Source organism: Muntiacus reevesi, chromosome 14 (genome assembly GCF_963930625.1).
Source record: "Muntiacus reevesi chromosome 14, mMunRee1.1, whole genome shotgun sequence".
NCBI lineage: Eukaryota > Metazoa > Chordata > Mammalia > Artiodactyla > Cervidae > Muntiacus > Muntiacus reevesi.
This window is the reverse complement of record NC_089262.1, coordinates 43,399,633-43,543,811: the sequence shown is the minus strand read 5'-3', so window position 1 is coordinate 43,543,811 and position 144,179 is coordinate 43,399,633. Positions and strand designations below refer to the sequence as shown.

The 144,179-nt window shown below is 36.3% G+C and overlaps 1 protein-coding gene across 2 annotated transcripts; it reads right to left on the bottom strand.

The window, feature by feature from the left end:
* Window positions 1-25,973: 25,973 nt before the first annotated feature.
* NDUFS4 (NADH:ubiquinone oxidoreductase subunit S4) lies at window positions 25,974-143,636 on the bottom strand. Of its 2 annotated transcripts, XM_065905259.1 has the most exons (6): window positions 143,521-143,629; window positions 112,585-113,175; window positions 88,449-88,527; window positions 57,392-57,564; window positions 53,655-53,728; window positions 25,974-26,196 (listed from the first exon to the last, which is right to left on the bottom strand). In XM_065905259.1, coding segments are annotated over exons 2-6 (432 nt in total). In that variant the 5' UTR covers window positions 112,587-113,175; window positions 143,521-143,629; the 3' UTR covers window positions 25,974-26,092. The 2 variants fall into 2 exon arrangements, with proteins under 2 accessions (XP_065761331.1, XP_065761330.1); XM_065905258.1 differs by lacking the exon at window positions 112,585-113,175 and having other exon boundaries at window positions 143,521-143,636.
* Window positions 143,637-144,179: the final 543 nt, after the last annotated feature.

Genomic DNA, 144,179 nt, shown 5'->3' with positions numbered 1-144,179 from the left:
TTCAGCTTGTGCTTCATCCAGTCAGGCATTTTGTATGATGTACTCTGTGTATAAGTTAGATAAGCAGGGTGACAATATACAGCCTTTACATACTCCTTTCCCAATTCTGATCCAGTCTATTGCTCCATGTCTGGTTCTAACTGTTGCTCTTGACCTGCATACAGGTTTCTTAGGAGACAGGTAAGGTGGTTTGCTATTCCCATCTCTTTAAGAATTTTCCACAGTTTGTTGTTATCCACACAGTCAAAGGCTTTAGCATAGTCAATGAAGCAGAAGTAGATGTTTTTCTGAAATTCTCTTTTTCTATGACCCAATGATGCTGGCAATTTGATCTCTGATTCCTTTGACTTTTCTTAATCCAACTTGAACATCTGGAAGCTCTCAGTTCACATACTGTTGAAGCCTAGCTTGGAGAATTTTGAGAATTACTTTGCTAGATATTAAATATCAATAACCTCAGATATGCAGATGACACCACCCTTATGGCAGAAAGTGAAGAGGAACTGAAGAGTCTCTTGATGAAAGTGAAAGAGGAGAGTGAAAAAAACTGGCTTAAAACTCAATATTCAGAAAACTAAGATCATGGCATCTGGTCACATTACTTCATGGCAGATAGATGGGGAAACAATGGAAACAGTGACAGACTTTATTTTGGGGGCCCCAAAATCACTGCAGATGGTGACTGCAGCCATAAAATTAAAAGATGCTTGCTCCTTGGAAGAAAAGCTATGACCAACCTAGACAGCATATTAAAAAGCAGAGATATTACTTTGCCAGTGAAGGTTCATCTAGTCAAAGCTATGGTTTTTTCCAGTAGTCATGTATGGATGTGAGTTGGACCATAAAGAAAGTTGAGCACCGAAGAACTGATGCTTTTGAACTGTCGTGTTGAAGAAGACTCTTGAGAGTCCCTTGGACAGCAAGGAGATTAAACCAGTCCATCCTAAAGGAAATCAGTCCTGAATATTCATTGGAAGGACTGATGCCGAAGCTGAAGCTCTGCTAACTTTGGCCACCTGATGCAAAGAGCTGACTCATTTGAAAAGACCCTGATGCTGGGAAAGATTGAAGGCCGGAGGAGAAGAGGACAACAGAGGATGAGATGGTTGGATGGCATCACCAAGTCGATGGACATGAGTTTGGGCAAGCTCTGGAGTTGGTAATGGACAGGGAAGCCTGGCTTGCTGCAGTTCATGGGGTCTGAAAGAGTCGGACACAACTGAGTGACTGAACTGAGCTTGCTAGCCTGTAAAATGAATGCAGTTGTGTGGTGGGTTGAACATCCTTTGGCATTGTCTTTCTTTGGGACTGGAATTTATATTGAAAGTCTTAGTCACTAAGTAGTGTCCGACTCTGTGTGACTCCATGTAGGGGATCTTCCCGACCCAGGCAGCAAACTCAGGTCTCCTGTGTTGCAGGCAGATTCTTTACTATCTGAGCCACCAGGGTGAAGTAAGCTAGATCTGCATAAGAATTTATAGGAATTTATATGGGAATTGCATTAAATGTATAAATTAGGCAAAAATGGCATTTTCATTATGCTGAGATATCCTCTTAGAACAAAGGATATTTTCTCATTTGTTCAGGTGTGGTTTTTTGTCTTTCAGGAATGTTGTATAAATTTCTCTATAGAAATTTCTTTATAGAAATTTATAAAAAGAAAAAGAACAAAACCACTCTTTGGGCTTCCCAGGTGGCTCAGATGATAAAGAATCTGCTTACAGTGGAGGAGACCCGGATTTGATCTCTGGGTCAGGAAGCTCTCCCCTGAAGAAGGCAATGGCTACCCACTCCAGTATTCTTGCCTAGAGAATCCCATGGACAGAGGGGCCTGACAGGCTATAGTCCATGGGGTCACAAAGAGTCAGACATGACCGAATGACTAAGCACAGACATTTTGGTCAGTTCTCACTAACATTATTCCTAAGTACTTTATCTTTTAGCTCCTTTATTGCTATTATAAATGAAATTCTCTCAACTATTATAACTTATAACTAGTTATTATTTATATATATAAGTGCTATTGGTTATAAGGTCAATTCATGTTGTCACAAATGGTAAAATTTCCTTCTTTTAAAAAATGGCTAAATGATATCCCATTATATATACCACACTTTTATATACCACATTTTTTAACCCATTTATCTGTAGATGGAAAAATGTTGTTTCTATATCTTGGCTATTGTTAATTATGCTTCAGTGAGCATGAGGGTACATATATCATTTCCAGTTTGTGTTTCTGTATCCTTTGGATAAATACAAATAGTGGAATAGCTAGATCATATGGAAGTCCAATTTTTTTCTTTTTTTAACTTTTTGAGGAAACTCCACTGTTTTCAACAGTGGATGCACCAATTAGCATTCCAACTAGGAGTATGCAATGGTTCCTTTTTCTCCATAGTATCATTAACACTTATTATTTCTTGACAGTTTGATAATAGCCATTCTAACAGGTGTGAGGTGATATCTCACTGTTTTTCTGATTTACATTTTAATGATTAGTGAAGTTGATCATCCTTTCATGTGCCTTTTGGCCATCTGTATGTTCCTTTGGGAAAATGGTTATTCAGATCTTGTGCCCATTTTTATAAGTTTTTTTTTTTATATATATACTGTGTTGTATCAGTTCTTTAAATATTTAGGTTGTGCTAGGGGTAAGGAACTCACCTGCCAATGCAGGAAACGTGAGAGACTTGGGTTAAATTCCTGGGTTTAAAGATTCCCTGGAGGAGGGCATGGCAGTCCACTCCAGTATTCTTGCCTGAAGAATACCATGGACAGAGGAGCCTGGAGAGCTACAGTCAGAGGGTCTCAAAGAATTGGATACGACTGAAGTGACTTAGTATGCACACACGCATGCAATCCTTTATCAGATACATGATTTGCACATATTTTCTCCCATTTGGTAGCTTGTCTTTTCATTTTGTTGATGGTTTCCTTTGCTATGGAAAAGTATTTTAGCTTGATATAATCCCACTTGTTTATTTTTTGCTTTTCTTGGTTTTGCTTTACTGAATTTATTAGTTCTAACAGGTTTTTTTTTTTTTTTTTTTTTTGATAGCCTTCAGGGTTTTCCCTGGTGGCTCAGATGATAAATAATCTGCCTGCAATGCAGGAGACCCAGGTTCTATCCCTGGGTCAGGAAGATCCCCTGGAGAAGAAAATGGCAACCCACTCCAGTACTCTTGCCTGGAGAATTCCATGGACAGAGGAGCCTGGCAGGCTACAGACCATGGGGTCACAAAGAGTCGGATAGGACTGAGTGACTAACACTTAGGGCTTTCTATGTATGACACCATGTTATCTGCAAATAGTGATAATTTGCTTCTTTCATTCTGGATATGGATGCCTTTATTTCTCTTTCTTGCCTAATTACTCTGCCTAGAACTTACAAAACAATGTTGAATAAACCATAATGCGTGTCTTTTCCCCATCTTAGAGGAAAAGATTTCAGCTTTCAGTGTTGAGTATAAAGCTAGCTGTGAACTTGTCTACTTTTGACATGGCTACTTTTTAATATTGAGGTGCATTCTCTATATACCCACTTTTTTGAGAGCTTTTAATCATGCATGACTGTTGAATTTTAACAAATGCTTTTACTATATTTATTGAAATGATCACATGATTTTTATTCTTCATTATGTTAATGAGTCATGGATGTTGAACTGTCGCTATACCGCTAGAATCAATTGCTCTTTATTATTAATTTGATCCTTTTAATGTATTGTTGAGTTCAGTTTGCTAATGTTCTGTTGAGGATTTTTGCATCTATGTTCATCAGAGATATTGGCCTATAATTTTCTTGTCTTGTGTCATCACTGTCTGGTTTTGGTATCAGGGTAATTCTAGATTGTAAAGTGAATTGGGAAGTGTTTGCACATTTTTTATATTTTTGGAGAAGTTTGAGAAGGATTGGTATTCATTTTTCTCCGAGTGTCTAGTACAGCTCACCAGAAACTGGATTTTGTTTGGAGGTTCTTGATTGCTGATTCATCTCCTTACTAGTAGTCAGTCCATTCAGATTTTCTATTTCTTCTTGAATCAGTCTTGGTTGGTGGTATGATTCTAGGAATGTATCCATTTCTTCAAGGTTGTCCAATTTGTTGATATATAATTGTTCACAGTAGTCTCTTATGACCCTTTGCATTTCTGTGACATCAATTATAACATCTCCTCTTTTATTTTTAATTTTATTATTTGAGTCCTCTCTTTTTTTGTTGGTGAGTCTAGCTAAAGGTTTATCAAGTTTATCTTTTCAAAAACCAGCTCTTAGTTTCATTATTCTTTTCTATGTCTTCTTAGTCTCTATTTCATTCATTTCTATTCTGATCTTTATTTCTTTTCATTCTAATGACTATTAGATTCATTTTTTTTTTTTTTTCCTATTGCTTGAGGTATAAAGTTAGGTTGGTTTTTGAGACTCCTTTTTGTTTCTCTTTTCTCATTAGGGTATAATTGCTTTACAAGGGTGTGTGCCAGTTTCCACTGTCTTTTTTATTTCTCTTTTTTGTGTGTTTCTAAATGTTGGCATTTATCACCATGAACTGCCCTCTTAAGAGTTACTTTTGTTCCATCTCATAAGTTTGACAGATTGTATTCCCATTTTCACTTCTCAAAGTATTTTTTAATTCTCATTTGATTTCTTTTTGACACATTTATTTTCAGTAGAATGTTCAATCTCCACACATTTGTGAATTTTCTAGTTTTCTTCTTGTAATTTCCATTCTCATACCATTGTGTTCAGAAAAGATGTATGATTTTTATCTGTCTTTTGGTTGGAGAGTTTAGTCCATTCACATTTAAAATAATTATTGACAGGTATGAACCATTGCCATTTTGTTCATTACCTTCCTGCTGTGTTCTGTATTTCCTTTGCTCTTTCCTGTTGTTTTCTTCCTTTGAGGTATTTAGTCTCTTTTTTAGTGGAATGCATAGATTCCTTTCTCTTAATGGGTATCTATCATGAATTTTTGTTTTATGGTTACCATCAGACTTATATATAATAACTTATAAAGTCTATTTTAAGTTGATAACAACTTAAGTTTGATCACATTATAAATGGTTCATTTTTACTCTTCCTCCTTCATACTATATATGCTTGATATCACATTTTACATCTTTTTATCTTTTTTATTCCATAATTATTGTAATTATACTTATTTTCACTTCTTTGCCTTTTAACCTTCACACTAGCTCTTAAGTGATTAATCTACCACCTTTACTATACTTTTACCAGTGGGATTTAAACTTTCATATCTTTTCCTGTTACTGGTTAGCACCGTTTATTTCAGCTTAAAGAATTCTTTCTTATCATTTCTTTTAAGATTTATTTAGTAGTGATAAACTCAATTGACTTTTGCTTGTGTGAAAAACTCTTTATCTCTGTTTCAATTCTGGATGACTTGGTTGGAAGTTTTTGTTTTTCTCTCAGCACTATGACTATATCATGCACTTCCTTCTGACTTGCAAAATTTCTGCTGAAAAACCTACTGCTAATTTTATGGGGGTTCCCTTGAGTGTAACACATGATCGTTTTTCTCTTGTTGCTTTCTCTCTTTGTCTTAAACTTTTTTAAAATTTATTTTTTATTGAAGGATAATTGCTTTACAGAATTCTGTTGTTTTCTGTCAAACCTCAACATGAATCAGCCATAGGTATACATATATCCCCTCCCTTTTGAACCTCCCTCCCATCTCCCACCACATCCCACTCCTCTAGATTGATACAGAGCCCATATTTGAGTTTTCTGAACCATACAGTAAATTCCCGTTGGCTATCTATTTTACATATGGTAATATAAGTTTCCATGTTACTCTCTCCATATATCTCAACCTCTCCTCCTCTTTCCCCATGTCAATAAGTCTGTTCTCCATGTCTGCTTCTCCATTGCTGCCCTGTAAATAAATTCTTCAGTACCACTTTTCTAGACTCCATATATATGCATTAGAATATGATATTTATCTTTCTCTGACTCACTTCACTCTATATAATAGGTTCTAGGTTCATCCACCTCATCAGAACTGATTCAAATGCATTCCTTTTTATGACTGAGTAATATTCCATTGTGTATATGTACCACAACTTCTTTATCCATTCATCTGTCAATGGACATCTAGGTTGCTTCCATGTTCTAGCTATTGTAAATAGTGCTGCAGTGAACAGTGGGATACACGTGTCTTTTTCAGTTTTGTTTTCCTCAGGGTATATGCCTAGGAGTGGGATTGATGGGTCATATGGTGGTTTTATTCCTAGGTTTTTAAGGAATCTCCATACTGTCTTTCATATTGGCTGTATCAATTTGCATTCCCAGCAATAGTGCAAAAGTGTTCCCTTTTCTCCACACCCTCTTCAGCTTTTATTGTTTGTAAACTTTTGATGATGGCCATTCTGACCAGTGTGAGGTGATATTGCATTGTAGTGTTGATTTGCATTTCTCTAATAATGAGCGATGTTGAGCATCTTTTCATGTATTTGCTAGCCATCTGTATGTCTTCTTTGGAGAAATGTCTGTTTAAGTCTTTTTCCCACTTTTTGATTGGGTTGTTTGTTTTTCTGGCATTGAGTTGTATGAGCTGCTTATAAATTAATCCTTTGTCAGTTGTTTCATTTGCTATTATTTTCTCCCATTCTGAGGATTGTATTTCCATGTTGCTTATAGTTTCCTTTGCTGTGCAAAAGCTTTTAAGTTTAATCAGGTCCCACTTGTTTACTTTTGTTTTTATTTCTGTTACTCTAGAAAGTGGGTCACAGAGGATCTTTCTTTGATTTATGTCAAGTGTTCTGCTTATGTTTTCCTCTAAGAGTTTTATAGTTTCTGGTCTTACATTAAAGTCTTTAATCCATTTTGAATTTATCTTTGTATATGGTGTTAGGAAGTGTTCTAATTTCATTCTTTTACATATAGCTGTCCAGTTTTCCCAGCACCATTTATTGAAGAGGCTATCTTGCCCGGCTAATGCATCGTGCTCATGTTAGTTGGGCTTCCCTGGTGGCTCAGAGGTTAAAGCGTCTGCCTGCAATGCTGGAGACCAGGGTTCAATCCCTTGGTTTGGAATATCCCCTGGAGAAGGAAATGGCAACTCCAGTACTCTTGCCTGGAGAATCCCATGGATGGAGGAGCTTGGTAGGCTACAGTCCATGGGGTTGCAAAGTGTCGGACATGACTGAGCAACTTCACTTTCACTTTCTTTCTTTGCCCCATTGTTATATTCTTGCCTCCTTTGTCAAAATTGAGGTACCATAGGTGCATGGTTTTATTTCTGGGCTTTCTATCTTGTTCCATTGGTCTATATTTCTGTTTTTGTGCCAGTATCATACTATATTGATGACTGTAGCTTTGTAGTATAATCTGAAGTCAGGAAGCTTGATTCCTTCAGCTCCATTCTTCTTTCTCAGGACTGCTTTGGCTATTTGGGGTCTTTAGTGTTTCCATATGAATTGTGAAATTTTTTGTTTTAGTTCTGTGAAGAATGTCATTGGTAATTTGATAGGGATTGCATTGAATCTGTAGATTGCATTTGGTAATATAATCATTTTCACAGTATTGATTCTTCCTACCCAGGAACATGGAATATCTCTCCATCTGTTTATGCTGTCTGATTTCTTTCATTAGTGTCTTATAATTAGTGTCTTTTCTGTGTGCAGTTCTTTTGTCTCGTTAGATAAGTTTATTCCTAGATATTTAATTATTTTTGTTGCAATGGTGAATGGGATTGATTCCTTAATTGCTCTTTCTGATTTTTCATTGTTAGTATACAGAAATGCAAGTGATTTCTGTGTATTGATCTTGTATCCTGCAACTTTGCTAAATTCACTGATTAGTTCTCGCAATTTTCTGATACTATCTGTAGGCTTTTCTATATACAGTATCAAGTCATCAGCAAACAGTGAGAGCTTTACTTCTTTTCCGACCTGGATTCCGTTTATTTCTTTCTCTTCTCTGATTGCTGTAGCTAGGACTTCCAGAACTATGTTGAATAATAGTGGTAAAAGTGGACACCCTTGTCTTGTTCATGATCTTAGGGGGAATGCTTTCAGTTTTTCACCATTGAGAATAATGTTTGCTGTAGGCTTATCATATATGTCCTTTACTATGTTGAGGTAGGTTCCTTTTATGCCCAGCTGGGTGCTGAATTTTGTCAAAGGCTTTTTCTGCATCTATTGAGATGATCATATAGTTTTTATCTTTCAATTTGTTAATATAGTGTATCACATTGATTGATTTGTGTATATTGAAGAATCCTTGCATTCCCTGGAGTAAACCCAACTTGATCATGGTGTATGAGCTTTTTGATGTGTTGTTGAATTCTGTTTGCTAAAATTTTGTTGAGGATTTTTGCATCTATGTTCATCAGTGATATTGGCCTGTAGTTTTCTTTTCTTGTGTTGTCTTTGTCTGGTTTTGGTATCAGGGTGATGGTGGCCTCATAGAATGAGTTTGGAAGTGTTCCTTCCTCTGAAATTTTTTGAAAGAGTTTTAGAAGGATAGGCATTAGCTCTTCCCTAAATATTTGACAGATTTCTCCTGTGAAGCCATCTGGTCCTGGGTTTTTGTTTTTTGGGAGATTTTTGATCACAGCTTCAATTTCAGTGCTTGTAATTGGGTTGTTCATAATTTCTATTTCTTGCTAGTTCAGTCATGGAAGATTGAACTTTTCTAAGAATCTGTCCATTTCTTCCAGGTTATCCATTTTATTGCCATATAGTTGCTCATAATAGTCTCTTATAATCCTTTATATTTCTGCAATGTCTGTTGTAACCTCTCCTTTTTCATTTCTAATTTTGTTGATTTGATTCTTCTCTTTTTCTTGATGAGTCTGGCTAAAACTTGTCGATTTTGTTTATCTTCTCGAAGAACCAGCTTTTAGTTTTATTAATCTTTAGTATTGTTTTTTTCATTTCTTTTTCATTTATTTCTGCTCAGATCTTTATGATTTCCTTCCTTCTACTAATATTGGGGGTTTTTGCTCCTCTTTTTCAGTTGTTTTAGGTGTAAAATTAGGTTGTCTATTCGATGTTTTTGTTTCTTCAGGTAGGATTGTATTGCTATAAACTTCCCTCTTAGAACTGCTTTTCTGCATCCCATAGGTTTTAAGTTGTCCTGTTTTCATTGTCATTTGTTTCTAGAAAATTTTTTATTTCCCTTTTGATTTCTTCAGTAACCTGTTGGTTATTTAGAAACATGTTGTTTAAGCTCCATGAGTTTGTGTTTCTTACAATTTTTTCCATGTAACTGATATCTAGTCTCATAGCATTGTGGTTGGAGAAGATTCTTGATACAATTTCAATTTTCTTAAATATACTGAGGTTTGATTTGTGACCCAAGATGTGGTCTATCCTGAAGAATGTTCCATGTACACTTGAGAAGAATGTGTATTCTTCTGCATTTGGATGGAATGTCCTGAAGATATCAATGAGATCCATCTCATCTAATGTATCATATAAGACTTGTGTTTCCTTATTAATTTTCTGTTTTGATGATCTGTCCATTGGTGTGAATGGGGTGTTAAAGTCTCCTACTGTGCTTATGTTACCGTCAATTTCTCCTTTTATGTCTGTTAGTGTTCATCTTATGTATTGAGCTGCTCCTATGTTGGGTGCATAGATATTTACAATTTATTATGTCTTCCTCTTGGATTGATCCCTTGATCATTATGTAGTGTCCTTCCTTATCTATTGTAATATGTTTTATTTTAAGGTCTATTTTGTCTGATATGAGGATTGCTACTCCAGCTCTCTTTTGCATCCCATTTGCATGGAATATATTTTTCCATCCTCTCACTTTCAGTCTATATGTGTATGGAGGTCTGAAGTGGGTTTCTTGTAGACAGCATATATATGGGTCTTGTTTTTGTATCCATGCAGCCAGCATTTATCTTTTAGTTGGAGCATTTAATCTATTTACATTTAAAGTAATTATTGACATATATGTTCCTATTGCCTTTTTCTTAATTGTCTGTGGTTGATTTTTTGTAGATCTTTTTTCTTCTCTTGTATTTCTTTTTTTTTTTTTTTTTTTATTTCTTGACTATATAAGTCCTTTTAACATCTGTTGTGAAGTTGGTTTGATGGTACTGAATTCTCTTAACTTTTGCTTGTCTGAAAAGCTTTTTATTTCTGCATCAATTTTGAATTATATCCTTGCTGGGTACAGTAATCTTTGTTGTAGATTTTTTCCCTTTCAGTACTTTAAATTTATCCTGCCATTCCCTTCTGGCCTGCAGAGTTTCTGCTAAAAAAAATCAGCTGTTAAGCGTATGGGGTTTCCCTTGTATGTTACTTGTTGCTTTTCCCTTGCTGCTTTTAATATTCTTTCTTTGTGTTTAGTCTTTGTTAGTTTGATTAGTACGTGCCTTGTCACGTTTCTCCTTGGGTTTATTCTGTATGGAGCTCTTTGTGCCTCTTTGACTTGATTGACTATTTCTTTTTCCATGTTGCAGAAATTTTCAACTATAATCTAACTATAATCTCTTCAAACATTTTCTTATACCCTTTCTTTTTCTCTTCTTCTTCTGGGACCCCTGTAATTAGAATGTTGGTGTGTTTGATATTGTCCTAAAGGTCTCTGAGACTATCCTCTTTTCATTCTTTTTACTTTATTCTGCTCTTCAGAAGTTATTACCACCATTTTATCTTCCAGCTCACTGATTTGTCTTCTGCTTCAGGTATTCTGCAATTGATTCCTTCCAGAGTACTTTTAATTTCACTAATTGTGTTGTTTGTCTCTGTATGTTCATTCTTTAATTCTTCAAGTTCTTTGTTAATTGAGTCTTGCATTTTTTCCATTTTGTTTTCAAGGTTTTTGATCATTTTTACTATTGTTCTGAATTATTTTTCAGATATTTTGCCTATTTCCTCTTCATTTATTTGGACTTCTGTGTTTCTAGCTTGTTCCTTCATTAGTGTAGTATTTCTCTGCCTTTTCATTATTTTTTTTTAAACTTTTTGTGTTTGAGGTCTCCTTTTCCCAGGCTTCAAGGTTGAATTCTTTCTTCATTTGGGCTTCTGCCCCCCTGAGATTGGTCCAGTGGTTTGTGTAAGCTTCCTATAGGGTGAGATTTATGCTGAGTTTTTGTTTGTTTCTTTTTCCTCTGATGGGCAAGGCTGAGTGAGGTGGTAATCCCGTCTGCTGATGATTGGGTTTGTATTTTTGTTTTGTTTGTTGTTTAGATGCACAGGGTGCTACTGGTGGTTGGGTGATGCTGGGTCTTGTATTCAAGTGGTTTCCTTTGTGTGAGTTCTCACTATTTGATACTCCATAGGGTTAGTTCTCTGGTAGTCTAGGGCCTTGGAATCAGTGCTTCCACTCCAAAGGCTCAGGACTTGATCTCTTGTCAGGAACAAAGATTCCACAAGTGGTTTGTTATGGCATTAAGTGAGATTAAAACAAATATCCAAAAACGAGAAGCCAAAGATGAACCCCAGACAAATGGCAGTTACAAAATCAGACAAATTATAATTAAAATAATGGAATTTATGCATATACATATACATCCATGAGCAAAGTGAAAACAGTTCAACAAAAATAAAGTACAGTAGCTTGACCTGGCAAACAAAAGTACATCAAAAATTATATTTACCAATTAAGAACAAAACTAAAGCACAAACTGGAAAACAAAACTAAAGCAACGTGCCAAGTGGGGAATAAAGCAATGAAAACAAAACTAACAAATATGTTGCTGCTGCTGTTGCTAAGTCACTTCAGTCGTGTCTGACTCTGTGCGACCCCACAGACGTCAGCCACCAGGCTCCCCCATCCCTGGGATCCTCCAGGCAAGAACACTGGAGTGGGTTGCCATTTCCTTCTCCAATGCATGAAAGTGAAAAGTGAAAGTGAAGTTGCTCAGTTGTGTCCAACTCTTAGCGACCCCATGGACCACAGCCTACCAGGCTCCTCTGTCCATGGGATTTTCTAGGCAAGAGTACTGGAGTGAGGTGCCATTGCCTTCTCTGAACAAATATGTTGAGTGGAAAGGAAAGAAAGAAAAGAAAGAATAGATAGGCAAAGTTAAATAGAGGTAGATGAAGAAGATTTACATACATTAAAGATTAACTGCAAGGGGAAAAGTACAGTAGGAAAGGCAAACAAAGGAAGAAATGTAGAAAAACTATATTAGTTTTTTTAAACAATTAAAAATTAAAGTTATAAAAAAAAGAAAAGAAAAAAAAAAAAAAAAGGAAAACTCCACAGAACTGCAAAAGCCCAACATAGAGGCAGAGGTTTATAACAGAAATAAAAAATGTGACTGAGGGAAAAAAAAAAAAAAAGCTCAGAATCTTAATTGGATTTCATAGTGCTAATAAAATTGACAACTACAACAGAGTGGGGAGAAAAGAAACAAAATCCAAAAGAGTCTACAGAGCAAGTCAAAACATAAGAATAGTAAATGTTTTTCTTGAGTTGTTGCTGTCAGAGTCCTTTCCCTGGCTGGGAGTTGCAGTCCACCTCACCTCCCTAGGATGCCCTCCAACAGTGTTTTGATCTCTGGACCTGCTGTGGGGGCAGCTCAGATTCTAACCCATTCCTACTCCTATGTGTTCTTGCCTCCAATCCAAAACCATCAGAACTAGTGTATTTTCTTTTGTGGGAGCTCTCAATGACCTTTTATATATTCCATAGACTCAGAGTCTGCCTAGTTGATCGTGTGGATTTAATCTTCAGCTTGTATGCTGCTGGGAAGATTTGGGTCTTCTTCCTTAGCCACACTGCCCCTGGGTTTCAATTGTGGTTTATTTCCACCTGTGCATGTGGGTCATCCACTGGGGTTTGCTCCTGAGGCTGCCTTGGAGCACTTGTTTTGCCCCTGGGAGGGCCAGGTGTGGAGGAGGTGCAGCTGTTTGGGTCACAGGGGTTCTGATAGCATCAGGTATTCAGGGGAGTTGGCGGCTAGGGCAGTAGGAAATATAGCACTCTAGAAGGGCATGGCAAACAGTAATGGGCAATATACTCCAGTATTCTTGGCTGGAGAAGCCCCCTCCCTGACAGGGAAGCCTGACTGGCCACAGTCTACAGGGTCACAGAGTCAGACGCTACCGAAGTGACCCTGCGTGCATAGAGGCCAGACTTTTTTTTGCCTGTGGCAGCTCTGCCCCGGTGAGAGTTGAGCGTGAAGGTGGTGCAGCTGCTTGACTTGCAGGGACCCTGGCAGAGCCAAGTGACAAGTCTGTGCAAGTGACACAGACTGCCTCCGCCACAGGAGTTATGGCCCCATCAAAGTCTTTTTGAGCCTCTTGTAGCTGGTGATCAGAAGGCCTCTTTAGCCAGTCTTTCTCCGTAGCTCTGCCAGTTCAGACTCTTAGAGGGCTCTCTTGCCTGGGGTCTTTCTCTGTTGTTTGACATGTCAGGCACACAGAGGGGCCCCCTTGGCTGGGGTCTTGCTCTGCAGATTTGGCGTGGCAGGCACTTAAAGGGGCAACCTGGGTGGGGTCCTACTCTGTAGTTCAGTGCATCAGGCATTTGATGGGCCAGCCTCTCTATTGTTCTGCTGCCCATGCTGGTGTGTGGGGAGAGAGGCTATGGTGATGGCTCCACACACTATGGGTGACACAGGAGTACTGTCTTGCTTCCATGGCTACCCGGCTTTTTCCACAGGCATCTCCCATCACAGCCTCCTCCCTCACCTCCATCGATCCGTCTCTCTGCAGTCAACAGCAGCCCTCACCTCCACAGTCCCCAAACTCTACCTCCCAGACCCTGCACCTTCCAGGTGACCCTTGTCCCTGTCCCTGATATGTATGACTGTGGCAAGGACTGTCTGATTCCCATTCCATTTAGGCCGCCGCAGATCAGCTGTTTCACTCGCAGCCTTAAATGTTTCTCCTCTGACTCAGACAGTTGCCCTGATGTGGGGATTGGGCCCCTGCTTCAGTTCCCCCACCCGCTGAGGGTGGGTCCAGTCCTACTAACACTCCTGTTTTTCCCCCTAGTTCCTTCCTCCTACTGAGTTTTGCGTGGTTCTATATATTTTCCTCTGGTCAGGTCCTCCTGTCCGCTCTCAGCTGGTGTTCTGCATGCCCGCCTGTGTCTGAAGGTGTATTCCTGATGTATCCGTGGAGAGAGATGTACTCCACGTCCACCTACTCCTCCACCATCTTGTTCTCTCGCCTGTCTTAAACTTTTGACATTTTACTTATGTGTCTTGATGTAAGTCTCTTTGGGTTCATCTTATTTGTAACTCTCTGGGTTTCCTGGATCCGGATGTCTGTTTCTTCCCCAGGTGGGGGAAATTTTTAGCCATTATTTTTTTTCATGTAAGCTTTTTTTCCCTTTTCTTTCCATCTTCTCCTTCTAGGACTTAATGTGAGTATTATTTTGCTTAATGTTGCCCTGTAAGTCCCTTAAGCTGTCTTCTATTTTTTTCATTCTTTTTTCTTTCTTTTTGCTGCACTGACTGTGTAGATTTCTTTTACTCTGGCCTGGAGGTTATCGATCTTTTTTCCTGTTTTATGTAGTCTGATGTTGAACCCCTCTACTGTGATTTTCAGTTAGTGTATTTTCATGTCTGTTACTTCTATTGGCACCTTTAAAATATTTTCCATTTCTTTGTAGAAGTTCTCACTGTGTTTATCTGTTCTTTCCCTAAGTTTGTTCATTATCATTTATAGCCATTATAGCCATAATAAAAAGATCTCTTTTATCTGGTAAATCACTTATCTCTGTTTTATTAAGGAGTTTTTCTAAGGTTTAATCTTGTTCTTTTGTTTCTAACATACCCTCTGTTTCTTCATTTTTTTTTTTAATGCATTAAATAAAGTAGCCACCTCTCCTAGTCCTGAAGGAACTGACCTTGTGTAGTAGATTAATCTCATTGCTTAACCTTGCCTCAGCTCTTGGTTGTCTCTGAAACCTTTGTGATTGTCCAAGCTGACTATTTTATTTTGAATGGTTCCCAGTAATTGACATGTGCTAAGACTTTTTGTTTTTTAATATGATGCACCTTTTGACATTTGGATGTTGTTTTCTTCTCTGGAATTCTCTCCATATATTTCTTTAAGTGGCATAACCTAAAGCAAAATGGATTGTGTATTTGATCCTTTGGAAATTTAACTGAAACAATTCTTCACTTATCTCAGTTTATCCTTTGCATCAATTCAGTTCACTCAGTCCTGTCGGACTCTGCGACCACATGGACTGCAACATTCCAGGATTCCCTGTCCATCACCAATCCCTGGAGCTTACTCAAACTCGTGTCCATCGAGTTGGTGATGCCATCCAGCCATCTCACCCTCTGTTGTCCCTTTCTCCTCCTGCCTTCAATCTTTCCAAGCATCAAGGTCTTTTCAAATGAGTCAATTCTTCACATCAGGTGGCCATAGTATTGAAATTTCAGCTTCAGTATCAGCCCTTCCAATGAATATTCAGGACTGATTTCCTTTAGGATGGACTGGTTGGATCTCCTTGCTATCCAAGGGACTCTCAAGAGTCTTTTCCAACATGACAGTTCAAAGGCATCAATTCTTCAGCACTCAGCTTTCTTTATAGTTCAACTCTCACATTCATACATGACTACTGGAAAAACCATAGCCTTGCCGAGAGGGGCCTTTGTTGGCAAAGTAATGTGTCTGCTTTTTAATATGCTGTCTAGGTTTGTCATAGCTTTTCTTCCAAGGAGCAAGCATCTTTTAATTTCATATCTGCAGTCACCATCTGCAGTGATTTTGGAGCCCAAGAAAATAAAGTCTGTCACTGTTTCCATAGTTTCCCCATCTATTTGCCATGAAGTAATGGGACTAGATGATGTTTTCTGAATGATCTTAGTTTTCTGAATGTTGAGTTTTGAGCCAGCTTTTTCGTTCTCCTCTTTCATCAAGAGGCTCTTCAGTTCCTCTTCGCTTTCTGCCATATGGTTGATGTCATCTGCATATCTGTGTTTATTGATATTTCTCCCTGCAATCTTGATTCCAGCTTGTGCTTTATCCAGCCCAGCATTTCACATGATGTACTCTGTATTTAAGTTAAACAAGCAGGATTTGGAATCAGTCTGTTGTTGAACGTCCAGTACTAACTGTTGCTTCTTGACCTGCATACAGATTTCTCAGGAGGCAGGTAAGGTGGTCTGGTATTCCCATCTCTTTAGGAATTTTCCAGTTTGTTGTGATCCACACAATCAAAGGCTTTAGTATAGTGAATAAAGCAGAAGTAGATGTTTTTCTGGAACTCTCTTGCTTTTTTGTGTTCTGATGGATGTTGGCAATTTGATCTCTGATTCCTCTGCCTTTTCTAAATCCAGCTTGAACATCTGGAAGTTCACGTACTGTTGAAGCCTGGCTTGGAGAATTTTGAGCATTCCTTTGCTAGCGTGTGAGATGAGTGCAATTGTGTGGTAGTTTGAACATTCTTTGGCATTGCCTTTCTTTGGGATTGGAATGAAAACTGACCTTTTCCAGTCTTGTGACCACTGCTGAGTTTTCTGAATTTGCTGGCATAATGAATGCAGCACTTTCACAGCATCATCTTTTAGGATTTGAAATATCTCAAGTGGAATTCCGTAACCTCCACTAGCTTTGTTCATAGTGACGCTTCCTAACACCCACTTGACTTCACATTCCAGGATGTCTGGCTCTAGGTGAGTGACCCTTTAATACATGGCAAAATTGCAGTATGTCCACTCCTGCGTCCTTCCACACTTTTATGTACTTTGTTGTTCAGTCACTCAGTTGTGTCCAACTCTTAGCGACCCCATGGACTGCAGCATGCAAGGCTTCCCTGTCCTTCACTATCATACTTACTTGATTCCTATTCATCTTATGGTTCTCTATAGTTCATCTCCTCATTGTTAGTGATTTTTTAATTTAAAGATCAATTATTATGTGTCTTGCAAATTTATAATATATATTTCACAAGTGTACTACACGTGTCCCCTTAGGTTAGCTGCCGTTTTTAAAAGAGTAAAGCATGCTTTAATTGTGGTATATATTACTTTAGACTCACATGGAAATACCTTTGTAAAAATCATATTATGTCCAAAATATTTCCTCCATTTTAAGAATTGTAAATTTGTATTAATGCTGAAAACCCAGCCTCTGTGCACTGATGCTGAATTGAATCTTAGAGAGAGAGTTTTGGGTGAAATAGGAAAGAATAGTTTTGTTGCTTTACCAGACAAAGTGGGACACAGCAGGCTCATGTCTCAAAAACTGTGTATCACAACCCAAGAGGGTTTGGTGAGGTTTACAGCAGTGGTTCAAGGGCAGGGTTACTGATAATGATCATGGTGTGTGTATTCATAAAGCAAAATATCAGCAGATATTACAGTATAACCTACTATTATTGATTTTGTCTTGAAATATTCATTAAAGAGGAAACTCGTTAGATAGTAACATATGCTTAATCACTGTATTCAAATACATTATTTTCATTGCTTACTCATAAAACCATTAATTAGTTCAAGTAGCCACAACAGGTCTGCTAAGTCCTGTTTAGTCTTGATTATAAGTACAACTTTAAAAATGAAACTGTACATTATTTTATAAGTTCTATTTATATCTGTAGGCATCCTGCTTTATCTATCTTACATGATGGTTAAGGTTTTAAAAAATTACTTAAGTAGAGATCCTAGCAAGTACACATCAATTTAGCCAAATGCCTGGCCACAAATAATATTTAATGAATGATGTGAATTTTGATGAAGGAAAAGTGTCTAATATTTATCAAGTGTCTACTAAGCGCTGATTGGTTCAGTGACACTTGATAAGGGTGCTAAGGCATGAGAGAGGTTAAGTGCAAGTGGCATATCTGACATTTGACCTAACAGTTGTCTTACTAAAGAATACTCTGCTTTAGTTTCTCTTTCAAAGGGGGTATTGAATCCAGTAAGTTTATTTATTTATTACAAGTTTTATTTGCTTAAACTTTTCTTGGCTCAAGCAGGCCTGATTTTATTCACAGGTCATAGTTGGCACATGACTGGTCTAGGTAACTATTCAAAAGGAGAGACAGTTATGAAGCCTCATTGTGATTAAACGACTGGTTTTGTTAACTTGTGTAAGTTACTCCTTGTTCCACAACTTCAATTATATTACTGTTATCTTTGAAGACTCTTCTAAACTAATCTTTCTTGCAAAGACCCATAACTATGTACTGCCAAACAAACTTAACAGTTTAAAGAATACAGTGGTTCTGGGCTAAGAAGATTCCCTGGAGGATGACATGGCAATCCACTCCAGTACCCTTGCCTGGGAAATCCCGGACAGAGGAGCCTGGTGGGCTACAGTCCATAGGGTTGCACAGAGCCTGACATGACTAAAATGACTTAGCGTGCATGCATGCATGCATTCCTTACTTACCACCTCTTCCTCTTTGTTTACTGAAAGTAATTTCCCTAAGGCATTGTCATGGACCCTCCTGTTTTTTATAATCTTATAGTCACTACTCTGTTCATCTCCAGAGCTTTCATTATTACAGTACAGCCAATGCTCTTGGTCTATATGCTAAGCTCCAGACCCACATTTCCAATGGAGGGCTATGAATCTTTAACTGATAGCTCATAGGCATCCTGCAGTCACTATAACTAAAATTGAATCCATCTTCCCACATGTAGATTTATAAACAGAAAACCAAATCACACCAAAAATGAATGTTTCACCAAATAAGGCATGTTAAGAATTTTGTTTTGTTTTACACAATGATGGAAAACTAGAGCGGTATCTAATTTTTTGGTTTTTGCAGATGTCAGTTTTGAGTACTATTTCTTCCAATATTTCTTCATGTTGCTTTGTTCCACATGCACCATCCTAGTCATGGTACAAATGCTGCAGGAATGGAAAATCTGACTTTTAGATTATTCTGTATGTGGATTTTAACACTTTGATTTTGTCAATCAATCAAGTATCAAAAACCTTACATATACTTGTTTTCCTGTTTAACCATTATAAGCCATAACAAATGCTCATAGATCATGGACATTTTAAGTGTTGCTCTGACATCCACACTGAGGTTTGTTTTTATGGTTGTCAAATTTATTGGGGTTTTACATTCACTATGATGTACAAAATTTAAGTATAGAGCTGATATGGTATATACTAAGAAAAAAACACAGCAAAGTACAAGAGTATACAGTCTGCTTCGCATATGAAAAGATATGAATATGTACATTTCCTTAATTTGCAAAATGAAATATAAATCAGAAATAAAATTGGTTCCACCATAGAGGGTGGATAAGAATAGGGCTCCTTCAACTTTTTAGTACAATTTTGACTTTTGACCATGTTAAAATTTCACATAAACAAATCAACAAGAAAGAAAAAATCCTATAGATGAATACAAAGAACAAATGAACCTAGTTGTATATGAAAATAGATAAGAGTTAATTCAATAACCCAGGAAACAGTTTTTCTGAAGAAATTGTTGGCAAAATCTTGTACTTTACCTCGTTACTGGTGGTATTAGTGATTTTAAAACCATTTTGTGTGTATTTTAAGACAGTAAAAGTGTAATACACTGATGTTAGGAACCAGAATTGTCATTGTGTCAGAAAGGTGTTACTCTTTTAAAAATGGCAGCTATCCTAAGGGGACAAGTGTAGTACACTTGTGAAATATAGATTATAAATTTGCAAGATACATAATAATTGATCTTTAAATGAAAAAATCACTAACAATGAGGAGATGAACTATAGAGAACCATAAGATGAATAGGAATCAAGTAAGTATGATAGTGAAGGACAGGGTATATGAGTATTTAAAAATTTTTTTTCTTATAATAGAAATTTACAGAAAATCCCAGTGAAGAGAAGAAAAAGCTTAAAAATATAATCACTGATCTTTAGGAGAAAATCTATTACATTATGAAGTAAGCCAGAAAGATAAAAGACCAATACAGTATACTAACGCATATATATGTAATTTAGAAAGATGGTAACGATAACCCTATATGCAAAACAGAAAAAGAGACACAGATGTACAGAACAGAATTTTGGTCTCTGTGGGAGAAGGCGAGGGTGGGATGTTTCGAGAGAACAGCATCGAAACATGTATATTATCTAGGGTCAAACAGATCACCAGCCCAGGATGGATGCATGAGACAAGTGCTCAGGCCTGGTGCACTGGGAAGACCCAGAGGGATCGGGTGAAGAGGGAGGTGGGAGGGGGGATCGGGATGGGGAATACATGTAACTCCATGGCTGATTCATGTCAATGTATGACAAAACCCACTATAATATTGTAAATTAGCCTCCAACTAATAAAAATAAATGAAAAAAAATATTAAATGGGGGTGGGAGGAGTGGAAGGGAAAGGTGCAGAGAAAGAACTCTGAGCCACTGGACTGGAATTGGGTTATCAAGATATTATAAAATGTGTGTGTGTGTGTGTGTAAACTTTGCCACTTACATGGGACTGTATAGCACCCCAATTTAAAAAAAATTTTTTAAAGTATAGTTGATTTATAATCTTGTGTTGCTTTTTACTATATAGCAAAGTGATTCAGTTATACATATATATATATTTTTTCAAATTCTTTCCCATTATGATTTATCACAGGATATTGAATATAGTTCCCCGTGCTATTCAGTAGGACCTTGTTTATCTATCCTATCCTTATATACTAGTTTGCATCTGTTAATCCCAACTCTCAGTCCTTCCCTCCCCTTCGGCAACTAGAAGTTTGTTCTCTGTGAGTCTGTTTCTGTTTCATAAATATGTTCATTTGTGTCATATTTTAGCTTCCACATGTAAGTGCTATCATACGGTATCTGTCTCCTTCTGACTTACTTTGCTTAGTATGATAATCTCTAGTTTCATCCATAGGCAGATGGCTTTATCTTTCTTTTTATGGCTGAGTAATATTCCATTGTATACACCACATCTTCTTTATCCATTCATCTACTGATGGACATTTAGGTTGTTTCCATTATCTTGTCTATCATAAATAGTGCTACGGATGCAGGAATAACACCTTAACATTGATTTTAAAATATTACTTTCTACTAAAAGGAGAACTTCTTAAAGAAATGACTGATTCCAGGTCTAAGTGGGGAATGCACAAGGTAAACCTAACATATATTGTTACAGATTCTTTATTCTTTATTGCAGGCAGATTCTTTACCATCTGAGCTACAGGAAAGTCCCATAAGGACAATAATGAATACTAAATAAAAAAGAATCCATAAGTCAATAATAATAAGTTGGCGGGGGTCATCCAGTAAATGGAGAATTGAAAGAACTAAAAAATTACCATTTGCAATCTCTGGTAAAGTACCTGATTTTGGGTAAGGATAGTCCAAAAATCCTTACACAATTTGGTAAAATTTTCTTGGGAAACAGGATTTATGTAATCTTGAAATATCAACCCACAGATTACTAAGTAAGAGATAAAAGTACTTTATGATGGAAACCCTGGCATGTGCCAGCTTAACCAAGTGATCACATTGACATCACCAATAACTGGACAGTGATTGCATGTGCTGCAAGGATTGATTCTTTGAGAAAAACATAAAATTACTATTAGTTGGTGACTTTAAGTTTGAACACTTGGTTGAGGTAGTACATGCCCAATTTCTCCATCATAAGTACTTTTATCTCTGCTAGTACATAATGTATGGGTTGGCACATTTGAGATTGCATAAATCTGTTTCCCAACAAAATTTCACCATTGTGTTAGCATTCTTTGGATTATTACAGGAAATATTTAACTCAAATCTCAACATGAGAAAACAATGAGAGAAACCCAAACTGTGGAACAGTTTTTTAAGTACAGTCTGAATTCTTCAAAAACACCCAATGCTACAGAAGAAACAAAAAAGCAGGTAAACTGTGCAAAATAAAAGGAGACTAAATTTAATATACAATTACTGACTGGATATGGGATTGAAATAAATCAGTGTAAAGAATAATATTGGGGCAATCTGGTAAAGTTTGAATATGGACAATTGTTAAACTATTAACAGCTGAATTTTTAAAAATTGTGACAATGCTGTTGTAGAATATAGAATGTCTTTCTCTAAAGTATTTAGAGATATGATGCCTGAACCTTACTTTTAAATGAAGACTGTAGGGAGGAGGGAAAATGCATGTGACAAAATATTAACTAGTAAACTTAAGTGAAGGGTATATGAGTATTTAAAAAATTTTTTTCTTATAATAGAAATTTACAGAAAATCCCAGTGAAGAGAAAAAAAAAGCTTAAAAATATAATCACTGATCTTTAGGAGAAAATCTATTACATTATGATAATTATGACCACATACCATTGCTGGCAGGCTTTAGTCACAAAAATCAGCACCATGAGTTTCCTGCAGTAAGTAATGAAATCTCCTGGGCTTATTTGGAGACCCTGAAGCTCCTTATTAGGTTCCCAGAGTCCAAAGCACAGGTGTAATCATGTCTATGTATCTATAGGTAATCAATTAAATTACAATTCAAAATCTATTTTTCCCAATTTTGTGATTTAATCTTTATTACCCACAGAGGATTAATATTTGTTTTCCAAAGAAACCCACTGCAATGAAACTCAATGGAATAACTGTACATTAACTTTTCTGTCATTTTAACATTAAGATAAAACAAGATTTATATAATTAAAAATCTTGAGTCCTAAAATTTTAAAAATCCATTTAAAATAAAATTAACTCTTGAGTGGTCAGTATAATTCTTAGATGAGTATAAATAAAGTCAACACTTGAGCAGCTATTGAATAGAGTTCCAGTAAATATCCAATAATAGTTTCAAAGAGATATCAACTGAAAACCAGAGGAGATTGGGACAGATTAGGTTTGGTTTGTATTCAGAATCATTTAAACAATCAAACTAACCATTGTTTATCCAGTTTTTCCATGAGTGAGGCTTTGAAGAAGACACTGAGAAAGAAATTTCAGAACTTACGCTTCTAGACATTTGCAGTCTGGCTGGAGAGGTAACAGTTATGTTTTTAAATATAAAAGCAAAAAGCCAGAAAATCAAATCAATACACAATCTAAACTTCTGTTTTCAAAACAGAAGTTTAAATTGTGTATTACATATTATAAAAAATGTCATGGGAAAACACAATATAGTCGGTGGAAAGTGTGATAACAGTGCAGTTTTGTTTTTTTTTTTTAATGAACTTTTGTTTTATAAAAGCAACATGTGTTATGAAGAAAAATAATACCAGAAACACACACCAGGTATATAACTATGGTTATCTTAAGAGTGGTGGAATTTATGATTCTTTGATTTCTGTATCAAATATTTGTTGATTTCTATACCAAATATTTTTGCAACACTTTTATAACCAAAGCACAAGTATTTTAAAGAAATAATTTAAAGACATCATTAAAAATACAAAGTAATATACACTATAAGCACCTAATTGTCCTGAAAAGTTAGTTCTGCAACATCAACTTCATAGGGCTGGGGTGCCCCAGGATATCTTCCTAGAAGAGACAGAATGCCCATGCAAGTGTAACAGTGCCCTGTGCATGACAGAGTGAGTGCTTAATAAAGTCACTCAGACTATATTTACCTACCCCATTAAGTCAATAACCCCCATTCTGGAGATGAGGAAACAGAAATTTAACTGACTTTGTAAAGATCACCGAGCTAGTAAATGGCTGAACCAGAATTCAAGTCTAACTCAGTCTTTGTCTAACTCAGTCTTTACTCATATTAAATTGGCAATTGCTAGCAGAATATAAGCTCCCTCTGTAGGTCTGTAACACAGAGGCAGGGGGACCTTGTCAGTCTTGTCATTATGGTTTATAGGTAACTGGATAACTTAAAACTGGCGTTCAGAATCAGTCAATAAAGATAATAATAACTTTGTATCTGCAATCAAAATGATAGTACTAAAATTTTTAAATTAAAATAGTGTAAAAGAACAAGACATTAATAAATAATGTTAAAAGTCACTAAAACATCTATTTCAGGATTATTGGCAAAGTACCTGCTTTTTGACTTAGAAAATTTACATCACAGGATCCCTTAGCATTGCATAAGACAGATTCTATAAAAATGAGAGCTGTCTAGTTTATTTTCTTTCTTTTAGGACCTGTCATACTTAACATCCCCCAAACAAAAGGGGACTCTTTATGCTAGTCTTAAATAAACTATAATTTATATGAAATATGAACATACATACAATCACTGTACCAGCAGCTCCTATAGGATGAAAGATGGAAACAACCCAGAAAGAGTTGAGCATTGACTTATTATGTAAATAAGGATCAGATATTACAAAAGTATACTGAATTTTCAGCAGATGCACAAGGTGGCCCATGAAGTTAGTTCTACCAGAGTAACAACAGAAATAAAAAGTGTTATATTTTGTTAAAAACCAAACTTAAGGTAGAATACTAAATTATTTTTTTGAAGAAAACTTACTTGGATTGCCTTATTGTATGGGATATAAGTAGTTTTTTTAAAAACTGAAATTTAACCTTATACTCACTGAAATATCTGTGGAACTTAACAGCTATATTTTATCATTTTGTAGAGTTTACCTCTTATTTAAAATCCTAAATTGGTAGTAATTAAAATGTATAAGTTTTCAAGTAAAGGTTAAGATGGCATGATATGAACTGTAGTATAAAAGATATTTATAATTATGTATACTTATACATATAATACACATCCTTGCAGTAGTATATTTAAAAAGCATATTGAAAGTTAAATGTGAAAGACCCACGACTCCCTTCTCCCACAACCAGTGGTAACCAGTAAAATCAAGTTACTAGTTTCTTATATATTTTTCCTAAAATATTCTAGGTGCATATATAACAGCATGTGCTGCCCACCTCACCCCAGATATTATTTACTACTCTTTTCTTTCACTTAGCACTGTATCTTGAATGTCATTCCAAACAGCTCATACAGATTACTTCTTGTTCTTTACAATAGCTGTATTAACTCTCCATTTAACTTTATTCCATTTTAATAGACATTTAGATTATTTCCACTTACTAGCTATTAGAAACAATTCTGTAATATCCTTGGTACTTTCACTTCTGTGTACATGCACAGGCTATTTGTCTGGAAGATAATTTTTAGAATTAAATGGAATATGCAGTTAACATTTTGAAAAAGAGACTTCCAATAGGCTCTCCAAAACAATATCGTAAAAATTTATACTCTGACATGTTTTCTTTGTTGGGCTAGGTCAATGTGCTATTAGTGTTTTTATGAAATGCGATTGTAAGAAACTGTATATTTACTATATAATTTTTGACACATCAAAGAATGTATTAACAATCCAAAGAAATTCTCTGCCATTAATCAAACCTATTTCTCTGTAACTAAAGTAATTAACAGTATGTGTTTTGAAGACAGATAGAAATGGGTTCAAATGCTATTTACTTGTGTGATTTTGAGCATGTTATCTAGTCATTTTAAGCCCTAATTTATGTGTTTGCAAAATGGGGAAAACTGAATTATTATGAAGGTTAGTATATAGTGTTTATTGAGTACCTGACAAGAGTATGTGCTTGGTAACTCATACTGTATGATCTAAATGATTAGCACATAACAAAAACATGTATTTACTTACGTTTTCTAAAAACAGTGAACACTAGACATATCTAACAAAGAATTGGTTTGTATTTTCTGAGTCTTTTAATTCACAAAAATATAAAATCTTTACCTGAACCATCAGAAGCATGAAGTACTGATTAGTAGGCAAAGTTTAGTATGGAACACAATTCATTCAGGTTCAAAGAAGTTTAGAGAAATAGTTCTAAATAAAGAAGCAAATTTCAATAATAAGGAGATTTGGGCTTAGGTTTATCAGACTGCACCATAATCATGAATTTCTTTACCTATGATAACAGGAAAATTTGAGACAGTATTTTGATAATGATGGCTGTCAGTTTATAAACACTATGAACTTGAGGATGGCCAATAAAAAACAAGTGTAAGACTTCAATGTTGCAGCTGATTTAAAACATTTCTTTTAATAGATTTTTTAAGTGCTGAAATTTCCTAGAGGTATGATCACCTGTAAAGGAAATTATAACATGTTTAATTTGGGACATCAAAAAACATTTAAAATAGACACCACAAAAATGTTTCTGTAGTTTAAAGGTCAAATTTATTAGGAGATTAAGAGGTGTATTATACACAGACTATAAATACTGCACAGCTGACTTTATTCACAGTCAAGCACAGAAATACAGTCCGTGCCAAACTATTTTGTGGATACTCTTGTTCTTTTATTCCAAGAAAAGTTTGCGCCATAAGACTTGGACTTAGGTTTCGGAACCTTTCTCTCCTCAACGTCATAGCTCCATCCTAGAAAACAAAGACAATAATAAACCCACAAGAACACAATTAAAGAGGATCCCTGAAGAACACAGCAAGCAGAGGCTAACATTCATAAATTTAATGTTCATTTATCAGGAGTATGTGTCAACACATCTTAAGTATAAATACTTAGTAATGTGTTCCTTTCTAATCCTATGTGACAAGAGGGTCTTAACTATTGCTTGAAGATGATTTACCATATCTTAAAGGTGCAAGCCATGACTTAATTTCTCTCTGCTGAATATTGTTCAAACATCGATGGTTATATATTATGTAAAAATTCACATTCCTCCTGTGGTTTAATATGTGACTTCAGTAACTGAAATGAGGAGCACTGAACCACACAACCCATCTCATGCTTTCTAAGAGCCGGTGCCTTGAAGACAGTTTGGAGCTCACTTGGAGTGATTATAGAAAAACATGTATAACTATATAAATCAGAGTTGGAAGAGACCATAAGAGATTACTTGGTCAGCTCCCTGGACTATGATAGGCTACTGATTAAACTCAAGAAGTTTTTCAACATTTGTTTCAAGGGCTGTCAACATTAGAATCCCACTCAAGTATCTGGTAACAATACAAATTCTTAGGCCTGACCGGAGGTCCACTGGATCAGCTCTTGAGGGGACCTGGGAATCTGCACTTAGTTGATTCCAGGAGATTGTTATGCATAGAAATTTGAGTTGTTTCTGCTTAGTCCCTAACTTGTGTCCAACTCTTCAGTGACCACATGTACCGTAGTCTGCCAGGCTCCTTTGTCCTGGGACTTACCAGGTGAGAATACTGGAGGGGGTTGCCACTTCCTTCTCTAGGGGATCTACCTGACCCAGGGATCGAACATGCATCTCCTGCACTGGTAGGTGGATTCTTTACCACTGAGCCACCTGGGAAGCCCTACTCTAGTATAATCTGTTCATTCTCTTCTGAGAGTCATTCCTTCTCTGCAAAGTCCTTCTCAGTGTTTTACAATTTTGAAAACTGGATTTATAGATGTCTATGCCATGCTAAGTGGCTTCAGTCATATACAACTCTTTGTGACCCCATGGACTGCAGCCCGCCAGGCTCCTCTGTCCATGGGATTCTCCAGGCAAGAATACTGGAGTGGGTTGCCGTGCCCTCCTCCAGGGGATCTTCCTGACCCAGGGATCAAACATCTCTTATATCTCCTGTATTGGCAGGTGGGTTCTTTACTACTAGTGCCATCTGGGAAGGCCCATATATGTCTATACCTTCTGCCTTGGGTTTTTCTCCATATCTTTGAAGAACTATACTTAAAGCAGAAGTACACCTTATTCTATAAACCAAATAAACACTCCTCATTGAAAATATAATTACATCATCCTTCTATTCCCCAGTCCAAGCAACCTATCTATATAACTCACTTTTCTTCATTAGATCCATTTTCCATCCCTGTAATTTATCATTCTTCTCTCCCAGGACTTTCTTCAAATAACTCATCTTGAGACATTTGATTCATGGCTGAATCATGTAGTCATATATAAAATGTCCAAACTGAAAATCATAGTCTAATTAAGTAACTTTCTTGATCTTAGGAGTTGTCATGAATTCTAATGCCGCTAGGTGAGTATAGTATTTGCAACCACAAAGCTTACGTTTCAACAAGCTTCTTAGAATTCAACTTTGCCATAAAAGTGACACTTAAGAAACTCAAATCAAAGTATACTGCTAGTGTGCCTATTTCGGTGTTCAAAAAGGGAAAACAACAACTCCACTGCTGGAACTCTTTGAAGAAAGCCCATTTGCTATAAGGAAACGGAGGAGGAAAGAAAATGAAACAAATGTCTTAAAATACCTTCCACAGACCCTGGACTTATTATAAGATATTAACAAGTAGTTATTTGAATTTCAAAAAATTTGCTAAAGAGCATAAGAATAGTACCTCCTTTATAGGTTAGCATGGGGATTAAACAAGCTAATTCATTAAAGTGCTTAGCACCTGGTATTTAAGTTCTGAGACAAGCATTTTTCTAAAACCCTTATATGAATCCGTATGAGTTCCTTTACACAACTGAGGAAACTGTGGCCCAGAGTGACTGGGGAACTACCGAGCACAGGTCACGCGGCTGGGGAAGGGCAGAAGCAGGGTCTGATACGCACAGCCTAGTTCTGGAGCCTGCGCCTTAAGGACACTATATGGTTTCTTGTGGATTATAGTAAGCTCTTGATAAATGTTAAAGATATTATTTCTCCCTCAAGTTTGATTTTCAACTTACTAGCAGCTTACTTTCTATACTTTACTTAACTTCAAAAGTATTAATGTAAATAAAATTTCTGTCACATTGTAACCCATTAGTTTTAAATTTATGATGCTTTGAATAGAGTTAGGTATAAGTTGGTCTAGTTATTTACTACAGAAAGAGGTTTTGGTAAGCAAACTAATACTATGAACTGTGTATAATTTTTACACTGTAAACTCCTCAAGCATTTTCTACATTAATCAGCAAATGGTGCTGATAATTATAAAAAATATTCAATTCAATAAAGCAGATATAACTATTTACTGTACATTTCTTATACATTTAATAAATAATATCAATTACCTTCTCTGTGTCAGGAACTCTATGGAAACCAGAGGTGAAGCGGTAAACAAAAAATCCCCAAGTTTTTTCAAGTATTTATGGGAAGGAGAAGTTAACTAGTAAATGAATAGTATATTAGGTGTTGTTATAGTAAAACAGGGCTTCCCAGGTGGCGCTAGTGGTAAAGAACCTGCCTTCCAATGCAGGAGACATAAGAGATGTGAGTTCCATCCCTGGCTTGGGAAGATCACGTGGAGGAGGTCATGGCGATCTAGTATTCTAGATCCACTCTAGTATTCTTGCCTGGAGAATCCCATGGACAGAGGAGCCTGGCAACCTATAGTCCATAGGGTCGCAGAGTCAGACATGACTGAAACGACCTGGCACCCACACATAGTAAAACATCCAACTAAACACACACACACACACACACACACACACACACACACTTAGAGAGGGCAGACGGGGCATCTTGCATCTGAGAAGATCACATTTGAGTGAAGATGTAAGGTCAGAGTTAGTCATGTGGATGTCTGGAAAGAGAGCCTGCAGGCAGAGAACACAAGTACAAAGACCTCCAGCCAAGAATGTGCCTGGTATTCCACGTTCTAGGTCCTGTGCTAAGTGCTTTAAATGTAATTACATTGAGTTTTAAAATTAAGCTCATAGGTTTCTTGGTTTATGGGTTAGGCATTATAAATATCCTTATTTTATATCTAATTATAAGGAAAAATAGAGGAGATAAGCAGCCTAAAGCCACATTGTTAATAAGTGGCAAAGCTTGGATTTTAACTCAGGTTAAGTCTATGCACATAACCACATCATAATAAAACTGCATTTATTTTTTAAAAAGTCTGGTAACTGCATTAAAAAAAAATCTATTTCACCCATGTCCTTTCAATCTGTGTGATTTCCTAACCATTTTTCCTGTTTATTTTTGTAAATGAGTTGAAAAGACTGTTTTAAGAATCCCTCCATATGTTCCTCCCCTAGTTATGAAGCAGGTAAATGGTTTCTAGTGTCAATTCTATGTCTGGCTACAATGGTTACTGGTAAGTTACCTGAGACCTCTGTAAACTTTTATTGCCAAATGATGGGTGAGATAACTTATCTTCCCTTCCCCTCAGCCTCCCACCCCAAACTCTCCAGACAAGAAAGACATCGTAAGAGGAACTGAAGAAGAAATGAGAAATATTTAGGAAGTGCTATTATAACACACACATACCTGGTAATCACTCATTTACACAGTTAATCTTTCAATCACAAGGGAGAAAAAGCAGTTTTTTAAACTGCATCAGAATGCAGACATTAGCTCTATTATCTCTTCTGTCTGTGAAAGTCTAAAAATGTTGTCGGGGTCACTGCAATGTGAGAAGACTGGGGTTTTGTACACATAAAAGAACAACTGGTTTGAGTTTTCTCCTGGTAACTAAGGAGTGAACTGACTTGGGAATTGTGAGCCAGATTATAGTTGCTGTTGATGGTGATAACAACAATAAATAGAAGTATCATTATAGGGATTGGAATGTGGATGGGCAAAACACCCTGTGAAAGCAAACAAAAACACACATAGAAGAAACCTGCATTTGCTAATAGTATCCATCTCTGTATTACTTTACCACAGCCATCCATGATTTTAAGGACGTATGGGGGGAAAGTTTCTTTCCCTCACATTTTTCTGTGGAAAACAACTGTGTTCCCAAAACTAGACATGCACCTGTGTTTCTCTGATTAAGTAAAAGCAAAGAAGGGTATGAGGAAGTCTAATAACAATTCATAATAGAGGCTGAAACTCAAGTCAGAGTCTACATAAATCTCCCTTTGGATTTTTTAGCAAAATTTTCTACTGTATAGGACTGATGTTACAATGAAAATTTGCTCTTTTCTGGAACCCTGTTAAGAATCTGACCACATTTCCAATCATCCTGCTCCAAAGTGTTTACCTTACAGTGCCTGGATGAACAAATTTACTGGTCCCACTAAAAACTTCCTACCACAGTCTCCCCCACATTTTTTGTGATATTGTGGCAATATAAAAGCTATTGGAAGAAGTGGTGAGCTTTAGCTAAAAAGACAAAATGATTGTTAGAGTAATAGTACTTGAAAGGACATCAAACATTTGTACTTAATGAGCATGTTACATGAATTGTATTCATCTTTTATATCCTATTTGAAACTTCTTAAAAAGACAGATAATATAACTTGCAGGGAATAAAACACAGACATTTAAGAATGCAATCTTATTTGTGAAATGTTTAAATTTCCATAGGAATTTCTTTTTCAGCCTGAAAGTTGTTTGTTTGTTTTAAAGAAATAACTCCAACTTGAGAGCTTTTGAATGAGATTAGGAAAGTGAAAAACACATCCTTTTATACATCCTCTGCTTGTATAAAATCAAGGTGTAGCCTATGACAATGGTTTCATGTGTTGTTCTTCTGCGACACTGAAAACCAGCCCATGCTCCTCCCAGCTGTGCAACAGAAGATGATCAAAGCAACTGAGTCCAAGGCAGCTGCCCCAGGGATGGGGTAAAGCTCCTAGGGCTGCCGTCACTTCCCACTGAGGAGAGCAGCCATATGGCATGGATTAGCCACAAATCCAACCACCGGCACCTACATGATGAGAAGCTGACTCCCTTGGCTGTTTCACACATTGGAATGCTTTCACAAAGATATTTTGAATTTTAAGCCCTAGTATCAGAGAAATACCTCTGGCAAATGTGCCAATAAAGTTAAAATGTGATCTGTAATATCCCATGCTCAATTTCTTTTTCAGAAATTCACCCATTTATTTTGCTGTTCTCCAGATTGTGGCTGGGATATTCTACTTCCTATAACACGAATGTCTGGTGTAATCTCTTCAAATAATACTAAAATACAAAAGCCCCCGAACAAAACTAGATCCCAATAATTTATGAATTCCAAGTATCGTATGAGATAAAAGAAAATCCCATTCATTTAAATTCAGAACCATTTCACTTATGTTCAGTAATGCTGAAATACAGAGAAACATTCATCGGTAATTTTACTATTTGTGAAATATGTTACCTTTAGTAACCTTGGTTCAAGTCCTGTTAAAGGTCTGTCCCCTCCAGTAACCTAACGGCAAGCTCTGATAATACTCAGAAGTGAATGGTTTAATGATTTTTCCTACTGTGCATTTATGCACAAAGCAAGAACGACCACATAATTTGGCACAGACTGACATAACTGGCAGGCACTGCTAAGGATAGCAAAGGCTTTGGGAGGCCACACTGATGTTTGTTAGCACTTGCAAAGTTTCAAGATTCCTCACCAGGCTATGTGCTCATAATATGTCTAGGTGAAAACACAGCATAAACACAAGTTATATTTTAAGGAGGGAAGGTAATGATGAAGAAAAGTAGCTTTATAAGCATTCATTTTAAAAAAGTACTTCTATTTGAAATTCTCATGTATTTTGCTTTGGGAGAGAGGAGAGGTTCAGATCAGAATAATTAAAAAATATATCATCTTATAGAAAACATTATGGAGGGTAGATGTATTTTGGAAACATTGGCAAAGCAATTCTTTCCATGAAAATTATGTAAAATGGATTAGTAACACCCTATACCTGCCACACCTGCACATTATTCAGAATTTGCCACAAAACAAACTGGTTTGTATTCCAAAAGTACAATTGAAAATTAGTCATAGAAATTTAGAACACATTTTTCTAGAAAACGAAACTATACAGCAGTGGTAGAGATCCAAAAATCATTGAGATTTTGACATAATTGAGCTGGGTGTGGTCTGTGCATAGGGATTTCCACAATCCTATGTAACCCATAATATATTAGAAGCTTTCTAAGCTGCCATGTATATATAACACTATGAGAAAAATTATTTCAGACTTCTGACTGGGAATCTAAGGAATTCATGTCTGTCTCCTTAGTAGTCAAGTTGAACATTTCCCCAGCCAAAAAACAGGCAGTACCAGGACTGGGGATTGGGAAGACAGTTATGTAGAAAAAAATTTTTCTGCTTCAATAGAGACTATGCAGTATTTACAGAACACCAGATCATAGCTCTGTTTGTTTTCTTTGAGTTATTTTGCAATTCCAAAAGTTGCATGCACAAAATAATCTTATTTGCTGATCCTGTATTTGTGATTCGCCTACTCACTAAAATTCATTTGTAAATCCAAAATTCTCCAAGGGTTCCTCCGACCTAGGAACTCTGAAGCTGGCATCTCTTTCAGACTCTTGGGGGGCTGCAACGGTGCCTGTGGGTGATGCTTCCATGGTCATCCACAACACGCACAAAGCTGTGAATTCTGAGTCACCAGCACACATGCTCCAGCTGAGGTCAAACAAGGTAATGCTATGCCTTCTTGTTTCAGCTCTCACACTGCAAACAAGTGTCCTTTTTGTAGTCTATTAACAGCACATTGTTTTCATTTTTTGGCCTTTTGTTGGTAATTTCACTGTTTGAAGTGACCCCCAAGAGTAGCGATTTAGTACTGTTTGGTGTTCCTAGTTCAAGAAGGCTGTGATATGCCAACTTGGGTTAGATAAGCATCATCCAGATAACACTGCTGGCCATGAGTTCAATGTACATGAATCAACAATATACATTAATTTAAACAGAAACACACATAAAAAACAAGATGATGTATTGATCAGCTGACAAAATTTTGTGATCAGAGGCCCACAGGAATCTTCTTCTCTAGGAGCAATCTTTTTCAGTATTCACTAGTTTAGTGTTTTTGGTGACTTTACAGAACATAACTACCATGAGTAATGAGAAATCAACTGTACTTGAGGGATACTGAAATTCTGTCCTGCCTGGTGACTCCACAGGCCTCAGAAAAACCTGTTTGTCTCCAATTTGCAATTCATCTCAACATTCTTTCACTTTATATACTTTTGGGCTGTACTGACTTTTCCTTTGAACTGGTTATAACACCAGCATGGGTCCCTTGTTTCTTTAGTAAAATAAATTCTTCAATATGTGTTCATTTATATCTATATTAAATCATGATCTTCTCTTTCTCAGGATATTCTTTTAATAATTTTGGAGGTGCTACTGAGATGGCTAATAGGTTCAGCAACCAAAGTCAGGAAAACTTCCTTACCAGAAATGGTTTATGTTATTTTAAGCCCAAGATTATCTTTTCTTGGCTTCTGAATGTCAGAACGTTGCTGAGTCTCTGTTTATCAAATTTCAATTTTGTTCTCCACCAATCTGGGGAATTGATTTTTAAAGGTCTGATCATTTAAGATTCTTTTTAAATGGATTAATGGTTTTAGAAATCCATTCTCAGAGGAAAAAAGACAGAAAATCTGGTTTGTCTTTTTCTGTATTTAAGGTCTAATGAAGTACTTCCTGAGTAGAAAACAGCTCTTTAGTATGGTATGGGCCAGTGAAAGTTACAATTCTGTGACCATTAACCCATGACTTAAATTGTAGAAGTGAAATAAGCTCCTGTCTGTTTGCATGTATGCTCAGTCAAATCCGACTTACTGTGATCCCACAGACTGTGGCCCACCAGGATCCTCTGTCCATGGGATTTTGCAGGCAAGAAATAGTGGAGTGGGTTGCCTTGCCCTACTCCAGGGGATCTTCCTGACCCAAAGATAAAACTCGCATAGCTTGTGTCTCCTACACAAGCATGCAGATTCTTTACCACTGTGACAATTCTGTCTGTCTACACACCTATTAATTCAGAAATGCGTTTACTGCTCATTCTGTGTATAGGTAATGTTTTTTCTACATCCAAGTATAATTAATGAATTAGATTATAAAATACTTTGAATGGGTTCTGTTTTGATTCTCTTACAGAGAAAATACATGCTTGTATAAGTGGAATATTCCTAAAATAGGAAAATGGAGTTTCTAATACTTTGAATATGCTAAATTTAAAAAGTATTCTTATAGGATCTAACAAATATTTAAGAATTTAAATTCAGGTAGTATAGGTAAATGTTTGGCAAATGGAAAATTTAATTTTTTTTAACAAAAACAATTACGTTTTCTCTAATTTATCAGTGTTAAAACACAAGCATAGATTTTTATTCTACATGGCCATGTTCCTTCTAAATTAGTATGTTTTCTGATCAAATGAGCTAACATTACTTCTGTTTAATGTTTTACAATCCTGCAAGATGCAAATTTTTGTTTATCCACAATGATTCCCTGTTCTGACAATTTTATTTCAATACTAATTACATTTTGTAATATGTCACCTTGAAAATTAATTTCCATGATCTTTAGGTAACTTAAAACCCTAAATGGTATTAATGGATACATAATACCTAAAAAATTTTTACAATAAAATACTGAACCATTGATTACTGAGCAAAAATTCAAACTTACTTTTGCCTTTTTTTTTAAATGCTACAGGGAGGCTGCATCTTTGGGTCTGTTAATGGACATGTTAATTTTTGCCATTTAGATAAGTTGGACTATAAAGACTACACACAGTTGTGGCAAGTTTTGTTTTGTATATTTATGAACTTTGCCAGTTTACTAAAATGCTGGTGTGTAACAGTTTTCATCTCTACTTTTTCTATGAAATCAAAGTAACTTTGGCCAAAAGATATAATGTACATAAATGAAACACTATTGGGAGTGATGGTGGAAAAGGGGTGTAACCCTGTATACAAAGTAATGAGTTGTGTTTTTGGTTTACTAAAGGAGGTGATAGTGGTAAAGAACTCGCCTGCCAATGCAGGAGACATAAAAGTTGTCAGTTCGATCCTAGGTCCAGAAGATCCCCTGGAGGAGGGCATGGCAACCCACTCCAGTATTCGTGCCTGAGAAATCCCATGGACAGAGGAGCCTGGTGGGCTACAGTCAATAGGGTCACAAAGAGTTGAACATGACTGAAGCGACTTAGCATACTCAGAAGAAGGGGAAAAGAGAATAGTTCTAAAGTAAAAAGTCTATTCCAGAATGAGAAAGGGAATGGTGAAGGACAAAACCTGAATGGGTACAGAAAGTTATGTAAGATTTATAAAAAGGAAACTTTATGTGCCTTAGATTACAGTGTATCTGGAAAATAAGTCTGAAAAGATATGTTGCTGTTGTTCAAAGTCACTCAGTCATGTCCAACTCTTTGCGACTCAAGGACTGCAACATGCCAGGCTCTCCAATACTTCACCATCTCCCGGAGTTTGTTCAAGCTCATGTCCATAGAGTTGGTGAAGCCATCCAACCATTTCATCCTCTGTCATCCCCTCCTTCTCCTGCCTTCAATCTTTCCAAAGAGCAGGGTCTTTTCCAATGAGTCAGCTCTTCACATCTGGTGGCCAAAGTATTGGAGTTTCAGCATCAGTCCTTCCAATTTAGGGTTGATTTCTTTTAGGAGTGACTGGTTTGATCTACTTGCCATCCAAGGGTGTCTCAAGGGTCTTCTCTAGCACCACAATTCAAAAGCCATCTTCAGTCCTTAGCCTTTTTTACTGTCTAGCTCTCTCATCCGATACATGGCTCCCGGAAAAACCATAGCTAGGACTATACAGACCTTTGTCGGCAAAGTAATGTCTCTGCTTTTTAATACGCTGTCAAGGTCTGTCACTGCTTTTCTTTGAAGAAGCAAAGGTCTTTTAATTTCATGGCTGCAGTCATTGTCCACAGTGATTTTGGAGACCAAGAAAATAAAGTCTGTCACTGTTTCCATTGTTCCATCTATTTGCCATGAAGTGATGGGACCGGATGCCATGCTCTTAGTGTTTCGAATATTGAGTTTTAAGCCAGCTTTTAAACTCTCCTCTTTCACCTTCATCAAGAGGCTCTTTACTTCCTCTTCACTTTCTGCCATAATGGTGGTATCATCGGCATATCTGAGGTTACTGATAATTCTCCTTGCAATCTTGACAACTTGTGCTTCATCCAGCCTGGCATTCTGTGTGATGTACTCTGCATATAAGTTAAATAAGCAGGGTGACAATATACAGCCTTGATGTACTCCTTTCCCAATTTGGAACCAGTCCGTTGTTCCATATCCAGTCTGTTGCTCATTGACCTGCATACAGGTTTCACAGGAGGAAGGTTAAGGTGGCTTGGTGTTCCCATCTCTTGAAGAATTTTCCATAGTTTGTTGTGATCCACACAAGGCTTTAGCATAGTCAATTAAGCAGATGTTTTTCTGGAATTCTTTTGCTTTTTCTATGATGGGATGGATGCTGGCAATTTGTTTTTTGGTTTCTCTGCCTTTTCTAAATCCAGCTTGTACATCTGGAAGTTCTCAGTTATGTACTATAGAAGCCTAGCTTGAAGGATTTTGAGCATTACTTTGCTAGCATGTGAAACGAGGGCAATTGTACAGTAGTTTGAAGATTCTTTGGCACTGCCCTTTGTTGGGATTGGAATGAAAACTGACCTTTCCCAGTTCTATTGCCACTGCTGAGTTTTCCAAATTTGCTGGCATATTGAGTGCAGCACTTTAACAGCATCATCTAAGAAGCTATGAAATGTGTTAAAATCTTACCAAAGTTTGTTCCATTTTGATGGGCTTGTTTCATTACGTTACTGTTTATTGCCTTTACCTACAATAAGAAGGGTTCTACTTTCCATCTAATTTGCCTAGACTACAAAGATTCTGTGGCTAAGCAGAATAACTTTATATGCTTTATGTTGACTTTAAGTACTTGATAACTTATCTAAGAGCTCAAGTTCTTTAGTTAGGCTAAAGTTAGTTTGTATGTTGTATCACCAAGCTGAGCAGTCAAATACTGTTTATCAGCCACTTCTGATCCTATTCTTTTCTAAATGTTCAAATCTTTTGAAAAATTTTGATTTTTGCCTCCTCCAAATCAAATCTTAAATGTAAAATAAAACAGAGTATCTGTGCACCTAAAACTGTCTTTGTGATATTCCATAGGCCCTCTGGGAAATCTTAAAGATATATTCTTTCAACTTTGTACAAATAAGTGCTAGAAATAGATTTATTTGATGTGTTACAACTGATGAGCTTCATGGGGAGAGCTGTCAATTTGGAATAGATGTTTAACCATCCTGAGTTTATTTTGCTTGGATAAAATGTTAATAATATTTCTCAAATTACAAGCTATATGCTAAGCTTAGAGATTTGTCAATACTTTCACTGTTTATGATAGGTTTTATTTATCTCAGCTCTGGTGCCTGATATCAGAAAATAGTATAGTTTATCTTTCAGAATTTCAGTTATTTTAAAAAATATTAACTTGGTTGCATCTTTAGTTCTTTAGTTTGTATCGTGTATCTTCTAGGGCAGTATATGTCAACTAGAAATTCATATTACATATCTATGAAGATTTATTAATATATATACATACAGGACCTACCCTAGAAAACAATCTTTTAACTTGATTTTTTTGGGGGTATATTCTTATATATGTTTGGTATAGTCACAGTATATTATGTCTCAGGATTACTGTAAGATTTTTTTTCCTCTGTAAAGAGTATGTTTATTTTTATAAATTAGGTGAACATTTGCTATCTTCTTTGAAAAAAGGCTTATTAACAAGTTGAGTACAGATATTTTGTAACACTTGTTGAATGTGTTTAAGTTGCATTATTATTGTTATGAACTCCTAATCATATTTCAGTTTTGAAATTTACCTAATGTTATACATGTTCAGTTCAGTCAGTCAGTTGTCTCTGACTCTTTGCAACCCCACTGGCTGCAGCACGCCAGGCTTCCCTGTCCACCACCAACTCCCGGAGCTTGCTCAAACTCATGTCCATTGAGTCAGTGATGCCATCCAACCATCTCATCCTCTGTCATCCCCTTCTCCTCCTGCCCTCAATCTTTCCCAGCATCAGGGTCTTTTCCAATGAGTCAGTTCTTTGCATCAGGTGGCCAAAAGTATTGGAGTTTCAGCTTCAGCATCAGTTGTTCCAGTGAATATTCAGGACTGATTTCCTTTAGGATGGACTGGTTGGGTCTCCCTGTAGTCCAAGGGACTCTCAAGAGTCTTCTCCAACACCACAGTTCAAAAGCATCAATTCTTCAGTGCTCTGCTTTCTTTATGGTCCAACTCTCACATCCACACAAGTCTACTGGAAAAACCATAGCTTTGACTAGACAGACCTTTGTTGGCAAAGTAATGTCTCTGCTTTTTAATATGCTGTCTAGTTTGGTTGTAGCTTGGCTGCAGTCACCATCTGCAGTGATTTTGGAGCCCAAGAAAATAAAGTCAGTGTTTCCATTGTTTCCCTGTCTATATGCCATGACGTGATGGGACTGAATGCCATGATCTTCATTTTTTGAAGGTTGAGTTTTAAGCCAACTTTTTCACTGTCCTCTTTCACTTTCACCAAGAGGCTGATTTTGATTTTTGCCTCCTCCAAATACATGAGAGAGACCCAGGAGAACTAAGTAACTCACCAAAATTGCCAAAGCCCTCATCTGAAATAGTATCCAATACTATCCTTAGCTAAAAACAAAAGAGAATACAGAGAATAAGGAGTCAATTCTGTAAGATTACCAGGAAAAGAACAGTAAACAAGGGTGAGATTATTAGGCAGATTTAAGTCACTTCCTTTTCAGTTGATAAGAGTTTCTATAGATAAGATCATCCTCTTTCAGGTACTTCAAGAGATACCCTTACAAATGAAAATTTCCCTTATGTATGTAGATGCTTCTTACAAAAGGGAAACTCCTACTTTGTTTTGAGTTTTCCCCAAGTCTGCAGTTTCTTAGGAAAAAAAAAAATCAGCTTAATTAATATGCCAAAGAAACATTTTGTGGTGGAAAATTCTGCTCCCCTACAGAGTAAAATAAATTCTTTAAGAATTTTATATATATTAAGTCATGACATACTTTTGTTTTGAAATTTGTCTTTGTTCATTTTAGTTTCTGAAAGTTGTTTTTTAATAGATAGATGGGGAGGAGGAGCCAAGATGGCAGAGGAATAGGACGGGGAGACCACTTTCTCCCCTACAAATTCATCGAAAGAACAACTGAATGCAGAGCAAACTTCACAAAAAAACTTCTGATCAGAGCTGAGGACATCAGGCGCCCAGAGAAGCAGCCCATTGTCTTAGAAAGGAGGTAGGACAAAATATAAAAGATAAAAAGAGACAAAAGAGCTAGGGACAGAGACCCGTCCCAGGAAGGGAGTCTTAATAGAGGAAGTTTCCAAACTCCAGGAAACCCTCGTACTGGCGGGTCTGGGGGAAGTTTTCAAATCTCAGAGGGCAACCTAACTGGGAGGAAAAATAAAACCCACAGAATACGTGCCTAAAAGCAACTCCCAGCAGAAAAGTACCCCAGACACCCGCATCCGCCACCAGCAAGTGGGGGTGGAACGGAGAGGAGCGGGCGGCATTGCTTAGGGTAAGGACCGGGCCTGAGTGCCCTGAGGACAAGCGGAGGGAGCTTTTGTGAGATACCAACTTAAACTGTGGGATAGCAAAAGAGAGAGAGAAAATTAACCGGCCGGAACACACTGCCGGCTGTTCGCAGAACAAAGGGTCTGAGCATGTCCAGAGAAGAGCTAGCCGGATGCGGACCGGCCCAGTCCCGCCGGAGGCAGGAGGCAGAGGGGAGGGGAAAGGGGCAAACTCGGCCCCAAAGACGGCATCACCTACCACACTGCAAACAGGCCTCCAGTTTCTAATCAAAGACTTCCTGAGATTCTGGATGGTTCATATCTGCCGGGAGGGTTGCGGCTAAACACAAGGCGCATGCACCCAACTGGTGCCGGCGGAAACTGAGGCTGGGGCCGCAGAGGGGAGAAGGTGCACCGCACCCGGGGAGAGTGCGCCCGTGAAGCTCCTGGCTGCCTGAGCTGCTCGGGCTGGGGAAGGCACAAAACGCAGGCGCAACCGAGTCTGCGCTTTTGTGGATACCCGCAAACTGGAACCACACAGGAAAGCAGTGCCTCGCCCTCCCCACAGAGCTGCGGAACTAGCGAACCTGAACAAGAGACCACCTCCGCCCGCCTGGTTCAGGGCGGAAATTAGACACTGAAGAGACTGGCAAACAGAAGCCAAATAAACAAAGGGAACCTCTTCAGAAGGGACCGGTGCAACAGATTAAAATCCCTGTAGGTAACACCGACTACACCGGAAGGGGCCTATAGATATCGAGAAGTGTAAGTTGGAACAAGGAGCTATCTGAAACTGAACCGAACCCACACTGACCGCAACAGCACCAGAGAAATTCCTAGATATATTTTTACCTTTTTTTTTTTAATTAAAAAAATTTTTTTTTCTTTTATCTTCTTTTAAAATTCCCTATTATTCCCCCATTACTCCTTAACTTTCATTTTCATATATTTTTACAATTTTTTTAATTAGGAAAAAAAATTTTTTTTTCTTTTTCCCTTATTTTCTTTTAAAGTCCTCAATTACTCTTCTACTATGCCTTAATTTTCATTTTCATTTCACTATAACCTTGCAAAAAAAAAAGCCCTATTTTTAAACTGAACTTCATATATATATTTCTAAAATTTTTTGTTTTTGTTCTTAATATTGTATTTTTAAGAGTCTAACCTCTACTGTAGATTTTTAATCTTGGTTTTTCAGTATGTGATATAAATTTTGGACATTTAAGAATCCAATATTCAGTTCCCATTTTTATTCAGGAGTGTGTTGATTACTCTCTCCCACTTTTGACTCTCCGTTTTCTACCTCAGAACACCTCTATCCTCCTTTCACCTTCTTCCCAATCCAGTTCTGTGAATCTTTGTGGGTGTCTGGGTTACAGAGAACACTCTGGGAACAGACAACTGCATAGATCTGTCTCTCTCCTCTTGAGTCCCCCCTTTTCTCCTCCTGCTCATCTCTATCTCCCTCCTCCCTCTCCTCTTCTTCATGTAACTCTGTGACCCTCTCTGGGTGTCCTTAACGGGGGAGAATCTTTTCACCATTAACCTAGAAGATTTATTATCAGTACTGTATAGTTGAAGTCTTGAGACTACTGGAAGACTAAAACTGAAATCCAGAGGCAGGAGACTTAAGCCCCAAACCTGAGAACACCAGAAGACTCCTGACTACACGGAACATTAAGTAATAAGAGACCATCCAAAAGCCTCCATACCTATACTGAAACCAATGACCACCCAAGAGCCAATAAGTTTTAGAGCAAGACATACCACGCAAATTCTCCAGCAACTCAGGTATATAGCCCTGTGCATCAACATACAGGCTGCCCAAAGTCATACCTAACACACAGACCCATAGCAAAACTCATTACTGGGCACTCCATTGCACTCCAGAGAGAAGAAATCCAGTTCCATGCACCAGAACACCGATGCAAGCTTCCCTAACCAGGAAACCTTGACAAGCCAATTGTCCAACCCCACCCACTGGGTGAAACCTCCACAATAAAAAGGAACCACAGACCTCTAGAATACACAAAGCCCACTCCACACACAGCAATCTAAACAAGATGAAAAAGCAGAGAAATACCCAACAGGTAAAGGAACATGAAAAATGCCCACCAAGTCAAACAAAAGAGGAGGAGATAGGGAATCTAGTTGAAAAAGAATTTAGAATAATGATAATAAAAATGATCCAAAATCTTGAAAACAAAATGGAGTTACAGATAAATAGCCTGGAGACAAAGATTGAGAAGATGCAAGAAATGGTTAATAAAGACTTAGAAGAAATAAAAAAGAGTCAATTAAAAATGAATAATGCAGTAAATGAGATCAAAAATGCTCTGGAGGGAACCAAAAGTAGAATAACAGAGACAGAAGATAGGATAAGTGAGGTAGAAGATAAAATTGTGGAAATAAATGAAGCAGAGAGGAAAAAAGAATCAAAAGAAATGAGGACAACCTCAGGGACCTCTGGGACAATGAGAAATGCCCCAACGTTCAAATCATAGGACTCCCAGAAGAAGAAGACAAAAAGAAAGGCCATGAGAAAATACTCGAGGAGATAATAGCTGAAAACTTCCCTAAAATGGGGAAGGAAATAGCCACCAAAGTCCAAGAAACCCAGAGAGTCCCAAACAGGATAAACCCAAGGCGAAACACCCCAATACACATATTAATCAAATTAACAAAGATCAAACACAAAGAACAAATATTAAAAGCAGCAAGGGAGAAACAACAAATAACACACAAAGGGATTCCCATAAGGATAACAGCTGATCTATCAATAGAAACCCTCCAGGCCAGAAGGGAATGGCAGGACATACTGAAAGTAATGAAAGAGAATAACCTACAACCTAGATTACTGTACCCAGCAAGGATCTCATTCAGATATGAAGGAGAATTCAAAAGCTTTACAGACAAGCAAAAGCTGAGAGAATTCAGCACCACCAAACCAGCTCTTCAACAAATGCTAAACGATTTTCTCTAGACAGGAAACACAGAAAGGTTGTATGAGTGAACCCAAAACAACAAAGTAAATGGCAACTGGATCATACCTATCAATAATTACCTTAAATGTAAATGGGTTGAATGCCCCAACCAAAAGACAAAGGCTGGCTGAATGGATACAAAAATAAGACCCCTATATATGCTGTCTACAAGATACCCACCTCAAAACAAGAGACACATACAGACTAAAAGTAAAGGGCTGGAAAAAAATATTTCATGCAAACGGAGAACAAAAGAAAGCAGGAGTTGCAATACTCATATCAGATAAAATAGACTTTCAAATAAAGGCTGTGAAAAGAGACAAAGAAGGACACTACATAATGATCAAAGGATCAATCCAAGAAGAAGATATAACAATTATAAATATATATGCACCCAACATAGGAGGACTGCAATATGTAAGGCAAATGCTAATGAGTATGAAATAGGAAATTAATAATAACACCATAATAGTGGGAGAGTTTAATACCCCACTCACAACTATGGATAGATCAACTAAACAGAAAATTAACAAGGAAACACAAACTTTAAATGACACAATGGACCAGCTAGACCTAATTGATATCTATAGGACATTTCACCCCAAAACAATCAACTTCACCTTTTTCTCAAGTGCACACGGAACCTTCTCCAGAAGAGATCACATCCTGGGCCATAAATCTAGTCTTGGTAAATTCAAAAAAAATTGAAATCATTCCAGTCATCTTTTCTGACCACAGTGCAGTAAGATTAGATCTCAATTACAGGAAAAAAAATTGTTAAAAATTCAAACATATGGAGGCCAAATAACACGCTTCTGAAAAACCAACAAATCATAGACGAAATCAAAAAATAAATCAAAATATACATAGAAATGAATGAAAATGAAAACACAACAATCCAAAACCTATGGGACACTGTAAAAGCAGTGCTAAGGGGAAGGTTCATAGCATTACAGGCTTACCTCAAGAAACAAGAAAAAAGTCAAATAAATAACCTAACTCTACACCTAAAGCAACTAAAGAAGGAAGAAATGAAGAACCCCAAGGTTAGCAGAAGGAAAGAAATCTTAAAAATTAGGGCAGAAATAAATGCAAAAGAAACTAAAGAGACCAAAGCAAAAATCAACAAAGCTAAAAGCTGGTTTTTTGAAAAAATAAACAAAATTGACAAACCATTAGCAAGACTCATTAAGAAACAAAGGGAGAAGAACCAAATTAACAAAATTAGAAATGAAAATGGAGAGATCACAACAGACAACACTGAAATACAAAGGATCATAAGAGATTACTACCAGCAGCTCTATGCCAATAAAATGGACAACTTGGTTGAAATGAACAAATTCTTAGAAAAGTATAACTTTCCAAAACTGAACCAGGAAGAAATAGAAGATCTTAACATCACAAGCAAGAAAATCAAAACTGCAATCAGAAATCTTCCAGCAAACAAAAGCCCAGGACAAGATGGCTTCACAGCTGAATTCTACCAAAACTTTAGAGAAGAGTTAACACCTATCTTACTCAAACTCTTCCAGAAAATTGCAGAAGAAGGTAAACTTCCAAACTCATTCTATGAGGCCACCATCACCCTAATTCTAAAACCAGACAAAGATGCCACAGGAAAAGAAAGCTACAGGCCAATATCACTGATGAACATAGATGCAAAAATCCTTAACAAAAATTTAGCAAACAGAATCCAACAACATATTAAAAAAATCATACACCATGACCAAGTGGGCTTTATCCCAGGAATGCAAGGATTGTTTAATATCTGCAAATCAATCAATGTAATACACCACATTAACAAATTGAAAGATGAAAACCATATGATTATCTCAATAGATGCAGAGAAAGCCTTTGACAAAATTCAACACCCATTTATGATTAAAACTCTCCAGAAAGCAGGAATAGAAGGAACATACCTCAACATAATAAAAGCTATATATGACAAACCTACAGCAAGCATTACCCTCAATGGTGAAAAATTGAAAGCATTTCCCCTGAAATCAGGAACAAGACAAGGGTGCCCACTCTCACCACTACTATTCAACATAGTTTTGGAAGTTTTGGCCACAGCAATCAGAGCAGAAAAAGAAGTAAAGGGAATCCAGATAGGAAAATAAGAAGTGAAACTATCACTGTTTGCAGATGAAATGAATGACATGATACTCTACAGAGAAAACCCTAAAGACTCTACCAGAAAATTACTAGAGCTAATCAACGAATATAGTAAAGTTGCAGGATATAAAATCAACACACAGAAATCCCTTGCATTCCTATACACTGAGAAAACAGAAAGAGAAATTAAGGAAACAATACCATTCACCATTGCAACAAAAAGAATAAAATACTTAGGAGTATATCTACCTAAAGAAACAAAAGACCTATACATAGAAAACTATAAAACACTGATGAAAGAAATCAAAGAGGACACAAACAGATGGAGAAACATACCGTGTTCATGGATTGGAAGAATCAATATTGTCAAAATGGCTATACTACCCAAAGCAATCTATAGATTCAATGCAATCCCTATGAAGCTATCAACGGTATTTTTCACAGAATTAGAACAAATAATTTCACAATTTGTATGGAAATACAAAAAACCTTGCATAGCCTAAGTAATCTTGAGAAAGAAGAATGGAACTGGAGGAATCAACCTGACTTGACTTCAGACTCTACTACAAAGCCACAGTCATCAAGACAGTATGGTACTGGCACAAAGACAGAAATATAGATCAATGGAACAGAATAGAAAGCCCAGAGATAAATCCACGAACCTACAGACACCTTATCTTCAACAAAAGAGGCAAGGATATACAATGGAAAAAAGACAACCTCTTTAACAAGTGGAGCTGGGAAAACTGGTCAACCACTTGTAAAAGAATGAAACTAGAACACTTTCTAACACCATACACAAAAATAAACTCAAAATGGATTAAAGATCTAAATGTATGACCAGAAACTATAAAACTCCTAGAGGAGAACATAGGCAAAACACTCTCCGACATGAATCACAGCAAGATCTTCTATGACCCACCTCCCAGAATATTGGAAATAAAAGCAAAAATAAACAAATGGGACCTAATGAAACTTAAAAGCTTTTGCACAACAAAGGATACTATAAGCAAGGTGAGAAGACAGCCCTCAGATTGGGAGAAAATAATAGCAAACGAAGCAACAGACAAAGGATTTATCTCAAAAAATATACAAGCAACTCCTGCAGCTCAATTCCAGAAAAATAAATGACCCAATCAAAAAATGGGCCAAAGAACTAAACAGACATTTCTACAAAGAAGAAATAGAGATGGCTAACAAACACATGAAAAGATGCTCAACGTCACTCATAATCAGAGAAATGCAAATCAAAACCACAATGAGGTACCATTACACACCAGTCAGGATGGCTGCTATCCAAAAGTCTACAAGCAATAAATGCTGGAGAGGGTGTGGAGAAAAGGGAACCCTCTTACACTGTTGGTGGGAATGCAAACTAGTACAGCCACTATGGAGAACAGTGTGGAGATTTCTTAAAAAACTGGAAATAGAACTGCCATATGACCCAGCAATACCACTACTGGGCATACACACTGAGGAAACCAGATCTGAAAGAGACACGTGAACCCCAATGTTCATCGCAGCACTGTTTATAATGGCCAGGACATGGAAGCAACCTAGATGCCCATCAGCAGACGAATGGATAAGGAAGCTGTGGTACATATACACCATGGAATATTACTCAGACGTTAAAAAGAATTCATTTGAATCAGTTCTAATGAGATGGATGAAACTGGAGCCCCTTATACAGAGTGAAGTAAGCCAGAAAGATAAAGAACATTACAGCATACTAACACATATATATGGAATTTAGAAAGATGGTAACGATAACCCTATATGCAAAACAGAAAAAGAGTCACAGATGTACAGAACAGACTTTTGGACTCGGTGGGAGAAGGCAAGGGTGGGATGTTTCGAGAGAACAGCATCGAAACATGTATATTATCTAGGGTGAAACAGATCACCAGCCCAGGTTGGATGCATGAGACAAGTGCTCGGGCCTGATGCACTGGGAAGACCCAGAGGGATCGGGTAGAGAGGGAGGTGGGAGGGGGGATCGGGATGGGGAATACATGTAAATCCATGGCTGATTCATGTCAATGTATGACAAAACCCACTAGAATATTGTAAAGTAATTAGCCTCCAACTAATAAAAATAAATGGAAAAAAAACTACTTCTAATCTTTCAAAAAAAAAAAAAAAATAGATTGATGGATATAAGGTTGAGACCCTCATGAGAAGGTTTAAGATAGGTGGAAATCCAGACCCTGATGATGGTGTCCACTTCTGAGACAATTCTAAGTTCTGGTTTGCAACTCCCAATTATCTCTATATTTTCCTGAATCAGTGCTTCCACCTTCTGTAACTTTAGAGGTGGGTTTTCCTCCCCACTACATATCCATAGCAGTTTCGCTGCTTATTCTGTCATCCTGTTTACTCCTGAAGAAAACCCTCCTCTATTGGAGAATTTTAGTAAGTTGTTACTGCTAACAGCAATGAGAAAAACACAAAGGGTAAAATGACATACCAAAGGGAAGTCACAAAGTTTCAAATCAGATCAAAAGGGAAAGGGGATAAAACCACTTCTAGTTTCATTAGCATATAAATGTCGGCATCCTAGCCCACTACAAGAAAAGACAAAAGCCACATGAGTGAGAGGTGGGTCTTTCCTGTATGCAAGAAAAAAGTAAGGTTCATCAACATTTGAGAAAACCTCAGATAAACTTTCTTTATAAAAAGACAAAGCATCTTTGAAGAGTTCTGGAATATATGCTGAGTTCAAAGGGAGATCTTTAAGATGAGGCTCTGGTGATAAAGAGTCAAGGGTATTTATAACTTACTTAGTGTATGCTTATCAAGAGAGAAGTGAGAGGTGAGCAGGGGAAAAAGAAGCCAAGGAAAAGCATTCAGTCTTTCTTCTATCCCACTCAGCAGGTGATAGAACCAGGCTTCCACAGGAAGTGAGGTATGGTGAGAAGAGACCAGAAGCAAAATTATCAATAGCAGGAAGAAGAAAACGTTTAGTCTCAGACATGAGGGCATCCTTAGTAAAGATATGGATTTACATAGTGCCTTATTTAAGAAATTGAAAGTAAGTGTTAAATAGGGATTTTGTGATGTAATGTAGATCTTTTGGGCTTCCCTGGTTGGTTCAGATGGTAAAGAACCTGCCTGCAATGATCCCTGAATTGGGAAGATCCCCTGGAGAAGGGCATGGCAATCCACTCCAACATGCTTGCCTGGAGAATCCCCACAGGCAGACAAGCCTGGTGGGCTACAGTTCATGGGGTCACAAAGAGTCGGACACAACTGAACGTCTAAGCACACACACAGATTTTTAAGCTATTTTATTTCACTATTGTATGTAATATAAAAATTTACACTTATCCTTGATCCTAGGTAAGTGTCTGAAGAACAGAAATGCATTTCTTTTTTTAAAAATTTATTTTTATTTTTTTTGGCCATGCAACACAGCTTGTGGGATGTTAGTTCCCCAACCAGGAACTGACTTGGAGCCCCAGCAGTGAATGTGCAGAGTCCTAACCACTGGACTATCAAGGAACTCTCTGCATTTCTCAAGTAATATAACTTTTCAAAGTTAGGTAAGGTTTTCCTATTTCTTATATTCACTACAGAATATATAGAAATGATATATCTAGAATATGTATGTAATGTATGTCTTATATAGCTTGAAGTATTCTAGATTAGTGCTACCCAACAGACACATAATGTGAACCAGACAAGTTTTAATTATCTAGAAGTAACATTTTTATAAATGTCTAAAACGAAAAAGTAAGCCTTTAATCATTTAGATTCCTAGCCTAATACACATCTTAAATATTATCATTTTAAAATGTAATCAATATAAAATGTATTAGAGATATTTAATGCTTCTTTTTCTTAACACTAAGTCTCCGAAACCCAGTGTGTATTTTACACTTAACAGCATACCCCAATTCTAACTAAATACATTTCAAGTGCTGCACGGCCATCTGTGCCTACCGTACTGGACCATGCAGATCGAGATGACGGATATAACATCTACAGCAGCACAGTAGTATCATGGGAAAAAACACTGGACTTGGAACCTAGAAACTGGGGCCCTATCAGCTGGGAGCTATGTGATTGACACTGGTCTTACAGGAGTTAACAGTTCCTCTAAAAGAAAAAACAAGTAGCCAAATAAATTTAAAATGATTTAAGGAGAAGTTTGGAGAAGGCAATGGCAGCCCACTCCAGTACTCTTGCCTGGAAAATTCCATGGACGGAGGAGCCTGGTAGGCTGCCGTCCATGGGGTCGCGAAGAGTCAGACACGACTGAGCGACTTCACTTTCACTTTTCACTTTCATGCACTGGAGAAGGAAATGGCAACCCACTCCAGTGTTCTTGCCTGGAGAATCCCAGGGATGGCGAAGCCTGGTGGGCTGCCATCTGTAGGGTCGCACAGAGTCGGACACAACTGAAGTGACTTAGCAGCAGCAGCAGCAAGGAAGAGTTTAAAACATAACCTGGAGAATAATTTACAGCATCACTAAATGTACTGTTAAAATTTACCAATTTTTATTGAGCATATAAAAAGATTAAGATGACTGGGTGGTTTCCCTGGTGAAAGTGAAAATATGAAAGTGTTAGTCACTCAATCATTTGGCACTCTTCACAACCCCATGGACTGTAGCCTGCCAGGCTTCTCTATCGATGGGGTTCTCCAGGCAAGAATACTGGATTGGGTAGCCATTCCTTTTTCCAGATCATCTTACCTACCCAGCCAGGGATCAAAGTTGGGTCTCCCACACTGCAGGCAGATTCTTTATCATCTGAGCCACCAGGGAGGTGCTTATAATTCAGCAAATAAAGTATTATAGTTTGAGTAAGAGGACTACGTCTTATTTAAATAATGATCCCCAGAACCTAAGCCAGGAGTGTTGGCATATGACAGGGTGCTCAACATATGTATGACTGAATGCAATACAAAAAAAGTAGAATACAATACCACAGGTAGAAGAGTTATAAAAAAGGAAAACATCAATGTGGAAGCTAAAAGGAAGAGAGAGCACATCTATTTTTGGAGATTGGAAAGGGAAATAAGAAAAGCGATCAGAAAGGAGATAACATTTAAAATGTATTCTGAAAAGTAGGCTGGAGTTCGTAGGCAGGGAAAAAGAGGAGAAAGGGAACATGAGGAAGAGATTGCAGAAGGAAGAAACTAAAGCAGAGATAAGGGCAGGAGGAAATGCTGAGGCACAGTAAGATAAAGTTAGGTTACTATTTGAGTGACAGGTTACTATTTGAGTGATAAGTTAGTGCTTATATGTGAATAACTTGAATTATCAGCTGAGGAGTATATTAAGCATAGGCCTTTTGAAGTGTTTGAATAAAGAGCATTTCAGATTAACAAAAATGTCAGAGGAGAAAGGGTCACAAGTATTGAGTTAGTACATAATTGGTTAGACCAGAGGTCAGTAAATATTTACTGTAAATGGCCAAATACAAAATATTTTTAGACTTTGGGGGACATATAGTCTCTATTACAACTATTTACTTTTGCTACTAGAGCTGCAAAGTTATCACTGACTGTACAGGGATTGAACTTGTGTCTCCTGCATTGGAAGGTGAATTCTTAACCACTGGGCCACCAAGGAGCCAAGATATATAATACTAAATGTTAAATAAATGAAGAATGAGAAATAACCTCTTCCCTAGGAGATGAAAGTGCCTTCAAATTCCTGAGTAGGGAAAATATTTTAGGAAGGCAATAATTTCGCCAGATAGCCAGTGTCCACTATATAGGTTTTGTGTCAGGCACTGGAAACAAAAAGAGTTGTACACAACTTAGCAACTGAGCAACAACTGGAAACACAGCAGTGAATCAGAGCAACAGAATACCTACTGCCTTAAAGGCTGTCAGGGCTTCTCAGGCGGCACAACAGTAAAAAACTCACCTGCCAATGCAGGAGATAAGTTCGGTCCCTGGGTTGGGAGGATCCCCTGGAGAAGGAAATGGTGACTCACTCCAGTATGCTTGCCTGGAGGATCCCGTGAACTGAGAAGCCTGGGCACAATAGATAACCTAGGTTTTCTGGTCAGTTTGTTCTCTCCCTGTAAGTCATACTTCATCCTAACACACGATCCTTCCCAAGCAGGTCTTGCAGGTTTGGTAACACCATCTCACTGCCCCGCTATGTGCTGTGGTTTTCCTATACCTTGTCCATACTTCTATAAGTCCTTTGGGCTTCTCAGTTGATGCTAGTGGTAAAGAACCCACCTGCCAATGCAGGAGATGAAAGAGACGGGAGTTCAATTCTTGGGTTTGGAAGATCCCCTGGAGGGCGGCATGGTAACCCACTCCAGTTTTCTTGCCTGGAGAAGCCCACAGAGGAGCCTGACAGGATACAGTCCACAGGGTCACAACTAAAGCGACTCAGCACGCAAGCACTTAAAAGTAAGAATTCCTGATTCACTGTTTTTCTCTGTTTTTTGTTTTATCTTGGCTGCGCCAGATGGTTCTGAGATCTCAGTTCCCCAACCAGAGAAGGAATCCGGGCCGTGGCAGTGAAAGCGCCAAACCCTAACTATTCGATCACCAGGTAAGTCCCCAGATCCACAGTTAGCTTACAGATTTATATGGTAATATTCTATAAGCTTTTTCAAATTATACTGTCTATTGACTTTGGTAATGCTCCTCAATTTTCATTATGGTGTGGGGAGTAGAAATCAGATGGAAAGGCACTTGATTTTATTAATAAGAGTAGCAGTGGTTAGTTTGTATATCTGCAATTCACATGGCAACTACAGTCATACAGTCCTTGTGCCCACTCAGGAAGTAGTCAGAGGTTTAAGGGTTTAATTAGCCTTCCTGTCATTAAACTCACATGATAGACTATTTGAGGTGTCAGACATGAAATATGGTAGGCTACAAAGATGAAAAACATTAACAGAACTGTTGTTGATGAGCTACATTACAGTTTAATTTTAAAAACAGCAATGTAAATGTTACATCAAAATAATATTTTAAAGATTATGATCACTTTGAGAACAAATACATAATTTGGAAATTTGGTAATATATAATACTTAAAATTTTTTTATTTTTAAAGTCTACTAATAAGATAAACTGATATACTATTATATACTTAGCTACATCCTAAGTACTTTACTTTTATAAACTTATTCAATCCTCGTAACAATTCCCATTGTATTTGCATTTTCTCCTTGTACGAACCCAGACAAATAGAGATCCGACATGGACTCAAATCTGACAGTCTGGCTTCAGATTCTTAAGGTATAATATAATGTGAACTTAGGATGAAAAATCAAATATTTCAGTTAATAATAATCTTTATGGTGCTTTTACATTTATGTCAAATATGTTGAAAAAACACTAATAATCTTTTAAACTTATATTGCCTTATAGTAATAACATACTTAAATGGACATGATATCATTTAAATAGCTGAATTAGATTCAAATTCAATTTGATCAACTAGAATAATAGAATGCATCAGGTACAAATGCACAGTATTGCATTTAAACCTGAGAGAAACAGAAGAAATAACAGATGGAGGAGGTAAGGGAAAGGACTAATAGTTTCCAAGGGGCCAGTTGTGTGTGTGTGTGCATGTTCAGTCCTGTCTGACTCTTTACAACCCCATGGATTGTAGTCCTCCAGGCTCCTCTGTCCATGGAATTTCCCAAGCAGGAATACTGGAGTGGGTTGCCATTTCCTGACCCAGGGATTGAACCTAAGTCTCTTAGGAATCTTTACCACTGTGCCATCTGGGAAGCCCATTATGTTTCAAGTACTTGCCTAGGTACACCTTTAGGTAAGTACCATTATTTGAACAATGAAGAAACATTAAGTCCATGATGAAATTAATCCAAAATCAGGTAGCTTTGAGTGGCATAATAAGGATTAGAATCCATCATGATCTGCCTCCAAAGGCTCCTTTCACTACTGTGTTGTATGGTTTAACAGCAGAAAATGAGGGGAGAAAAAGACATTCTAGTCTCTGTTTCAGTTGAAAGAAAACCTAACACAGGTCAAGAGTTTTAGGTAGCTACTAATATACTCTTAGGTTGTATTAATATAATTACAGACCCAACAAACATATCAATAGAAGTGGTAAACATAGACATTTATGTTCACATGACATTTTAGAGGAAACATGATAATCAATTTGTAATAATTGAAAAGCTATTAGGTAGAGTAACAGACATAAGACTTTGTTTCAAAGTAAGAAAATAATAAACAGATGTCAAAACTGGAATAGGTTGCCTTATGAGATGTTTAATGTTTTAAACTTAATGTTAATGATTTTACAGAGGCATTCATAAATAAGATAGGAGTTAGACAAGTAGTTTTATTCCAAGCCTCGACTTCAAATTTACAGCAGTTTGCCTTTCACATGTTACATGTGTATTTATTTTTCAGATTTTTTATTTTGGGGAGGGGTATGTTCTCATGGCATAAAAAGAAAAAAATCTAAAACCACTGGACTAGATACATTGATTTTGTTCAACTTAATTATAGAATATAGGTTAAGAACATAAAATCATACCTTACTTGTCAAAACAAAAGCAAATCACACTTACCATTTTTTTCTGCAAAGGCAATTGCATCTTCTTTAGTACTGAAAGTCAGAACCAGGTTGGATAAGGGATCAGCCCTGTAAGAAACAATTTTTTCCCCAGGATTTAACATTAATCTGTGACTAAAAATTACTTATTTTGAATAATTTCTTTAAAACTGTTCACTATCTGAATATGTTTTTCTGTGTTAAATTACAGAGAAGGCAATGGCAGCCCACTCCAGTACTCTTGCCTGGACAATCCAATAGACAGAGGAGCCTGGTAGGCTGCTGTCCATGGGTTCGCTAAAAGTCGGACACAACCGAGCGACTTCACTTTCACTTTTCACTTTCATGCACTGGAGAAGGAAATGGTAACCCACTCCAATGTTCTTGCCTGGAGAATCCCAGGGACGGCGGAGCCTGGTGGGCTGCCGTCTATGGGGTCGCACAGTTGGACACAACTGAAGCGACTTAGCAGCAGCAGCAGTGTTAAATTAGGGCGATTTTCTAACATGTCAAATTAAAAACTTTATAAAGACATCCAACAATCTTTAGTCTCTAATAAAAATCATTTATTAAGCTTAAAAAAAAAACAAAATGAATGAGAATCGTCTTAGGTTTGTTTTTATTCTTCAAACTTACCTTATAAAACCTAGAATCAAGCAGAAAAGATCTTCTATAATCAAAGGTATTAAGGAGGAACCACAATGAGACAGGAGGCAGAGATCCATACCAAGCTGGGCAACCCACAAACAGGAGGATAAGTACAACTGCAGAAAGTCAGTTGCTCAGTTGTGTCTGACTCTTTGAGACCCCAGGGACTGTAGCCCACCAGGCTCCCCTGTCCATGGGATTCTGCAGGCAAGAATACTGGAGTGGGTTCCCATTACTTTCTCCAATAACTGCAGAAGTTATCCCCAAGAAGCAATATGTTCAAGCCCCACATTGAGCTCCCAAGTCCCCGAATCCTGGACTGGGAAGAGAAGCCCCCAGAATATTTGGCTTTAAAGGCCAATGGGGCTTAGTTTCAGGAGACCCAGAGGGCTGTGGGAAACAGAGACCATCTCTTAAAAGGCTCACAAAAAATCTCATGTACTTCGGGACCCAGAGCAGAAGCAGTAATTTGAAGGAAGCATGGGACAGACGCACCTCCTGATCTTTGAGAGTCTCCTGGAAAGGCAGGAGACAAGTGAAGCCCAGGGATGTAGAAAACTGGCAAGAGCCATTTGGGGGAGCTCATTCCACCATGAGGTGCCATTCTGGAATCTTCTCAATAGCTTCTAACCAGGTTATAAGCACCATTCCTGAGACATCTCAGGCTAAGCCATTAGCAGGATGGGAACACAGCTCTACCCACCAGAAGGCAGGCTGCCACAGAGAACCCAACTTACCTGTCAACACGCTAGCACTAACCAAGACGCCATGGGCCCTGGCTCTGCCAACCAGCTGTACAAACCCAGCTCTGAGACACTGCAGACATCGCAAATCAGTGGGCCAACACAGGAGCTCAAGGACTACCAGGGTTCTGTAGGCAGAGGTCCCAGGATTTACCTCTGCCAAGCAGTGAACTATCACTAGGCCCAGAACCCCTTGACCCTACCCACCAGTGGTTAGACACCAGCTCTACAACATGCTGGTAAAGTAATGCTCAAAATTCTCCAAGCCAGGCTTCAGCAATACATGAACCGTGAACTTCCAGATGTTCAAGCTGGTTTTAGAAAAGGCAGAGGAACCAGAGATTAAATTGCCAACACCCGCTGGATCATCAAAAAAGCAAGACAGTTCCAGAAAAACATCTATTTCTTCTTTATTGACTATGCCAAAGCCTTTGACTGTGTGGATCACAATAAACTGGAAAATTCTGAAAGAGATGGGAATACCAGACCACCTGACCTGCCTCTTGAGAAACCAATATGCAGGTCAGGAAGCAACAGTTGGAACTGGACATGGAACAACAGACTGGTTCCAAATAGGAAAAGGAGTACGTCAAGGCTGTATATTGTCACCCTGCTTATTTAACTTATATGCAGTGTACATCATGAGAAACGCTGGGCTGGAAGAAGCACAAGCTGGAATCAAGATTGCCAGGAGAAATATCAATAACCTCAGATATGTAGATGACACCACCCTTATGACAAAAAGTGAAGAGGAACTAAAAAGCCTCTTGATGAAAGTGAAAGAGGAGAGTGCAAAAGTTGGCTTAAAGCTCAACATTCAGAAAACTAAGATCATGGCATCTGGTCCCATCACTTCATGGGAAATAGATGGGGAAACAGTGAAAACAGTGTCAAACTTTATTTTTTTGGGCTCCAAAATCACTGTAGATGGTGACTGCAGCCATGAAATTAAAAGATGCTTACTCCTTGGAAGGAAAGTGATGACCAACCTAGATAGCATATTAAAAAGCAGAGACATTACTTTGCCAACAAAGGTCCATCTAGTCAAGGCTATGGTATGGATGTAAGAGTTGGACTATAAAGAAAGCTGAGCACCGAAGAATTGATGCCTTTGAACTGTGGTGTTGAAGAAGACTCTTGAGAGCCTCCTTGGACTGCAAGGAGATCCAACCAGTCCATCCTAAAGGAGATCAGTCCTGGGTGTTCATTGGAAGGACTGATGCTGAAGCTGAAACTCTAATACTTTGGCCACCTCATGCAAAGAGTTGACTCACTGGAAAAGACCCTGATGCTGGGACGGATTGGGGGCAGGAGGAGAAGGGGACAACAGAGGATGAGATGGTTGGATGGCATCACCGACTCGATGGACATGAGTTTGAGTGAACTCTGGGAGTTTGTGATGGACAGGGAGGCCTGGCGTGCTGCAGTTCATGGGGTTGCAAAGAGTCGGACACGACTGAGCAACTGAACTGAACTGAACTAGAACCCCTGGGCCCTGAAGCAAGAGGCCAGGAGACTTGGCTTCATACAACAGTTGGGAGGGGTGGGAAGAATTAGCCTCAATATGTTCCAGGACCAGACCCTGTCCACCAACAGGTGGTCACCAATCCCAGGCCCACCACAGCCCCACAGCCTGCCTTATCAGCATCCAGCCAACACACCAGGAAGCTGACACCAGCACTCATCACTGGTATTCAACGTAGTGCTAAAATTCCTGACTACAGCAATCAGACTGGAAGGAGGAATAAAATGAATTCAAGCTGAAAAGGAAAAGCTGTCACTGTTTGCAGATGACATGATACCATCTACAGAAAATCCTCAAGATACCACCAGAAAACTTTAAGAGCTGAATCTGGTAAAGCTGCAAGATACAAAATTAATATACAAAAATCTATTGCATTTGTATACACTAACAATGATTATCAAAATTTCTAAACTCATCTAATCTCCTCTAATTAACAAAAAATATAAAGAAGTTTTATTTTAAAAATAAGTGTCATTAAATTATTAACACTATTCACAGTATATTTTAAACTAATATCTATAGCTTAGGGACCATGTTAAGAGTGCTCACAATGTCAGTCATTTTTATCCAGTAAATAGTTCTCTGAAAAACACTGTTCTTATAGTATATTTTGCTGGGCCACATTTATATAAATATTATTTTATATATATATGTCACCCATGTGGAATGTATATGTCTATACCATTAAACATAGTGATATCTATGCAAAGCTGTTTCAAAAAGTATTGTCATAAGGCATCCTGTATAAAAAAGAGCCTGAAAACCAGTGCATTTAAAAGGAAAATCTACACAGAAAAAGAGCCAAAAATAATATTCAAATTAAACCAAAATACTCACGTTGACGCCCAACCCATCAAAGGATTTTCCCATCTCTCTCTGGTATCAAACTCCATCTTCCATTTCTTTGTGTTGTTTACTCCAGACTGCATGTTATTGCGAGCAGGAACAAAGATCCTGGCTTTTCTAGTTTTGATATGCTCTTCGGGAACACCAGTTAAAGTAGTAATATCCTACAGAAAAACAAGCAAATGTGTTGATAACAGCCCACTTACACCCTAATGTATTTTTGTTGCTTTCTGTATCTTACAATACATACTTATTTATAATTTTTTTAAGATTTCACTTCTTTGTTACTTTACCATGTAAACTACTACTTTGATATTTGGAGAAGATATATTGGGGGAATGTTAAAGTATAGTGGGAAAGGGCTCATAAAAAAACTTAGGCCCATTTTGTATAACAAGGTACTGGTAACTTTTTAAGAGTCTGCTGGCAGAAAAGCCTGTACTAAGTAGACTCTGATGTCATAAGCTGGTATAATTAGTTAGCAGAGAAAGAATGTAAAAGGATATTAAAAGTAAACAAATATAAAAAGTGACTAAATTTTAAATAGAAAAAAATATCTATTATCAGTAGTTTCTGTGTCATGCTGCTTACAAGGCATTCTCTTCAGAGAAAGGCCTGACCCTTTTTGTAAACAATTAAAATCAATTAACAACTTTAATTACCATTTTGATTTATCTCCCCTTAATGAAACCTACTGAAGAGAAATTGATATTAAATAGGTGTCAAACTTATTCTGCAAAGATAAGAAATTCTGCACAATTTTTGAGGAAATGTTAGAGGAAAACAATGATAACTTGACTATCTTTTTCTATATTTCTACCCAATAACAAAAGGTCAACTGATGAATACATACAATTTCGATTCCCTGATTAAATATATTTCAAACTATAGTAGCAATCAGGACACAAAATAACAAAGTAATTTAGAGTTTAAGTCTCCACTTAGTAATGGTAAAATACTTCATTCTAGCAATGTAAAATCATATTATGGTCAACTATATTATGCTCATAAAGCATTTTAACATTATGGTTCCTTACTAAGGTAAACTTTAAAAACTGGTTAAAAACAACAGGTTTAACATTTAAATGATTATATCAAACTTGTGAAAACTAGAAAACTCAGCACATTTTGTTAATTTTAATTTCATGTTTATTTGTAGTTCTACTCTAATCAATACTTTAGACCCAAGAAATATTAGGAGTTCTTAATTGCAATATGTACTGGGAAAAAACTAAATGTATTTCTGACTCAACTAATCTTTCTACACACAGATTAAAGAAACAATTCCTTAGAGTTATTTTAGCTGACAACTATACCTTCTCACCTATACCAATAATTAGGTGTGGTTACTTTGTCATAGTTCGTCTATTTGGAGAAACTATTAAAATGATCCATATAAATATATACACAAAAATGTACTTCTAGTATATGCCTACATTTTTAAAGTTTATAGGATAAAATAAAAGATAAATGAACACAACTCTTACATAATTTTTAAAGGCATCAATGTGTCAAGTTATTACAAACTGTCAAGTTCATCTTCAAAGAAAAGTAATTTCAGGTTATTATTACATTCAATAACTTTCTAAAGAATATTCCTCTCCTCAAGAGCTTGAAAGAAACTCAGCTCCTGGAAAGTCCTTAATGTTTATTTCCCCCTTTGAATTCAGTACAGTGTTGGTAATCTTTCACATTAACTTAGTATTTAATATTATATATTTTCATATTAAAAATCTATTTAGTTATAGCTGAAGCAAAGTATAAACGAACAGTAAGTATATTACAAAATTACAGGATGAGGCATCCTTGTCAAATTCCATAGCAACACCTCCATTCTGAGCTGAGCTCATAAAAGCTGAAGCTATAAGTTGGCTATTCTTTTAATTAAGACTTACAGAAAAGATAGCATATTAATCTCTTAATACCAGTTCAGGAAACAGACTCACTTTTTCAATACCAGTTCGGGAAACAGATTTACTTTTTCTTAATAAATGTCTATATTGTATGCATATGCCAAAGTAATTTAAAAACCAATAAAGCTTTAGTAAAATGGAAAGAGTATTTCTCGATTTGTACTATCAAAGTAGAAAGGCACAGCATGATTTTTTAAGGATGGAAAACCACTTTAAAATCAGTGGCTACAAAAGTTGCTAAGCTCTTAGCTGTAAGTGCTTCCATGCCTTCTCAAATTATGGCAATTGTTTGGTATCTTCTTCCAATAAAACTGGCATTCAAACAAATGAGTTTCTGAATTTTGAAGTCCAAGTTGTTCTGACATAGAATCCCTGCCTTTGCCTGCAGAAGACATGTAAGGTACTGGAGAGTTGAACTGCTGCCAAAGACAGAATAAAAAGGCTTGGCATCTCTCACATACTTGACACCTAAAGGGCACAGAAGCTCTAAAATTCCTAGTCCTTGTAGGCACACACTCAGTCTAGACAAACTGATTTCTCACACTTTTAAAACGCATCACAACACTCTATTGTTATCATTTCATCCACACAGCTTCAGCAAGTGACAGAAGAACATGTCCTTTAAGCGACATTTCAATGGGCTAAAGCTCTCATTCCAAGATTCCATTAAAACAATGTAATACTTGAAAAGAACTATGAGGCACTATGAACTTTTTCCATGTCTTCAATGCTTTGCTTTTCCTCAAAGTTCTCACTGACCTATCTGTGACTCAACTTTTGAAAATAAATGATCTGCAAACTACTGAAACTATACTGAACTAATGATACTCTTTAGATTTCTACTTTAATGATACTCTTTTTAGATTTCTACTTTTCTACTGCAGTATGGATCATATGTGATTATTTTTAAAAAACATAAAAGATGTCAATGTTGCCTTTCACAGATTTCTCATTTGATTGGTAAAATAGGTTATTTATAAATAATAATTCATAGATTTTCTATGTCTACAAAAAAGTTAAAACACGTAAGATAGGAGAAGGCTGCAAGTTGGCACCTGAAGAATCTCAAGACTCACCAGTTAGTATTTATAAATTCTAATAAAACAACCCTATACATAATATATACACTTACTGAATTTTAAAACTTTTAAATTTTTAACAATTGGATCAAGCATGACACCTATATTTATACTATTAAACTAAGTATCTTCATAAAGTTTCATAAATATGAACTTGTATACAATATGCTATTTAAGAAATAGTAACTAGTTACCCAATCATGATTCATAGATTAAAGGGCATTCATACTTAAAAATTTGCTACTGAAAACAAGCATATCATAATTTGAAAGTTCTACTCTTTCAGTACGATCTTTTTCACAATTTTAAATTCTATAAGAGCTGATACACTGACTTTCCATTTCACAAGTCTAGTTTAAATTGAAGAGGAATTTTAAAAATCATTAAGAGAGTATATGCCAGTATATGTAAATGAACTTTACTCTTTCAAATATCAATTTCCATTATAAAATATTAGTTTTCCATATAAAAACTGTATGATTCGGTTATCAACTGTCCCCATTTATCTTGTGTGAATTCAACTTTTTTTAAACAAAGGAAGCAGGGAACAAGCAATGGGAAGTTGGTGTCAAAATGCAGAAAAACCTCCCAGCAAGCTTCTTGCAACCACCCAGGATTTAGAGTCTTGCTGGCCGCTCTCTTTTCAATACCAGAATTTCACACATTTCAATGACTATTATGACTTCAAAGAATCAAATTTTCATCATTGTCTGTCATCTGCCGGTTGATTTGTATAAAGGAGTTCTTCTGCATGCACTCCAAACAAAAGCCTCCTTACTTTTGTGGCTATATATCAAGTTTAAAAGTTTTGTTTGTGACAGTTGTGTCTTTGGTAAATTAGGGTAACACTGAAGGAGTGCAGCTGCTCTGCAGGAACCTCCTTTTTGGCACCATTTCACTTAAATAAAAACTGAATAATTAGCTTCTGCCTTTATTAAACCACAAAAATGCCACTGGCCTTAGTAATTACTTCCGGTTGCCCCACCCACTTAACCTTAATACTTTACACCTGTCATAAAGAGAAATTAATGAAAAGGGCTTTCACCACTTTGGATGAATTTCTGATAGATCTCCCAGTACACACAGAAGAGTCAAAATTTTTAACAGGCTTTTTGATAATAAGTTCACTAACATTGAATGTTATTTGTGGATCAATGTTGAAAAGTTTTAATACAGTACATATTGGAACATTAAGTACAAATACTGCTTACAGAAACTTGTTCTACCGTAGAGTATTAGTTACCAATTATGTGTTTAAATTTGTTTGGGGACTAAAATCCATCTAAATTTGATGATTCTGTTTATATCCTACTTCAACAATGAAAGATGTTTAAAGGAAAACAATCTTGGATCTATAATAAAAACTTCCTTTCAAGTATTCTACAGATACTTAATACAAGAAACTCATTAAGTGGTCTAATAAATAATGAAGGACACTATACTAAATAAATACTAGTTTGAAAAATAATAGATTTGGCAGATAGCATAACCATATGTATTTTATTTATCATGGAAGAACTTGAAACACTTCTAAAAAGTTAGTGGCAATAGCGATTCAAGATACAATCAAAACTATAAATCAAAAAAAAAAACAAAAAAAAAAAAAAAACTATAAATCAGAAGTGTGCCAGTAGAAGCATTTTTGTTTGCTAAAGCAAGACACTGAAGTAGGAGTCTAACCAGGTAATGAAACAAGCGTTGAAACGTTATCATCCATTTTATCTTGCATGTCGAGCAAAGCTATCATGAAACCAAACCTGGGCAGTGGCACTAGTGATAAAGAATTTGCCTGCCAATGCAGGAGCCATAAGAAACACAGGTTCAATCCCTGGGTCAGGAAGATCCCCTGCAGAAGGAAGTGGCAACCCACTCCAGTGTTCTTGCCTGGAGAATCCCATGGACAGAGGAGCCTGCTGGGCTACAGTTCATGGGGTCGCAGAGTCAAACATGACTGAAGAGACTTGGCACACATCAGGAAACCAAAAGTTAAATTTTAAATGGAATGTTGTTACGATACTAACAATAGATCAAGCAAATGATACACCTAATCATATAATGAGTAAAAAAAAAAAAAATCCTAAGAATTAGAGACATTTATGTCTCATTCTCAAACTATTTTCATTACTCCTATATCCTTCTGAGCAGGATAACGTACAGCAATGGCTGAAAGCAAAGGGCTGAGTCAAAACTGGGTTAGAATCCCAGCTTTTGTTGGGCAAATTAATAGATTTCTCCTAAAATATTATGTATAAGGATCAATTAAACAAGGTAAAATGAGGACTAAATAATGTATATAAAGTGCCTGGGCAATAAAAAAAATGTTCCATTATTTTTAGTGCATATTATGTATTAGAACATAGACACAACGCTCAAAGGTAAAGACATGATCTCTATTCTCATGAAAATTACTATCTGACTTCTTAAAAAAGACAGAGTGAACAAGTAATGGGAGGTTGCTGGTGAGATGCAAAAAAATTCCCATCTTCTTGGGATGGGATAATATGAGTTAGTAAATAAAATACAACAAAAGATTTTGTAATTAAAGTCAATTAAGTTGCTTCAAGTCTAGTGAAAAGCCTAGTTTTCTTCTTCAAGGCTAGATATTCCATTTTTGTATGTGTCAAAATAAAAATAAGACTTTATTCCTAAACTTACAAAAGTCTATAATTTATGCACCCATAAGAAGGAGGGGGGATAACTAAATAATCATTACTATAAAATATAGTATTAGTTAAGACTCAGATAAATCTCAAGGAACCCAAGCCCCACCATTTGCTACCTATGCAATACTGAGAAGTTACTTGAATTCTGTCAGTTTCCTCATTTAAAAAATGTACTATAAAAAAAAAAAATGTACTATAGAAAATTCCCTAGTATTTCAGTGGTTAGGACTCCATGCTTTCACTGCCAAGAGCACAGGTTCAATTCCTAGTCAGGGAAATAAGATCCTGCAAGCTGTGTGGTAAGTGCCCCGCATCCAGGTACTACAAAACATACCTCATAGTAATGTTTGGAAGGATTAAGTCAAATACAAAGTAAAATGCGATAAATGCCATGGGGTCAAATAAAAGAGAGATTGCATTTGGTTTTAAAGGCAGAAATATCTATCTCCTTCTTCAGTTACTGTTTCTAACTGAAGAAGAAGACAGAAGATGATTCTTTCAGGATAGTTATGATTTTAAGACGACACTGTTAAAACATTATAAAAAAAAAATTAAAGAAAAATTTTAAAAATATATTCATATATTCAGACTTCCCTAGTGGTATAGTGGATAAGAATCAGCCTGCTGATGCAAGGGACATGGGTTTGATCCCTGGTCTGGGAAGACTCCACATGTCAAGGAGCAACTGAGTTTGCGGGCCATAGCTACTGAGTTTGTGCTCTAAGACCTGCAAGTCACAACTACTGAGCGCATGTTTTGCAGCTGCTGAAGTCCGTGCACCCTAGAGTCTGTGCTCAGCAACAAGAGAAGCCACTGCAGTAAGAAGCCTGCAGGACACAACTGGCCCTGCCCTCTGCTACCAACAAAAGCCCGTGAGCAGCAATGAAGACCTGGTACAACCAAACAACAGAAATATAAAAATAAATAAATAAAATAAAAATATATCCCAATATTTAAAACCTTAGCAACTGCTTTTCTTATGTATATTACACGATAATGATCTATATACAAGTCCACTTTATACAGTGATAATAGTTATTTTGCACTATTTTCAAGTATTACATCACTTACTTTTTCTCCCATGTAGTTACCCTGTTTTGATATTTCTTTTTTTTAATGGCCTCATTAATAATCTATGAAGTTGATATGCCACAATTTCTTAGCCAATCCCTTATTACTGAAAAATCAAATTATTATTTCTTTTACAGTATAGGTTACTGCAATGAAAATCTCAGCACCCTAATTCTTTAAGGTTAGTCACTAAGGGTAATATTAACTAAGTTAAGGTTATGATAAATTTTCATGGTTTCTGACATGTTATCAAATTGCTTTTCAAGGAGTGGTAAAACTTTATATTGCTACTCACAATATGGGTCAGTTTCTATTTATGTTTTAAAGGCACAGAGAAATAGTATATATTAATTGGACTAAATTTATTTATTGTATATTCTTCCTTACAAACCTATAAAGGAGAAGATGAATTTGATTTTTGACTTGTAAGAGTATTTTTAAACATTAACAAAATTTACTCAAAATTGACTCAAATGATATTACTTTATAGGAGCTGCTACCAGTAGAAACAGGTGGGAAAAGGTAACACTTTACCTAAAATCTAATTAACTGTTCAAAATGTAACTCTGGAACATACTACAAATGCATAATTTTTTTGTAATGGTATAAGGATGTATGTTCAGATTCTTACTGTACAGTTATATCATAGTGTATGATCTGACATATGGCATAGTCAAATCAAGTTTACTAAGAAGACATTTTAAGACAGAATGCTGTAACTTTTTTTTTTGGCAACACTTCACAGCTTGAGGAATTCTCAGTTCCCTCACCAGGGATTGAACCCAGGCCACAGCAGTGAAAGCCCAGCTGGAATCCTTATCACTAGGGAACAAGGGAACTCCCCTGGAAAGCTGTAATTGTTTTAAATAATATAGAAATAAACTTTCTCTCCCAATCAGGAAAGTCCATTGGAAGACTTCATTTTTACAAGGAAACACTGGAAACAATCATTTTCTATTAACTTTGAAAGAAGTGAAAATTACTTAGGAAAAAAAATGCTTAATAAATAAATTGGTCAATACTGCCTCAGTGAAAACCCGTATGCTTCAATGAAGCATTCTGAAAGTTATTAAGTAACTGTTTTAAACTTGTAAGATACAGCATATTAATAATGATCAACTTAATACCTAAACCCCTCCTTGTTTGCTTTTTAATCCAATGATCCAGGATTTTTTTGATTTTTAAATTACTAATTCATGTACTACAGTAGGTCACATAATAGTTTTTTCAGAAGCTGAAATAAAGGGGAAGAAAATGGCCACAAAACACTTGGAACTTCTATAACATATTACATTTTTAAAAGATCCAATCTGTTATTTCATAATCAAACAGTCCTCCTCATACCCTGGTAATAAGTTAAAAAGCTGACATACACACACGTAAATTAAGAATTACGAAAACAAAAGCCACACCAGCAGAGAACTAAATATGAAATAACCTCTAAATAAACAAACATCAGGGCAAAGGGACAGAAGGTGAATAAACAACTGAAAAACAAGTGGTGGTTTAAACAGTAAATGAAATTAGTTATATCTGGAAAGGAACTGAAAATAATCTCAAGCTGAATGTTTCTAGTTTAGTAAAACAACATTCAAGAGGCAATGTGTGAAAGTCAAACTTCAAGGAGACAAAAAAGTATAAGACAACCCCTCATTAATTTAGCATAAAAATAAAAGTTAAGCTATGGATAGAAGTCTCTTTTCTGACTTAGGAAGAGATCATTGTTAATTGAAAATATTGGTGAAAATAGAAGATTATTAAGTGAATACACATATTTATGCATACACAGCCACACTTTAAATATTGTATTATAACTTAAAAGGTACACATGTACTTCCTTTCAATAATCTTTGTATCTTCCTTTGAGTTCAGATCCAGTGGTTAGACTACCAAGATAATGCATATCTACAATTTACAGTTTTGTTTTTTAAAAATGTGAAGAATACAAAGAGATTTGTGAAACATTAAGTCCAAAATCAGTCTAGATTTCCTTTTGTAGCACAACCTTTTATATAACTGTTTCACCACCACCTAATTTGACAAAAATCATGTCAGAAATTCACCTTTATTATCTTTTCAAAGTATTCAAAAGAATGATCATATAAAGAACTCTTTGTCCCCCATATAGCAGCATTCAGACTCTAGTATCCAATTAAATTATGTAATTACAATGGCAAGTAAAACTGGCATAGAAAGATATGGAAGCAAGCACAGCTGAGTCCTGGTAAACATGACTCATTACTGAGCGCTGGAGTCTGGTAGTGTATTTAAATTAAGGCGTAATATGCAGTGCGTTGGTAAGGATGTTTTACAGAAATAACTGAAAGCATCAATAATGGAGCAAATTGTTAAAAGGCTGGCTTAAAAAATTAAAGATTCATTAAAGCCATTATTGTAAAAGGTTGTCACAATGCAGTATATGGATTTTTATTTGGATACATGATAGAGTAACACATATCAGACTACCATTGTGGCCTTGTAAAATTATAAAATTGGGAAAGCAATTTTTTTCAGACATTAGACAACTGGATGACAGGCAGCATCAGACTGTTATCCCTGAAAGAAGGAAGATTCATGATGAAGTCTTACAATTGTCCCAGTTTTATCTCGAGGCGCACTGCAGACCACGACAGAGCCCAAGCAGAACACCACAGCCTCAAGGAGCAGAGGCAGTATGGTGATTAGAGCGCAGGGCTACTGACATTTGCTGTGAGGCAGAGTTCTGAAGAAAAGAAATTAAAGGCATCCGAATTGAAAAGGAAGTCGTAAAATTATCTCTGCTCACAGATTTATAGGCTACCACACACAATCACAAAACCTATTAGAGCTAACGAACAAGTTCAACAAAGTGGCAGGATGAAAAAAAAATCATGCATGCTCTACCGCTAAGTCGTATCTGGCTCTTTGTGACCCCACAGATGCTCCTCTGTCCTTGGGGTTTCCCTGGCAAGATTATTGGAGTGGGTTGCCATTTCCTTCTCCAGGTATCTTCCTAACCCACGGATAGAACCTACATCACCTGTGCCTCCTGCATTGGCAGACAGATTCTTTGCCACTGGACCACCTCAACACACACCACCACCAGTTGTGCTTCTATACACTAACAATGAACAATAGGAAAAGGAAATTCAGAAAACAATTCCCATTTAAAAGATATATGCACCTCTAAGTTCACTGCAGCATTATTTATAATAGCCAGGATATAAAAACAATCTAAGCACCTACTGATGGATGAATGGATAAACAAGATGTATATATAAATACAATGAAATATTAGTTGGCCCTAAAAAAGAAAGCTTGCCATTTGCAACAATATGGACAGACCTAGGGGGTATTACACAAAGTGAAGTAAGTTAGAAAAGACAAACCTATGATTTCACTTACATGTAGAATCTAAAAAACAAAACAGACTTATAGATACAGGAAATAAACTGGAGGTTAACAGAGGGAGGAGTGGTTGGAAGGTTAACAAAATAGGTGAAGAGGATTAAGAGGTACAAACTCCCACATATAAAATAAATAAGTCACGGGGATGTAATGTATTAATATACCATAGGAAATATAATCAATAATATTGCTATAACTGTAAGGGCTTCCCTGGTGGTTCAGATGGTAAAGAATCTGTCTGCAATGCAGGAGACCTGGGTTCAATCCCTGGGTTGGGATGATCCCTGAGAGAAGGGAATGGTTACTCACTCCAGTATTCTTTCCTGGAGAATTCCATGGACATGGAAGCCTGGAAGGTTACAGTCCATGGGTTTGCAAAGAGTCAGACACAACTGAGCAACTAACATTTTTTTCACTTACCACTTTTTTCAACAAATAGTAACTAGATTTATCGTGATAAAAAAAGCATGATAAAAAATGCCAAGACCATTTCAATGGGGAAAGCACCAACAAATGGTGCTGGGAAAACTGCGTACCCAAATGCTAAAGAATAAAACTGAATTCTTTACCTAATATCATACACAAAAGTTAGCTCAAAATGGATCAAAAACCTAAATGTAAATACTTAAAACTATAAAACTCCTAAGTTTTGTGCACCAAAGGACACATACATAATAATGGATAAATATCCAGAATATATAAAGTGAAGTGAAGTGAAAGTCGCTCAGTCGTGTCTGGCTCTTTAAGACACTATTCTGTAGCACTCAAGGCAACCCCATTCATGGAATTCTCCAGGCAAGAATACTGGAGTGGGTAGCCTTTCCCTTCTCCAGGGGATCTTCCCAACCCAGGGACTGAACCCAGGTCTCCCGCATTGCAGGCAGATTCCTTACCAGCTGAGCTACCAGAGAAGACCAAAACATATAAAGAACTCCTACAACTCAACAAAAAACAAACCACATAAAAAATGTGCAAAGTACTTGAATAGACATTTCTCCAAAGATATGCAAATGACCAACCAGCACATGAAAAAATGCTCAATAGCATCAGTCATTAAGAAAATGAAGATCAAAACCACAGTGAGTACCTTTTGACACCCATTAGGATGGCTGTTATCTAAAACCACGGAAAGTAAGCTGCTGATGAGGAAGGATGTAGAGAAATTGGAACCCTTGTGTGTTGCTGGTGGGAATGTGAAAATGGTACAGCCACTGTGGAAAACAGTCTGGTAGTTCTTCAAGCTGTTGAACATAGAATTACTGTATAATCCAAACAATTCCACTTAAAGCAGGGACTATACAACAGATATTTGTACATCCATGCATATAGCAGCATTATTTACAACAGGCAAAGATGGAAACTATCCAAATGTCCATCAACAGATGAATGGATAAACAATACGGCACATATATACAACATAAGCTCAAAAAGGAATGAAATTCTGACACATGCTATATAACATGGATGAACCTTGAAAACATCATGCTAAATGAAATAAGCCAGTCACAAAAGGACAAATATCATATGGTTTCTGCTTATATCATATATTATCTGGCAAATTAATATAGCCAGAAGGTATAAAAAAGGTTACTAGAGACTAAAAGAAGGTGATAATGGGGAGTTACTGTTTATTTATTTAAAAAAATTTTTTTTCATTTATTTTTATTGGTTGGAGGCTAATTACAATATTGTAGTGGGTTTTGCCATACATTGACATGAATCAGCCATGGATTTACATGTGTTCGCCATCCCGATCCCCCCTCCCACCTCCCTCCCCATCCCATCCCTCTGGAGTTACTGTTTAAAGGGCTCAGAGTTTCTGTCTGGGATCACAGAAGCGTTCTGGAAATGGATGGTGGTGATGGCTGCACAACCTTGCGAGTGTGCATAGTGCCCCTGAATTATACACTATAAAGTGGTTAAAATTGTAAATTCTGTGTTATGCATATTTACAATTTTTTTAAAAAGAAAGTGGGATGACATCTTTAAAGTGTTAAAAACTTTCAATCTAGAATTCTATATCCAATGAAGAGGTGGTTATGGACTGAATACCCATAACATTCAGAGTCCCCCTGCCCTGTCAAATGCATAGATTGAAACCTTAAGCCCAAATATGAGATATTCGGAGACAGGGACTTTGGGAGGTAATTAGGGTTAGACGGGTCATGATGTGGCGTCCTTATGATGGGATTAGTGCCTTTGTAAAAAGAGACTGCAGGGTGCTGGCTTTCTTTTCTATGCCATGTGAGATACAGCCACCTACAAGCCAGAGAGACAGTCCTAATCAGAAACTAACCATAGAGGCACCAGAATCTTGAACTTCTAGCCTCTAGAACTATGGGAAAATAAATTTCTGTTGTTTAAGCCATTCAGTCTATGGTATTTTGTTATGGTAGCCTGAGCAAAGAAAAAATCTTTCAAAAGCAGAGGCAAAATAAAGGCATTTCCAAATAAACAAAAGCTGAGATTTTGTCCCAAAAGATCTGCACAATAAGGAATGTTAAATAAAGTTCTGCAGGCTGAAGGAAAGATACCAGATGGAAAGAACATCAGAAATGGTAAATTTCTGAGTAAATATAAAACTTTTTCTGCTTAAATAAGAAAGGTGACAATATATAGCCTTTTGCTCCTTTCCCAATCTGGAACCAGTCCATTGTTTCATATCTGATTTTAAGTGTTGCTTCTTGACCTGCATACAGGCTTCTCAGGAAGCAGGCAAGGTGGTCTGGTATTCTCATCCCTTTAAGAATTTCCCACAGATTGTTGAGATCCACAAAGTCAAAGGCTTTAGCATAGTCAATGAGGCAGAAGTACATGTTTTTCTGGAATTCTCTTGCTTATTCTATGATCCAACAGATGTTGGAAATTTGATCTCTGGTTCCTCTGACTTTTCTAAATTCAGCTTGTACATCTGGAAGTTCTCAGTTCATGTACTGTAGAAGCCTAGCTTGAAGGATTTTGAGCACTACCTTACTACCATGTGAAATGAGTGCAATTGTATGGTAGTTTGAACATTCTTTAGCACTGCCCTTCTTTGAGATTAGAATGAACACCAACCTTTTCCAGCCCTGTGGCCACCGGTGAGTTTTCCAAATTTACTGGCATACTGAGTGCAGCACTTTCACAGCATCATCTTTTAGGATCTGAAATAGCTCAGCTAGAATTCCATCACCTCTGCTAGCTTTGTAGTAATTTTTCCTAAGACCCACTGGACTTCACACTCCAGGATGTCTGACTCTAGATGAGTGACCACACCATCATGGTTATCTGGGTCATTAAGATCTTTTTTGTATACTTCTTTTATGTATTTTTGCTACTTCTTAATCTCTTCTGCCTCTGTTAGGTCCTTACCATTTCTGTTATTTATCATGCACATCCCTACATGAAAATGTTGCCTTGAAATCGCCACTTTTCTTGAAAAGATCTCTAGTCTTTCCAATTTTGTTATCCTCTACTTCTTTGCATTGTTCATTTGAAGAAGGCCTTCTTACCTCTCCCTGCTATTCTCTGGAAGGCTGCATTCATTTGGGTATATCTTTCCTTTTCTCCTCCTCAGACAACCACTTGGTTGGTGCAAAAGTAATTGCAGTTTTGCACTGTTCAACTTTGCCATTTGATATTGGAATATATTCTTAAATAAATATGGTCATGTTAATGCACATTTCTCACTTTATGTTTTTGTTAAGGACTCATCACTTGCTACTTATTTTATATTTATTTTAGACTAGGGGAATGATGTTAGTTTAGACAAAAAGCAAATTCGAATGATTTTCTTATTTGAGTTCAATATGGGTTGTAAAGCAGCAGAGAGAGCCCATAGCATCAACACTGCATTTGGCCCAGGAACTTCTAATGAATGTACAGCGTGCGGTGATGGTTCAAAAAGTTTCAAAAGGAGACAAGAGCCTTGAAGATGACAATGGCCGGCCCTCAGAAGTTGACGAAGACCAACTGAGAGGATCACTAAAGCTGATCCTCTTACAACTACACAAGAAGTTGCTGAAGAACTCAATGTTGACCATTCTATGGTCATTTGGCATTTGAAGCAAACTGAAAAGGTGAAAAAGCTTGATAAGTGGGTACCTTGTGAGCTGACTGCAAATTAAAAAAAATTAACATTATTAAGTGTCATCTCTTATTCTACGCAAAAACAATGGATTGTGACGTGCAACACAAAGTGGACTTTATAAAACTGGCGAAACCAGCTCAGTGGGTAGACCAAGGATACGTTCCAAAGCAGTTCCCAAAGCCAAACCTGCATGAAAAAAAGGTCATGGTCACTGTTTGGTGGTCTGATGCCTGTCTGATCCTCTACAGCTTTCTGAATCCCAGTGAAACCAACACATCTGAGAAGTATGCTTGGCAAACTGATGAGATGCACCAAAAAGTGCAATGCCTGCAGCCAAGACTGGTCAACAGAAAGGACCCAATTCTTCTCCATGACAACACCTGACTGAATGTCACACAACCCAAGCTTCAAAACTTGAACAAATTGGGCTACAAAGTTTTGCCTCATCTACCATATTCACCTGACCTCTCACCAACCACCTACCAATTCTTCAAGCATCTCGACAACTTTTTGTAAGGTAAATGCTTCCCCAACCAGCAGGAGGCAGAAAAGGCTTTCCAAGAGTTCGCTGAATCTTGAAGCTTGGATTTTTACACTACAGGAATAAACAAACTTATTTCTCATTGGCAAAAATGTGTTGATTGTAATCATTTCTACTTTGATGAATAATGATGTGTTTGACCCTTGTTATAATGATTTAAAATTTATAGTCTGAACCACAATTACATTTGCGTCAACCTAACAGTTCACAGTAGACTATACAAAGAATGCATGTTGTAATCCATAAAGCAACCACTAAAAAAAGGATGTAGAGTTAAGACATTAATAGAGAAGAAAAAATGGGTTTCCAAAAATGTACTCAATCCAAAATGAAAATGAGAAAGGTAAGGAGGAGGAGAAAACAAATCAAATGGAAATTAAAAGGCAGAGACTGTCAAACTACATAAAATAAAGCAAGAGTAAAATATATGTACAAGGTACAAACTTTAAACGTAAGCTCACAAATAGGTTAAAAGTAAAAGGTAGAATAAGATGCACCATGTAAAACTAAGAATAAGAAAATGGAAGCTATATTAACATCATCAAAGTAGACTTCAGAACAAGGATTAGCACCAGGATAAAGAGAGATGTTTCATAAGGATAAAAACATCAATTCATCACGAACATGTAAGACTCTTCAATCAATGTCTATGCATCTAAAAGTAGAGCTTCAAAATAACTGAAGCAAAAAGTGATCCAACAGAAGAAACAACACTTCTCTCTCAGTAACTGACAGAAGACAGACAAAAATAGTAGTAAGGATAAGGAAAACCTGAACAATGCTATTAACCAATCAAAAACTTAATTGAAATTTATAGATCACCAAACCCCAAAAGAAAAAATGCACATTCTTTCCAAATGTACATGAAATATTAATAAAAATATACTATATCCTGAGCCATAAAAAAGTCTGGGAAAATTTCAAAACTGAAATTATAAATACTGTGTTGTTGATTGCAATAAAATTAAATTAGAAATCAAAAATAATGTAGTTCACCAATAAATAATGAAGATAAGTACTATAGATATATTAGTGGATGATCACCTTGCACTGTTCTGGAAAGGCTCTATAGTAAAGAATACAAACTGACACATAAGATATGCAGAATATCACTCAGATACATTCTTTACATATCAAACCCTGCTACAATGCATTATAAAAAAATAGTAATAGCAATAGTAGTACTAATTGCTATGCAGTGGCCTAATATTTTACATTTATTTATGATGTAACTATATCAACTACACACACACAACTTGATAGTACAATGATAGCTAAGTTCATAATGCTGATCATCAGGATATACTAAGCTTTGAAGTACTTTCTAATTCAATGCTATGTCATTTAGGTACTCTATGTTTTTATTGTTTTTTAATTTTTAGATGTACAGTATTTACCCATTAGATAGAACATGTAATACCCTGTGTGTCAGCGTCTGAAAGGCATCTTTAGAACTGGATAATGTATACTAGAAAAAAATACAGGCCATGAAGAGCCATATCTCTAAAATTATACAGTTAAAAAAGTAAAAAAAAAAAAAAAAGAAAGAAAGAAAAACCTCTCAAGGTTATTAATCATGTTTAGGTATCAAAAAATTAAAATATTTACAATAAACAAGCCATTTAAATTAGTAATCCCACTTCTAAGAATCAATCCTAAAATTGAAACGTTATCAAAAAGATTGGGCTTCCCTGGTGGCTCAGATGGTAAAGAATCTGCCTGAATGCAGAAGACCTGGGTTCAATTCCTGGGCTGGGAAGATCCTCTGGAGAGGATGCTACCCACTTCAGCATTCTTGCCTGGAGAATTCCACGAATGGGGGTGCCTCAAGTGCTACAGACCATAGGGTCACAAAGAGTTGGACACAACAGAGCAACTAACACTTTCACTTTTATCAAAGATTAGACTTGGAAATACAGATGTTCATTCTAGCATTGTGTATAACTGCAAAAAATTGGAAACAACTTGCATTATAACAAAAGATATTATTACGGGATAGCCATATAATGGGAGATTGTATATCAGCCTACAATCATTCTTTTGAATAAATTTAAAGATAGTCACAACATAATGCAAATAAAGTAAAAAAAAAAAAAAAAAAACCAGGACATCAAACTACAAAGCATAATTTGTGTTGCATATAAGTATGTTGCATGTTGCTGTTTTTATTTTTTTTTGTTTTTAAATATTCACACAAAAAATAAGTAAATTCACCAAGACTATGACATTAAAGGTGATATAATATTTCCAAGTTAATGTTTCTACAATGTATATGTTTTACTATTAAATAAGTAAAAAAAATTTTTTTAAGTTACATACAGTTTAATGACCAAATAGTAAGTTTAATAACATGAATAAGGCCTTCAAAAACTTCTTCAGAATAATAGTTTAAAATTCACACCATGAAAAACAAGTTAAAAATGACTAAAGAAATTTATCATGAGAATGATAATTATATAGCAATATATCTACACAACTGATTGGCAGAAACTATGTAAAGAAAGGCAGTAATATCACAGATTATTTAGTAAAGTGCCACAGGCTGCAAGAAAAGGCAAGTTACATGACAAAATCACTGAATACCAACTTGACATACACTGACATACACAAATGAATAAGCCACAAATATAAGACCACTGTAACTGAGATCGATATTTTGCTCCAAGATCCCCAAGGAACTCAATATCTGAGTAGCAAACAGACTTGGAATGGCAGTCTCAATTAACTCAGATTCTAGGGTTATAATATCCATTTGACTTTCTTTTCAGATTAACAATTCTAAATAGGGAAAAAGTGCAAGGGGGCAGGGGAAGAAGATGTTTCTTGAATGATGAAATAAACAAGATATTGTGTTCTGTTGTTTAATGTGGGTATTCAAAATTAACTTTCAAAACAACTCTAAAAAATGTTTTCATTTTATGCGGATACTCACAGAGGTTAAATAACATACTCAAGGTCACACAAGTAAAAGAAGGGATTTAAAGACCTAATGCTATATCTATAAATAAGCTCGTGGTCTTTCTACTATCGCAAGTGTCTCATTAGTTTGAAAATTTCAAGTAATATAATGTACAAGTTACAACAGTTCTTCTTACAGTTTGTAAATGTCTTCAAGTCCCATATATTCCCAAAGGGGGAAATGAGACAAAGAGGAAAAATGTAATTAAAGGGTGGTGTCATCGTTCTCTCTCCTCTATGGATCTGATATAGCTCTCCTATCATTTTGAAAAAAGAGGAAAAAAGAAGCAAAGATTGAAGAAAAAGGGCAAAAAGAACAAAAGTATGAAGACAGGCAGAACAACAAAGAGGGTAGAAGAGACACAGAAGAATGAAAAAAAGAAAAGAACAACATTAAGCAAGGAACTGGCCAGAGAGTCAAAACCAGACAGAGACAGGGGTGGGAAAAAGCAGAGGAGGAGAAAGAAATAGCCAGCCATTTGAAAAGGGAAACTGAAAGGAGGTAAGAGAAAACACAAGTAGCCAGAAAGATAAAGAGAGATGATTATCAGCCACACAGTCAGCAAAAGAGGAAGAGTCACAAAGACAGAGGGAAAAAGACACACAAACTGTGGGCAACACAAGCACATCTGGGACCTGCGGCTTTGTCAGCACCTGCATGGTGGACAGCACCTCAGACCCTCTGACCTTCTTTTACCCTGAGGACAAATCTCAACTATTTTTTTGATGGGGGGGTGGGAGTGGGGGGTGGGGTGTTGATTTGGGGGTGGAGCAGGATCAGTACAGGAGGGCCACAGAGAGTAGAAAATTCGGGGAAGATGAAATTATTATTCCAGGTCCCAATAAAATCTTTATTAAAAAACCAATTTCAAATTCAGAAGATTCTTTAATAGAAGGATCAGTGAATTGTTATACCATATATAAAATCTAAAATACAGAGATTTAAAAAATGGGGTCCTTTAAAAAAAAAGTAGTTGTTAAAAATTCAATCACTTGTAGAAAACTTGATGAAAACTATTAAAATTTCATGAAACGTCAAAAAAAGGCATATGAGTTAACAAAAATGCCAACAAACAAATCACTTCCTCTGAACTTCTTTGAATGACCTTTAACCATAATTAACTAAGTATTCTCAAGCTTTTTTGAGAAGTAAATCAGATCAAATCACCTTCCTACTTAAAACCCTATAATGGTTTCCAATTAAAATCAGGATAAAACATTAAAATCAGGATAAAAGGTAATAATTTAAACTTGTTACCACAGAACTGAAATCTTACCTAGCCCACCTCCTTCCTATCTGTCTGACCTTGCTTTATATCATCACTCTCCCTCTTCCTCACTATGTCACAGCTTTTCTTCTCTTCTTTGACTACTGTCACCAGCTAGTGTACACTTGAAGGCTTTACCTTTTCCCTCTACCTACCTTGGCTTCTCACACAGCTGGCTCCTTCATCATTCAAACCTTACTTCATATTTCATATCTTCTCAAAGGGTCTTTCTTTGATTGCCTTATTAATAACACCTACTTTACCTAAACCCCCAGCTATTCTCTATCCTATCACCTTGCTTGATTTTTTCTCTAACATTCGTTAATCTATGAAAGTATCTTAATCATGTAGAAATAAAGTTGCCATATGCTTACACATGAAGATATAAGGTCTAAGGCCAACAATGCTGTTCTTTATTTACTGGTATATCCCCAGGGCCAAGAATATGGTACATAGTGGGTGTTCGAATAACTGAATAAACAAATGAAAAAGTACAATATGATTTTTATATTATAAATAAAATATGAGTTTAAAAAAAATTTCTTGCAGAATCTTTGCAAACAGTTACAGACTGTTGTAGTTACAGACTGTTGTAGTCGAAAACTCCTAGCCAGAGAGGAGCTTTAGTCCTCAGTCTAGGCACATGCCGCTCCAGTCACCATGTGAATGTTTAATATATTATAAAGCTTACTAAAACAGGAACTTTAATTTTTTGGATGTAAATTTCTAACTAGCGAACTATGCTTAATGTCTTTTAATTGATAAATTTTAACTAACAATACATATTCAGTAGTCACTATAAATAACATGCAAATCAGTACACTAATTGAATCCTCAGCTCTTGAATTTAAATTAGCATTCTCAGCTCAACATTTTAGTTTATTTGTGTCCTATGTATTGCTTAGAGAAAGCCAAGATCATTTTTAATACCTATTTTATTGGAAGCATTAAAAATGAAAAAAAAAGACTTTCACCAAATAATATGCAATAAATTCAAAGTTGAAACAAATAAAACATTTAACATGAAACAGGAACTGAACAAAATGCCTATTCACACATATCTTGAAAAGTATGCCTTATAAAGAGAAAGAGTTTTATGAACACATAGTACACTGCAAGCAGCAAAGCTTCCATATCACTACCCTATGTTTTAAGCCTCCTTATCTTGTATAACGTAAATGATACTTGTAAGCTTGCAAGTGGCATCCTGAAGAATAAAATCAGAGCACAGACTAAGTCAAATGAGATCAGAAAGCCTGAACCCAGAAACAGATTCGATGACTGCTAGTCTCAAATTCTGAGGTCTGCATTTTCCTTTGCTTTTACTCCAACTCTAGTCCCAGAAATACATGATATAAAGAAAAACTGGCAATTTTCTTTCTATATCACCAAATATTTGGTGATATAATTGCCACCAAAAGATGTTACTGTTCTCTTCACTTCCTCTTACCCCTACCTTCATTAAGAACTTACTATCAGATGATGGACATGAGGCTTTTAACAAGTTTAATGTGGGTATCTGGAATTAATTTTTGAAATTATCTGACAAGCTGACCAATCAAAAAAGCTATATAACTCTAAAAACAAAATTATCCTCTTTCTACTACCAAAGAAAACAACAACAAAATCCCACCTACATTCAAATACAGTATAAAATGAAGTATTACATACCTACATACTGATATAAACCTTTATGATTAGTTTATAATTATATTCAGTTAAATAAAGTTAGACAACCAATTTCCAAGGAGATAATATGCAGCTTATGTACTTTGATTTCATTAAAAAGATGATGTATTTTTACAGATAAATCTCTAAAATATGACCTAAAATAATCTCTAAAATATGACCAAAAAATCTGATATAAAATCCAAACAAATAAAATATTATCAATTCTACTTTATTGAGAACCAAAGTGCCTACATAATAACATGCAAGAATTTTAAATTCTTGAAAGCAAGTGTCAAGTACTATACACAATTTCCATACACAGCAGGTAGTAAAGCAAGAAAAGAACTGACACAGTTACTCTCCTTAAAAGAGACATACAATGGAGAACTGTTATACAGTGCTAACATACTACAAATCTATGCATTAAAGATGTTGTGGCTATTAACAGTTTAAACCTTTACTGTATTTTGCTAATTGGTACATAGAACTTTAAAGCTTTTGAAAGATAAAACATTCCAGTGAGTTCAATTCTCTAGCATTGTTCAAGTATTGCAAGCAGGAACAAAGAGGAAAATAAATCTGCTTTAATTGCTGAAGAATCACAAATAAGAGATGGCTGAATACTGTAGAGGAAAGACCTTTTGTTCCTTAAACAATTTTAATAAAGATCATTCTCTATTTTAAGTTTAAATGGTTCTTGTCTGCATATTAAAACTATTATAACATTCATTTTCTCTGTATTTAGTACAAGTTTTTATATAGTTCAACTCTATGTGAAAATAATTTATTTTAACTGGGAGTATATTTTAGAACACACTGCTCTATATTTATCAATATAATTTTATTTAAAATAACTATATGATAATTGATTTGACTTGTTTCAATCAGTGTTATATGTAAGAGTTAACTGAAGTTGTGTTAAAACTATTGACATGTCATTAATAAGAGGAGAAATATTTCTATTTAAATGATCAATTAATGCTATTAATTTAATAGAATTCAGTAACTTAAGAGCATGTTTTTGCCATAAACATAAAATAAGCTATGTTAATATTAGTTCATATACTGAGGTATATTACCTCATGTAATAGGAATATTATATGCAATTGAATGATCTTCTAAACATAAGCAATCACTAACTATGTGATTAATGCTACTGGTACATAATACATTTACTGATTAACCTATACCAAAAGTATAGAAAGAAAAAGATTTATTTCTAGCTATACTAAGTCTTAACACTTTTCATTACTTGGATTTTTTGTTTTCCAAAATCAACACACTGCCTCCTGTACCCTACCCCCACCAAGTACTTGAAAAAAGGCCAATTAAAGAATGGCCATTTCAGTATAAAATTTACACTACCAAAATTATCAGTCATTACTTCTTCTTTACAATTTTAAGCAACTGTATTGCTACAATTTTCTGCAATCTTAAAAGCTACTCACCAATTTTTTTTAGTAGTTTATGGGTAATGTAAAACCAACAGGGAGCAATAATACATTATTAAAAAAAAAAAAAAAACTATTGCTGTTTTTAAAACCTAAAACTATACTGCAACCTAACACTTACATTTCGTCAACACTTCTCTCTTTTTAGTAGTCTCATCTAAATATAAGAATATAAATAAGCAACTGCAAAGTAAAAAACATTATTCCATATTTAGTGAGTCTTTAAGAAAAAAACCTTCATGCTAAACTGCCACCATGAAAGGTTCTCAAAGGCTGCTATTCTTTGATGTAAAGTGAAATACTACTTAGTAAATAAAACATAAAAAACTCCTGTCTACCCTTCAAAGAGACATATCCTTTGACCCAGTGCTCCAGACTAAAGCCTTGAAATTTTTGCACAAGAATGCTGCGTGAGCAAAGTCCAGACAAAACAGACACTTGAGATGCTAGAAGGCTGTATAACCCCAATTGCAGACACTACTCCTTCTAATAATCTAGCAGAGATAGCGCTGCCACACACCAAAAGAAAGTAATCTCACCAAAAGAAAACTGACCCCTTAAAAAAAAAACAAAAAAAGCAGGCAGTCAAAGCAAATGTAAGCCTTTAACTTAGGTTTATCTTTTTGTGCAGGTCACCTCTTAATCACTGATTTTTAATTCAAGTTTGCAGACTTCTAAAAAGTTTTCATCTATAAACTTTTAGTATTGTGGGAGGCAAAAACAGCATAAAATACAGGTGTTACAAATATGATTTTATTTTGAAGACTTGCAAAAATCATTCATTTTTATAAAGTTCCTAGAGCAAATTCAAGCAAGGAAGAAATTTAAAACCTATTAATAATAAGTGACAATAAATTCCTATTAAATAACTTGTTGTTTGCAGACATTCTAAAACAGCAATATCATCACCCTATTGGCTGAATGTGTTAATAACATGTGCTTAATCAAACAGCAATTACATATTGTAAGTATCAACAAGTCACGAAGCTTTAATTACTGTGTTATTGCTATTTGGAGGCAACACTCAAATTACTGAAATTTTACACACACACCTAACTTTTAAATAAAGATATTAATACAGACTATTTAAAATGTCCAAAATATTAGGGTTTTAGATTAATACTATATACTATCAAGTAATTTTTCAAAAAAAAAAAAAAAGCTTAGAAATTAAAGCTATCCTTCACAACCCAAGCCACAGATTTGAGATTCACAGACTGCAAAAGAGAAAATTTCCTTTCTCACGTGCATGTATGTAAAGAACACATGTATTACTAAGCATAACACCTTTTTAAGATATAAAACAGGTGGTGCTTAATAGTTTTTAGACAAAATAAGTACCTACATGAAAACAAGCCACTGAAAGTATAAATATAAACACTGAAGGCTAGTGCCTGGCACACTTAGTGCTTGGTGAGTATTTATTAAATAAATACATGAAGGAGAGATGGCACATAGTAATTTTATGGAAGCAATACACTAATGTCAAACCGCTGAGATTTGCTTCAGATTATTTTTATTAACAAACTGAAATAATTCTTGTGTTTTATCATGGTAGTTTTTTTACCTTTTGTGTTAAAATATTAACTATAGCAATTGATACTTAAATAGGTAATTGTGAAAAACAAGGAATCAGTATTTTAAAAATACTTAACAGAAATGTTTAAAAAGCAAATAAAGAATACACCTATGCAGGTCTAATTTATGCTTTGTTTTGTGGGGAGCCTTTACTCAAAATCTTCAAAGAGTACTAAAAATTTAACTTCTTTTGTATAATACAAGTGAACATAAAAAGACAATGTGTTCACTGGACTTGGGTATTCATCAAATGTACTGAAAGGAGATTGGGGTGGGGTGGCATGAAGAAAAAAAGTTACTCTCTTAATAAAGCACAAAGACAAAGACATTCTTCACCCAACCTCCATGGCACAGCAACTCCTGCAACAGAAGCACAAGGGCCCAGCAAACAACCATTTGTAAGCTTTCCTTATTATCTGTAGGACATATTTGGAAATAATAATGGTAAAACCCCAAAAAGTTTTTTCTTTTTAAACACTGTGCTTCTATATATATCAACAAGATTATTTTAAGACACCGTCATCTGCTCTTTTAATATTTAACATTTTATTAATTGCAAGAGTAAATGAAAAGGATAGCAGTTTATACACAACAGAGAAAATTTTAAGAATGATTAAAAATTTGCCATGTGCACAATATAAAATTCATTATTAGCAGTAATCCAGGAATGACTACAACTTTATTCTCTGGAGATCTGTCTTCTAACAATGTCAACACTGTGTATAGTTCTAAAATGACAGAAAAGAATTCATTACATTAGGAAATGCCAAGTGGACTTTACCCCTCTACATTCTATACCTTAAAAAAGAAAAGGATAGGATACAAGTTATCAATATACAACTGACGCCCAGAATAAAACAGTTTTTCTTTGTATGGTATTGACGTCCACAAAATGCTATAAAAATTCCTTTAATTTTTTAAATTGTTACACATATTAAATTCAGCCTGTCAGAAGTAACAGTTAAAAAAAAAAAAAAGAAAGAAATTTACTTGGTGACATGCCCTTTGAGCTAATCTAGTAACAGTTTTAAATAATAAGCAACATATACCTAAGATGAAAGAAATGAAACACAACCGTACAAATAAAAAAGGGTCTGAGGTTCTACCTCTCCATGAAATCCACATAAGGAAGAAGTATGAGGACCTAATTTTAAGTTGCCTTACTAGACAGCTAAGATTAAAAGGAACAGAGGTAATAATCCCCACCTTATCCTGCACCATACATCTGGAGTATCATGAGAAATCCTGGCAATAATGTTTTAAAACAAATTCAGTCAAACTAGAAGGTAATCAAGATGATGAATTAACTGAAATTCATAAAATGAATCAAAGCCCTGGGGATATATAAGCCAGAAAAGAGAAGACTTAGGAGAATGATTCTCTAAGATTTTGGTCTTAGGATTCCTTTACACTCTCAAATACAGTTGGGACCCCTATGAGATTTTACAAAATCTCATATACCTATATGTATTTTATCATGTAAGAAATTAAAATGGAGAAAAACTTAGATATAGACTTAGCTTAAAATAATAAACCAATTATATACTAACATAAATAATAATATAAAAATACAGCTTCAAAAACTAAAAAAATTGGGAAGAGTAGCACTTTTGAAAATCTCTAATGTCTAGTTTAATAGAAGACAGCTGAATTCTAACTTCTGTTCTTACATTCAAACTGTTTGGCCAAGTTATTTTGTTTGCAATATGTGAAGAGAATTGATTACACAGATATGTAATTAGAAAAGGGAGCAATAACTTAATATTCTCATTCTCACATTAAATCTATTGTTTGCTCTTGCACTTTAATTGAAAGTTTTATCCATTTATGATTTTATAACATATGTTAAGTCACATGGAAAATAGTGGTTCACACAAGTATGAAGATCTTCCAAATGTTAAAATATTTCATTACACAATATTTTAAAAGTCACATTCATTAATATCACTACCAATCCCATTAGAACAGTCTTTAAGTACTGGGAAGCTGTCAAGCTCATTCAGATCAGCGACAAAGTTAAGTTCCTCAAAAATTCTCACTTTCACTTGAAAGCTTAAAGTTTATCATGGAAAACACTTCCTGGAGATGACAAGTTTATTTTTGAAAAAATGGCTTGGTTACCATGTACCAAAAACGGAATAACAATCATAATTTGCCTGTTGTCTGTTTTTTCACCTAAAAGTTCTTCCATGAAAAAAAGGACTAGATTCAGTTTGCAACAGCAACTCACTCAAACAAGTGCTTTTCCTTGAGACAACTGTCCTGTATGCAGAAGAGTTTTATGCATACTTCTGTTCTGCTACATGGAACATTAAAAAAAGTATATGCACAATTGAGATTTTTTTGAAAAATTAATAATTTTCACTGCTTTATCAAAGACATTAAGTGAAACTAGCTTTTTTCCTTTTTTTTTTTAAAGCCTCAAATGCAAGGAAGTGAAGGAAAGACAGGATACACAGGGCCACTGCCTTGATTTAGGCTAAGGTGTGAACAGTTTTGCCACAATTGTTTTTATAACAAGTAGCAATGTCAACACAGTGAAAGGGCAACTTAAGTCTTTGTATAATTATGAAAATAGTTTGACTTTGTATGCCTTCTATAAAAGTCATGCTCCCTCAGCCCCACCCCCCTATTCTTTTGAGAACCACTAATTTAGGACCAAAGAACTGTTTTCAAATATACAGAAGTCTACCATGTAGAAAATGGCAAGCCATGTATACTATTAGGCCATATCTTGAACCACTGGATATTATTTATAAAGAAGTAGCTTGGGGCTTCCTTAGTGGCTCAGTGGTAAAGAATCTGCCTACTAATGCAGGAGACACTAGTTTGATGACTGGTCCCAGAGGACCCCACATGCCTCAGAGCAACTAAGCCTGTGAGCCACAACTACTGAAGCTGCGCTCTAGGGCACAGGAACCAGGAACATCAACGTTACTGAAGCCAACGTGCCCGAGGGAACTAGAGCAGCCCCCGCTCGCTGCAACTAGAGAGAAGCCTGCGCAGTAGCAAAGACACAACACAGCCAAAAGAATAAAATTACTTTTAAAAAAAAGTATCTTAGCACCAAATTTGGAAATAGTCTTTTCCATTTAAAAAATTGATTAATAATTTATGAACAGTAAAATCCAACCTTGGTTCTGACCCCAAAAAATGAACACCAGAGTCAAACTACAGAACAGTTTGATCACCCCATAAAATTTTCTAATGCCCTTTATAGCTAACTCCTCCTACATCCAACCCTGAAAACCACTGATCAGTTTTTCTGTCCTGAGAGTTTTGCCTATTCTAAAATGTCAAATAAATGAAATCACACAGGATGTACAAAGTCTCTGGGTCTGGCTTATCAGCATAAAGCACTTGAGGTTCATCCATGGTGGTTCCTAATCAGTGTGTATAAAACGACTGACAGGTTGTTTCCAGATTTTGGAATTATTAATAAAGCTATTAAAAATATTTACATGCAGGATTTTGTGTAAATATAGATTTCATTTCACTTGGGTAAATATTTAGAAGTGAGACTACAGGATTATACGGTAAACATACATTTAACTTTATAAGAAACTGCCACACTATTTTCCAAAGCAGCTAACAGTTGTACCATTCTGGATTCCTCCTGTAAGAGTTCTAGTAGCTCTGTATCCTCACTAGCATTTGGTATGGTTAGTTTATTTTTCTGATAACTTATTTTATTTTTGGTTGTACCAGGTCTTCTCGCAATGCATGGCCTTTCTCTAGTTACAAAGCACAGCTTCTAGGCACATGGGCTTCGGTAGTTGCAGCATACGGGCTCTAGAACAGTGGACTCAGTAGTAGTGTACCAGCTTAGTTGCTCCTGGGCATGTGCAGTCTTCCCAAACCCATGTCCCTGGCACTGGCAGGCGGATTCTTATCCAATGTACCACCAGGGAAGCCCTGTTATGGTCAATTTTTTTAAGCCATTCAAATAAGTGTGTAGTGGTATCTCACTGTAGTTTTAATACGCAATTTCATAATCACTAATGATGTTAAGCATCTTTTCATGTGTTTATATCCCATCTGAATATCTTCTGGGTACGACCTGCTTGTTTTTCAGTTAATATCTTATTATTTAAAGTGGTTTTTATTTTCTGGATACAATTCCTTTATCAGAAACGTGTTTTGCAAATATTTTCTCCCAAACTATGGCTTTCAAATTTCGTTGAAAATTCTATTTGTGAGGAAGTCTAACTATAATTTTTTTTAGATGAATTATGCTCCAGTGTTATAGCTAAAAAATATTTATCCAATCCAAAGTTACCAAGATTTTCTCCTACATTTTGTTCTAAAAATTTAACAATTTTCAGTTTTACATTTTGGTCTAGAGTTTACATCTAGGGCTTTGAGTTAATTTTTAAGTATGGCACAGGCATGAATGAAGGGGTTTTTTTCCCCCCTGCATTTCAATATACAATTATTTTATCTTGATTTAAAGACTATTTTCCTCAATAAGAAAAAGGCTTCTAATAATTATGCCTGATCAGTAACATAAAGAGCAGCATCAAAAGAAATGACAATCAGCTGTTCTGTCCAAATTACCTTTCCAGCTCTCCCTCTATGAAGTCCCCAGAGGGGAATGTCTTAAGGAAAGACTTACAGGTCTTCTTCTTTCATGCTCTTAATCCTCACCCTCCAACAGTTCAGCTTTCATCATTTATTATTAACTGAATTCTCACATAAAATTTCTCTTGAATGAGAGGTTAAATAATTTTTTAGATGAAAAAAAAAACCTGATGCAGTAACAAACTAGGTAACATCTGAAGTTATCCTTTGGTTTTAAATTCCTAAGATCCATTTTCTAAAACTAGAATAACCACTGAAACTGATCCCCAACTAAGTTTAGTTTGTATGCTTAATCACTGGGCTTTAAACAGCATCACCTATATTAATTTAAAAAATACATTATGTAACAATATTCAATAGAAATCATAATAACGACTATTTCCCTTACCTTCCAATTAAGATTCTAGCTTCTATCTAATTTCAGATACAAATACAATAGTAGTCTAGTGTTGAGTAATAGAAATGGTATATTGTTAATAAACGGGTTTACCTTATGTAACAGTGACATTAAAATGTTGTTTCTTTCTACATCTTTTAAGACACTCATGAGGATTTACTTCACATTTTGAAATATTTTTATAATTAATAATACATATTTTTAGAATCATTTTTGTTCAAAATGCAAACATAATCAACTTCAACTGCTCAGTATTTCTGGATGTACTCTTTAGCCCCTGGTCTTATCATTTTGCTACTTATCATGTTTGCCACTCAACAGTGTGTAGGAACAAGAAGACATAAAACCCCTACTGGCATTACCTTACCTATTTGATTACTTAATACTTCCATTTTAATATAAAGCTAAATGAATGGGTAAAACTTCAGTTTGAAAATTACCTGTGGGTTTTAGTTTTCCATATTAAGTATCAATTCAAGAACTATGAATAATTATACATAAGACTTCAACTGATTTCATATTGATATATTGACCACTATACTTTAAGAAAAACATAACAAAGCTGGGGAAAATCTAAAAAGAAGAACAAAACTCATTAAAAAGTATACAACTGATTTTAGGGAATATAATTAAAAACACAAAACTCAAAGCAGTTTGTATATCTCTGGTATGCTTCACAGCACCTTTTTAGAGCAATAGATTGTTGTCAGACTTACTCATTTTATGAACTAGTAAGAAACGCTACTGACAAACTCTAAAATTTGAAACTTTACTGTAGACAGTAAACCTAATAATACTGGAATGAGAGAGTAATCTCTTGAGGTTTAAAAGAGATAGTCATTGGAAAAAGTAAAATAATAGTATCCTCATTAATTAATGAACACGTGGCATGTGTAAATCCTCTTCCTCTCACACACATATATGCCTCATTGCTTTTATCCTTGACTAAGCAAATGATATTTGGGGAGTTTTTGTTTGTTTTTTTACTACGCCTCACAGTGTGCAAGATCTTAGTTCTCCAAACTATGGATGGAACCCGGGGCTCCCCTGCAGTGGAAGCTTGAAGTCTTTACTACTGGACCATCAGAGAATTCCCAGCAAGTGATATTTGATTAACATTTGATGAATAGGTAGATGGTACTTGAATGAAGAGCTAGTGAATTGGTAAAAAGCAGCTAGGCATAATTAACTGAAATCTGAATGCCCTGAAGCAGTGAAGAACAGCAAGGGCCAGGCTTGGTGCGGCTGAAGCACAGAGTTAAATAAAAGACAGAGATACAAGATAAACTTAGAAACGCAGGAGTTAAATCAGGAAAGACCTCAAAGGCCATGATAGGATTTTAATGTTTACTCTCAGGTCAGTAAGAAACACCAAAGAATTTTAGACAAGAGGATGACACAACCAGCACTTTAGAAAGACTATTCTGGTCATCCTGTGGAAAATGAATTAGAGGAAGATTAAAGTATCTATGGAGATCAATTAAGAAACACCGCAGCAATCCAGGCGAAAAATGATGGTAGCCTTAACTAGGATGATGGCAAGGCCAGTACACAGATCTAACAGAGAATTTAAAGACAAAACCAACCAGTCTTAAGCATAAGCAGACTTCCAAACTGTCCATTTACTTCTCTATTTTTTATCTGTTTATATCTTTAAGGTGCAAATACAAATTTAAATGTGACCTATTATACAGGTTCAAAATGAAGTGGCAAAAGAATGTACAATCAGGAGAGTAGCTAAGAAACATACCCATATATCTGATAATTGTAAACCAAATATAGAATGAAAAATATATCCATACAATTGCATGTTTTTACTAGAAGTCTTAGAAACTTTTTACAAAATGTATACTGTTGTACAATATAAACATAATAACAAGTTGTATCTAAAGTAACACCACATACAGAAAAATATGAGTACCAAAACTCAATCTGCTACTGATTAACAGAAGAACATTATTCATTTGTTGACAGTTACAATCACTCGTACATAATGCAGAAATAGGATGTGTATGTGTGCATACACACATATATATGCACAGTGACAGTAACAATCATTGGTTCCAGAAAAACCCAATAGACTTAATTTTAGATGGTCCTAGTGTGTCTTACAATTTAACTGAGAAAATCACAAATAATATATTCATTACAAAACCAAAAAAAAAATTCTGGTGTCTACTTATAAACACCACAAAAATGGAAGCCTTTTGTAATTTTAATTTGATGTTTGTGTATGACTTAATATTTGTGTAAAATGATTAACACAAATTATCTTTCTATAATGATTATTTCTTCTTACAATGTATATACAATCAAGAAATCACTATCCTAGAAGAACCCTGACCACCATACTGAAAAATCTGTTGTACAAAAATAACCCTGAAGGCAGAATCCTAACAGTGTATAATAGAAAATTCTTACCAATTTTTCATCAACTGTTATGAGTTGCGTGTCTCGAGTTTGGTCCTGTGCCAGCCTCCATGTGGAAGTGCTCAACGACCTGCAGTGCGAGACTTTAAGTTAAAAAATGATCCATGCAATGAGAAAAGAGAGGCAGACAAATCTTACATAAACCAGCTACTTTAACAGTATCAGTCTTATAAGACAAAAAGAACAGAAGGAAAGAGGGCACAATAAATCCTTTTTCTCCACAATTAGTTCTGTCTGCTGAGATTCTGGCAGAGTCTCACTAGACAGTTCACAAAAGGCTGTACTTTATGGCAGTCTATAGGCTCTCAGTCATAGAAGGCCCCCAATAACAAGAATTGTTCTGCCCTCTATAAATGTACACTGGCTAGTTTGTCATTATGAGGAGGAAAAATGCAGAGCTATATCAACCCTTCTAGAAGGCTGATTCCTAAAGGATGCCATCAGAAAGAAACAAATATCTCAAATTCTTAGTGTAATAAAGAAAAAGCTGTGCAATTAACACAAGATTAACAAAAAGTTTCTTTGCTCTAATTTCAAATCAAAAGTAGCTTAAATAGGAATGATTTGTATGATCATTTAACATTATTGTTTTAATCCTGGATCCCGTTCACAGAATTGAAGAAAGTCTGAATAGTTAAAATAGAAACATTAAGTCAGCAATAAAATCAGGACAGACTCTAACTCTTTTACATTAGTAAGGTCTCACCCTCAACCCAAAGAAGCCTGGCGCTAGTGGTAAAGAACATGCCTACCAATGCAGGAGATGTAAGAAAAGTATGTTCCATCCCTGGGTTGGGAAGATCCTCTGGAGGAGGAAATAGCAGCCCACTCTAGTATTCTTGCCTGGAAAATCCTATGGACAGAGGAGCCTGGTGGGCTACAGTCCATGCAATCACAAAGAGTTGGACACGACTGAGCGACTAAAACTACTACTACTAACAGATTTTTAAATTTCATGTACACATTGTAGTTTACACCAATGAATGTAATAGCCATCAATGATTGTGACAATTTAGCTTTTTAAAATTTTGCAAAATATTAAGCCATCCTATGTAGATTTCTTTTTTGAAAGTAAGTTGATATATAAAATTGACCTAAACCAGCCCAATATACTGTATTCAAGTTCAATTATTTCACTTAATGCAATATAATCACCAACATAATTTTGATGTTCTTGTTCAGCCACTAAGTAATATCCAACTGTTTTACGATACAACATAACCACCAATAATTGATGCAAAACTTCAAGCCAATGTTTAACTTTCAATAGCTACATGGTTTTATAAAAAAAAATCTACTTACTAACAATATAAAGATGACTCATAATACAAAAGGTTTTATTTCATGAACATATATTTTCTAAAAAGGGTTCATTATTTTCCCAAATTAACACCATTCATTTCCACTGCAAATACCCTGCTCAGAAATATATCCACACAAAAGAATATACTAAAGAAGTATAATTAAGCACCTTTGAAATCCATTTACTCTGGAAATCACTAAGATCAATAACCACATTTTGAATACTTTTAACCAAATCCATATACTGCAAGGAAAAAAAAAAAGAAGCAATGAAAAGGGTGCTCAGGAAAACTTGAAATATTAGAAGTATTAGAAAATGTAGCTATATTACAAGGAAATGAAACTACATAATTCCTCTAATGAACAGAAGTATTAGATCAAAATACTGCAAATTAGATAGATTAAAACTATAATCCATGAACTGCACAATTTTAAGCTGTGCAGTAGATTTGACTGATTTAAAGAATTTTAAATTGTATGATAAAATCTTATTGTAAATTAGTCAAAACACAAAATAAATTTTTAAAAACTTCTAAAGTATACATACTTTAAGGATTTGTTGTTCAGTCACTAAGTCGTGTCTGACTCTGCAACCCTATGGACTGCAGCATGCAAGGCTTCCCTGTTCTTCACTATCTCCCAGAGTTTGCTCAAACTCATGTCCATTGAATTGGTGATGCCATCCAACCAACTCATCTTCTGTTGACCCCTTCTCCTCTTTCTTTCAATTGTTCCCAGCATCAGTGTCTTTTCCAGTGAGTTGAAACTTTGTGCCAGGTGGCCAAAACACTGGAGCTTCAGCTTCAGCATTAGTTCTTCCAATGAATATTCAGCATGGATTTTCTTTAGGATTGACTGGTTTGATCTCCTTGCAGTTCAACGGACTCTCAAGAGTCTTCTCCAACACCAGTTTGAAAGCATCAATTCTTCAATGCTCAGCCTTCCTTATGATCCAACTCTCACACCTTTACATGACTACTGGAAAAACCATAGCTTTGACTAGATGGACTTTTCTTGGCAAAGTGATGTCTCTGCTTTTTAATACACTACCTAGGTTTTGTCATAGTTTTTCTTCCAAGGAGCGAGCGTCTTTTAATTTCATGACTATAGTCATCATGTGCAGTGATTCTGAAGTCCAAGAAAACAAAGTCTGTCACTGTTTCCATTGTTTCCAATCTATTTGCCATAAAGTGACGGGACTGGATGCCAAGATCTTTGTTTTCTGAATGTTAAGTTTTAAGCTAGCTTTTTCTACTCTCTTTCACCTTCATCAAGAAGCTCCTTAGTTCCTCTTCACTTTCTGCCATTAGGGTGGTGTTATCTGCATATCTGAGGTTATTGATATTTCTCCTGGCAATCTTGATTCCAGACTGTGCTTCATCCAGCCCAGCATTTCTCATGATGTACTCTGCATATAAGTTAAATCAGCATGGTAACAATATACAGCCTTGATGTATAGGGCTTCCCTGGTGGCTCAGACAGCAAAAAATCTGCCTGCAGCGCGGGAGACCCAGGTTCAATCCCTGAGTCAGGAAGATTCTCTGAAAAAGTAAATGGCAACCCACTCCAGTACTCTTGCCTGGAAAATCCCATGGGTGGAGGAGCCTGGCAGGATACAGTTCATGGGGTTGCAAAGAATCGGACACAACTGAGCCACTTCACTTTCCCAATTATGAACCAGTCTGCTGTTCCATGTCCAGTTCTAACTGCTGCTTCTTGATCTGCATAAGAGGTTTCTCAGGAGTCAGGTAAGGTGGTCTGGTATTCCTATCTCTTTAAGAATTTTCCACAGTTTGTTGTGATCCACACAGTCAAGGGCTTTAGTATAGTCAATGAAGCAGAAGGAGATGTTTTTCTGGAACTTTCTTGCTTTTTCTATGATCCAACAGATGTTGGAAATTTGATCTCTGGTTCCTCTGCCTTTTCTAATTCCAGCTTATACACATAGAAGTTCTCAGTTCATGCACTGTAGAAACCTAGTTTGAAGGATTTTGAGCGTTACCATGCTAGCATATGAAATGAGTGCAATTGCGCAGTAGATTGAACATTCTTTGACATTGCCTTTCTTTGGGATTGGAAGGAAAACTGACCTTTTCCAGTCCTGTGGCCACTACTGAGTTTTCCAAATTTGCTGGCATACTGAATGCATCACTTTAACAGCATCAGCTTTCAGGATTTGAAATAGTTCAGCTGGAATTCCATCACATCCACTAGCTTTCTTTGTAATGATGCTTCCTAAGGCCCACTTGACTTTGCACTGCAGGATATCTGGCTCTACGTGAGTGATCACACCATCGTAGTTATCCAAAGTCATTAAAATCTTTTTTGTGTAGTTCTTCTGTGTATTCTTGTCACCTCTTCTTAATATCCTCTGCTTCTGTTAGGTCTATACCATTTTTGTCCTTTATTGTGTCCATCTTTGCATGAAATGTTTCCTTAGTATCTCCAATTTTCTTGAAGAGATCTCTAGTCTTTCCCATTCTATTGCTTTCTCTATTTCTTTGCACTGTTCACTTAAGAAGGCTTTCTTATCTCTACCTGATATTCTTTGGAACTCTGCCTTCAGATGGGTATATCTTTCCTTTTCTCCTTTGCTTTTTTGCTTCTCTTCTTTTCTTAGCTATTTGTAAGGCCTCTTCAGACAACCATTTGCCTTTTTGCATTTCTTTTTCTTGGAGATGGTTTTGATCACCACTTCCTGTACAATATTATGAACCTCCGTCCAAAGTTTCTTCAGGCACTCTATCAGGTCATACCCATTAGAAAGTATTAGCCGCTCAGTGGCAAGCGATTCTTGCAACCCCATGGACTGTAGCCTGCCAGGTTTCAATGTCCACTGAATTCACCAGGCAAGAATACCAGAGTGGGTTGCCATTTCCTTCTCCAGGGGATCTTCCCAACCCAAGGATCAAACCTAAAGTTACCAGGGAAGCCCTCATACTCATGAGGATAGTTACAAAAATAATAATAAGTATTGGTAGAATATGGAGAAATAAGAACCCTTGTGCACTGCTAGTAAGAATGCAAAATGCAGTTGCTGTGGAAAATAGCATGGCAGTTTCTAAAAAAAATTAAACTCAGAATTAACATATGGTCCAGCAATTCTACTTATGGGTACATCCCCCAAATAAATGAAAACAGAGACTCAAATAGATACTTGTACACAAATATTCATAGCAGCATTATTAGCAACAATCAAAAAGCAAAAACTGTCAAATATTAATAATCATATTTTAGTTGACCATGTATCATAATACTAGGAAGTATACATGTAGAAATAACTAATATGCAATGATTAGTAAACAAATGGCAATTTTATTTTGCTATTGTACTTATTTTTGAGAAACTTAGAAATTTAATTTGCTCCATGAACCTGCCTTGCTATCTACTCATTTCTTTTATTAACTGACCTGTTTACATTTCCAAGTTTCTTAAGTGTCAATCTAAATTCTGAGTTCAAAGGGTAAACCATGAGGGCTGTGATGTTATCAGTTATTATTAGAGTGTACAGATGATCAATTTTATTTAGCTTTTTGTATAAATTTCCAGAAAGAAAATGAGGTATCCTGGAAATGGATATTAAGAGATATTATTTCTAACTCTGATTTTACTACTTACTATTGTGTCTATGAACAAATCATTTAACCCCTCTGCATCTCAATTTCATTTTTGTATATTTGTAACATGAAGCTGGTTGCTCTATTTTCTTTCCAATGATGAGTCTGTGTTATTCTAATAAGTGGAACAGATCATAGCTCTAGTTTGTTTTAAAAAGCAATCTTTTTGCCTGAAAAATCCCAAGGACAGAGGAGCCTGGTGGGCAACAAAGGATCGCAGAGTCAGACATGACTGAGCACCTAAACAAGCTTATAGAGAAAATTTAAACTGTCTTCATCATACTGTACTCACCTGAGAGAAGCAAGAAAGAACTAATGATTAACAGGGAAAATAAACACCAGAGGTCAAGAGATCATTTTAATATTCTGGGAAAATATGCAGATTAAAAGGAAAGGCCAAGATCTACAAGAGATTTGGTTAAATTCAGTGGAAACAACAGAGACTATAATTTATAATATATTCACAAATAAATTATTTAATTCTAGTTTAAATTTATTCCAATAATGTCTAATCTTCACCTAAGCAATTAATATTATCTTAAAATGTTCAGCTGATCAAGTGAAAATGATAATACTTTGCTAGTAGATATCTTATGCTTTTCTGAGCCAGGTAGAACTCATAGCAGGAATTAACAGCTGTTGTGCCTGGGGGAACAACCCAAGCTAAAACCTTAAACTAATTCTTTGAGAGTCATCCAACAGACTAAGGAAAGATCTGTGTAAGAGGGATAAGAGTAATTATGCTCACATACCAAACTTTGGAATGGAACTGAAGAGTATAAAGAGGAGAATGTGGGCAAGGGTAATTTTGGAAGGTAGTAACAAAGAATCTGAAGGGCATAATAGAAATCATAAAGGAGAAAGAAATACGTTTAAGTTTATACCAACAGGGTATCAAAATAAATATATATGTGTTTAACAAAGGGAATAAGAAATATAGATGTTGTGGTGATGACAGTAATAATATTAGAAAACACAAGAAATATATGAAAAGTTCATATTTATGAAGGCCAAATCATTGAGCTATACTAGCCATTAAGCAATAACTTTACTGGTTTGGAATGCCTTAAAGAAAGGAATTGAACACACACATACTTTTGGCATGTCTTATAAATAATGGAAGCTAGTTTACCGTAAAGATGTCAGTTATTAATCTACAAATTAAATATAATAATTATGAAACCTCTAACAGAATTTTTATAAAGTTAGATGATTCTCATGAGGGAAAAGTAACTCACAAAAACAGCCAAGAAAATTTTGAAAAGCAATCAGAGGCATATTTCGGAGATGTTGCAGGTTCACTTTCAAACTACTGCAATAAAGGAAATACAGCTATAAAGAAAGTCACAAATGTTTTGCTTTGCTGGAGCATATAATAGTTATATTTGTACTATACTATAGTCTATTAAGTGTGCAATAGCATTGTATCTTTTTTAAGAAAATGTTCTTTAATTTTAAAATACTTTATTGCTAAAAAATGCAAAGCATCAACTGAGACTTCAACAAGTCACAATCTTTCTGAAATAGTAAATCAAGGATCAGTGATCACTGTCTTAAAAAAAGGCGGTAATAATAATGAAAGAGTTTGAAATAAAATGAGAATTCCCAAAATGTGACAGACACAAGTGACCAAATGCTATTGGGAAATGGTGCTGACAGACTTGCTCAATGCAGGGTTTCCACAAACCTTCAATTACTGTATCTGCGAAGCACACTAAAATAAGGTATGCCTGTATAAAGCATGATTTGCCTTACCAATTAATATGTTATAGCAATTAAAACATCATGGTGTTAGCACAGGCACAGACATATAGATCAAATAAATAGTTCAAAGTACAGAAACAAATTACTTAGATCTGTAAATTTATTATATGATAAAAGTGCAATTTCAATTCTGTGGTGAAAAGCTAGAATATTCAGTAAATGATACTGAGACAACTGGCTATTCTTCCATGGAAGAAAAATATTTAAATCCTCTTATAAAATAGTTACATCCTATACCAAGGAATTCCAGATAGAGTAATACATATACACACTGTATTTGTATAAATTACTGGGATAAAACATAATAGTTTTTAAAATCAAAATACAATATCCACTGGACTTTCTTGGTGGTTAAGAAAGTGGTTAACCACTTTCTTCAGTGGTTAAGAATCCACCTGCCAATGCAAAAGACATGCATTCAGTCCCTGGTCCAGGAAGGTCCCACATGCCACAGAGCAACTAAGCTTGTGCACAGTTCCTAAGCCTGTGCTCTAGAGCCTGTGCACTGCAGCCGCTGAGCTCACACACCGTGGGCCTGTGTTCCACAGTAAGAGGCCATTGCAATGAGACCGTGCACTGCAATGAAGAGTAGACCTCGTCTGCCCGACTGAAGAAAGCCCACGTGCAGCAGAGACCCAGCACAGACAAACGCAATTAACTTTTAAAAAAGGCTATCTGAACTGTAGACTATCCATCAAAATAACTTCTGAACAATAGAAGGCACTGCAGACTAAATTAAAGGAAAAATCAGAGATAATAAGTATGGTACACAGAGTAGATAAAAGACTAATACCTAGAATATATAAAAGACTCAGGAATCAAGAAAAAAAATCACCCTCAAAATTGGAGGAATAAAGCAGGGTATGAACACAGTAGACATTAATGCCAACTATGTTGCTAATCACCTTAACAACTCATTGACCAGAGACATATTAATACGTCTTTTGTTACCCCTATATTACTAACCAAAGATGTTTCCATATTCACTTACATAATAAATCACCAGCCACAGGCATTAGTTTCTGCAATAATGCCCCAGTCAACGTGTTAAATGAGAAAAGACTACACCAATGGGAAGAGAAAATGTGTCAAGTGATGGAAACAAAAACCCAGGACCCAGTGATGTTTCCTGAAAGAACCCCATTTTAAATACAGATACAGACATTAAAAGTAAAGAGATGAACAACAACAAAAAAGTAAAGAGATGGAGAAAGACACACCATGCTTACGGAAATCAAATGTCACTTCTGTAGTTATATTAATCTCTAAGCAAATCTCAGCAAAAAGAACATTATCACAAACAAAGAAGGGCATTACATCATCATAAAGGAGTCGATTCTCCAAGAAAACATTAACAGTTCTAAAGTATATGCCACCTTTAGAGCATGTCAAAATATGTGAGGAACAAAACTAAAAGAACTGCGATGAGAAACAAAGAAATCCATTAGTATAGCTGGAGACTTCACTACTCTTTTAATAGTAATTTGACAGAGTCACTAGGCAGAATATCAGTAAGGATAGAGTTGAACTGAAAAGCCCATTCAATCAACTGAATTTAACAGACATTTATGGAATGCTTGCTTCATCCAACAACAGCAGAATATACATTAATATATTTACATGAAATATACATGGAACAGTCACAAAGATAAACCACCTTCTGGGCCATAATACACATTAACAAATTAAAAAAAAATAAAAAACACACCATGTATACGCTCAGTCAACAATGGAATTAAACTAGAAATAAGCAACAGAAAACCAGAAAATCCCTAATTACAGTTGACCCTCTAACGACATGCATTTGAGCTGCACAGGTCCACTTACACATAGATTTTAAGTACATTCATGTACTATAAATGCGTTTTCTCTTCCTTATGATTTCCTCGACATTTTCTTTTCTCTAGCTTACTTTATTATAAGAATATAGTATATAATATATACAACATACAAAATAATTTAATCAACTATCATGTCATCAGTAAGGCTTTTGGCCAACAGTATGCTATTTGTAAGATATCAGGTTTGGAGGGAGTCAAAATTATACATAAATTTTCAAAGTCACAGGGAAGCACCCCTAACCCCCATGATACTTAAGAGGTACTTGTATTTGGAGACTATAACAACATACTTCTAAATAACTTATGTGTCAAAAGAGGAATTCTCAAGAGAAATTTTAAAATATTTTGAACAAAATGAAAATACATTTCAAAATTTTGTGGGATACACCAAATGCAGTGTTTAGAAATTTATAACACTGAATGTATATATTAGAAAAAAAAGAAATAGTCAACCACCTGTTTCCACTATAAGAAACTATAGAAGAGAGCAATCAATATAAACCTCAGGCATTTCCACTGGGGCTTTGTTCTATATTCTGGGTTTGGGCCACAGGCTGTTCCCACAGCAACAGGAACCTAAACAACAGCCTCTGTCACAAAGCACACATTTCTGTCAGATTCTCCACTCGGGCCCTTAAAGACCTACTACGGTGTGGACTAGACCAAAGCCCCTTCATGTCTGAAGAAGCTTCTCACCCAAATGACTGGCTGTTCCTCCCAATCGTCACTCTGAACTTGTGGACATGAAACACCTTGAAACAGTCCCTGCAGAAGGCTTCTCCTCTTGTATCCCCAGGGCAGGTAACCATCTCAACGCTAAGACCTAGGTACACCCAACTGCCTGCAGGCCCGAGTGCTGTACACCTCATACCAAACAACCAACAAGACAGCAACACAGCCCCCCTCATCAAAAGAAAGGATGCCTACAGCCATACTAAGCTCACAGACACCTCAAACCATACCACCTGACACCGTCCTTCCCATAAGAGGATAAACACTCAGCATCACCCACCAGAGTGTAGATGACTATCCCTCCCACCAGGAAGGCTGTACAATCCCCTGGACCAACCTCACCAACCAAGGGGCAAACAACAGAAGCAAGTGGAAAGGAGTCGATAGAAAGGAGATCATAAACAAACTAAGTTAAACAAAATGATACAAAAGAGAAATATGCTGCAGAGGAAGAAGCAAGGTAAAAACCCACAAGATCAAACAAATGAAGAGAAAATAGGCAATCTACTTGAAAATAATTCACAGTAATGACAGTAAAGATGACTAAAAGACTCAGAATGGAGGCATAGACTGAGAAGATATAAGAAATGTTTAACAAAGACCTAGCAGAACTAAAAAACAATCAGTGATAAACACAAGTAAAGTGGAAAACACACTAGATGGAATCAATAACAGAATAACTGAGGAAGAAGAACAGATAAGTGAGTTAGAAGATAAAATGGTGAAAATAACTGCTGTGGAGCAGAATAAAGAACAAAAAGAAATGAGAACAGTCTCAGAAACTTTTAGGACAGCATTAAATGTACCAATGGAAACAGTGACAGACTTTATTTTCTTGGGCTCCTAAATCACTGCAGACAGTGACTGCAGCCATGAAATTAAAAGATGCTTGCTCCTTGGAAGAAAAGCTCTGATAAACCTAGACAGCATATTAAAAAGCAGAGACATTACTTTGCCACAAAAGGTCTGTTTAGTCAAACTATGGTTTTTCCAGTAGTCATGTATAGATGTGAGAGTTGGACTATAAAGAAAGCTGAGCGTCGAAGAACTGATGCTTTTGAACTGGTTTTAAAGAAGACTCTTAAGAGTCCCTTGGACTGTAAGGAGATCCAATCAGTCCATCCTAAAGGAAATTAGTCCTGAATATTCAGTGGAAGGACTGACACTGAAGCTGAAACTCCAATACTTTAGCCACCTGATGCGAAGAACTGACTCACTGAAAAAAACCCAATGATGGGAAAGACTGAAGGTAGGAAGAGAAGGGGACGACAGAGGATGAGATGGTTGGATGGCATCACTGACTTGATGGACATGAGTTTGAGCAAGCTTCAGGAGTTGGTGATGGACAGGGAAGCCTAGCATGCTGCAGCCTGTGGGGTCGCAAAGAGTTGGACACAACTTGAGCAACTGAACTGGACTGACTGAAATGTACCAACAGTCAAACTATATGGGTCCCACGAGAAGAAAAAGGGTTTGAAAAAATATTTGAAGACATTATAGTTGAAAACTTCCCTAACATGTTACCAGCAGTCATGTATGAATGTGACAGTTGGACAATAAAGAAGGCTGAGTGCCAAAGAACTGATGTTTTCAAACTGTGGTACTGGAGAAGACTCTTGAGAGTTCCTTGGAATGCAAGGAGATCAAACCTGTCAATCTTAAAGGAAATCAACCTTGAACATTCACTGAAACAACTGATGCTGAAGCTGAAGCTCTAATACTTAGGCCACCAGATGTGAAGAGCTGACTCACTGGAAAAGACCCTGATGCTGGGAAAGATTGAGGGCAGGAGAAGGGGGCAACAGAAGATGAGATGGTTGGATGGCATCAATGACTCAATGGACATGAGTCTGAGCAAACTCAGGGAGATGGTGAAGGACAGGAAGCCTGGCGTGCTGTAGTTGAAGAAGCTGGAAAGAGTCAGACATGACTTAGTGATGAATAACAAGAGTATAGGAAAGGAAATCGCTCACCCAAGTCCAGGAAGCACAGAGAGTTCCATACAGGGTAAACCCAAGGAGAAACGCACCACGTCACATATCAGTTCAAGTAGCAAAAATTAAATTCAAAGAAAAAATATTAAAAGCAGAAAGAGAAAATCAACAAACAACATACAAGGGAATTCCCATAAATGTACTGGCTGATTTTTCAGCAGAAACTCTGCAGACCAGAGGCAGTGGCAGGATATATTTAAAGTGATGAAAGGGAAAAACCAACAACCAAGATAACTCTACCCAGCAAGGATCTCAATCAAATTCAACTGAGAAATCAAAAGTTTTACAGACAAGCAAAAGCTAAGAGAATTCAGCATTACCAAACTAGCTTTACAAAAAACACTACAAGAACTTATCTAGGTGAGAAACATGAGAAGAAAAACATAAAAAAGAAAAAAACATACAAAAAGAAATCCAAACAAAATTAAGAAAATGGTAACACAGATTATCAATAATTACCTTAAATGGAAATGCATTAAGTGTTCCAACCAAATGACACTGACTGGCTGAATGGATACAAAAATAAGGCTTGTATAGATGCTTTCTACAGGAGACCCACTTCAGATCTAAGAAGACATATAGACTGAAAGTGAGGGGATGAAAAATATGTTCTATGCAAACAGAAATCAAAAGAAAGATGGAGTAGAAATACTCATATCAGACAAAAAAGACTTTAAAATAAAGACTATTACAAGAGACAACGAAGGATAGTACATAATGATCTAAGGATCATTTCAAGAAGATATTAATCGTAAATATTTATGTGCCCAACATGGGAGCACTTCAGTGTATAAGGCAAATGCTAACAGCCATAAAAGGGAGAATCAGCAATAACACAACAATAGTAGGGTACTCTAACACTACTCTTGTACCAATACATAGATAATCCAGACAGAAAAGTGATAAGGAAACACAGCCCTTAAATGACACACTAAACTAAACAGACTTAACATTTATAGGTCATTCCATCCAAGAAAAGCAAAATACACTTTTTCTCAAGGGTACACAGAACATTCTCTATGATAGATCACATTTTGGGTCATAAAGCAAGCCATGGTAAATTTATGAAAACTGAAATCTTATCAAGCATCTTTTGCAACCTCAATGCTATGAGGTTAGAAATCAATTACAGAAAAAAAGAAAACTGTAAAAAACACAAACATGAAGGCTAAAAAATACGTTACTACATAACAAAGACATCACAGTGAAGAAATCAAAGAAGAAATTTAAAAAATACTTAGAAACAAATGACAATGAAACACAACAACCCAAAACCTCTGAGACACAGCAAAAGCAAATCTCAGAGGGAAATTTATAGCAATACAATTCTACCTCAAGAAGCAAGAAAAATCTCAAATAAACAACCTAACTTTTCACCTAGAGCAACTAAAGAAGAACAAATAAAACCAAAGTTAGTTAAAGGAAAAAAATCATATAGATTAGAGGAGAAATAAATGAAATAGAAATGAAGAAAACAATAGCAAAGATCAGTGAAACTAAAAATGGGTTGTGTGAGAAGATAAACCAGATAAAGTGAAGTGAAAGTTGCTCAGTCATGTCTGACTCTTTGTGACCCATGGACTGTAGCACACCAGACTTCTCTCCATGGAATTCTCCAGGCCAGAATACTGGAGTGGGTAGCTGCTCCCATCTTCAGGGGATCTTTGGAACCCAGGGATCGAACCCAGGTCTCCATGTTGCAAGTGGATTCTTTACCATGAGTCACCAGTTAAACATTTAGCTTCCATCAAGGAAAAAAGGTAGAGGATTCAAATCAATAAAATTAGAAATGGAAAAAGATAAGTTACAATGGACAATGCAGAAACCAAAGGATCATAATAGACTACCACAAGCAACTGTATGCCAATGAAATGGACAATCTGGCAAAAATAGACAAATTCTTAAAAAAGTAACCTTCTAAGACTGAACCACGGAGAAGTACAAAATATGAACAGAGCAATGACCAGTAATGAAACTGAAACTCTGGCTTTAATAAGTCTTCCAAAAAACAAAAGTCCAGGACCAGGTGACTTCACAGGTGAATTCTATCCAACATTTAAGTAAGAGCTAAACTTTTCAAATTTATCCAAAAAAACTAGAGGGAGGAATACTCCTAAGCTCATTCTATGAAGTCACCATTACTCCGATACCAAAACCAAACAAAAGTATCACAAAAAAAGAAAATTACAGGACAATATCACCAATGAACATAGATGCAGAAAGTCATCAATACACAAAAACACCAGCAAACTGAATCCAACAATATGTTAAAAGGGAATTCCTTGGTGGCTCAAACAGCCAAAGCAATCTTAAAAAAGAAAAACGGAGCTGGAGGAATCAGGCTTTCTGACTTCAGACTATGATAAAAACCTACAGTCATCAAAACACTACAGTACTGGAACAAAAAAAGAAATATAGATCAATGAAACAGAATAGAAAGCCCAGTGATATACCCATGCACCTATGAACTCCTACTCTATGACAACGGAGGCAAAAATATAGAGTGCAGACAGTTTTTTCCAATATGTGGTGCTAGAAAAACTCTTTAAGGATGAAATTAGAACACCCCCTAATGCCACATACAAAAAAAACCCCAAAACCTCAAAATGTGTTAAAGACCTAAATGTAAGGCTAGACATTATAAAACTGTCGGACAAAAACATAGGCAGAACACTCTGACATAAATATCAGCAAGATCTTTTTTGACTCACCTCCTAGAGTAATGAAAATAAAACTAAAATTAAACCAATGAAACCTACTTACATTCAAAAGCTTTTGCACACTAAAGGAAACCATAAACCAGGTGAAAAGACAACCCTGAGAATGTGAAAGAAAAGTATTTGCAAATGAAGCAACTAGCATAAGGATTAATCTCCAAAATATATAAAAGCTCATGAACTTTAATATCAAAAAAAACAACCCAATCAACAAATGGCAGAAGACCTAAATAGACATTTCTCTAAAGAATACATGTAGAGGGACAACAAACACATGAAAAGATGCTCAATATCAATAATTATTAGAGAAATAGCTTACACCAATAAGAATGACCATCAAAAAATCTACAAGCAATGAGTTCTAGAGAGGGTGTGGAGAAAAGGGAACACTGCTGGTGGGAATGTAAATTTATCAATATCACCCACCATATAACCAGCAAAACATACAGTATCATTTACATTATCACCAAAAAATAAATAATATTTAGGAGTAAGTCTAAGAAAGCATCTATATGAAGAATACTAGAAAACTCTGATGAAAGAAATCACAAACATCTAATAAAATGAAGGGGCTATTCCATGTTCACCCATGCTCTTCCTGACTTAATATTGTTAAGGTGACAAAAGAATAGACAAATAGACCAATGACATACAATTGCTAGCCAAGAAACATACTACTCAAATAGAGTCAACTGATCTTTGGGAAAGAAGCAAAGGCAAGGGAAAAAAGATAATCTATTTAATATGAGGAACCAGAACACAGTTCCTGCAAAAGAATGAATCTACATACTAACCTTACACCTTTTACAAAAATTAATTCAAAAACAGATCATAGCTCTGAATGTAAGAAACAAAACTATCAAACTTCTAGAACATAATGTAAAAGTCTAGGTGACTTTCGGTTGGTGCTGAGTTTTTAGACACCATAATGAAAGCACACATTAAAGAAAAAACTAGATGAGTTTGACTTTATCAAAATTAAAAGCTTTTGCTTTGTGAAAAACACTTTAAGAGAATGAAAAGCACAGAGTAGGAGAAAATATTTGCAAAACACATATCTGATAAAGAACTTTTATTTACAATATAAAAAGCCTTAAAATTCCAACAGTAAGAAAACAACCCAATTAAAAAATGGGCAAAAGGGGACTTTTGTAGTGGTCCAGTGGTTAAGAATCTGACTGCCAATGCAGAGGACATGGGTTCATTCAATCCCTGGTCCAGGAAGATCCCATATGACACAGGGCAACTAAGCCCATGAGCCACAGCTCCTGAAGCCCATATGCCCTAGAGCCCAATGCTCCACAACAAGAGAAGCCGCCACAATGAGAAAGCCACATATCACAACTAGACAGCAGCCCCTGTTTGGGGCAACTAGAAAAAGTTCATGCAGAAACGAAGACCTAGTGCAGCCAAAAAAAAAATTTTTTTTTTAAGTGGACAAAAGATCTGAACAGACACCTCACCAAAGAAGATATATGAAAGGTGTTTCAACATCATATGTCATTTGGAAATTGAAAATTAAGGTAACAATGAGATGCTACTACATACATGAATTAGAATGGGCTTCCCTGGTGGCTCAAATGGTAAAGAATCTGCCTGCAAGGCAGGAGACCCAGGTTCAATTCCTGGGTTGAGAAGAAGGGAATGGCTACCCATTCCTGTATTATTGTTTGGAGAACTCCATGGACAGAGGAGCCTGGTGGGTTACAGTCCATGGGGTCACAAAAAGACACAACTGAGTAACTAACACTTCCACTTCACTTATTAGAAAGACTAAAATCCAAAAAAACTGACACCACCAAATACTGTTGAGCATGTGGAGCAAGAAGTCACATTCACAGTGGTAGAAATGCAAAATGGTATAACCACTTTAAAAGATAGTCTGGCAGATCTGTACAAAGCTAAACAAAGTCTCAACATACAATCAGCAACTGTGCTACTAGGGTTTACCTAAATGAACTGAAATTATATGTCCACACAAAATCTGCACAATAATGTTTTTCACAGCTTTACTCATAATTGCCCAAAATCGGAAGCAACCATATGTCCTTAAATAGGTAAACTGGTAAACTGTGGTGGAGCCACACAATGGAATGTAATTTAGTGGGGAAAAAAAAGAAATGGGCTGGAGAAAACATTTACAAATCACTTATATGACAGCCTTTATGCAGAACATAAAGAAAACTACTTAAGCTCAACAACAAAACAACCACCAACTCAATCCGAAAATGAACAGAAGACTTAAATAGACATTTCTCCAAAGGAGGTATACAAATGGCCAATAAGCACATGAAAAGATCTTCAACATAACTAGTTATTAGAAAATGCAAATTAAAACCAAAAGATACTGTATCATACTCATTAGGATGACAAAGCAGAGGAAGGGAAGGAGCAAGGGTTGGCAAGGATACAGAGAAACTGGACCCACCGGTTAGAATGTAAAATGGTGCAGGTGTTATGGAAAACAGTATGACAATTCCTCAAAAAATTTAAAACAGAATTACCAGATCATCCAACAATTATACTTTGGATATTTATCCAAAATAACTGAAAGCAGGTACACAACTTGGTATTTGTTCACCAAATGTTAATAGAAGCATTACTGACAGTAGCCAACAAGGGGAAAAAAAAAAAATCAGGTGTCCATTGGTGGATAGGTGGATTAAAAGCAATGTGGTATGTATGTACAAAAAAATTTTTATTCAGCCTTGAAAAGCAAGAAAGTTCTGACATATGTTACAACAGGATTATGAAACCTGAAAAAATGCTAAGTGAAATAAGTCAGAGAAGGACAAATGGTGCATGGTTCCATTCATACAAATTATCCAAGTAGTCAAATGCACAGACAGAAAATAGAATGGTGAGTGCCAGGGGCTAGTGGGAGGAATGATGGAGAGTTATTATTCAATGGGTACAAAGTTTCAGTTCTGTAAGATGAAAAACATTTCTAGAGCTTTATGATGGTGATGGTTTCACAACAATATGAATGGTTTCACTGCTGCTGCTAAGGTGCTTCAGTCATATCCGACTCTTTGTGACCCCATGAACTGTAGCCCACCAGGCTCCTCTGTCCATGGCATTTTCCAGATGAGAATACTGGAGTGGGTTGCCATGCCCTCCTCCAGGTAATGCCACCAAACTACACTGTAAAGTAGTTCAAATGGTAAATTTTGTTATATATATTTTAATAATTAAAAAACTATATATGCCTTGTGAAGAAACTGCTGGACCCTGGTTTATGCTACCAACAAAGAGAGACACACACAAAGTGTGTCAACACCAAAGATTCATAGCTTGGCCTAGAGAAAGCAAGCCTCTTCGTGTATGTATGCCAAAGTACTCTGTATATAACAATTACTTGAGTCTTCACAAATGCTTAGAAGACCAAATTGAAGCCGCTGAACTTTAGTGTCAATATTGATACTGCCTCACATAATGTATTTTCCAAAATTAAAATTTTTAAAAACTTCTAGCTTGGATCTACAGAATACAAATTAAGTAATATTCTGGTGCCATACTTAATTACAATAACCATCTTTGTGATTTTTCAGCCCATTGCACTGGCACCACTATTCAACATGTTTTCCATTAAAATGGTAGTTTAGAATTATTTCATTAATAGATTTATGTTACAAATAAGCAAATAATAGCAAATGTTTTAAAATATATTTATGAAAATTTAATGGACAAAATACAAGGAAAAGCAAGCCCAGATGGACTCCCTGACTCCTCCACCAAAGTAAGTAAACTACTGAACATTTTCAGTTATTTACCTAGCTCATCTTTTAGCATCAAGATCCTTAATTTAATCACAGTAATATTACTTCAAAGGTACTTAGTATCCTTTGAGGGGGAAAAAAATGGATTCTAAGAATCAACCATGCATAATTCTCTATGTTCCTCTAAAGACTGTGTGAGCTATCATGGCAGTGCACCAACATTTCAGTTCTCCATCCAAACACATGGTGAGAGTACACTTCACAGCCATCTCTGAACTTGGTATGGGCATGTGACTTACTGTAGCCATCAGACTGAAAGGGGCAGTGTCCCACAAAAGCTTTAAAAATTGGTGTGTTATTACCTATCTCTTTTCTGTCAGAATGATGGTGAGTTTGGGTCCCCAAGTGAGGACAAATGGAGGAACAGAGTTCCCAGCTGTCCCACTAGGGACATGCACCATGAATAAGAAATCAATCTTTATCATTATAAGCCACAGAAATGTTAGGGTTTAGGATACTGACAGCTTTGATAAGTCAAGTAATTTCCTAAGGAATGCCATATGAGAACTTAAATTATAGGGTGTCTTCTTACATTGCCTGTTTGAGGTTAGATATGTTATAGAAGACTTTACTATTTTCAACTGAATCAAGATGTCACTTTAAAAACTACATTTTTGGTGCTTCGGGGCAGCATGATTTATTTTCTTGTGCCTCCAAAGCTCAGAAGGGGTAAAAAAAAAATCATTATATGATTTGCTTCACACCAGCTTTAATGCTGTTTCATCATGAAGAGTTCACCTTATTTTTAAAAAGGCTATGTATTTTATCAATAACCTCAGGTATGCAGATGACACCACTCTAATGGCAGAAAGCGAAGAGGAACTAAAGTCTCTTGATGAAGGTAAAAGAGGAGACTGAAAAAGCTGGCTTAAAACTCAACATTCAAAAAATGAAGATCATGGCATCCAGTCCTTAACTGTGTGGATCACAAAACTATCAAAAATTCTTAGAGATGGGAATACCAGACCACCTTACCTGCCTCCTGAGAAACCTGAATGCAGGTCACGAAACAACAGTTCAAACCAGACACGGAACAACAGACTGGTTCAAAATTGGAAAAGGAGTACGTCAAGGCTGTATGTCACCCTACTTATTTAACTTACATGCAGAGTACATCATGAGAAATGCCAGGCTGGATAAAGCTCTAGCTGGAATCAAAATTGCTGGGAGAAATATCAATAACCTCAGATATGCAGATAACACCACCCTTATGGCAGAAAGTGAAGAGGAACTAAAGAGCCTCTTGAAAAGGGTAAAGAAGAGAGTGAAAAAGATGGCTTAAAGCTCAACATGCCAAAAACAGATCATGGCATCTGGTTCCATCACTTCATGACAAAGAGATGGGGAAACAATGGAAATTGACAGACTTTATTTTCTTGGGCTCCAAAATCACTGCAGATGGTGACTGCAGACATGAAATTAAAAGACTTGCTTCCTTGGAAGAAAAGCTATGACAAACCTAGACCATGTATTAAAAAGCAGAGACATTACTTTGTTGACAAAGGTCTGTCTAGTCAAAGCTACAGTTTTTCCAGTAGTCATGTAGGGATGTGAGAGTTGGACCATAAAGAAGGCTGAGCACGGAAGTAGTAATGGTTTTGAACTGTGGTGTTGGAGAAGACTCTTGAGAGTCCCTTGGACTGCAAGGGGATCAAACCAGTCAATCCTAAAGGAAATCAACCCTGAATACTCATTGGAAGGACTGATGCTGAAGCTCCAATACTTTGGCCACCTGATGTGAAGAACTAACTCATTAGAAAAGACCCTGATGCTGGGAAAGATTGAAGACAGGAGAAAAAGGGGATGACAGAGGATGAGATGGTTGGATGGCATCATCAACTCAATGGACATGAGTTTAAGCAAACTTTGGTGAAGGATGGTGAAGGACAGGGAAGCCTGGGATGCTGCAGCCCACTGGGGTTGCAAAGAGTTGGACACAACTGATCAACTGAAGAACAGCAATGTATTTAATCTTCATTTATCTTCACTTTTAACTATCTCAGCCTATTGCTTATTTGCTTCTATTTAAGAATCTTTTACTTTAAAACTTTTAACTGTCATAAAACCACCAGGACTATATTTGATAGAGAACATATTTAAAATAAAATAAATTCATTCAGAGAAAATATGCTGAAATTATAAGATGTAACAGCTAAACAACACAGCATTCATTATCTAGTAATCGATAACAAAAAAAGCTAGTTGGGGGACTTCCCTGGTAGTCCAGTGGCTGACTCCATGCTCCCAATGCAGGGGGCCCAGGTTCACTCTCTGGTCAGGAAACTAGATCTCACATGCCACAAGTAAAGATCTGGCATGCTGCAACTAACCTGGCACAGCCAAATAAATAATTTTTTTTTTAAAAAAGAGAAAGCTAATTCATGGGTATTGCTTACTCTTCGATTTTTCAAAGATGAAGCGTATGTCCATCAAGAAATCTGGCATTCTTGGAAATACTATTTCTTAAAAGTTGATGATTACATGATTAAGAATAATTACAGATACAATGAGAAGGAAAGAATCACTAACATTCACATTTGTTTCAATTTTTTAACTTCATGAAACAATTTGGAAAATGGTCAAGCAGTGACTTCAGAGTTGACCAGAGCCATGGTAAAATTTCGTATCTGCCACTTAAGAGCAATACAATCTTGAACAAATTACTTCACAACTCTGCACTTCAATTTTCTCATCTGCAAAAATAAGGATAATAATACCTCACAGGATGACCATCAGAATTAAGCAACATTTTAAATAACTAGTCTTTTCTTCCTCAAATGCATCTTCCCCATCAGTCAATTACATCCTATCATTTCACTCCTTTACTTAAAATCTGTCATTCACTGGTAGTTTACTGGTGTTTACTACTACCAGTTTACTACTGGTAAGAGTTTACTTTTAAATATGGAAGTATTTAGAGATGGAGTACCATGATATTTATAATTTACTTTTAAATAGCTTAGGTAATAAAAATATGTGTGTGTGCATTTTGCTCATAATCTACACCCTATGCTTGATTAGTTACATTCTCCAGAAGTATCTTCTTACAGACATGAATTTCAAAAATGATTATCAAAATTCATAACAGGAATTTTTGGTGGGCATTAATTAAGACTGAATTTATTTTTCTTTGATGAAATGAGTGGTACTTGAAATATATGACGGTCTAGAAAAACTGCATGTATACCACTGAATAAGAACAGCAATTTAGCAAGCTTGGTAGTCTAGAATTTTAGAACACCACTCAAGGTCTAGAGCTCCATTTGGGTCTAGGATCTCCTACTACTGCCTACCTGACCAGTCTTGCCATCAGACTTCTGCTATTGCTTATCTTTAGTAAACCAAGATGCTCATCATAAGGCCTGTGGGTTACCTCTTGATGGAGGACCCTACTACCTAAGCTGACTGGATTGCAGACCATTCCTATGACAAGACTTTGTTACCATCTACCTTAAGTCAAACAATGTACAACCTCACAGAGATACTAAAAAGATACAATAAGATATAAATGATATAAACACAGCAGTTACTGATATATTCCAAGAAAAACTATTCACAATCAATACTACTGTTTTTGAACTAAAGTTTTTTAATTAAAAATTAAATTCCTGTTAAAAGTTTTAATTAGCTCAACCCTGAAATCCAGGCTAATTCTAAGATATAGACTCAACTACCAAAAAAGTTCAGATTTAAAATTAACAACAGTACATTGTCCTAAACTGCTACATGCTTCCCATGACCTCTTTCAGAGCAATCATTTTTTGAGATCAGGCACAAACCAAGGAAAAATTTAGTAATAAAATATTGTATTAATAATAAAAGGTGAGTTGTTAATAAAAGAAAACCTGAAAGTATCTTTTTAGCAATGTCATAATAGTTTGAAACACACATACATTTTTAAAATAATGCATGTCTGTAATTTTAATAGACCTAACTTGTTTAAAAAATTCATAGAATTTACTATGGCTGATTCATGTCAATGTATGACAAAACCCATTGAAATGTTGTGAAGTGAAAAAAAAAAATTCATAGAATTTAAAAAAATATTATATAATCTAGACTTTATCACCTCATAAACATAACACAGCAAAATATATATGCACAAGAACACAAAAGGTCACATAAAAGATACACACACAGAGACACTAAACTTCATAGTGGTTAGCTTAATGAAAATAAATAGCCTGTCTAGTACTCAATTAATAGGTTTACAGGCCTCCATGCCATTTAAGAAAAATTCAGCATTCACTATAATATTCACGCAAAAGACCTGGTATAAATTTTGGTATGGTCAAGATGGCAAAGTGGGATGACGCTGAACCCCTTCCTCCCATGGTCACAGCAACCATCTATTGATGGTTGAAGACTAGCAGAAAAGATTTCCATAACTAAAAATACAATGAGATGGGTAAGAAGGGTAGAGATACTGAATAGTCAAGACCTACACTCACAGATAGGCAACCTACAAATGGGAGGACAATCACAACTGCAGAGGTTCCCCCAAGGAGCAAGGGGTCCAAGCCTCATGTGGCACTCCCCATCCAAGAGGTTTTATACCAGGAATAGGAGCTCCCAGAACAGCAGGCTGTGACGGCCACAAGGGCTTCCATAAAGGAGACAGAGGGCTCTAGGAAACAGATTCCACTCTTTTTTTCCTTTTTTTAATGGCACAAAGAAAATCCCACACACTTCAAGTCCAAACGTAGAGGCAATAATTTGAAAGAAGCATGGGTCAGACATGCTTACTAATTTTGGAGATCCTTCTAGAAAGGTAGGAAGCACTGAGATTTCCTCCCTGGAGAATAGAGAGGCTGGCAGCAGTCATTTTGAGAAGCTCATTCTACCACGAGGACACTGATGTCTTCAAGTATAATTTTGGAGTTGTCCCTCTAGTCATTTAGTCCTGGGAGCTGCTAGCATCAGCTCTGGAAGCCCCCAGTAAGTCATACAGCCAACTATACTGGAACCCAGCTAAGCCCAGGCCATCAGCAGGCCAGTAGCCACCACAAAACCCAGGACCTGGCAGCCAACTAGGCTGGGGGCAAACCCTACCTTCCAGTGCATGCATAGTAGTTGGTCCTACCACAGCAGAAGGGCCCACGCCACCCACACAGAAGGCAGCCCTAGATTCACATCTCATGACCAGAGTGGGGTGTGCTGCTGGGCCCCATAGGATGTGTCCTATAAGCTTAGTTCTCAAAGCTCAGGAAATGTACTCCACCTACCTAACACACAGAAATAAACACAGAAGTTTTTAGACAAAATGAGGAGGAAGGTGAATGCATTTCAAACAACAGAACAACAAAACCTCAGAAGAACTAAATGAAGTACAGATCAGCAATCTACCTCGAGTTCAAGGTATTGATCATAAAGCTGTTCAACAAATGTATGAAAAGAATGAAAGAAAATAGTGAAATGCTTAACAAAGAGATAACATAAAGAACAACCAAACAGAGCTGAAGAATACAGTACCTGAAATTAAAAATCACTAGAAAGAATTAACAGATGATACAGAAGAACACAGCATGGAAATGAAAGAGAATTAAAATTAACCCAAGCTGACCAGGAAAAAAGAGATAGTTTGAGACCTCAGGGACAATATCAAGCATCCTCACACTATAGGGGTCCCAGAGCAAGAAGAGAGAGTAATAGGCTGAGAATTTATTTGAAGAAATAAAAGAAACATTCCCTAAGCTGGAAAAGGAAACAGACGTGCAGGTCCAGGAAGCACAAAAAGTCCCAAACAAGATAAACCCCCCAAAATGCATACCAAAACACCTTATAATTGAATAGCAAAAACTAAAACTAAGGAATCTTAAAAGCAACAAGAGAAAAGTAGGTAGGTACAATAGAATTTCCATAAGACTATGAAATAGCTTTTCAGCAGAAACTTTATAGGCTAGAAAGAACAGCATGATACATTCAAACTGATGAAAGAAAAAAATCTACAACCAAGAATACTCTACATAGCAAGGCTATCATTCTGTTATGAAAGAGAGGCAGAGTTTTACAAAGAAAAGCTAAAGGTTTCAGCACCAACAAACTGACTTCATAATAAGTGTTAAAAGATGGAAAGGTGGATGGAAAACATATTCCATGTGAACAAAAGTGAAAAGAAAGCTAGGGTAGCAATACTTGATTCAGACAAAACACACTTTAAAAGAAAAACCGTTACAAGAGACAAAAAAGGACATTTGCGTACAATGATCAAGAAATCAATGCAGCAAGAAGATAAAACAATTGTAAATATATATGTATATACACACACACACACATACATACATACATCTAAGACAGGTACACACAAATATATAAAGAAAATGTTAACAAAGAAACTGACAGTAATGCAATAGTAGTAGGTGACTTAAACACCTCACTTACATCAATGGAGAGAAAATCCAGACAGAAAAATCAATAAAGAAACAATGGTCTTAAACAACTCTTGACTTAACACACTCCATCCAAGAGGCAGGATACACATTCTTTTCAAGTACACATGGAACTTTCACATACTAGGCCACAAAACAAGTCTCAATAAATTTCAGTTCAGTTCTATTCAGTCGTTCAGTCGTGTCTGACTCTTTGGGATCCCATGGACTGCAGCACACCAGGCTTCCCTGTCCATCACCAACTCCCCAAGCTTGCTCAAACTCATGTCCATTGAGTCAGTGATGCCATCCAACCATCTCATCTTCTGTCGTCCCCCTCTCCTCCTGCCTTCAATCTTTCCCAGCATCAGGGTTTTTTCAAATGAGTCAGTTTTTTGCATCAGGTGGCCAACATACTGGAGTTTCAGCTTCAGCATCAGTCCTTCCAATGACTATTCAAGACTGATTTCCTTTAGGATGGACTGGTTGGATCTCCTTGCAGTCCAAGGGACTCTCAAGAGTCTTCTCCAACACCACGATTCAAAAGCATCAATTCTTTGGTGCTCAGCTTTCTTGATAGTCCAACTCTCACATCTGTACATGACTATGGGAAAAACCAAAACCTTGATTAGACGGACCTTTGTTGGACCTTTGTATTCTTGCCACCTCAATAAATTTAAGAAGACATAAATCATATCAATATCAAGCATCATTTCCGACCACAATGCTAAGAGATTAGAAATCCACTGCAGCAAAAAAACCTGCAAAAAAATAGAAATACATGGATGACAAATAATCATGTCACTAAACAACAAAAGGTTCACGAAAGAATCAAAGAGAAAATAAAAAAAGATATGAAAAATGAAGCACAATGATCCAAAGCCTATGGAATGCAGCAAAAGCAATATTAAGAGGGAAATTTACAGCAACACAAACCTACCACAAGAAAAAAACACTTCAAATAAACAATCTAACTTTACAAATAAACGAACCAGAAAAAACAAACCAAACAAAATCCAAAGTTAGTAGAAAGAAAGAATAAAAATCAGGGCAGGAATAAAGGAAATAAAGACTTTAAAAAACAAATAGAAGAGATCACTGAAACTAAAATCTGCTTCTTTGAAAATATAAGTAAATTTAATAAACCTATAGCTAGACTCATAAAAAAAAAAAGACTAGGCATAAAGAAAATCAAATGAAAGAGAAGCTACAACTGACACCACAAAAATTAAAAAAAGGATCATGAAAAAAAAAGATCATAAAAGATTATTACAAACAACTGAACTCCAATAAAATGAATAACCTGGAAGAAATGAATAAATGCCTGCAAACATACAGTCTTCCAAAACTGAAGGAGAAAGAAAATACGGACAAGCCAAATAACAATAATGGAACTGAATCAGTAGAAAACATTCTCAACAAAGTGCATGACCAGACAACTTCACAAGTGAATCCTACCATTTAAAGCAAAGTTAACACTCGAACTTCTGAAACTATTTTAAAAATAGAGAAGGGAATACAGCCAAACCCATTCATTAAGCAAAATCACCCTACTATCAAAACCAACAGAAACATCACAAAAAAGGAAAACTACAGGCCCAACTCGTTGATAAAATAGATGAAAAAATCCTTAGCAGAATATTAGCAAACAGAATTCAATGATACATTAGAAGTATCATATACCATAATCAAGTGGAACTTACTCCAGGGACGCAAAAATGGTTCAGTATCTGAAAGTCAATCAGCACGATATACCGTATTAACAAACTGAAGAAGAAAGATTGGAGAAAAAAGCATTTGACAAAATCAACATCCATTTATGATAAGACTCCTCAACAAATTGGGTGTAGAGGGAATATTCCTCAACATAATAAAAGCCATATTTGATAAACCTTCTGCCTATAACATACTCAACAGTGAAAACCTGAAAGCATTTCCTCTAAAATCAAAAACATGAAAAAGATGCCAACTCTTGTCACTATAATTCAACAGAGTTCTGGACGTCCTAGCTATATCAATCAGGCAACAAAAAGAATAAAAGGAATCCAAATCAGAAAGGAAGTGGAGAACTGACACTTTTTGAAGATGACATGATACTGTAAATAGACAATCCTAAAGATAATACCAAACACTAATAAAATAAATGAATTAATAAAGTTGCAGGATACAAAATTAATATATAGTAATCTGCTCTGTTTCTATACCCTAAAAGCAATCAGAAAGAGATATTTAAAAAACAATACAGATTCAATGCAATCTCTATCAAAATACTAATGACATTTTTCACAGAACTAGAACAAATAATCCTAAAATTCATAGGGAAACATAAAAGACCTCAAAAGTCCAAAACAATCTTGAAAAAGAAGAACAAAGTTAGATTTAACCATATTACAAAGCTATAGTAATCAAAACAGTATGGTACTGGCATAAAAACAGATCAATGGAACAGAATAGAGGGCCCAGAAAGAAAATGACATTTTTGTGGCCAGGAAGCACATTAGTAAAGCATCTGTCTGCCTACACGGGAGACACAGGTGTGATCCATGGATTAGAAAAATCTCCTGGAGTAGGAAATGGCAATCCACTCCAGTATTATTGCCTGGAAAATCCCACGGACAGTGGAGCCTGACAGCCTACAGTCCACAGGGCTGCAAAGAGTCAGACATCACTGAGCACAAGGATTGGACTGAATTCTACAAAAAAAGAGGCAAGAATATACAATGAAGGAAAGATAGCTTCTTCAATAAATGATGTTGGGAAAATTGGACAGCCACATGCAAAATAATCAAACTGGACTACTTTCTCACACCATATACAAAAATAAACTCAAAATAAATTAAAGGCTTAAATGTAAAACCAGGCACCATAAAAACCCTCAAAGAAAACATAAGCAGTATGTTGTTTAACACTGGTCTTAGCAATATTTTGGGGGGTATCTCCCCTCAGGCAAGGAAAACAAAAGTAAAAAGAAACAAATGGAATTAAACCAAAAAGCTTCTGCACAGAAAAGGATACTGTCAACAAACTGAGGAGGCAGCCTCCTGAATGGGAGAAGATATTTGCTACAACATATCTGATAAGGGGTTAATATCCAACTATATACAAAGAACTCACACAACTCAACATCAAACAAATGACCCAATTAAAAAGTGGACAGAGGGCCTAAATAGGCGTTTTTCTAAAGATACACGGATGGTCAAATGACACATGGAAACATGCTCCAATATCACTAATCATCAGGGAAATGCAAGTCAAAACCACAATGAGAAATCACCTCACAAATTTCAGAATAGCTATTATCAAAAAGATAACAAATAACAAGTGTTCAGGAGGATGCTGAGAAAAGGGAATGCTTGCGCACTGTTAGGAGGAAGGTAAACTGCTAGTCACTATAGAGAACAGTATGGAGGTTCCCCCACAAATTTAAAAAAATAGAACTACCATATGATCCAGGAATTCCACTTCTGGATAATTTTCTGAAGAAAACAAAAACACTAATTCAAAAAGGATATACAAACTCCTATGTTCACCACAGCAATATTTACAACAGCTGAGATATGGAACCAAACTAAGTACCCATTCATAGATGAATGAATAAAAGAAGATGTGTGTGGGGGGGGTGTGAGTGTGTATGTGTGTGTGTGTGTAAAAGATGTGGTATATGGAATATTACTCAACCATAAATAAGAATCAAATCTGGCCATTGTGACAATATAGATGAATCTAGAGGGTACTATGCTAAGACAGAGAAAGACAAATACTGTATGATTTTACTTCTATGTAGAATCTAAAAAACAAAACAAATGAACAAACATAACAGAAAGAGATTAATAGACAAAGAAAACAAGAGTGGTTTCCAAAGGGGAAAGGATAGGGAGGACGAGTTAATTAGGTAAGGGAGATTTAAGAAGTACAAATATCAGTTATAAAATAAACAAGTCATAGAGACATAATGTTCAGTTTAGGGAGTATAGTCAGTAATACTGTAATAACTTTGTATGGTGACAGACAACTAGATTTACTGTACTAACCATTTTGTAATGTATAAAAATATTGAAGTCATTATGCTGTACATCTGAAATATAATATTGTAAGTCAATTATACTTCAGTTAAAAAAAAGAAAAAAATTTTAATTTATCCAAATCCAGTAAAACTGTTGACTAGACATGAATAGAATAATTAGACTTTCCTAAGTAAATTACTTAACTAAATATGTTAAATCTATGACTTTTAAATAAGTATTTTCAAAATTTGATTTCAACCAAGAAACTATAATAATCAGTAAGAAAATGAGACATGAACTTTTCCACTGACTTTTCATAATAATAGTCTCTCTTTTAAATAGAGAAAGCAAGGGAATTTCAGAAAAACATCTATTTCTGCTTCACTGACTATGCTAAAACCTTTGATTGTGTGGATCACAACAAATTATGGAAAATTTTTGTGCTTAGTCACTCAGTCGTGTCTGACTCTTTGTGACTACATAGACTATAGCCCGCCAGGCTCCTCTGTCCATGGGATTTCTCAGGCAAGAATACTGGAGTGGGTTGCCATGCCCTCCTCCAGGGGATCTTCCCAAGCCGGGAATCGAACCCAGGTCTCCCACATTGCAGGCGAATCTCTACTATCTGAGTCACCAGGGAAGCCAAGGGATGGGAATATCATATCATCTTTCCTGCCTCCTGAGAAACTTGTATGCAGGTCAAGAAGCAACAGTTAAAACCTTAAATGGAACAACTGGTTGGTTCAAAACTGGGAAAGGAGTATGACAAGGCTGTTTGTTGTCACCCTGCTTATTTAACTTCTGTGCAGAGTATATCATGTGAAATGTTGGGCTGGATGAAGAACAAGCTGGAATCAAGATTGCAGGGAGATATATCAACAACCTCAGATAGATAGATAATATCACTCTAACTGCAGAAAGTGAAGAGGAACTAAAGAGCCTCTTGATGGGAGTGAAACAGGATGGTGAAAAAGCTGGCTTAAAACAACATTCAAAAACGAACATCATGCCATCCGGTCCCATCACTTCATGGCAAACAGATAAGGAAAAAGTGCAAACAATGACAGATTTTATTTTCTTGGGCTCCAAAATCACCACATATGGTGACTGCAGCCATGAAATTAAAAGACATTTGCTCTTTGGAAAGAAAGCTATGACAGACCTAGACAACATATTAAAAGACAGAGACATCACTCTGCCGACAAAGGTCTGTCTAGTCAAAGCTATGGCTTTTCCAGGAGTCATGTATGGATATGAGGGTTAAACCATAATAAAGGCTGAGCACTGAAGAACTGATGCTTTTGAACTGTGGTGTTGGAGAAGACTCTTGAGAACCTCTTGGACAGCAAGGAGATCAAACCAGTCAATCCTAAAGGAAACCAATCCCGAATATTCATCGGAAGGACTGAAGAGGAGGCTCCAGTACTTTGGCCACCTGATGCAAAGAGTCAATTCAATGGAAAAGACCCTGATGCTAGGAAAGATCAAAGGCAAAAGGAGAAGAGAGCACCAGAGGATGAGATCGTAGGACAACATCATCAACTAAATGAACATGAATTTGATCAAACTGTGGGAGACAGTGAAGAACAGGGGCACCTAGTGTGATGCATGCAGTCCATGGGGTTGCAAAGAGTCAGACGTGACTTAGCAACTGAAAAACAACAACAAATAATAATATATCATTTTACAAAAGATTATTGAAACAGTGCTTCCATCTGTCACTTTAGTCTTTTGTGTTAATGTTGACATAGATTTCACTTCCACATGTTTTAGTAATTGAACAACAATAAACATTCACCTAAAATTTTTTGAAGTGAACCATGTATTAGTCTCAGATGTACATGATTCATTATTTGCATATATTACAAAATGATCAGCAGAAATAAGTTAATGCCATCAGCACAGTTATAAATTCTTTTTCTTATAGTAACTTTTTAAGTTTTACTCTCTTAGCTTTGAAATATGCAATACAGTATCAACTATAGTCATAGATGATAGTCATAGACTATAGTCACACTGCTATGGCCCAAGGCTTGCAGGATGTTAGTTCCCTGACTCCAGACCGAACCTGGGCCCCTAGCAATGAAAGTGCAGAGTCCTAACCACTGGACTGCCAGGGAATTCCCAAAGGTTTTAACTTTAAATATTTTTGGTTGCACTGACCAATATCCAGACAATAAAATACTTTGGAGAGAAGCTTAAACATCACCTGAGAGTTAATACTTGTCAACAACAAAATAGTGTATCTGTGTTCAGTTGAACTCTATTGACCATATATACTTAAGAAAGTATACCAAAATTCTAACTCTTATTCTCAATTCATCAAACATATACTGAAACATCTACTATGTCTTATGCACAATACTAGATCCAGTAATTGGCTTTAAAGGTTTTATTGGTAGGAAAGCACACATATAAACAGTAATTTTAATGTCACTGTTCTGAATGCTAGTAGTAATTTCTATAATAAAGCTATATCATGGTGCTTTTCTTGATACAGAAGGAAAAACTATACATTGTGGAGTGGAAGATGTAGTGGGATATGGCAGGACTGTCAGGAAAACAACAATGCTGCCCATGCTGTCTAGATCCATTTGCTTTTATTGAGCATCCAATGCTATAGGATTGAGACAAGAACTACAAAAGGTTTAGCACGTTACTTTATTCACACATCTAGTGCCTGTCGTGTGTTGTACAATCTTGACAAATAAATTCATAGTTTATTTTTAAATTAGGTATAATTCCATAAAGTCAGGAGTTTAAATTGTGGTAGAAAGATCATGAATTCTTTATTTTCCAAAAAATGCTTATTTTTCCTCCAATGCTTCTTATTTTACCTCCTCCCAGCTTCCTCACAGTAAATTGAATGAAATGGTAACATTTAACAATACCTAAAATACTCTAAAATCCTTTAAAAACTAATAGATTCCATTTTTACTTGCTTTTACTTTTAAAATAAACAAAACTGAATGAACAGAACTAAGTAAAATCATATGGTTTGCTTAATGCAGAAAGTAATTTTCAATCTCAAATCAGGATTTATTCTGTGTATTGAGCACTCTGTAATTACAAAATCTATAGTATAATAGCTACAGAGCTATCATTATAGAAAAAAATGGCAATTATTTAAATTTGCAATACATTCCCATCTTATCCATTCTGTCTTTGATGGAAAACATTGGAGTCATAGTGAAGACTCAATTCACCAAAAAAAGCTGGCTGACAGAATTATACCTATTCATTTTAGTAAATACTGCCATAAGAGAAAGCCCACAACATGGATACCACACACACACACCCAAGAAAATTACAGGTCAGTATCAGCAATGAATACAGGTGCAAAAATCATCAGCAAAACACTAGCAAACTGAACCCAACAATACATTAAAAGGCTCATACACCTTGATCAAGTGGGAATCATCCCATAGATACAAGGATTTTTCAATATCTGCAAATCAATCAGTTGTGATACACCACATTAACAAACTGAAGAAAAAAAAAATATCATCTCAATAGATGCAGGAAAAATTTTTGATAAAATTCAACATCCATTATGATAAACACTCTCCAGAAATATGGGCACAGAGGGGAACATACCTCAGTATAATAAAGGTCACATAGGACAAATCTGCAGCTAACATCACACCCAATGGTGAAAAGCTGGAAGCATTTCCTCTAAAATCAGGAAAAAGACAAGAATGCCTAATCTTGCCACTTTTATTCAACATAGTTTTGGATCCTAGCAGCAATCAGAGAATAAAAACAAAAGGAATCTTAATTGGAAAGGAAGAAGTAAAACTGTCACTGTTTGCAGATGACTAAAAATACTATACAGAGAAAATCCTAAAGATGCCACCAGAAAACTACTAGAGCCCATTAGTGAAAAGTTGCTAAACAGAAAATTAAAATACATAAGTCTGTTGCATTTCTATACACTAACAACAAAATATTGGAAAGAGAAATTAAGAAAACAGGAAACAATCTCATTTACAATTGCATCAAAAAGAATAAAATATCTAGCAATAAACCTTCCTAAGAAGACAAATGATTTATATTCCAAAAACTGTAAGGCCCTGATGAAAGAAATTGAAAATGACAGACAGATGGAAAGATACACCTGCATTCTTGGACTGGAAGACTCAGTATCATTAAAATGACCATTCTACCCAAGGCAATCTACAGATTCAGTGCAACCCCTATCAAATTTTGAATGGCATATGTATGGAGATACAAAAAACCCCAAATAGCCAAAACAATCTTGAGAAAGAAGAATGGAGCTGAAGGAATCATACTCCCTGACATCAGACTATATTATCAATACAAATCTACAGTAATCAAAACAGTATGGTACCAGCACAAAAACAGAAACATAGATTAATGGAATAAGATAGAAAGCCCAGAGATATACCCATGCACTTATTGGTCAATTAATCCACAACAGAGGAGGCAAGAATACACAATGAGGAAAGACAGTCTCTTCAATAAATGGTACTGGGAAAACTGGACAGCTATTTGTAAAAGAGTAAGAACATTCCCTAACAGCAAATACAAAAATAAAATTCAAAATGGGTTAAAGACCTACATGTAAGACTGGATATTATAAAACTCACAGGGGAAAACATAGGCAGAACACCCTTTGACATAAACCACAGCAATACTTTTTTGGATTGGTCTCCTAGAGTAATGGAAACAAAAGCAAAAATAAACAAATGAAACCTAATTAAATGCTTTTGCACAGCAAAGGAAACCATAAACAAAATGAAAAGACAACCTATAGAATATGAGAAAATATCTGCAAACAATGCATCAACAAGGGACTAATTCCAAAATATACAAACAGCTCATACAGCTTAATATCAAAAAACAAACAAAAAACAATCCAAAAAATGGACAGAAGACCTAAATATTTCTCCAGAGAAGACATACAGATGGCCAACAGGCACATGAAAAGATGTTCAACACTGCTAATTATTAGAGAAATGCAAATCAAAACTACAATGAGATATCACCTCACCCCAGTCAGAATGGCCATCATTAAAAAATCTACAAACAATAAATGCTGGAGAAGGTGTGGAGAAAAGGGAACCCTCGTGCATTGCTGGTGGGAATGTAAATTGAGACAACCACTATGGAAGATGGTAAGGAGATTCCTTAAAAACTAGGAATAAAGCCACCAAATGATCCAGCAATCCCACTACTAGGCATATACCCTGAGGAAACAAAAACTGAAAGATACATGTACCCCAATGTTCACTGCAGCACTATTTACAATAGCAAGAATATGGAAGCAACCTAGATGTCCACCAGTAGCTGAATGGATAAAGAATGGATAAAGTATTCCATATACAATGGAATACTACTCAGTCATAAAGAGGAATGCATTTGAGACAGTTCTAATGAGGTGGATGAACCTAGAGCTTATTATACAGAGTAAAGTAAGAGAAATATAAATATCGTATACTGATGCATACATATGGACTAAAAAGATGAATTTTATTTTCAGGATATCAATGGAGAAACTTAGAGAACAGACCTATGGACACAGGGGGAGGGAAGGAGGGAGAGGGTGAGATATATGGTGAGAGAAACAGGGAAATTTACAATACCATATGGAAAATAGACAGCCAATGGGAATTTGCTATATGACTCAGGGAACTCAAAGAGGGGCCCTGTGACAATCTAGAAGGGTGAGGTGGGGAGGGAGATAGGAGGGAGTTTTGGGAGGGATGGGACATTGGTGTACCTATGGCTGATTCTTGTTGATGTATGACAGAAAACCACAAAATTCTGTAAAGCAATTATCCTTCAATTAAAAAAATTAAGTGGCAAAAAAAAAAAAAAAAAGTCCACAAATAATAAACACTAGAGAGGATGTGGAGAAAAGAGAACCTTCCTAAACCACAGAACAGTATGGAGGTTCCTTAAAAAGCTGAAAACAGAGTTACCATATGATCCAGCAATCCCATTTCTGGGCATGTACCTGAAGAAAACTCTAATTCAAAAGAATACATGCACTCCAACGTTCAGAGTAGCATTGTTTACAACAGCAAAAAATAGAATCAATCTAAATGTCCACAAACAGATGAATGGATAAAGAATATGAAATGTTACTATTAATGTATTACAGAATATATATTATGGAATATTAGTCATAAAGAAAGAAATAATACAACATGGATGGACCTAGATATTATCACATTAAGTAAGTCAGACAAAGAAAGGCAAATATCACATGACATCACTTATACAAAATAGAAATAAACACAGAAAATAAACTTATGGTCGCCAAAGGGGAAAAGGAAGGAGGGATAAATTAGGAATTTGGGATCAACATATATGCACTACTATATATAAAACAGATAAACAACAAGACCTACTATAGAGCTGTATGTATATATATAAAACTGATTCACTTTGCTGTACACCTGAAATGCTGTAAATCAACAGTCTTTTTTAAAAGAATTTTTTAAAAATATGAAGTCTGCAACACGCAATACTATTATTCAATATAAGGAAGAAGCAGGACACAACCTAACAAAGAAAAAAGTCACTTTTCAGTAATCTATAGCATCATTGTCCATGACACATTTAAAACCCAAATATTTATTTCATAAGGAAAACAAAAATCTAAAATGCTATCTTGCTTAAGAAGATCCTGCTGTGAAATATTTAAAATTTTCTATACTATTGTATAATCATATGAGCCCACAGATGTTACTGTAGTTAAGTACTGTGTTATGCTATGAAAGGTAAAAGGTGAAGAAAACAGTTCCATCTCTCAAAGAACTTTTGACTAATGGGAAACATAGACAAAGAAATAGGCAATCACTATAACTAGTACCAGAAAAAGGTAAGACATAAGAATAAGGCACTCTAAGACCACACAGAACTGGGATTTAACCTAAGCTTGTGAATTCAAATAATGCTCCTTAGAGAAAGTGATGGTAATGTGCCACTTGAAGGATAAATAGTACTTAAATATGCAAAGAGTGTTGAGGTGGGGTAAGAGACCGGAAGGACAGAGGAGAAAGCAGAAGAAACAGTCTAGGCAGATAGAATCTTAATTACATAGGAGACAGAGCATACAGGTGCCAGCAGTCAGGGATAGTAAGTAGTTCACGACAGCCAGAATATAGTTTGCATATGGCTGGAGATTGGGCCAGAATGGAACTGAGAAGAGGATGAATGTCAAAGAATGAAAAGAAGATGCAGGCAGGGAATATGAAGGGCTTTCTGACATGTTGAGAAGTTTGGACTTTATCTTACAGGCAACACAGAGAACAAATTAAGACCAAAGACCAGTTAGGAGATAGGATGAAAGTAACTACAGTTGCAGTAAGGATGGAAATTGAATGAGAATTAGGAAAATGAATACTAGAACTGAATGACACTGATAGGAGGCCTAAGAGAGGGAGAAGACAGGAATGATACATAGGTGTCCGGCTCAGATAACTGGCTGGGTACTGGTAACAATAACTAAGGGAAAAATGAGAGGAGCAGTGGAAGAGATGATCATTATCAAATTGTTTCAGACATACTGTGATTAAGATGCCTGTGGAAAATCAAGTGGTTAGTTCTAAGGGTCTAGAATTCAAGAAAAAGATACAGTTTTATCTTAATAAGCCAATCCTCTAGCAGTAGAACAATATATTGTTTCTTTGGTTGAAAAGTAAGCAATCACTAAGGTAAAACATCAAAGATCCAACTTGAATTTTTAAATGTTACTAAAACATTTTCTACTCTTATTTGCCATGAACACAGGATGAATTCCTTGAGGAAAAAGTGTATATGGTACAAATGAACTACATACATTTAAGCTTTAGTGTAAACATATGGTAACTGAAGTCACAGCAGATAATGAGACAGAAGAATATACTAGTTTCCTATTGCTGCCATAACAAATTACCACAAAGTTGGTGGAGTAAAACAATATAAATTTACTCTCTTACAGTTCTGGAGGTCAGAAATCCAAAATGAGTCTCACAGGCTAATAATAAGCAATGTGTCACAAGGCTGGTTCCTTCTGGAGGCACCAAGGGAGAAGCCCTTCCTTGTCTTTTCCAGCTTACCATGTGGTCACATCACCCTAGCCTCTGCTTCTGTTGGTGGTATTTCCTTCTCCTCCGACTCTTCCTGTGTCCTTCTTATAAGAACCGTTTTTATAACATCAGGCCCAAAAGGATAAGTTCTCACCTCTAAAATAAGCCTCAATTTAATCATACCTATAAGGTCACTTTTGCATTCAAGGTAATATTCATATGTTCTGGGGATTAACACATGGACATTTTAGAGTAAAAGAGTATTATTCAGCCTATCACAGAGTATGCAAAGAAACAAGGTATTGGTAATTTTTAAACTGAATGGTGAGTTCATATCAATTCATTTTGCCGTTGTGCTTTCTAAACATATATATACATGTATATATTCATGTGTATATAAAGTATTATATAATATAAAACACTTTTAAAAGAGTAAAGAAAATCAAACTCTGAGAAATACTGCCAGTTCAAGGAAAGGGCAAAAGATGATGGGCAGTCAAAAGTGAGAAAAGCCAAAATAGAAGTGAAAGGAAGACTCTTTCAAGAATGAGAAAGCCATCCTTTTGGACTGCAAAGGCCGTGTAAGATAAGGACAGAGAAAGGTCTCTTCATTTAGCAGCAGGTTCACTATCGACCTTGACGAAAGTTATTTCAGTAGAATGATGGATAAACCAAAAATAGATTACACTGAGTTGAGGGGTGCATGGGAGGTCATAATCTGGAAAAAGCCAGGTGCAGATGCATCTTTTACAAACTCGTGAATAAAAAACTAAATAAACACAAAATCCAAGATGCTCCAATAATCTAAGAAGAGGAACTAGAATCTAGGTAAGATTTACAAAAGGAGGGGATGAAAAGGAGAAGAAAGTAATAAACACTAAAAGAAGCTACAAGAATAATGACGATGATGATTCTGTTGTTACAAATTATTAGGCCTTAGCATATGCCACACACTGCCCTAAATACTTCATATACTTTATGAAACAGAGGTTTTTATGTCCAATTTACACAACAGAAAACAAGCACAAAGACAGAGCTAAGCAGTGTCAGAGTTGGAATTCAAATGTAGGTCGAGTTGACTCTAAAACATGTGCTTCTAAATACTATATTAACTGATGCAATGGCTCCAATAGAGTAGTTCAAGTATGGAAAAGCTAAAAATATAGCCTGGCAGCATGGCTACTATCAGCAGTTAACAGAAAGTCTCTAGAAAGCAGTTTTTCCCAAAACTAGAGTCAAGGATACTTAGCAAAGAGACTATTTAGAGAGTTGGCCACATCAACAGTTTGAACTTAAAGCCAAAAGATTAAATTTGGGACCAAAATAAAAACTCGAGTCCTAAAAGGGGCCTTTTACAAGCAGTAATTAAGATGCATTAATTCTTAAACCAGTAATTTCAATAGCAGCAGAATACCAATGTTCTAAGTCTCAACTAAAGGAAAAGGAATTTGTGAAATAACCCCTGATGCACTGCATGCATCCCAGAGCTAAATATGCACTAATATGGTATGCTAAAACAAGCTAATAAGATGGGCAACAAGGCTATTACCATAGCAATCACCCACAGACAACAGTGGGATAGGAACATGAGCCTAAAAGGTAGCAGCAGAAAAAAGTTCTCAAAACTATCATTAAATCATTTAGGTAGTATCAGTGAAGGGAAAACATATGCTCATTCACCCAGGTTACGCCACTAGCTGTATCTGTTACATTCTCAAATTCAAAGAAAATTCTATAGGTTTATCTTTGTCTGCTGGGACGTTATACAGTCACTGGTCAACTGGTACATAATACAGGAGTATTGTGCTATCATGAATTCTTTAAGCATGGAAGTGTCCTCGCCTCTGGAGAACTTCTATTATTATTTACTGTTAAGTGAGTTGTAAGACTTCAGTTTCCTGATCCTTTGTCATGTCCTTCAAAATACTGGTGAATAAAGCAAATTCTAAAAAATATGACTTATTTACAACCCTAGGAATAGACTGTGCTGTGCTTAGTCACTCAGTCATGTCCAACTCTTTGCGACCCTATGGACTGTAGCCCACCAGGCTCCTCTATCCATGGGGATTCTCCGGGCAAGGATACTGGAGTGGGTTGCCATGCCCTCCTCCAGGGGATCTTCCCAACCCAGGGATCAAACCCAGGTCTCTAGCTCTGCAGGCCAATTCCTTATCTTCTGAGTCACCAGGGAAGCCCAGGAATAGACTAAGCTGTAAAATAATTATCAATAGATCATCTAAAATGAGATCATTCACTTTTATGAAATAACATACATAAAGCAATTACCACAGTGTCTAAGTGATCAATAAATTATAGCTATTAAAATTATTATTAGCACCCTCAAAATAACAGGTTACAAAGACTCTTTTGAGTTATAACGAAGCTTATAACCAATACTTTTGGTGTTCACATTACATTTCCTTGACCTATTTTTCATTTCAGCCACAGCCCCAGCAGCTCAGACTCATGTCATCTTCCAGTATTCCAACTGAAGTGAACCCATTATGCCTCAGGGTCTTAAGGAGCACTGTAATAACTCAAAAGCACAAAAAAAGCTAACACCTTCAACCAAAAGCAAACAAGAACCAGTGGGTAAATGTCCGAGCCTTCCAGCTTTCAAATGGATAATACTGAAAGGCATTCTGTATGATTCTTAAGATTCCATTGAAATTGAATCTCTTACTGCTCACTGCAAGCAATCTCATTTATCACCCTTTTTTCCTCCTTCCCTGTCTCACTCCAAAGCTCCTCACTTCTAGTTCCTAGGTCAGTTTTCAAATAAACCACCTATATCCATGTTTTTGTTTCATATTCCTCTTTGGGAAATGCCAATCTAAGACAAAGCCCACCCATAAGACCCTAAGAAATGATCATCTAGCCTCTGCTTGAACACTTCTATCCTAATATGATTTTTAAACTTGGTACCAAAGAAAGGGATTTTTAGTCCCTCTCTAATGCTAAAACTAAGATATAAGCCTGAAAACACTTCCATCAGCTATATCTGCCACATCAGAAAAAAACAACCTGACATAGTAGTTGACAAATGACAGAGACAAATTAGAGAGTCTGACAGCTTTCTAGCTCTGATCCCTGGGACCAGTTAGTTACCCTGCCCCTTCCATGGCTTGATGATCTAAGTCAATTGCCTTTTCCTGACTGTGCTAGTTGTTTGAGTTTCTAGGTTTCTGTAACTTGTAACTGAGAACAGTCTAAAACAAGAGCTAGTATAAAGAAAATGTTGCATAAGATCTAATGCTCTCTATGGAGGGCTACCAAGCCTGGGATCCATGAATCCCCTAGAAATCTCAACTCTCGATTTTATGTATTCTAGAGATAATACACATCTCTAGAAGAAAGTCAGCGAAACTTCCATCAGTTACTCAAAATAAAACTCTGATTTCTATACCTTCTCAAAGAAATTAAGATCTATTGGTTGGTGGTCTAAATCAAGGACTTGAGGTATTTTTCTGCCAATTAACATGGGCAACAATCTTCCATCGTTTATTAAATGTCATAATTTTCTACCAAGGGAACATGTATTTTCTTTGAAACCCTTTCTCTGGCCCATTTCTGAGATTCTTTCTCCCACCACAGTTGAGAAACAATGGTTTAGAGTATGATTGTATGAAGAACCGTTGGGAGTCACTTTAGATCTTTTAAATTTATTCAGATGTGCTAAAGTGACAGTGAAAGTGAAGTCACTCAGTCATGTCTGACTCTTTGTGATTCCATGGACCATAGCCTACCAGGCTTCTCTGTCCACAGGATTTTTTATTCAGATGTGCTAAAATGTGAGCAATATTAGAACTACATAATTCACTCTAGGCTGGCTGGCTGTGGTAAAATGTAATAAGCACACTCTATTCTGTCTCTCTTACTGAATGCAATCATAATGGACATGATACACATAAAAGTTATTTTAACACTGTAAAGTAAACAGCAAGCAGATTAGGGAAAGATTATCAGAACTCAAAGTATCACTCAACCAGAGACGAGTTTGCCATATTATTTTTCCCTCTAGTATCCCTTGCCTTCTGCTTCACTGATTACACTAAAGCCTTTGACTGTGTGGATCACAACAAACTATGGAAAATTCTTAAAGAGATGGGAATATCAGACCACCTTACCTGCCTCCTAAGAAATCTGTATGCAGGTTAAGAAGCAATAGTTAGAACCGGACATGGAACAATAGACTGCTTCCAAATTGGGAAAGGAGTAAATCAAGGCTGTATATCGTCACCCTGCTTCTTTAACTTATATACAGATTACATCAAGTGAAATGCCAGGCTGAATGAAGCACAAGTTGGAATCAAGATTGGCAGGGAGAAATATCAATAACCCCAGATATGGAAATGACACCACCTTTATGGCAGAAAGCAAAGAGGAACTAAAGAGCAGCTTGATGAGGGTGAAAGAGGAGAGTGAAAAGTTGGCTTAAAATTCAACATTGAAAAAACAAAGATTTTCATGGGCTCCAAAATCACTGCAAATGGTGACGGCAGCCATGAAATTAAAAGATGCTTGCTCCTTGGAAGAAAAGCTATAACCAACCTAGACAGCATATTAAAAAGCAGAGACATTACTTTGCCAACAAAGATCCATACAGTCAAAGCTACGATTTTTCCAGGTTTCATGTATGGACGTGAGAGTTGGCACATAAAGAAAGCTGAATGCTGAAGAATTGATGCTTTTGAACTGTGGTGTTGGAGAAGACTCTTGAGAATCCCTTGGACTGCAAGGAAATCAAACCAGTCAATCCTAAAGGAAATCAGTCCTGAATATTCATTGGAAGGACTGATATGAAAGCTGAAGTTCCAATAATTTGGCCACCTGATGCAAAGAACTGACTCACTGGAAAAGATCTTGATGCTGGGAAAGACCGAAGGCAGGAGAATGGGACAACAGAGGATGAGATGGTTGGATGGCATCACCGACTCAATGGACATGAATTTGAGCAAGCTCTGGAAGCTGGTGATGGACAGGGAAGCCTGGTGTGCTGCATGCAGTCCATGGGGTCGCAAAGAGTTGGACACCACTGAGCGACTGAACTGAACTGACTGATCCCTTGCCTAAACTTAATGGAACTGCAAACTTAGAAATGAGCACTTCGGGAGAAGCATTCTGTCCCAAGAAGCCAGAAAGAGAAGTAACAGAAATGTGTGAGTGTGTAAATCATCCATTTTTTTTCTATTTACTTTGTTTTCTTATGTACCAAGTGGTATACATGGAAGCCTAAAAGAGCTAAAAACTAGAAGCAAGGAAATCTTTTTCTCCATTCATTGAGATGTTGGTCCTACCTTCTTATTAATACAGTCACAACCTCAATGAGGTACAGAGATTGGACAGAAGAAATAAACTATCCCTATTCACAGAATGCATGATTACCTACTTTAAAAAATCCCAAAGAATCTACAAATACATAAAGAACTAACAAATGAATTTAGCAAGGTTGCCTGCAAAGTCAAACACACAAAAATCAATCCTATTTCTATACATAAAAACATTCAATAAGAAACTGAAATCTTAAAAACAAGGCTATTTACCACAGCTCCCCAAAACTGAGATAGGTAGGCATAAATAGAACATATAGGATCTGCACATTCAAAACTATGAAACACCAATGAAAGAAATCAATAAATACATGAAGACACATCCATGTATATGGATTGGAGGGTCCAACATAAAAAAAGTGACAACTCAAGACTTCCGTGGTGGCCCAGTGGTTAAGATTCCGACTCATAATGCATGGCGCCCTGGTTCGTTCTCTGGTCAGGGAACTAGATCCTACATACCACAACTAAGAGTTTGCATGCAACCAAGACCCAGTGCAGCCAAATAAATATTTTATTTCTAGAAATGACAACTATCCTCCAATTTTGTTGTACAGTCGCTAAGTCATGTCTGATTCTTTGCAACCCCATGGACCGTAGCACACCAGGCTTCCCTGTCCTCCACTGTCTCCCAAAGTTTGCTCAAACTCATGTCCATTGAGACAGTGATGCTAACAATCTCATCCTCTGCCACCCACTTCTCCTTTTGCCTTCAATCTCTCCCAGGATCAGGGTCTTTTCCAGTGAGTCAGCTCTTCACATCAGGCAGCCAAAGTATTGGAGCTTCAACTTTCACATCAGTCCATCCAATGACTATTCAGGACTGACTTCCTTTAGGATTGACTGGTTTGATCTCCTTGCTGGAGGGATCTTGAGGGACTCTCAAGAGTCTTCTCCAGCACCACAATTCAAAAGCATCAATTATTTGGTTCTCAGCCTTCTTTATGGTCCAACTCTCCTCAAATTAATCTATAGATTTAAAACAATATCAATCAAAATCCCAGCTGGAATTTTCAGAGATATGGATAAAATGATTCTAAATTTTAGATGGACAAGCAAAGGAACTCAAATAGCTAAAAAGTTTTTGAAAAAGGAGAATGAAACTGGAAGAATCACAACTCCTCGATTACAATACATTAACCATAAAGCTACAGTAATCAAAGTCTGTGTGGTATTGGCAAAGGGATTTAGATCAATGGAATAAACCCTGACAAATATTACTGAACACTGATAAAGGTCCGAAAACAATTCAATTATAAAAGAATAGTCTTTACAATAAATGGTGTTTGAACAAATATACATCTGTATGCAAAAAATTAACCTCAACTTAAATCTCACATTTTATATAAAAATTCACTCAATATGATCATAGATCTGAATAAAAATATTTCAAAGCCTCAATTAATAAACAGTAAAAAAATACTCATGCCCTAGGGTTAGGCCAAGAGTTCTTAAATACAACAACAAAAGTACAATAAATAAGAGAAAAAAGTTGGTGAACTGGACTTTATCAGTATTAAGAACTTTTAATCTCTAAAAAATACTGTTAAAAAGAATGAAAAGAAAAGCTGCAGATGAGCAGAAAATATTTGCAAACCACATGTCCAACAAAGGACTTATAGCCAGAGTATTTTAAGAACTCTCAAAGCTCAACAATAAGAAAATAGACAAAACTTAAAAATGGGCAAAAGATATAACAGACACTTGGCCTCAATATTATCAGCTATCAGGAAACACATATTAAAACCACAACGAGTTATCCATCATGGAAATGCAAATCAAAACCACCTCATACTCACTAGGACAGCTATGATAAAATTGGTAAGTGTTGGCAAGGTTATGAAGACCCTCATTCACTGCTGGTGGGGATGTAAAGTGGTGCAGCCAGTTTGGAAAGAGTCTGGCAATTATTCAGAGGGCTAAACACAAAGTTATCATATTATCCAGCAATTCAACTAATCTGGATATACCCAAAAGAAGGAAAACCTGTGCCACACAAAAACCTGTACACAAATGTTCACAGTATTGCTGTGTGCCTTTGCAACCCCATACACTGTAGCCCACCAGGCCTCTCTGTCCATGCAATTTTCCCAGCAGGAATGCTGGAGGTTGTTGCCACTTCCTCCTCTAGGGGAATCTTCCTGAGCCAAAGACTGAACCCATGTCTCCGGTGTCTCTGGCACTGGTAGGCAGATTCTTTACCACTGGGCCACCTAGGAAGCCAATGTTCATAGAACATTATTCATACTAACCAAAAGGTAGACACTCCCAATGTTCATCAACTTGTGGATAAACAGAGTGTGATATGTCCATTCAACAGAATATCATCCATCAATAAAAAGGAATAAAGTACTGATACATGCTACAATTCAGATAAACCTTGAAAACATTAAAAGAAGCCAGTCACAAAAAGTAACATGTGATCCTCTTTGCATGAAATGCCCAGAGTAGGCAAACTTAAAAGACAGAAAGCAGACTCGTGGCTGCCTAGGGCTAGCGAAAGGGAAAAACACATAGTGATGGCTAATGAGCACAGGATTTCTTCTTGGAGTGATGTTCTAAAACTGACAGTGAACAATTGTACAACTCCACTAAGTCATGTCTGACTCTTGCAAATCCACAGACTGTAGCCTGCTAGTCTCCTTTGTGCATGGCATTCTCCTGGCAGGAATATTGGAGTGGGTTGCCATTTTCTTCTCCAGGAGACCTTACCAATCCAGGAATCGAACCTGGGTCTCCTGCACTGCAGGCAAATTCTTTCCAACTGAGCTATGAGGGAAGCCCATAAATATACTACAAACCATCAAATCATACATTTTATATGAGTGAATTATATGGTAATTATGTCTCAATAAAGTTGTTTAAAAAAATACAATGAATTATTATACACCAATTAAAATGGTTAAATTTTAAAAATATTGATAATACCAATGTTAACAAGGATATAAAGCAACTAAATTTTATACATTGCTGCTGGAAAAGCAAAATGGTACAACTACTCTGGACAATGGTTTTGCAGTATCTTATAAAGTAAAAGTATATTACCTGAGGCTTCCCTAGTGGCTCAGCGGTAGAGAATCCACCTGTCAACGCAGGAGATGCTGGTTCAATCCCTGGTCCAGGAAGATCCCACATGCCGTGGAGCACCTAAGCCCATCTGCCACAACTATGGAGCCTGCACTGCAGCCCCTGACGCCCCCTCGCACTCTAGAGCCCATGCTCCGCAATGAGAGCTGCTGCCAGGTTGCTTCAGTCGCGTCCGACTCTGTGTGACCCCACAGACCGAGGCCACCTCAATGAGAAGCTCACACACCAAAATCAGAGAGAAATCCCCACTCACTGCAATGAGAAAAAGCCTATGCACAGCAATGAAGACCCAGAACAGCTCCCCAAAAAGTGTGGTTACCTATGGCCCAGGAATCTCCCTCCTAGATATATATGCTAGAGAAATGGAATGTGTACACAAAATCTTGTATACAAATGTTTGAAAGTGGCTCTATTTACAACTGCCAAAAACTAGAAATAATTCAAAAGACCTTCCGGGGGTAAATGGATAAACTGTGGTACATTCAAACAATGGAATATTATTTAGCAATAAGAAGAATGAGTTATTGACACACACAACTTAGAAGATTCTCGAAGGCATTATGGTGAATGAAAGAAACCAATTTTCACAAGGCTGTATACCATATGGTTCCATTAATATTACAGTCTCAAAATCACAAAACTAAGGAGATGAAGAAAAGATTATCTGTTGCCAGAGATTACAGGGGTTGAGAAGGACTCTTTTGGGGTAAAATATTTTGTTATTCTGTATCCTGATGACTGAGGTAATCACACAAATCCATACATGTGTTAAAATTCTAAAAACTGTTCACCAAAGGAAGACAGTGAATTTTTCTTAATAATTTTAAAAATTAAAAAATGTTAAATCCAATCAAAAGTCAACTCTTTTATGATTTCAATTAACTAACCTACCACATTTGATCACCTCATTTACTTAAAAATATAGTATATAGTTCAAAGATAGATACCGGAAAAATGAAATACATCCTAAGGAGTACCAAGAAGTAGTAAAGCATTAGGAAACTTGGTCATTAATTAGGGGTAAACAAACTAGACAAGCTAAGCCTGGAGCAAAAACTCAGAGGGAGAATGACTGATGACAAATGTCTTCAATTAACTGAAGGGCTGACATATGTATAAGGGTTACAATTTTTCCATATAGTATTAAAGAGAAACTTCATTTACCAGTAAGTCTAAATAAAAGTACAGAGGGCTTTTAAGGCTACCAGCAATTCACCATATATTCCTCAAGTGCTAGATAATCAAGAAGCAGAAAGTTCTGGGGATTCCTGCATTAAATAAAGGATCAGACAGGATGATCCAAGAGTTTTCTTCCACCTCAAACATTCTATGAATCTATGAACTATAACTTCTACAGTTAACCTACCAAAGTAGAAGACACTGAAAATCAAAAAGGTATCCCAATCAAAAAGGTATCCCTTTGTGTCAAAATTTTGACAAAAATCCCTTTGTATCACCTTTCATTGCACAAAAATATTTAATAGCACTCTAAGTTTCCAATTTTAAAAAGACCAAATAAATACAAAACCTTAACAAAAGCCTTATTAAGATCTATTTTATTTCTCTAAATTTCATTTGTACTAAGGACATTAAATTCAAATTATTAATGACCAATTAAATCTAATTTCATTAGACATAAAAGACAAAAGTTACAAATATAAATTTCATGCAAACTTCTATAAGTACAGTGAAGAAATTTCTTGAAAAAGTACTCTTTCCACACAAAGGGTGGTAGTCCTCAAAAGAGCCAAAACATCTGTATTCACTTTAAAGCTCATCAGGACAGACTGACATTTTTAGGAGAAGCATATGGCTGGCTGAACAGTCATCTAGAACAGGATCTTTTGTCTAGTAAAGCTATTCAAGGACCATTTACTTATGTATGGAGTGGCTGAATAAAGAAAAGAACATATTTTTGAGTCATAGAAAACACAAAGAAATAAATCCTTCATCTAGCTTTGTTAAGGATACAGCAAAACACATTACAAAAGCAGCCAGATCTTAACTCTCAGAGATAGTGCTCTCAAACATCTGAAACAATTCTAAGAAATCACTGAAACAAAAGAACTCTAGAAAAGCTTTCTTAGAGAACTATATCCAGCCAAAGACCACCTCCCTAAAAAAGTCATTTCCATTTTAAAGGATAAAACACTTTCTTCTTAAAACTCTGAAGGGCAGAGTTCAACAGCTGCGCTATATTAAACCTGAGCCCTTCCAAAAGGAAGAACAAGAGTCTCTGGAGAGTGAGTAACATGGCCTGCTTTCTCCAAAATTATCAAAATGCCTGCTTTGCCTCAAAGGAAAGTATCTCCTAGAAAAAGCCTCTATAAAACACATGGGTAGAAAACATAAAACTTAGATTAGGAAAATATACAAAAATAGAAGAATTTTTGCTGGTTTTTTAAAATCTCCACCTAAGGTAAAATGCATTTTGACGTCCTTCAAGATATAGCATGGAAACTATTAAACAAAAACAGCAGTTTTCAGCCTTCCCTTCCCTTCAGAATCACTACAGAACTAGATCTCAACCTAAACTTAGTGAACTAATATATATTAGGACCAAGATATCTGAATTATTTATGCACACAACAGGTGATTTTGATGCATACCAAGAGTTAGTTTAAAAACAACTGAACTAGAGCATGATCCCATAAGGGAAAAAATTTAAGTCTAGACAGTAAGGTCAAGAAAAAAAGGTCACATTTGAGCAATTGGTTCTAAAGAACTTTAGTATTTTAACACTAATCTATTAAATACTATTTAATATTTAATACAATTTAATTTTCCTTAAATATTTAATATAACTTAAATTTAATATTTAATCTATTAAAATACTCAGTAACAGATTTGAAACAAATTCTGAATTGTCCTCATGCCATTACTTAAAGGACAAAAGACTTTGAATAGTTTGCTAAAATATCCAGAGATTCGGATGAAAGTTGTTACGAAGAATATGATCACTGCAAAAATCCCATCAGGGTGTCTGGATACTGCAAACTGAAAAAAAAGTTATAATAAAGAGCCCACGTAGGACAGAGGAGCCTGATGGGCTGCAGTCCATAGGGTCACAAAAGAGTCAGATAAACTTAGTGACTCAACAACAATTATATGTATTATCTGTCAACATTTAAAAAGTTCAAGGCTGTAATCACAATAAAGTAAATTTCAGCCACCAACAAAGCTTTAATTCTATTTTATTTTATACAAAATTATAATAGGTTTATTTGCTTGGTATACAAATCCATCATAAATGAAAAGTAGTAATGGAAATGCTAAAGGGGAGCAGACCAGTCAAGGAAGGACATAAAAACACTATTAAAAAGCAGACATAAGAACTCAGAAAGCATAGCAGACACCTGATAGTTTTTAAAGGTAGCAGAATACAATAACTTTTTCCCAATGATCACAAGGATAAGGAAGAAAAATATGTTCAGTATACCATGTTCAACATACATTACATGTATTTTGTTTAAGAGGGAAAAACAGTATAGTCATGAAGTTACCTACAGTCTCTTATCAAAAATAATAACAAACTTTAGGGGGAAGATCCTTACCACAAAAAAAAAAGCCCCAATTCCTCAATTGGAGACTCTCATAGTATAAAAGGAACAGTGGAGTGAATGAAAGTAAAGAGCATCAGATAGTCTTTCAAATAAAAAATATACCTTGCTAAAAAAAACAGAGAAGACACAACTTGTAAGTTACTATTATCAGACATAATACTTCTTCCTGCAAAAGTCACATATTCCTTTAGCTAAGTCAGACTGTTTCCTAGTAATGTAAATTTAAAAATGTTTCCCCATCTGAAAAATAAGAATAAAAACACCTAAATTCATAGGATTACTTTGAGAAATGGGATAATGAAGGTAAAGTCCTTGGCACAGCGGCTAATACACAGTAAGTGAAAAATGTCAGCTGCTATTATTAATTTGTACTCAGAATAAACATCATAAAATGATTCTCAATGTTCACCAAAGGATATATTTTAGAAGCTTTTTCATTTGAAATGCTCTTATCCTGTATTCACCCTATTCCCAGAGACCTCTTCTAACATGTATTATACAGGAACCAAGTTGTCTCATTTTTCTTCACTAAGTCCCATGTACTATTATTAACTTTTAAGAACTTCAAGTAGGTTGCAGATAGCAAGTCTAATAATCACCTTTAGTTACTATTATTCCTAAAGAGCTCAGATGTTCTGTGAGGACACTTTCTCAAATAAATTTATTTCCACATTTTTTTAAATTTGAAAACAAAAGAGGAATCAGGACACTTCTCAAAGAAATGTATGAATACAAAAAAGATCTATTCATGAGACAACTTCAATCCAGAAGTTAACAGGATTTTACGTGAATATCCTAAACTCAGACCACTGCAAATGATGAGAAAAGAATGTGTGTTGTAGATATTTTATATCCACATGTATGTAAGTTATTGCCTACCTGGCTTTCACTGATGAGGCTATTAACAGAAATACTACCTATGGCTTCCTGTTTTTCCTTACCATCTCTGAATATTTATTTACTCATCTATGTGATAAGTGTTGACTTGTTACTGTAAGACCCATTACACTAGGTACTATGAAGTATAGAAAAATAAATTATAACTTTTTCTATCCCTCCAAAAGCCTGTGGCCTAATTACTGATATATCAGTGCATCTACCAAAACCTGCTTATTTTCATGTGTATGTGTAAGAGTCATTATAGGCTGTTATGCTAAGGTAGTCAACAATCCAAACATCTTTGTGGCTTACAACAAATTTTATTTCTTAGTCTCTTTATATTTTATATAACCTATAATAATCAGCTCTGCTTTCCCCCATGTTATCTTTATTCCAGGATCTAGGCTGAAAGAAAAAAGCCCACCTGGGACAGCAGAGGAAAAAACAACATGGCAAAACATGGGAAAGTTCCTGGAGCTAGTGTCTGACGTGACCTAGCCATTTCTGGTTAAGATTTCATTGGTCAAAACAAGTCATTTGGCCAATGGGGCAGTGATGCATAATCCTGTCACAGGGAATGGAAATATTATAAATAACAATATCATCTACCATGATATCCATCAATAAGATTAAAGAAAAGAAAAATATTTGGCCTATTCAACTAATAATAAAATCAGCATATATTTAGGTAAAATTTACTATGTGCTGAGACATAATTCTAATATTAAGACTAATTAGAATTAGAGTCTGCACAATTGCACTCATCTCACAGGCTAGCAAAGTAGTGCTCAAAATTCTCCAAGCTAGGCTTCAACAGTACATGAACCAAGAACTTCCAAATGTTCAAGCTGGATTTAGAAAAGGCAGAGGAGCAAGAGATCAAATTGCCAACATCCACTGGATCATCAATAAAGCAAAAGAGTTCCAGAAAAACATATACTTCTGCTTTACTGACTACACCAAAGTCTTTGACTGTGTTGATCACAACAAACTTGTGGAAAATTCTAGAGAGATGGGAATACCAGACCACCTTATCTGCCTCCTGAGAAATCTGTATGCAGATCAGGAAGCAACAGTTAGAACCAGACATGGAACAATGGACAGGTTCCAATGGGAAAGGAGTACGTCAAGGCTGTATATTGTCACCCTGCTTATTCAATTTACATGCAGACTACATCATGTGAAATGCCAAGCTGGATGAAGCACAAACTGGAATCAAAGTTGCAGGGAGAAATATCGATAACCTCAGATATGCAGATGACACCACTCTTATGGCAGAACTAAAGAGCCTCTTGAAGAAAATGAAAGAGGAGAGTGAAAAAGCTGGCTTAAAACTCAACATTCAGAAAACTAAGATGATAGCATCCGGTCCCATCACTTCATGGCAAATAGATGGCTAATCAGTGGAAAGAGTGGCAGACTTTAGACTCCAAAATCACTGCAGATGGTGACTGTAGTCATGAAATTAAAAGATGCTTATTCCTTGGAAGGAAAGTTATGATCAACCTAAACAGCATATTAAAAAGCAGAGACATTACTTTGCCAACAAAGGTCCATGTAGTCAAAGCTATGATTTTTCCAGAAGTCATGTATGGATGTGAGAGTTGGACTATAAAGAAAGTTGAGCGCTGACAAATTGATGCTTTTGAACTGTGGTGTTGGAAAAGACTCTTGAGAGTCCCTTGGACTGCAAGGAGATCCAACCAGTCCATCCTAAAGGAAACCAGTCCTGAATATTCATTGGAAGGACTGATGCCGAAGATGAAATTCCAATACTTTGGCCACCTGATGTGAAGAACTGATTCACTAGAAAAGACCCTGATGCTAGGAAAGATCGAAGGCAGGAGGAGAAGGGGACAGCAAAGGATGAGATGGTTGGATGGCATCACCAACTCAATGGACACAAGTTTGAGCAAGCTCTGGGAGTTGGTGATGGACAGGGAAGCCTGGAGTGCTGCTATCCATGGGGTCGCAAAGAGTTGGACACGACTGAGTGACTGAACTGAACTGAGAGTGCTCTAGACTCACTCTAGAGCAGGAGCTCAGAGTGTTAAAATAGTTAACTAGTGTTTAAATCTCCTAAGAGGAATTCAACAAATATGTCTGCTACTGATGAAAACAGACCAACTAATTAAGGGTATTTTTAATGAGGAAAATAGTCAAAACAATGAAACCTATTAGAAATCACATTAGAAACACTGCAAGCTCACAAAACTTGGTTTTGATATGTTCCAGACAGCAAAAAGTAGCTGCCCTTCAGAGAGGAATTTGTTTATCCAGCTTATCTGAGGCAGAAGCCAATCTACTGATTTTAAATGTCCTAATAGCTGAAGCTCCAATACTTTGGCTAACTGATGCAAAGAGCCGACTCACTGGAAAAGATCCAGATGCTGGCAAAGAGTGAAAGCAGGAGGAAAGGGGGATGACAGAGGATGAGATGGTTGGATGGCATCACCAACTCAATGCACGTGAGTTTGAGCACATTCCAGGAGATAGTGAAGGGCAGGGAAGCCTGGCGTTCTGCAGTCGATGGGTCCCAAAGAGTCGGATATGACAGCAACTGAAAAACAACAAGTGTTTCTCAAATTTGGGCTGAGACAGTTTCTCAGCAAGGTGTAGTATACAGAGAACTCTTATCAAACTTAATACCTCTTACTCATTGAAGTTTCCTGCAAACTCACAATTTCATACTGGCTTATCTAACGCTGAAAACGAATACAATACAAAACAGGCCTCACAAAAAGGTCCCATACACCTAGCTCCCACCAGTATTAACAGCACACCCTCTGAAGAACCTAAGGAGCTATATTTGAGGTAAACACAAGACAGTCCAATCAAGAGAAGTGATAGAACAGGGCTAGATAAGTATACATAAACCGATTAAAGAAAACAAAAAAACACTGTATCAAATGTCCTGAGTCCTAAATACTGCTATTTTGAAATAAAATGCCATTTTTCTCTGGGCCACCCCAATAGCTCAGCTGGTAAAGAATCTGTCTGCAATACAGGAGACCCTGGTTTGATTCCTGGGTCGGGATGATCCGCTGGAGAAGGGATAGGCTTCCACTCCAGTATTCTTGGGCTTCCCTGGTGGCTCAGCTGGTAAAGAATCCACCCACAATGCAAGAGACCTGGGTTCGATCCCTGGAGAACCCAGGAAGATCCCCTGGAGAAGAGTAATATCTAAATAGCTAAACTTACTCTGGACAATTCCTTAGGAAAGTCAGGAAAAATGTAGACCATATATCCAGAGTTTTCTCCTCTCTCCTTTAGCACAGGGAAATAAGAAGCACCTGGAAACACACTCACTCTAGAGCATGTGCTCAGTAACTGGATCAGCTGAAATCCACTACACCATTTAGTTTTTGTCTCTTTCTTATGTGTACATGTTGTCTGGTTTTTTGGTCTCTTTGGTTATTTTTACAGATATACTACAGTTAAATTCATACATTAATAAGTTAATGTAGCAGTTAACTGCTTCTTTCCTTCTGCTAACATTTTTTTTTTCTTTTCATTATTTGATCACTACTCCCTTCCTTATCAAGGGCCTTACTGATTCTCCCCTCTCATTTTACTCAAGTGATCTGAAATGTCACATCATTTGCAAATGAAGTAATAAAATACAATGAATTTTAGATGTCTATTTCCCCATCAATTGGATCTCTTTCCACACTCCACCTTTCCAAGTCTTCATTACTCTCAAGTCATAATGTAAAGAGAGTTTAAGGATAAAAAGCAAATAGTATGTAAGAGAGAAGTGCCATATATTTCCCTCAAGATGAAATTAACAACATAAGCTCTTTAGGTAAAAAAAGAAAAAAAAGTAAAGAAAGCAAACAAGTGTATCATTTGACTTATGTTTAAAATTTGCTTTGACTTTTAAGAATTTTAATATCTGAAACAAATTTCATCTTCTATGATTTAAAGTTTTATTTTCAAATCTCTTCTAACAAACACATTTGCAAGCAGAAATTCTTTAAATGTGGATAAGTAGGACTAATTACCAGAGTCTCCAAAATCTAGTATCTTAACTTCAACTACTATAAATTGCTAATAAAATGGCTGTGACTTAGACATATAGCACAGCGACCTTTCATTTGTTTATCTTTGGCCACGCCCCAGAAGCTTGTGGGATCTTAGTTCACCCCTGGGACTGAAGCTGGGCCCTCCCCAGTGAAAGGGCAGAGTTCTAAGCACTAGTGTGGGCTAGCTGCTCAGTCATGTCCGACTCTTTGTGACCCATGGACTGTAGCTCACTAGGCTTCTCCGTCCATAGGATTCTCCAGGCAAGAATACTGGAGTGGATTGCCATTCCCTTCTCCAGAAGATCTTCCCGACCCAGGGATCGAACCCTGGTCTCCAATATCTCAGGCAGATTCTTTATCATTTGAGCTACATGGAAATCCTTGTAACTCCTAGACTACCAGGGAATTTCCTATAGCCACGTTTTGACTGGCCATGGACCCTTCAAATTTGCTCTCAGTTCTAGGGCTACTGTGAATTACTTGGAAATGCAAAATTAATCTCCATAGTATCTAGGAGAATAGCTAACCTGGGTCACCTCTATTCTAGACCTAGGTTAACCAGTGGAGTATCTTAGAGAAATACTTTCCATTCATTAAGTTCCCCACAAGTAGACCAGTTAATTACAAATTTATTTTTTTCAATGACACTATATTATATGAGCTTCTCTGATGGCTCAGAGGTAAAGAATTTGCCTGCCAACGTAGAAACACAAGAGATGCGGTTTCCATTCCTGGGTCGGGAAGATTCCCAGAGAAGGAAATGGCAACCCACTGCAGTATTCTTGCCTGGAGAATTCCGTGCACAGAGGAGCTGGGGGGGGGGGCGGGGGGGGGTGCTACAGTCCATGGGATCGCAAGAGTTGGACACGACTTAGCAACTAAACAACAATAACAGTACTCTGTATATATTCCACTCAAGACTTTTAATAAGTCATTGACCATACCTAGGGCATCTTTGCCATCCATCATCCACTATTTAAAACCTAAATAAAACTTATCTCCAAAACTCCTTTCTAATTAACTCTTTCCAACTCTCTGTATTCCCTTTATATTTAATATAACACTAAACTAATTTCAATAGACTCTTTTTTCCATTTTTAACCACTCCCATTCCTCACACCCCCTTCAGTTCTGTCCATCCAGTCTTTCCATCGCTGTTCTAAGCACTTCTGCAGAGGGCAATTAACAAAAGCCCTGGTTTATATTTATACTAACAAGTTATGAAAATAGCAATTTAACAAAATAATAAATTTTTTGCAGATAAAAGTGCTCGATAATATGTGTGTGGGCACGTGCGCTGTTGTGTTATACTAAAATCAGGAAAATTCAGAAAAAGGGAAATAGAGGATTAAGTAATGCAGTCAAAAAAGAAAACACCACCACAAAAATGCTTCAGTGCAAAACAATGAACAACAATAATCTCTGAATTAGTGAGGCTTTAATAAAATTCTGGATGGGAAACCTCTCGGCATTACCACCAGCCTTTTTAAAATTACTTTCCAGTATTACTAGCAGCGGTATTTTTACTAACATTGAATTCCAACCAAGCTTTCCTCCCAAGCAGCCTGACAAAATGTTTCAGTTCAGAAACCCAATCAATACCACTTAAAGTCGTGTAAGGGAAAGAGATTCAACCCTCCAGTAAAAACTGGAGTGATGGGCAAACAGGTGAAAAATGGACGGTTTCGGAAAGGTGGGAAGAAAAATGAGACTCCGCCTCCTCTCTGGGGGCTCAGACTCGGTTCACAGCTTCGGAGACAACCCCATACCCCAGACCATCTCCCACAGCAGCATTGCAAGGTTCTAAGAAACCAGGGGTCCTCCTCCCCTCTCCCCGCATGCACGCCCCCACTCGCCTGGCCAAGCTCCCCTAGATCGCCCCAAATCCGCCCGCCCTTTCCCGAGGAAAGGGTCAGCAAAGGACGTTTTCCCGAGGCCTTCTCCGGGAACCACCTAGCAGAGACTTCCGCAAAGGTGGGGAGACCCGAGAAGCTTGAAGAAGAAGCCTCACAATCCTGTTACCTGGTCGAAACCTTGGAAACAGAAACGGCAGCTACAGTCGCTACCCTTCTCCCCCACAACGCTTGCTTCAGCGCCACTGACATTGAGACCGCCGCCATCTTGCTACAGGCAGACACTAGGACGGATCACCGCAAGGGACAAGCTTCCTTCGTTTTCAAGCCCATGAAACCGCAACGCAAAAGAGGTGGGGGGGGGGGGGGCGGTTAATTTGATTCTTGTTAGGTGTTTTGTTAAATAATGGAATTTTTTTTAAAGAGGTGAAACGTTTGGTTGCAAGAGATAAGAAGGAAAATGGACGGAAGAAAAATGCAAGAAGTGCATTAAGTGTAAATATCAGTCTCATAAAATAAAATCCTTGTCTGTTGTTAGGACTGGTTTACATACCGGTTAATGAAGAGACCGAAAGAAAATGCTTGAGAATTTCAACACCTGCAACTCATAATTTTTTTCAAAGGACTCAATATAAGGGGCTGAGACCACTAGAAGAGCCAGAGGGCTCGTTGGTTCTTGAGAACCTAAAGTAGTACTTTTCCAAAATGTTGCCAGATTCAGTTTGCAAGCCCTCAGGAAAGACTGTATTCAGTTTGATGTTCTGCAGTTGATAGCTATAATGAACATATTTTCCAAATGAAAAATCTAGACACATGGCCTGGCAAAAG

Excerpts from the sequence above, each read along its gene's own strand:
- NDUFS4 (XM_065905258.1), bottom strand. The coding sequence starts at position 143,618 with ATGGCGGCGGTCTCAATGTCAGTGGCGCTGAAGCAAGCGTTGTGGGGG. Across the intron at positions 88,528-143,520 it reads GTTTCCAAGGTTTCGACCAG|GTCGTTGAGCACTTCCACAT; the intron begins GTAACAGGATTG and ends CTCGCACTGCAG. Across the intron at positions 26,197-53,654 it reads TGCCTTTGCAGAAAAAAATG|GATGGAGCTATGACGTTGAG; the intron begins GTAAGTGTGATT and ends TTTGTTTTCTAG.